Source organism: Palaemon carinicauda, chromosome 6, assembly GCF_036898095.1.
Source record: "Palaemon carinicauda isolate YSFRI2023 chromosome 6, ASM3689809v2, whole genome shotgun sequence".
Taxonomy (NCBI): Eukaryota; Metazoa; Arthropoda; class Malacostraca; order Decapoda; family Palaemonidae; genus Palaemon; species Palaemon carinicauda.
This window is the reverse complement of record NC_090730.1, coordinates 162145625-162289803: the sequence shown is the minus strand read 5'-3', so window position 1 is coordinate 162289803 and position 144179 is coordinate 162145625. Positions and strand designations below refer to the sequence as shown.

At 42.2% G+C, this 144179-nt stretch overlaps 1 protein-coding gene and 3 long non-coding RNA genes across 4 annotated transcripts in view; 2 read left to right on the top strand and 2 right to left on the bottom strand.

The window, feature by feature from the left end:
- The window catches only part of LOC137642771 (uncharacterized), a 78229-nt gene extending 76044 nt beyond the window's left edge, over positions 1-2185 (top strand). Inside the window, exon 4 of the long non-coding RNA XR_011044857.1 lies at positions 2110-2185. This is a non-coding gene — a long non-coding RNA (uncharacterized lncRNA). The remainder of the gene's footprint in view (positions 1-2109) is intronic.
- Positions 2186-3365: 1180 nt separating this feature from the next.
- On the top strand, positions 3366-5819 carry LOC137642256 (uncharacterized). The gene is made up of 3 exons (XR_011044717.1): positions 3366-3566; positions 4943-5117; positions 5714-5819. It is a non-coding gene; the product is annotated as an uncharacterized lncRNA (long non-coding RNA).
- A 457-nt stretch (positions 5820-6276) lies between these two features.
- Positions 6277-9698, bottom strand: LOC137642255 (uncharacterized). Its single transcript, XR_011044716.1, has 2 exons — positions 9577-9698; positions 6277-6912 (listed from the first exon to the last, which is right to left on the bottom strand). It is a non-coding gene; the product is annotated as an uncharacterized lncRNA (long non-coding RNA).
- A 21382-nt stretch (positions 9699-31080) lies between these two features.
- LOC137642769 (putative inorganic phosphate cotransporter) lies at positions 31081-135621 on the bottom strand. Its single transcript, XM_068375616.1, has 13 exons — positions 135444-135621; positions 133121-133240; positions 122793-122835; positions 122149-122342; positions 120575-120808; positions 111137-111224; positions 110765-110985; positions 85138-85287; positions 75920-76052; positions 73825-73958; positions 38290-38397; positions 37713-37840; positions 31081-33479 (listed from the first exon to the last, which is right to left on the bottom strand). Exons 1-13 carry the CDS (start codon positions 135447-135449, stop codon positions 33440-33442), a joined length of 1599 nt encoding a protein of 532 aa, XP_068231717.1. The 5' UTR covers positions 135450-135621; the 3' UTR covers positions 31081-33439.
- Positions 135622-144179: the final 8558 nt, after the last annotated feature.

Here is a 144179-nt window from a genome sequence, read left to right as displayed (position 1 = left end):
TTTTTACTCCCCGCATATATCAAGGGTCATAACTACAGTGTCAATTAAGCTGGTCTTTATCCTCACGTTTGGTAGTACGTAAGGTAAGTTTCTCGTAAATATCTTGGTAATTTTAATATAAAATTAAAATGTTTGACGGAATATCACAGCATAGGATAGTTTGGTTCTGTATTTTTTTTCCAGTAACACGTACTCCTTCCAGTTATTTCTAGAATAAAATATATCTAATGTCCAACATCCTTGCCCAGAGTTTTAACTTTGGTTGTGATAGCGTTTTTCTGGTTCAGTTCCGGGCCTTAAATCAGTACGTAATGGCTTTAAAAGAAATTTATAAACACATCATAGACTTGAAGTTTGGAGCACTTTTGTAGTTGTCCGTTTGTCATACTAGGAATATTTCACTTAGAAAAAAGTTTAATATTATTTTTGAAAAGCTATCCCAATCTGCGGAGGGTCTGTTAACTTTCAAATAGGCGAAAATGGTATTCTTATTATATATAGGTTATGTTTTGAAGACTTTTAATTGTAGTTATTTACACTAGCAACTGACTTTAATTGGCGTTATTTACGTTAGCAACTGACTTTAATTGGTGTTATTTACGCTAGCAAGTGACTTTAATTGGCGTTATTTACACTACAAACTGTATAGTCTATTTCGGATATTTATTTATAATTGGCTCGCTTCACTGTATAGCTGTTGTTGCTTATATAACCGAAATCGGTATGTACCGCTTGTAAGACCCATACAAGCCTGTTGAGATTATTGAACCACGCCGAGCAAACTATAGTATGAATCCTTCAATTTAGCTGTGCAAGATACTCATATTAGTTTTTCTTGCTTGAGGGTACACTTGGGCATACTATTTTCTTCCTCTTTTGTTTCCATAGTTTGTATAGGAAATTAATTTTGTTACCATTCTTTGAATGTTTTTTTTTCCATGCTTCCTTTCCTCACTGAACTTTTTTTCCCTAATAGGGCCCCTGGGGTTATAACATCCTGCTTTTCCAACTAGGGTTGTATATTAGCAATTAATAATAATTTGGAGCGATTAAATTGCAATGTCTAATCTATTTTAATTACCTATACATGAATAATTAGTTTCTAATTCACTGAAAATAGTTTAGCTTGGTGTCGCTTTCTTAGTTATGATCGGAAGCAATTTTTATATTGGGTGTTTGTCATATGTGTAATAGATAAATCATGATTGATTTATGTATGAACTGCAAAACTGTTGTAAATTTGCCATAGTTTTTTATTTTGTTTGTGGCATTCCTAGCATAAGGGGAACATGAAGTTGTAAAGAGTGCAGTTTTAACCCTTAAATTGTTTAAATTTGACTTAATATTCCGATGTCTTTTAATAGTTGGCGTAGATTGATTCTTCAGTTTCGAATTATTTTATTTGGATTAACGTACTTTCCCTTATTTCCATGCATTTATTACAATTGAGTGTTGGCTTCATTTTCTAAAACAGTGAATAGCAATGCTATCATTTTCTTGCCACTACACCAGAATCTGTTTTCAAAATTGAGTTAAGATCTTTTAATAAAGTCTTAAGTATTTCCAGTCATTGACAATCGCCCGAATTAGAAACTTTTGAGTCCTAAAGCTCTTGATAAAAAGACGCAAAAACCAATAACTCATCAGCTCAATCAACGAGGTATTTGTAATACTGAATAAAACTCCAGATGCTGCCACGAACAACTTCCATAGAAAATGGGACGGAAACCAGTTTTTTTTATGCGTCGGGAAGTAATGGCAAACAAAAACAGTATTTTGATTTTCATTACTGTTAATCTGTTTATTACGGTATTTTTTTTTATTATAAGTGGCGAAACAAATTTAAAAGTTAATTTAGATATCTTCAAGTATTTGAATGGCCTTCTCTCCCTCAGTACTGGGACATGGGGCCCACCTTCCATGAATAAAAATATAATCTGTTAAAAAAATTAATATTCAAACCTTTCTTTATTTACATTTCTTTAAAGTATACCTCATATGCGCTTCTACAATACTTGAATATCTGCTTTGCATATTTCTTAATAGCTACGCTAGTTTTGAAATACTTTTTTAGATTTTCAATATTTTAATTTTCCCTTTGTTTTACAGGTGGAGCCTCGGGTGCTATGGAGACTGATTCTTGCAAATGAAGAGAAACTGGCAGCACAAAGAATAAGATTTCCAGGTAATTTTCATGATTAATTTGTAGATTTTAAGTTTGAAGTGCAGTAAAAAAATATTTCTACAAGAATTGACTGCTTATTCACTTATATTTTTTAGACAAGAAGAAAGCTTTGCGATCTTTTTTTTATCAGATCTAGGTAGTTTGAATTTTTAATTTCTGGTAGTCTATTGGAAAATTTGCTCAAAGTTGCTAGTCATGTTATAATCTACATAATAGCATGGTAATATTATGCAATATTTTTTTTAATTAGCCGACTTAAGGGTTGCAATGGTGGCAATTTAGTTTAGATTTGGTGTATTCGTAGTATAAAGATGTATGTTCGTTTGTTTGCAATGAAGACTGATCCATAGGCCTAATTCCTAAATAAGTTATTATAATGGGGAGAAAAAACAAGACAGATTTGCTAAGTTGAGGAGACTCAAAGTAGCCTAGTGAAACAGGATAGCTGTGAATTTGTTGAAAGCTTAGAATGTGAAAATGTAGTGATAGTGTACCGTTATGTAATGTTAACATACCAACGGTGCCCCTCTTAAGTTATTACTCAGTAGTGAAATTGGTGGTCAAATTAGTAATGTGTAGATGAAATTACATGAACATTTTTTCCAATCACAAATCTGGAAAAGGCACAGATTTGATGGGATTATATGAATCACGAAAATTTGAATACATTGGCAGCAGTTATGCATAGAAAGTAAATGATATTGCTGCTTCCTGGTGGTATAAATTAAAAGCAATTAGCAAAGAATTGTCAATATGGAGATGAGTATCTCTTTGAGAATAACTTCAACAGCTATAGGGGTACACGAACCGAGAATTTAGTTGGAGACAGAATGGCAAAGTCGCTGTCGACTGTCTTATTTTACCCAGGCTTTTGACCAAGGATCTAAATTGATAATCTAGGAGAGAACACCTCTGAGCAATCGGCAATATGTAATGAGTATTGCAGCTTGGTGTTGAGTGATTGATATGCTTTTTAGAATTGACTACCTCAGTACCCTGTAATACTGTGATGAATAAGTTTGCATGAAGAATACGTGACTATTGTCAAACCCTAGATAGGTTACCCATAACTAAACAAAATTTGGCACTAGGATACTTTGCTCATCCAGATCTTATCTAATCATATTCAGGTCACTTAGAAATAAAGTTGATTTAAAATACTGTAAATTGGTAGGCAAATTTAATAATCTTCGAATCGTAATTTTCAGATCACTACCGGATTCCAGGGCTTGCCACCTCCAGAACTAAAACTCATGGCATGTTAAACCTACCTTGCTTGAAGTCTGAAGTCCGAAAACTGCTAAATTGATATGTCATTGCCAGTGAAATTGCTAGTGAAATTTGAAGACCTGTGATATCTTAAAATTTCTGTAAATTTTGTGTAAGTTTTTTATGATTGTTCAGTAAACTATAAAGTTTCCTTATTTTTTCTTTAATCATTTAATACAACATTTATTGCATAAGAAAAATTCTGAAATTTTCATTGAAATGTATTGAAGGCTTGAAACCTTATTCTTTAGAGTAAGAAGCTATCATGATTGTAAAGTACACGAGGTTAGCTTTACTTGAGAGCTTTTTACAACAGAATTAGTATTTTTTCACTTTAGACTGTGGTTGAAAGAATCTTTTGGAAAAAGAATTTAAAACATAGAAAAAATATCGTGAATAAAAGGCATCATGCATTAATGTATTAATAGTATTTACCATGACTTTTCCTGAAAAATTGAATGAAATGACTCCCTTAAGGAAACTGAAATTATCTTGTGCAACACTAAAATGGAACTCTATGTAATAGTAATTTTTATATAAACAGAATAACATGCTTTTTAAGATATAACAGTAGCTGGACTGGTTTTTCTCTTGGTCAGATTATTTTAAAGAAAACCAGATAGTGTACAGTGTTCAGATATAGTTCATGAAAAGCTACAGCCTAAGGACCTTTGGGGGGAAATCGCTACAGAAAGTTTGAAATTATAGCTGAAGTTGACAGGAAATTAAGATTAAGGAAAATTTATGTTTCAGGATATGAAATTTTTGGGGCAACATTAGTGTGTTCTAGCTAATCTAATTCTTTTTAGTTGACTTCTCAGAGTTAAAATTCACTTGACTGAGGGCACATTGCTCTGTAATGTATGACGTTCAGAGTAGTTAGTGAGATCCCATTTCACTGAATAATACGCTAACCGAAAGTTAAAACTCTTAGCCGTGCAGATATCCATGCAGATATTAATTATACTCCAGTCTGTAAAAACAAAGCTTGTAGAGCCATCTACTTGTTTTAGGTGCGAGAACTGTGGTCATGTATAAAATGGTCATTTAAAACTACGGTTACTCTTCGTAGAAATAATTCTATACTAATCCTGCAGTCGTAATCACTTGCTAATTAGTGCTGAGGCTTCTCATTAGTATATTAAATATCAGGCACCATAAATTCAGTTATTGAATTGATACCTAAAGAATATTTTTCTAATGCTATAAGAGGTGCATGATACAATATCTACTACTGTGGGTGTATTTAATGCATTTTTCTATTACTCAAGAAATAAGTAATTTACTGCAATACTACTTTTAGGTTTGTTCTAATGATGTCTGAATTGGGTCTGTACTGAGGTATTACTCACGGGTGTTAGTCTGAATTGGGCGTTATGTTTAGTTAACTTTTTTAGCTTTACTTACTTTAAAAGTTAAATTTCTCGAACTTGATATTTTTTAGACTTTAGCCTTTTTCTATTTCTAATTATCAAACTATTCCCACAGCTTCTTTGGGTGATAAAGGACGATTTGAAAGAAACCGAAACCAGCCTCAGTAAATTTAACATTGAAATAATGGAATGAAGGTTACCACATACAATGACTGTATAAGCCAGCAGCCTGATCTATTGGTAAACTGACAACTTGAAACTCAAGAAACAAATGACCAGTTACAATTAAGGTTAGTATGGATTTTGTCGAACAGATTTTAAGATAACTAGAGGCATGGGAATAAATAGATTTCGGCAGGATGGTTTGGAATAATTTTTTAGGTAGTTGTTTTTTTACGCCGCTGATTGCTATTTTAGGCAGCCAATGTAAAAATAATTTAGGCAGCTGGCGTGGAAATATTTTCCTAGGCATCAGAATAGAAGACTGAATTATTATTTTTAGCCTACTGATGAATGAAAGTAGAATAATTTTTTTGGAAAGTATGTCTATTGTACGTAAGAGACCTACCAATATTGCAAACTTACTATGAAACTTCCCTGCTTAATTTTCATTTATGCGTGGAAAAACTTACTACGAAACTTCCCTGCTTAATTTTCATTTATGCGTGGAAAATCTATGCTCATTTTTAAGTGCAATAGAATATTGGAAAGTAACATAAGATTCCCTGCTAAATTTTGCGTGGAAATTCTGTGGTTATCAAAATGTTAAGATATCCTTCAGGTACGCTGCAAAATCAGTTTGAACATCACCACTGTGTGGGTAACATATTTCCTGCTTGTGTGTCCATACAATTAGATGATACTAATAGCATTCCATCTTTTACAGGTATAAGATGGGAGTATCCAACTATGAGAGATGACTTCAACTATAGAGTGACATGAACTGTGATGGACCAAGACAATATTTGTTTCAACCGTGATGAGAGATGACCGATGACGATTTGTTTCGACTGTAATGGAACAAGACGCAAGATTGGTTTCAACCGTGATGGACTAAGACAAGATTTATGTTTCACGTAACTTAAAATAGATGCCACAATAAAATTGTGGGTTGCTACAATTGGAAGAAAAAACCCTGAACAACAAAGAAATTAAATACTATGTAATTGCTGGATAAGTAAATACTATGTAATTGCTGGATAAGTAAAGAAGATACTGACTATACAATAAATTTTATTATCCTTATAATAATACATCCTGTAAAACAATGATGCTAAAACGCAGTAATAAATATATATACTGTAGTATATATATTTATAACTGCTTTTTTCTTATTCTACTTTGCGCTCCTCCCTTTCTCGTCTTTTCTTCTCTCTGCGCTTCAATAGTATTTCTCATCTCTGCTCTCCAACAGCATTTCTCGTCTTTTCTTCTCTGCTCTCCAACAGCATTTCTCGTCTTTTCTTCTCTGCTCCCCAACAACATTTCTCGTCTTTTCTTCTCTGCTCTCCAACAGCATATCTCGTCTTCTCTGCGCTTCTCCATTTCTCGTCTTTTCTTCTCTGCTCCCCAATAACATTTCTCGTCTTTTCTTCTCTGCTCTCCAACAGCATATCTCGTCTTCTCTGCGCTCCTCCATTTCTCGTCTTTTCTTCTCTGCTCCCCAACAACATTTCTCGTCTTTTCTTCTCTGCTCTCCAACAGCATGTCTCTTCTTCTCTGCGCTCCTCCATTTCTCGTCTTTTCTTCTCTGCTCCCCAACAACATTTCTCGTCTTTTCTTCTCTGCTCTCCAACAGCATATCTCGTCTTCTCTGCGCTCCTCCATTTCTCGTCTTTTCTTCTCTGCTCTCCAACAGCATTTCTCATCTTTTTTTCTCTGCTCTCCAACAGCATTTCTTATCTCTTCGCTCCAATATCATGTCTTCAGAGTATATTACCAATAGTTTCCTCTAAAAAGATTATTGTACTTTTATACCAGTACTTTTTATCACTATCCTCCTCCATCTTCTAGTTTTCTTGCAAAAACTTTCATGCACTTATACCGGTGAAGCCATCTTTATGATCTCAAAACTTCATGGATCTCCTGTAAAAGTTAAAATTTGATTATCAGCAGATAAATCAGCAGCAGTTTAAAAAATGTCAAATTTCAGTCTTCAGTATTTAAGTAAAAGAGAATTGAATACTGGAACACAATCTATGATGAGTTACTAATATGAAGTATATAAACTTTAATCTTCAACAATTAAAAGGGACAATTAATGATCAGTATGCGGATAAAAAGGACAAATGTGAACGATGAGACTATCTTAACGAAGGTTCCATTTGTAACTGGCTTACTATACTATGCAACATTTAGTATCTTAATTCTATTAACATTTATTAGTACTCATTTCTTTGAAACTATCTTGTGTAAAAGTATTAATGAGTAAAAATTGACAATTTGGTAATATTTTTTACCTTGTCAAATTTATACGTTACTTAAGACCACCTGAATATAAATACTAGAACAGATAAAACCCTAGATGAAAATTCCATTTAATAAAATACAGGGACTAAGCAAAGTAACTAGTCATGATTTTTTTAATTCGCAAATCGTTTTCTTACAGATTATACTCAAGATAATAAAATTGGACGTGTCTAGGATATAAAAATTAACTATTTCACATTATAGACAAATTCCACGTAGTTTGTTGCTTAAGGTGAGAAAAGGTATGCAAAAACGAGTTAAGAAATGGATTATGTAACTAAGTGAAGTCAAAATCTTAAGGTAACAAATGAACGTATGCAAAAATGAGTCGCAAGAACTGGATAATGTAACTAAGTGAAATCAAAATTTTAAGCAAAGTTGAACCAAAGTTGGAGAGAACACCTTTAAACCAATGCTGCCTTATCTTAAAATGTTCTAAGGCCCATAAAATTATTATAAAACTAACTAGATATACAATACTCAAGTCATCAATAATTCCCAAGTTGGGGAACCCCTAAATAGAATTCCTTTTGAATCAAAATTAAAGAACCAAAGAGTTATCTAAATCTCTCAAAGCAGACAATTTATAATCCAGAGGCCGGATAACTATTGAGTTTTACAAATTTTATATAAGTCCTCCACTACTCTAAAGTCCACCGAAGTCCTCCACTTCAAAGCCCCTTACTTGAAAACTGCACAGGAAGATTCACTCGAACAAAAATGAAATCGTTAATTGTTATTAAGATTTTGACAAATAAACCATTTTGCAACTCTTAAAGCCCTTTACTACTAGAAACCTGCACCGTTAGATTCATTAACACAATTAAATCGTTAAGATTTTGACAAATGAACCATTTTGCCGCTAATGCCCTTTACTTGAAAACTGCACCGGAAGATTCACTTAACAGAAAAATTAAATCGTTAATTGTTATCAAGATTGACAGCCATTTTGCCACTAAAGCCCTTCACTTTAAAACATCAGAAAGATTCACTCGAACAGAAAAATTAAATCTTCTAGATTTTGACAAATTAACCATTTTGAAAACTACGTAAAAACTGCGATGAAGCGCCTTCTTCTAAGTCACTAACTAAAAATGCGAACGTCCTTAAAACTAAGGTCAGCTTTCTTGATCAAGGGGACATTTTATAGGACCTTTGAGGCTTCAATTATATTCCCAGGCAACTAATTAAGTTCCAATAACCAATGCTCTACAGAATGATATAAACTTCTTTAATAGGGAGGCTAAAGCTAAAAACTTCTAAAGAAAATTTGAATTAAGAATTTGTTGAAAAAATTAGATTCTAAACCCAGGTAATGGAAGACAAATCTAAGTCGAGTTGAATACACTTTTAGCCTTATCTGTACCTGTCCCACTATATAATTCCTGCCGTTCAATGACTATACCAAGATGTAAAACAGGCTCTAAAGCAAATTTAATTGAATTACTTGGCTAAAATTAGATTACAAACCCGATTAATGGAAGCTTATTTTAAATTAAATATATTTTTGGCCTTAACAATACCAGTCATACTATATAATTCCTGCCGTTCAATTACTATAGCAAGATGGTAAAACAGGCTCAGTCTGGATATTCTACTCACTTTTTGTCCGGTTGACTAGAGAAAATTTCTTTAGCTCTAAACTCAATTTTATCTTCGATCAAAGCAATTATGCATATTCAGCCTTTAAGCTGAAGTGGAATTCACAATATGGGTATATGCGGGAAAAAAAAAACTTCATAATTGAAAAAAAGGGTAAAATTATGCTATTCTTCTATAATGAAAGCCTGTGTTAACCTTGAACGAGGCACTAATTATTCATGGAACTAAGGACGTCGAGCATGAGATTTTTAGATTTTTATCTTGACAAGCACGATCACTTGGGAAAACGTGACAATGTAACTGCTTTGACTTTTAAAGTCTGGTTTGGCTAACAAGATATATCCCCCCACAAGTTCAGTCAAAAAATACAATATTGTAATTGTTAAAGAAAATATCATGCGGCCATATTTTTTTACACCCAAAATTCTTATTTTTTGCACCAAACTCATAAAATCAAACAGAAATGATTAACTTCCACGGGGATTAAACTAAACATTGACTAACATTATTTATCAAGAAGTGAATGAAGCCGACTAGTTTTTTTAATAGTATTTGCCCAAATTTATGGTCTGCACTGGTCCAAAACCTATAAATTTCCTAGCAATTGTGCTAGGACACTTGAAAACTGCACCTTGTCAAAGATTATAAACCAAATATCAAAACTCATATTTTACTTACTTGTTATTGAAGTACCTAGTATCGTTGCCACCAGTCCACAAGTGAACTTTAGAGGCTTATTTTTCAGAATTCAATTTGGTTCTACAGCCAAGGACATCTGAGAAACGAAGTCATAGAAAAGGTCTATGGTATCCATGATTTGGTGGCTCTCTACAATGTACGTGGCGCCATCTACAATGGGGTTTCACCATTATCGGAAATTTTGGAAAATACATATTCTGACTTTCAAACGTTGCAATTATAGATATTTCACTTTATAATAAACAATAAAAACAAGTCTGAGTCGTTTTTATACAGCCTAAGCCTCTTAAAAGTTTGATCTGTATTAAAATTAGGTTTCTATATAGATTGAATTTATAATTATCAAAATATTCTTAAATATCAGAACATTTATTTTACAGTCTATGGTTTTACTAGAAATGTACTGTAGGCCTACATAATGTTTATGATACATTCAGCACTCATGGAATTGTTGACTTTATTATAGTTTTCTCAAGTTATAATATATGGAAAGTTTTTCAGACATCTTCATTATTATATCTATCTTTCTAACTAACTATCTATCTATCTATCTATATGTGTGTTTGTTAATAAAGCCATAAAAGAAATAAATAAAGTCTTCAACTCACTTATATTCCGACAAATGTATTGCTCCCGGTCTCTGCCAAAAAGGAGGGAGGGAACACCAGCTACGAAGGATTTAGAGAGAGAGAGAGAGAGAGAGAGAGAGAGAGAGAGAGAGAGAGAGAGAGAGAGAGAGAGAGAGAGAGAGAGAGAGAGAGATAAACTGGACCTGGTTTCTTCCCGGTACATTCTCGCTGTTTCTATATTCTTTGTGGCTAGTCTTCAAGTTGACGTCTTTACCTAGATATTCAAATAGATTATCTTTTTGCTGGTCGGATTCAAGATAGTTTTGTCCATTAAAGTCTGTCTTTAATTATCCATCAGATGAATTAATTTTGTTTGATTTATAACAGTGGATTCCTGATTCTTCTTCCTGTTGGGACCACGGTCCAGATTCTGTAACTTAAGACGAGAACTTTTTAAAAGCAAATATGACTTAGGACCACGGTCCAGATATTACATCTTAGGACGAGTCCTTTTGAAAAACAAATATGACTTAAAACCACGGTCCAGCTACTGGAACTTAATCAGAGCACTTTTGAAAAGCAAATATGACTTAGGACAACGGTCCAGATACTGGAACTTAGAGCACTTTTTAAAAGCAAATATGACTTAGGATCACGGTCCAGATACTGGAACTTAGTCAGCGCACTTTTGAAAAGCAAATGTAACTTAGGATCACGGTCCAGATACTGGAACTTAGTCAGAGCACTTTTGAAAAGCAAATATGACTTACGACCACGGTCCAGCTACTGGAACTTAGAGCACTTTTGAATAGCAAACATGACTTAGGATAACGGTCCAGATACTGGAACTTAGAGCACTTTTGAAAAACAAATATCACTTAGGACCACGGCCCAGCTACTGGAACTTAGAGCACTTTTGAAAAGCAAACATGACTTAGGATAACGGTCCAGATACTGGAACTTAGAGCACTTTTGAAAAACAAATATCACTTAGGACCACGGCCCAGCTACTGGAACTTAGTCAGATCACTTTTGAAAAGCAAATATGACCTAGGACCACGGTCCAGCTACTGGAACTTAGTCAGAGCACTTTTGAAAAGCAAATATGACTAAGGACAACGGTCCAGATACTAGATTCTAGGACGAGACCTTTTGATGCAATGGCCAAAGTCCTGAAGTGATCGAAAATTCCAGAGCTCTCTAAGCCACTTATAACTTCTCCTGAGGGGGGGGGGCACCTTAACATGGACGAAAGGGTTTGCATATCGCCATGATCAGCATAGCAGTAATACTCAGGGCCACCCATACTAGGATGGTTTGCTTTGAGCGATCACGCAAAAATCTCCTACCATCAATCCGCACTGGCCAGCGTGGTAATGAAAACTGGCCAAACCCCATACATGAATAAAGACATGTCTGAGGCTTTTTTCCTACAGTGGACTAAAAACGACTGCATTTGTTGCATTCATATGCTCTCTGTGATAGGGAAAGTCTAGTATATAACAATCTTTCCATTATAGCTTGTACACTCTGGATTCTGTTTCTCCTTTTATAATACCTTCATGGATTTCTCTTTTTTTTTTTATTTAGTAAGAACGTTCCCTGTTGAAAAACAATTAAAGGTTTGATTTTCTCATTTACATATTTAATACTTTCTATAAACAAGAGGTTTATTTGTTTTTTTTAAATCCACTTTTATTATAATTTGCATGAAACTATATAACAGCCTATATTCTCCTGGCTTTGTTCATGAATTTCACGATACCATACATTGAATAGAGAAGCTTAGCAAGTTATTTTCGTATAACAAAAAATAATCAATGGTTCGACCATTAAAAAAATAATCTTCTGTGAGTAGCTTATCTTCATTTTGTAGCTTTGATGATAAGGGAGTTGGTAATCCTTGAAAAGGGTTTTAGGCTACTTAAGAAACAAGTGTTATCGTTGAAATTGGTGAAATTGTTCATTCGGAATTTATCCCCCAAAAGGAAATAGAGTTTTTTTTTAATGTATACCATTAAAAAAAGGAATGAATAGTGCGAGCAATAAAGATTCATAAAGAAATAGGTTGGAAATACATAAGAAGTAATGGGGGGGGGGGGGGCGGATGGTCGTGTAGAGACACGCCACGTACTATTCCATTTTTTTTTTTATTCCAACGAGATTTATTTGTTTATAGAAAAACAAAGAAGAAATTTTTACACGACAACTACGGTAACTTATTTACTTAAAGCTATACATTCCAATTTTTACATCCATTTGCCATCAGGTGCAAATACTTCCAAATTTTAGGCTTAATTCTAACAGCACTTTTTTTCTTTTTTTCTTTTATTTTTTTATTTTTTACAGCCTGTACTCTACTGCAATGAAACAATGGCACTTGGTGTTATTTCTCAGGTTCATGCAATAAATTACGTCGTACGTAGGCCTACACCAAGCACATAAAAATTTATATCCTTGTTACTTGAAATACAAATGTCACAAAATCATCTGGTCGTAGAGCTCATAAAAGAAATGTTTCATAAGTATCAAAGGAAAACTTCATTTGTTTACTTTATCAAAAACAATTATAAACAAATTAAAGTTAAACTGGTTAGTATTATACAAAAATATTATATATTTCGATTTTGCAACCATGTCATTTTTATCTTCCTGTCAAAATAGGCCTACAGACAACTGATTTTCTATAGACTTATGGTGATTGGATGAGGATGTAATATGAAATCTATGCTTCTTAAGACCAACTAATGACTGGTAGACCTACCCAAGGGGTCATTCTGTGTTACAGTATAGGCCTTTATGTAATTGAATAAATACTTTAGCATAATAGAAATCAAATTTAGTAAGAGCGAGTCAATTACAAATCATTTAATTAGGTACATCAATTGCATATAGAACATATATGTAACCTTCCATTAATGGCAAATAGTACTGAAGATCTTATTAGGCAGAATAGAAAACAGCAAGACTTTATATCTATCAAGCAAGCAGGCAGGATTAAGAAGTGGGTATTTAACTACTGACCATATCTATGTAATAGGATTTTTTATAACTCTGACCAACCTTTACATTCAGATCTTCCTGGACAGTTCCATCCTGTTTGTGATACTATGCATGCAGTTAATTCTAATAGTCAGGCCTTCTCCATCATGAGGATCAATACTACACAGTATTCTAGAAGTCTTGTTCCAGCTGTGATCAAGTTGTGGAATGATCTTAATCGGGTAGTAGAATCAGTAGAACTTCAAAAGTTCAGACTCACAGCAAACTTTTTTTATGTTGAACAGGCTGACACAAGTCTTTCTGTAGTCTATATATGAATTATCTGTTTTAATGTTGTTAATGGTTTTTGATTATTTTATTTTGATTTTTCATTACTTCTTATATCCTTTATTTATTCCCTTGCTTCCTTTCCTCACTGGGTTATTTTTCCCTGTTGGAGCCTGTGGGCTTATAGCATCTTGCTTTTCCAACTAGGTTTATAGCTTGTCTAGTAATAATAATAATAATAATAATTATAATAATAATAATAATAATAATAATAATAATAATAATAATAATGATAATAAACAAGCTAATGCCAAAATCAATAGAGTATGACAAACCACAATGTATGGAATTTATAGACAATGAGAAATCTTTTGATTCTCTCAAATCCTCATCAGTAATGAAAGCCCTTCAAAGACAAAGAATAGATGATTTTTATGTTAGAACACTTGAAGATGTCTATATAGGAAGTACACCAATCCTAAAACTACATAAAGATAGTAAGAAAATTTTGATCAAGAAAGGAGTTAGACAGGGAGACCCCATCTCTCCTAAATTATTCACAGCGTGCTTAGAAGTTTTAAGAATTAAGATTAAGAAAATGTAGGAATTAATATTAATGGGGTATAAGTTAACAACTTAAAGATTTGCAGGTGGCATAGTTCTGTTTAGTGAATCATGGGAGGAGTTGCAAAAGTTGATATAAAATTTGAATAAAGTAGAAATGTAGGACTTATAGTAAATATGAGTAAAACTAGGATAATGTTCAATGAAAATGCAGACAACAAATACAGGTTATGGACAAACCTCTACAGATTGCTAATGAAAATACATACTTCGGACAGACAGTAAGTGTTTTCCCAGGACATGAGACCAAAATTAAAAGAAGAATAAGCATGGGTTAGAGAGCTTTTAGTAAACAAAATGAGATTATGAAACGCAAAATACCACTTTCTCTAAAAATTAAAGTAATTAATCAGAGGGTCCTACTAGTACTAAATTATTCATTGGAAACTTGGAGCCTTATTAAAGCCCTAGAACATAAGCTAGTTACAACTCAAAAAGCAATGGAAGAATAATGATAGGAATAGCAATAGGAGATGGAAAAAGAGCAACATGGATGAGTGAGCAAACTAAAGTATTGTCCTGCAGTGGACTAGTTACAGCTGATGATGATGATATACTGTATATATACAGTATGTATGTTTCAAGCCATTAAGTTATAAATAAAAACACCAATAAATCTCCAAATTCTTTTTCTTTTTTAATTTCTCCTTTATTGGCGTGACATCCATTTTATGCTTATCAAGTGTTAACAATATATATCATATATACTGTATGCATGTGTAAATAATTTTGAAATCCATATCAATCTAAATGACTAAGTTGCTTTTAATGGTATTGATATAAAATGATCTAAAATTGAAAGTTTAAACAATTCTTATTGCAATCAATATGGCTTTCTACCTACCATAAAAAAGATTTGGTTCTGTTTAAACCTATAAACTTTGCCTAAAATTATTTATAGTTTTGTTTTGCATTGCATACCTTGGTGCCAGTCAGTAACAGATCACTCACTGAAACCCAAACGAGATCTGCCACTAAATATATATGACCATGTCTATACATTTTATGAAGACAATAAACAGGTAGTTAAAATGTACACCCAGTAAGAAATTCACTCTTCCTTTTTCTTATAAATAAAAAATATACACTATTATAAGTTGGGCTGTGGCACCCTAGCAGTACCAGCTGAACTCGGTTGAGTCCCTGGTTAGGCTGAAGGAACGTAGAGAGTAGAGGTCCCCTTTTTGTTTTGTTTCTTTGTTGATGTCGGCTACCCCCCAAAATTGGGGGAAGTGCCTTTGGTATATGTATGTATAAATTAGAAATATTGACAGATATATCAGAATAGCAGCTACTAAACCAACATATTTTCCATAGATTCACAGCCAATCTGGTAAAATCTTTTTATCTTTGAAATTCATCATAACAGAATTCATTACTAAACTCCAAATTACTATATAAAGGATTTTGACGAAGGAAAAATCTATTTCTGGGCGAGGAACCTGTGTCGCCCAGTGAAATGCTCCTTAAAGCACCATTTCAAAGGTATAAATACTGCTAAATATACCTGAGAAAAAAGTTGCAAGGAATGCTAGGAATATATCCAGCTCGCTCACCCCTAAAGGGGGTCGGTATTAAAACTAGAGCATAATTGATTCTGTAATCTCACATAATCTCGGTATTAAAACTAGAGCATAATTGATTCTGTAATCTCAAAATGTTACCATTAAAAAAATGACAAAAATCAATAAAAGGTTACTAAACAAACTTTCCAAAGGTACAAAGAAAAATACTAATGTATTCTTGAAACTTCTTTATTCCAAAATACTAAAACTTTTCAACACCTCTATAACAAACAATAAGTCATTACCAAATACTAACTCAAGAAGGGAAAACTAAATAATTTTACAAAGTTTTGTTTCACAAATATCTCTGATTTACTTTGGTATCATTGCTCACAGCCTAACCAGTTAGTCAAAACTGTACAGTCATTCTTTTAAAAGAAGAGCACATATTATACTCCCTGGTGGATATCGCACAACAGGGAGCCCCCTAACCAGTGTCAATTTGTAGTCTGAAATTTTGTAAGCTGAAACAGTGAAAAATCAAATTATTTTCTCAAAAATGGTGTTCTGAAGTTCCCTATCTCTCCTCTCTAATATTTCTTACGAGCAAACTGAATGAAAAGAGCATTTGGGAGGCTTTATACCATATTTGGCTCTTATTCCCAAAGCATGTTTCCCAAAAAGCATAATCAACTCCTCTTAATTCTCCAATGTGATCTTAAGATATTAACCTCAGATCACAGGTACCATGCTACCCATAAGAATATGTTGCTAGACTTCTTGCAACTGCCAGCGGATCTAAATTCTGCCGTAACACACTTGGATATCAGTCTACACTTGTCTAATATCTCATGAATATCCTACATCTGACCTAGTATCAAATCCCTGTCATGCACCATGAGGTCATGTTCCCCTTTATATTGACAACACACAAGCATGTGGCTCTATTGCTGCATGTTAAGGGTACATAATCGACACCTCTTTAGCATTGATGTGTTCCATGCTAAAAGCAAGCATAATTGTGTCCACTTATGCCTCCAAATCCTCCATGGCTGTCTGATGTGATAGTTTCCAGTTGCATCATGAGACGTACCTGCATAACTCTCAAGCACTTGGTATTTCTGCCATGTTGCAATAACAGGATGTGGAATAAGAGTAAATATTCCTTCTTATGCCAAAGCAATGCATAACTAATAGCAATTCCTCTTTCAAAGGATCTAAAGTTTAGCATTACAGCATACCAAGAAACCAAGGACACCTGAATTTCTATGACAGAAAGTTGAAATATCTCTGGAACCTACACTATTAATCATCATGAGCTGATGTCTCTTATACAGGTATTACTGTACTAGTACCAAGAACCAAGAGTTATCTTTATGGTGTTTCATAAAATAACCATAATCCTATGTTGTTGGTGGCACAAACCTCTGTCATAGCAGATTATATCCCCCTGAAGTCTATCAATGAAAAGTAATAGGAAACATGTTCTGCCACCCAATATAAAGTCATGATCTGGTGATTTAAGATCCAGCTCATAAAGGTGCCCTGTTACAAGACTTCAACATAATATCCCACGACTCCTGGAAACAAAATACACCTCAAATGCAAGATCCTATGGTCATATTCCTTTCCATAATACAAAGGTCACACAAAAGCGGATAGACCATGTTTCTGTCAATATATCTCTAATATTTATCTAAGCAATAAAGAAAATGCTCCCATTGATGGCTTCTCTAAACTTAGAATGGTGCTGACCACTAATAACTGAACAAATACACCCCAGACATTCACTCTTTAGAAACACAGAAACAATTATGAAAATGTGGTATGTTGTAAAGAACAACATAGCAAATATAATCTTCTAAGATAAAGCTAGTACCCGTAAAAAATTAGGGAAATGATATCCAGGTCTCAAGTTTAAAATATTACAACTTCAATCCTAAAATGACTACCTAAGGATAATCTAAAATCAAGTTAAAACCATAAATATTAAATAAAATACCAGTTTCTGCCTATCTGCAAAACAGCAAGTTAGTATCCAAGCAACACTATAAGAAAAAGGCATAATGACTAGCCAAAAGATGATGAATGAAGAACATGAAGTATAGACTCCTAGACTGGTAACCACAATATGTTCAGTTGCTTGCTTATTTAAGCAAAATCTGAGACCATAACACAGGTCAGACTTTCCCCTTAGAGGCGTGGTACTAACCTTTAAAAAATGACTGCTTCTTAGCTAACCACTCCTACAGTAAGCAATAAAGGATAACCAAAAAAAGGAGGTTCATTTGTTATATGAAACTTAATTTTGCATGGAATAAATGACAATGTACATAAAAGAATAACATAAACTGGCAAGTGGGAAAAATATATTCATATGAGGTCAGATTACATAAATGACATATACATGAATATAAAAAAATGTAAATCTTATTCAATTCATAAAAGCTAAAAATAACTGCACCAAACAGCACTTACATGGCACTAGTATCCTGCAATTAAATCAGGCAATACAAAGAGTTAAAGATCCTCACATAGAATTGTTAAATACAATTCATTCTAAAAAAGTAACCCTGTCAGTATCCTACATAACTGCTTTAGTATCAACCCATTTTCTTTAGAACACTTGTATGTGATCTATAAACATCATAATGATTTGCATTAACAACAAACAGTGGAGAATATATTCAAAACACCAATGATACACTTTGAACTGTACAAACTACTGCATAGGATTTAGGATTTGTGTGGGATTGGGAACATTTTGTGTCAATTTATTAATACCAGAAATAGCACACAGTAAAGACTATAGCCAAACACTTTACAATATTATAACTTCTCACTGTTTTAACAGTTTGTACCTGGTTTGCAAAATTTAAATGCATAAAAAATATGTTCCTGGAATGTACAAAGTCACTTAGAACATGGAACATAGAGATGTAAAACCTAACCACATTATGTAATTTAATCTCCTCTAAGAAAGGACAACATTCTACAGTATGGACATGAGCACATAAAACCATATTTTAAAGGTTTAAAGCCGACTGTTATTTTCTGAATAATTCTTTCATAAGTTTACTAATGAAAATAAAATCTTTTAAAACTGTTGATACAGTGTATCAGGTACTCTTATTTCAATCCAAAAGAAAAACTAAAACATCTAAATATCACATTTGGATTGGAATGTTCAAATTTCTGTATGGTTTAAGGTATTGTCAAAGTGATTTTAGAGCTTTCAGTGCTTACTAAATAAATATGAAGAATAATTGTGCTCAATAAATTTAGATTTCAAGAAACTAAATTGTCCACTTTAACACACTTCATGAAAGTCAATATCCATAACAACAAGACTTCTAAAATAGATTGAAATATATATAATTTAAAATCTATATTGAAATATAAAATAAAATTTTGGTAATAAATTTCTTAAATGAAAAGAAATTTACTTAAAATAGGAGCTCAAGAACACAAATATTCTTTACATAATGTCAAATGAAACTGAATGATCCATATGAAAGGAAAGAGGTAGTAAAATCTTTTCAAATATACGTACCACATTGGAATGATACAGATTGTAAACAATCACATTAAATCTTTAACATACAGTATATATCATGTATGAATTCATATGACACCATTTAAAAGTAATAAATGGAATAAAATCAAATAAAAATCTACTTTAACCAAACCTGCAGTTAATCATCAACAACTAGCTATCAATACGGTGCCATCAAAATCATTGCTAAAGCTACATTACAAATGTTACAAAGCATTTGCTTAACCAGCATTTGACTCCGTAGCAAAAGGATTTTGAAGTCCAAGTCAACATTTACTAAATTCTACTATTAGTACCATGAGTTATGAACTCTCATTATCATGTAAATATCATTAAACAATAATAGGTTAAACCACGCCAAACCTATAAAAGCACACAAAACTTAATTCTAGCACCTTGACAAATTATCTCTTTTTATTTCATCGATTTGTCCCTGCCATTCGATTATATCATATTAACTAGACCTTAAATCAAATTGATAAAATTTGGTTATGAACGTCCTACCTTGCATCTGTACAATGTATACTATATTAGCCTACATCACATGTATGGCAGTAGAGTTATTTTTCTCTTTCATTTACAAGCAATCACTAAGCAGCTTAGAGCACAACTGATGTCAGAAGACCCTTTTTTCACTCAATTTAAGTTTCTTCATTTCAGTAAACTGGCCTTGATTTATATATGGGGATACAATTGATTTCAAACAGGAGATTCTTAATACAAAGATGTGTCCTCTATGCACAAAAATATAGTTGTGGAAATAGAGGTATTACCTAAAATAGATTTAAAACATTTTCTATTCGGTTGCTTTTTAAAGGCTATTCTAATAAGTGAATCTAATTTATATTATTTACTTTTCGTCTGGGTATTCTCTTTATTTAACTCAATACTCTTGAGTACAGTTTTGAAAAAGAAGAAAATATATTTCATACAGATTAATTGGGTATCCACTGAGAACAAATCAACTGTAGTAAACGTAAAATAAATAATTTATTTCAAGTTTAAACTTCAAAAAAATAGCTTAGGTTTTCGGATAAAGAATAAAGAGCCACCAAATAATACTCTGTACTAGACAAATATAATATCTACCATTTAGATACCTCACAGCATAATGACCTATATAACACATTATTACATATAAAGGTAAACATAAAAATCTCCTTTAAAGAAATTGACCTTGGTAGAACCCCATTATATATACTGTATAGTATTTATAAACAATCAGTAAGTCAAGTGACTACTCTCGTTAACATTCAAAATGCTCAGTCAACAATACTCTTGAAACTTTAGAACAAGTGTAAATACTCCAAATATCATTGGTCAAATGAAGATAGGAGCTAATTATCATTGGTCAAATAGATAGCCAAATATCATTGGTCAAATGAAGATATGAGCCAATTACCATTGGCAAAATGAAGAAAGGAGCCAATAATCATTGGCCAAATGAAGATAGGAGCCAATTATCATTGGTAAAATGAAGATATGAGCCATTATCATTGGTAAAATGAAGATATGAGCCATGACCATTGGCGAAATGAAGAGAGGAGACAATTATCATTGGCCAAATGAAGATAGGAGCCAATTATCATTGGCTAAATGAAGATATGAGCCAATTATCATTGGTAAAATGAAGATATGAGCCAAATATCATTGATCAAATGAAGATATGAGCCAATTATCCTTGGTCAAGTAAAGATAGCCAAATATCATCGGTCAAATGAAGATATGAGCCAATTATCCTTGGTCAAGTAAAGATAGCCAATCATCGGTCAAATGAAGATATGAGCCAATTATCCTTGGTCAAGTAAAGATAGCCAATTATCATTGGCCAAATGAAGATATGAGCCAATTATCCTTGGTCAGATAAAGATAGCCAAATATCATTGGTCAAATGAAGATATGAGCCAATTACCATTGGCCAAGTGAAGATATGAGCCATTTATCATTGGTTAAATGAAGATACGAGCCAATTATCATTGGTAAAAAAAGATAGCCAAATACCATTAGTCAAATAAAGATATGAGCCAATTACCATTGGCCAAATGAAGATAGCCAAATACCATTGGTCAAATGAAGATATGAGCCAATTATCATTGGCCAAATTAATATATGAGCCAATTATCACTGGTAAAATGACGATATGAGTAAAATATCATTAGTCAAATAAAGATATGAGCCAATTATCATTGGTCAAATAAAGATAGCTAAATATAATTGGTCAAATGAAGATATGAGCCAATTACCATTCACCAAATGAAGATATGAGCCCATTATCATTGGCCAAATGAAGATATGAGCCTATTATCATTGACCAAATGAAGATAGGAGCCAATTATCATTGGCCAAATGAAGATATGAGCCTATTATCATTGACCAAATGAAGATAGGAGCCAATTATCATTGGCCAAATGAAGATATGAGGCTATTATCATTGACCAAATGAAGATAGGAGCCAATTATCATTGGTAATATGAAGATATGAGCCAAATATCATTGGTCAATTAAAGATATGAGCCAATTATTATTGGTCAAATAAAGATAGCAAAATATCATTGGTCAAATGAAGGTATGAGCCAATTATCATTGGTAAAATTAAGATATGGAGCCAAATACCATTGGTCAAATGAAGATATGAGCCAACTATCATTGGCCAAATAAAGATACGAGAAAGTAAAAAACGCGACAACACATCACTCTATCAAATACTCCTTGCCTCACTGTAAAATACTGAAACAAAATTAAGCTATTTACAAAAGAAAAAAATACCATAGCTATGAAATCCTTTTTTCATATACAGCATAATTAATTCTACTGCAGGACATCGGAGTTAATTTAGGGACGGCTACAAAAAATCATGCTTATCAAGTTTATTACACCTAAAGACAATAAATACATTAAAACTCTTTATCATCTTGCATATTATTTTACCAGAAATTTAAAAATAAATATAAAATAGACATCTAAACATGTCACTTGAAGGAAATCAGTCATTTTTAAAACTATTTTCATGCTTCACAGTTGCAAACATTTTACTTTAACTCCCCTAAACTGGTCGAGATGCGTTCCAAGAGTGGGTTCTCAAGTCGAAAAGTTCATCATCCTCAACTGACTAAGACTAGTGAATTAGCCTACAAATGTCTCATGAATTCCTACATTTATTTCGGCATAATAAAATACTTTTAAAAGAAGTTCAAAAAAATATTGCACACAGGTTCTTATCTATGAAGGTCTGTAAGTCAAATGATCTTTTCTTGGAGATTTACTGAGCTGGATTCTGAAAATTCCTTACACCTCATCAATGTAAGGTGACAAAGCATTGAATTTTCAATTAAAATTGAAATATCTGTTAAGTACAGGGCAGGTATAACCTCATTAGTAAAGGAAGCCCTGTCCCAGTCTGAAATATATATATACTATATATATTTATACATTATATATATAAATAAATAATTATATATATATATACATATATATATATATATATATATATATATATATATATATATATATATATATATATATATATATATATATATATATATATATATATACACACACATATAAATATATATATATATATATATATATATATATATATATATATATATATATATATATATATATATATATATATAAATACACATATATATAAATAATTTAACAAGAAAAAGTAGTGGTAGCTTTTTGCACGTGGCCAAAGATCTTCAGGTTCTAAGCAGTTGCATTCTATATCTGATTTTGTTTCCATATTGTCAAGGATTAATATTAAACATTTATAATTTATTTATTGCCTTAATTCTTTAATAATTTCTTGTTTTTCTGCTGATGTAATTAGGAAAATGAGGTAAGCCCTTAACCAATTACAGGGTATTTCTAATCTGTCCTGAACAGTAAAGTCACTTGGTTTTTACTCTTTGCATGAGTCTTCATATAATGTACCGTCAAATATCACGTCAAAGAAAAGGGAAAGCGCACCTAGGGTTGTTTATGACCTGATTGTATCCACGGATTTACATATTTACAGAAGAGACGGTTAAATAGATTTTCGGAAACTTCGACTCAGACTGGATAATGGCAACAATGAGGAATTGGGAATGCTTAACTATGAAAAATAGGTCGCAGTTCCACACATAAAACCGAATCAAGAAAGTTTACCAGTCAGGTACTCAGACAAGAAGACCTTTGGTCTAGAGTTAACAGTCACCTATGCCTGCCAAGATATACACACATATAAATATATAAATGAATGAACTATAATATTCAGAATAACAAAAGCCCACACACTATTATCATATTACTACTGTATTACCATTAGTTGAGAAGAAACGATACTTAAGAATTGTAATATGGAATGTTCGGAACAAAATGGCCTCCACATGTTACATTAAAGTTTATAAAATCAATTAATTTAAGGAAAAAATATTTAGAAATGTATAGCCAGAACCCAAAAAATTGGCTATAGGGATGATAGTGATGAATGCAAGAGGAATATATATGAAAATATAGGATCATAAAATATAATTACACTGAAAGTCTAGAAACAACCAGCCAAGATTAAAGAAAAAAAGTGAGCATAAAGGCAGATAAGACAAAGGCTTTCCTTAGTGAAAACATTTACACCTGATTTAATTTCTCAATTATTTTTACAGTATTTTCATTGTGAATTATTAATTTTTATTCATTTCTGATATTATGGGCTATAAATTGTTCAATCATTACTATTGCAAAACCTTTAAAAATGAGTGTATATATGTATTTTTGGTCTTCTAGAATGCATAAAGTGAATTTCCTTTTTTTATGGGGAATATTGTTTTAGAGTACGAGCATGTTAGGTTGCGAGCTCACACCCAGAACGAATTAAGCTCGTAAACCGAGGTACTACTGAACAATATAATCTCAATATTTCCAGTTACAATATAAAACAATAATGAAAAGCTACACATTACATATTGAATAAAAGTAACAAACTAATGGTCTAGCAATACAATTGCTAAAAATGATATTTTAATTATAAAATAAATTTTTGAATATACTTACCCGGTGAATATATAATAGCTGCAACTCTGTTGCTCGACAGACACATACATAAAAAACTCGCGAGCGATCGCTATGCAGGTTGCGGGTGTGCCCACCAGCGCCAACTGTCGGCCAGATACCACTCTCGGATGTAAACAAAACCTTCAATTTCTTCTCATCCCACTGCGTCTCTATTGGGGAGGAAGGGAGGGTCATTTAATTTATATATTCACCGGGTAAGTATATTCAAAAATTTATTTTATAATTAAAATATCATTTTTAAATATTTAACTTAGCCGGTGAATATATAATAGCTGATTCACACCCAAGGAGGTGGGTAGAGACCAGAGTTAATTATGTTTACAGCGTATAAGCTAAGAGTTTTTTCATTTTGGCAGTTATCAATATAACAAAACCAAAATAAATAGGTACCTGGTGAGGAAGTTGACTTAGACGATTACTCTGCCTTGTAAGTCTGTCTTCCTCACGGAGCCCAGCGATCCTCTTAGGATGCTGACAGACTCCCAGGAGCTGAAGTATCAAGGGCTGCAACCCATACAACAGGACCTCATCAAACCCCTAATCTGGGCGCTCTCAAGAAATGACTTTGACCACCCGCCAAATCAACCAGGATGCGAAAGGCTTCTTAGCCTTCCGAACAACCCATAAAACAATATTAAAAACATTTCAAGAGACAGATTAAAAGGATATTGGAATTAGGGAAGTGTAGTGGTAGAACCCTCACCCACTACTGCACTCGCTGCAACGAATGGACCCAGTGTGTAGCAGTCCTCGTAAAGAGTCTGGACATCTTTTAAGTAAAATGACGCGAACACTGACTTGTTTCTCCAAGAAGTCGCGTCCATAATACTTTGCAGAGATTTATTTTGCTTGAAGGCCACGGAGGTTGCTATAGCTCTAACTTCGTGCGTCTTAACCTTAAGCAAACATCGGTCTTTCTCATTCAAGTGAGAATGAGCTTCTCGTATTAAAAAAATCTGATAAAATATGACAAAGAATTCTTTGACATAGGCAATGAAGGTTTCTTAACTGAGCACCATAATGCCTCAGATTTCCCTCGTAATGACTTAGTACGAGCTAAATCGAACTTAAGAGCTCTAACAGGACATAATACTCTTTCCAGTTCGTTGCCTACGATCTCTGATAAGCAAGGAATATCAAAAGATTTAGGCCAAGGACGAGAAGGCAGTTCATTTTTGGCCAGGAAACCAAGTTGAAGTGAACAAGTGGCTTTTTTCTGTAGAAAAGCCGATGTTCTTACTGAAGGCATGAAGTTCACTGACCCTTTTAGCCGAAGCCAAGCACACTAGGAAAAGTGTCTTGAGGGTGAGATCCTTCAGGGAGGCTGAATGTAATGGCTCAAACCTGTCTGACATGAGGAACCTTAGGACCACGTCTAAGTTCCATCCAGGAGTTGCCAAACGACGTTCCTTAGAGGTCTCGAAAGACTTAAGGAGATCTTGGAGATCTTTATTGTTGGAAAGATCTAAGCCTCTATGTCGAAAGACCGAAGCCAACATGCTCCTGTAGCCCTTAATCGTGGGAGCTGAAAGGGAGCGAACCTTTCTCAGATGTAAAAGAAAATCTGCGATTTGGGCTACAGAGGTACTGGACGAGGACACAGATGCTGACTTGCACCAGTCTCGAAAGACTTCCCACTTCGACTGGTATACTCTAATGGTAGAAGCTCTCCTAGCTCTTGCAATCGCACTGACTGCCTCCTTCGAAAAACCTCTAGCTCTTGAGAGTCTTTCGATAGTGTGAAGGAAGTCAGACGAAGAGCGGGGAGGCTTTGATGGACATTCTTTACGTGGGGCTGACGTAACAGATCTACCCTTGGAGGAAGACTTCTTGGAAAGTCTACCAGCCATTGAAGTACCTCGGTGAACCACTCTCTCGCGGGCCAGAGGGTAGCAACCAACGTCAACCTTGTCCCTCCGTGAGAGGCGAACTTCTGCAGTACCTTGTTGACTATCTTGAATGGTGGGAATGCATATAAGTCCATAAAAGACCAATCCAGTAGAAACGCGTCTATGTAGATTGCTTCTGTATCTAGGACTGGAGAGCAAAAGATTGGTAACCTTTTGGTCAACGAGGAGGCAAAGAGGTCTATGGTTGGTTGACCCCAAGAAGCCCAAAGACTCTTGCCCACGTCCTTGTGGAGGGTCCATTCCGTTGATATCACCTGACCCCTCCGACTGAGACAGTCTGCCAAGACGTTCAAGTCCCCCTGGATGAATCTCGTCAACAGGGAGATGCCTCGAATTCTAGACCATAAGAGAAGGTCTCTTGCGATCTCGAGCAGCGTGAAGGAGTGTGTGCCTCCTTGCTTGGAGATGTACGCCAAAGTTGTGGTGTTGTCTGAGTTGACCTCTACCACTTAGTTTCGAAGACGCTTCCTAATATCATCAAGGCCAAGTGGACTGCTAATAGCTCCTTGCCGTTGATGTGCATGCTCTTCTGACTTGAGGTCCACAGACCAGCGCATTCCCGACCGTCCAGGGTCGCACCCAACCCAAACCCGACGCGTCTGAGGACAACACGTGGTTTGGGTTCTTGACTGCTAGGGATAGTCCCTCTCTCAGACTGATATTGCTGTCCCACCATTTCAGACATGCCTTTATTGGTTCGGAGACTGGGAATGATACCGTCTCTAATGTCTTGTCCTAGTTCCAGTGAGAGGCTAGATGGAACCGGAGAGGCAGAAGGGGTAGTCTCCCTAGTGAGAGAAACTGCTCCAGGGATGAGAGAGTCCCTACGAGACTGTTCCAACTCCTGACTGAATAAACGTTTTCTTTTCAGCATTATTTGGACTTCGAGCAGAGCTTGACTGCGAATCTCCATCCCCAAAAATAGAATAATCTGGGATGGGATCAGTTGGGACTTTTAGGTTGACCACAAGTCCCAACTCCCTGGCCAGACTCAACGTCCAATGTAGATCCTGCAGACAGTGAAGGCTGGACGATGCTCTGAGAAGCCAGTCGTCCAAGTACAGGGAGGCTCGGATCCCCGATAGCTCGAAACTGGTACCCCACATTCCTGTAAACAAACCTCAGAAACGGTTGGGAATCCGGGTGTATAGGAATGTGGAAGTATGCCTCCTGAAGGTCGAGAGAGACCATCCAGTCGCCTTCCATAAATGCTGTCAAGACAGCCTGGAAGACTTCATCGTGAAGTTTGTCTTGACAATGAACACATTGAGCGCACTTGCCTCTTACGTACTCCTGCAGTGAACATGGCTGCCAAATCATGGAGCCATCCCTGAGGGACTTGTTCCTGCAGAGAACGTGGCTGTCAGATCATTGGAGCCATCCCTGAAAGCCTTGTTTATGCATGACATAATTGTACAGCAAAACTTCAAAGGCTCGAAAACAGCTGTGAAGTTGACCTGTAAAAACTTGGAGCGTCTCATGGCCAGGCGCCAGGGAGAGTCTATGAGGTTTGAGAAGTCTATCTGGGCAGAGGCAGGAACTCCCAAGCCGAGAACTTCTCTCGTGTCATATTAGACTCTCGCTCTATAAGCCAGTTTAAAAGAAGGGAAAGCAAAGGCTGTATCCCCCAAACTCCTCCTGGTGATAAACCAGTCGCCTAGCAAACGTAAAGCTCTCTAGAAGAGCGAGAGAGCACTAGCTTATAAAACAACGGCTTCGAAGTAGCTAGGCCTAGTGTAAGCTCTGACGTTTAGGCGAACGAGGAGCAGCAGTTACAAAAAGATCCGGACAAAGATCCTTAAAAATCAGCATGATTTATTTAAAGTCCATAGAGGGCTAAGCAGCTTTAGGCTCCTCTCCGTCTGACAGAGTCCTCAAGGGAATATCAGTAGGAGGGGGAACAGCAACTTCCTCATCTGAAGGAACCTTGTCCGATAATAGCTGAGTCTCAAGCAAGGGAGAGACCTACCGTGGTGGCAATGCTTTACAAGCAGAGTCCACACGCACTGGTGCATTAGTAGCGGACCAGGACGCAACGTCATGTAACTGCTTGACAGTCTGTGAACTGTCAACAACAACAGGTGCGTGAGGACGCACAGCGTCCACTCGAGACTGCTTTGACCGCCTAGACTGAGCAGTCAAAACAACTCTAGAATGCGGAGGTTGACGCTCAGCGTCAAAACAAGTCAACTCCGATTGTTAGCGAACGTCCTGAACGTCAACAGGAGCATCAGCAAGTGGCCTAACGTCCAAATGTGGCTGAAAATCCACACGAGACCGCATCGAGTGTGGTTCCAAACAACCTGACTGACGTGACTTAGCTACGCCAACGTCAACAGGACGCACAAAGGAACGTTAGGGTGGCTGAAAGCCAGGATCTCGATGAGATAAACGGCTAGGCTCAACGGACTTATCGGCAGAATAGTCTTCCATAAGGGAGGCAAGCTTATTCTGCATGTCTTGCCGTACAACCCATTTAGGATCAACGGAAATGGTTGCGGTAAGAGACGAGGGTAACGTCTGTGACCGCAAAACCTTGCCAACAAAAAGACTCTCGGAGTCTGTGTTACGCTTTTGTTAGGCGGCGAGCAGTCTTCCGATGACTGCATAGGGTCAGAGCTGTCCTAATGGCTACAACCAGGACGCTGGACCTGTCCTGAAAGGACTGACTTTCGCTTAAGGGCCTCGAAACCTTGTTTCAGGTTTCTTATGCAAAAAGCCTTCGGATGACGAGGAGAAAAACGTCTCTCTCGCCTTATGGTAGGGGTGATCTTGGTAAGATACACCCGATACCATAGAGGGAACGTCTGTTCGCTGATCAAGGCCTCTCGAACCCATAAGTCGTACGACATTACTTCTCCCCTGGGCTTGGGAGCTTGCAAGAGGTCCCGGACTAGGCGAACGACAGGCACGAACAGACAAACCCTCGGTCGCAACACTGATAACACTTTGCGCAATATCACTTTATCACTACGATTTTCTGAAGGCCATGGCTTCTCCCCTGGGCTTGGGAGCTTGCAAGAGGTCCTGCACTTATTTCACTGAAATCAAAACTTTTACTGATTTCTACCTGAAGCACGCAATTCTACCCTCATCAAAAGGTAGTAAAAGCGAAATCAGTCGTATAATGCAAGCACATTAATACCAGCAAAAAACCAGTAAACATATTTTAAGATAAAAAATTCAGTGGTTGGGGAAGAGACTAAACACTAGTTCATTCAAAACTACGTTTTCAATCTCTCACCGTACATTGCCTGGGGACGAGAATAAAAAACTAAAAACGTTTTATCCTTTCTCCCCGTACAGAGACTAGGGACGAGAGTAACTCGAGAACAACGTTACCCGCTTGAACGGAACGTTTTCTCTCCTCTCTCTCCCTCCGTCTCTATCTGTCTCTCTCTCTCTCTCTTGATTTCGCACCTAAGAGAAGAGCCCACTTACGTTTCGTCAAAAAAACATGTTATTTGACCAAAGGAAAAAACTGAAAGGTTTTTCAATTAAAAAGTTCCTTTAAAATAGAATTTAAAACATTTAAGCTTTGAAAGAAGAATGAACAAAACGTCAGAATCGATTTACTCTTTCTGCAAAGTGAAACCGTGATACTCTCTCTCTCTCTATCGTAACGATAGAGCGCAAACTGCGTAGCATAAATAAACTAAACGTTAGTTCATCTTTGAAACAGTACGAAGACTATTCAAAGAAAATCTTTCAAAAAATATCTATTAAAAAATATTCATTTAAAAAGTTTTAAATCATTAGCTCTTTAAAAGCTATTTACGATTGAAAGGGCTCAACGTTGTTTAACTTCGGTTTCCAAGTTAGGACCGCCTACTCTCAGGAAAGGTCGCATATAAACAAATCATTAAAATTTATTTTTATGTTTATTATAAATGGAAAGTTAATCGAAGAGGCCTAATAAAGGCGGTGAGATATAAAATATATAGAGGAAAATCTATAATTAATTTATAACGTGATAAGATAATTGCTAAAAGCCTAAACACACTTCCGTCTAAGGGAAGGGTCGGCCATTTAAAAGTCAAAGAAAGTCCATACTCTCTTTGTCATCAAAAATTAAATCTATCCAAAAACGAGTTCAAGGATTTATTTGAAGAAAAACACCTGTACTGCGAAAGCTCAAACCAAATTAAAGTACTTCACCAAATATGATGGGAAAAACTCCAGGTTCAACAGCGAGTAAAAGTACGTCTTGTCGACACGTCGACAGAGAAGAAATTGAAGGTTTTGTTTACATCCGAGAGTGGTATCTGGCCGACAGTTGGCGCTGGTGGGCACACGAGTTTTTTATGTATGTGTCTGTCGAGCAACAGAGTTGCAGCTATTATATATTCACCGGCTAAGTTAAATATTTAAAATATCTGCTTCACTGTTCATAAAAGCTAAAAGTTCTATACCTGTACAAGAGCTAATAATCTATTCCTTTGCACCTGTCAGTACTAAGCACAATTTTCTACATATATTTTGCATTCCAGTATATCACTAAAAATAGCAAGGAATGCTTAAAATTCATGGAAATTTATTAAATAAGGAATGCTCAATCTTATTTTTTATTGACCAAAGTAAACTTGTCAGTTTTGACCTGGTAACAATTCTAAGCGTTCCGTGCAGAGGAAGTGTTAGGCTCTGGAAATACGATACCAAGAAGGAGAGACTTTCACTTCTCAATTCTGGATGAAGACCAGACGATGAATACTTAACTCTTTGTTATTTACCAAAGTAAGCTTGTCAATTTTGACCTGCTAACAATTCTAAGCTTTCTCTGCAGAGGAAGTATTAGGCTCTGGAAGTACGATACCAAGGAGAGAGACTCTCTTCTCAATTCTGGATGAAGACCAGACGATGGCATCTCTGGTAGGAGCAGAAACACCCTCCTGCCTAGCCCCTAAAAGCCAACATGTCCGCTGGGCTCATTATAAAACTCAAAGTTTTTCCAAGAGATAAAAATTATAAAAAGGGATCCTGACTTAAGACATTAAGGGATTACACTTCAAACTAATGTCTTTTAATCAAGCATACACATACATAAATAGAGATTCTAGGGAATGGAATGTTTTGAGGAGACATGTGCACACAACAAATGTAAATTTGTATGCCTCTGAACTGAAGAATGAAGAAATAGTGAACTGTTGTAAATATTCATCAAATCAATTTCCCAATTCATTAATAAAATCAATGGTTTTTTTCCAAATATCAATTTAAAATGACTACTGTCTAATGATTCCTGGTTACCATTTAATATTTGCATAGTGCCATTTCAATAAGAAAACCTGTCATTGTGCAATACAATGGATTTCAAGAAACTGATCAAAGAGAAGTGCAAGCATTTTACCAAACGCATGTTATCATCTTTGATGTCATAATCTTATAGCTTTTAGAACAAAATATTAATGAACAACAAAAGTCAGCATCCCGCTAAATGTGCTTTTCATCTTCAGACGCAGTAACGTCCATATACCTAGACTGAACACCATAAGTTATGCAGATACAATCACAGATCTTTATTCAAGCAAAGCTTTGCTCTTATATCAAATTTTCTATCTTCAGCTTATTGTAGATTTCATTTTCCCAGGATTTGAAATTACAGACTCATCTCTATCAGTGATTATTTACTTTTTTTATTTCACATTAAGACAGGCCATAGATAATCTCTCATTTTGCCTAATTACCAAGGATTTATTAGGAATAAAATGATATAAAATCCATGTGAAATATTCTATGAGCAACTAAAGCACCATTTTAATATTAATCTTTCATTAAAACCGTGAGACTAATGAATCACGTTATAAATATCTAATAAATCAATCTAACAAGATCTAGCAAAACCATTTGTAAATGCATTACCTACAAACTTTTATATAACCTGTCTATTACAAACATAGTAATTATTAGAGTTGCCTTTCCTTCAAGCTTCTACATCAAGTTTTCCCTGTGGTACTAAACATGGCTATGTATCTGATGACATTTTGAATAACTCTTCTCTATTTTGAGCATACCTTACGTATGATTACATAAAACAGACCTCAAAGACTATCCTTCAAAGATAAAGGCCAAGCATACAACGTGCTTTAGTATAAAATGCTCATGGAAAAAAAACAGATCCTCTACGAGCACACAGATCGGGAAATAACTAAAGGTTTAGAGGCCTCTCATGAATGGCAGAGGCAAGGGACAGTGACATTCCCCTATCAGGAAGGACAATGCCCTCGAGACTAACCATATTGCATATGATCAGCGCCCAAGCCCCCTCTCCACACAAGCTAGGACCAGGGAAGGCCTGGCAATGGCTGCTGATGACTCAGCAGATAGACCTAAAGACTCCCTCATATCCCCCATCCTTAGCTCACAAGGATGGTGAGGCTGCACCGACCAAAGGAACAAATGCATTTGAGCGGGACTCGAACCCCAGTCTGTCAATCACCAGGCAAGGACGCTACCACCAGGCCACCACAACCCATAAAAGTGTTCTTCAAGGAAGTTAGATTCATGTGATTAGCACATACTACTTAAGTCTAATTAAAACTCAAAACCCCTGAGAATAATAATTTTACATACAGGAATATAGCATCTTGATAAATTTTATCCTTAGCAATGCTTATTTAATTTTAGTATTAGTTTCTTTTTTGTAGACTGTAATGATATCTCTTACTATTACTTTTCACGTTCTTATCTATGAAATGTTCGCGTTTTGTTCAACATTTTCTAAACAGGTTAAAAAGATATGAAAATTAAATCTTTTTATGCTTCTGTATCAGAGCTACCGACTACATGCAACAGATGCACTAGGATGTTTATTGATTCCTTAAGCTTATATATCGTCATGAAACTATTGTACAGAAATACTGGCATTCCGCAGTACATTAATTTTGTTTTTAAAACAAGGTGACAAAAAAAAAAAAAAATATAAACTTAATGGAATTACAATGACCTTAACTACCTGTATAACATTCCTTAGAGCTTGAGTAAAAATTATAATAAATTATATTGTAATAACACAAACTTGAGCCATAATATATTTAGTGTACTACACTCTCAAACTACACTATAATCCCACCAACTATGAAACATCAGCAAGTAATATTTGGATAGCATGTGAGCAATTATTACCTGTCACAGTACTCAGCACTAATTTCAGGCCTCAAAACACATTCGTTATTCACTGCTTCACATTTATAATTTACAGTCAAACACCCTTACTCTGAACTGTACTTACATGGTTACGAATAAGTAGATAGGATTGTACTCTTTTCAAAGATAGGCCGAGTTCATAGCTATTTTTACGGAGTACGTCAATCTGTTATTGCTGCCAGCAATTACAAAGTGAAAATTTATGTTTTACACTGTTTTCATCACTGTGATTTCCTTAGCAGGTTTCCTGAAAACAAAAAGAATTTTAAAATATCATTCAAAGCATGCTAACTTCTCTTATTACTTGTGCCACATTTCTCCTTAAACATTATGAATTCACACAGTATAAACTGAAATATTTAAAAATATCCCACAGAAAAAACCCAGATTTTCATAAAACAAGTGTGTTTATTCTTACAAACTGTAAAACTACAATAGCACTTCAATGGGACCCTGTAGATAAGGAATTCTATGAATATGATGCCCTTTCAATCATTTCTATCGTAGAGACTATTACAGATACTGTGTAAACAGGAGTAATGTTGGATACTGTAATGTGTACTGTAGACTTGTTTACTTCAAGAAACTGTCACACTGAGTTACATCAGAGGATTTAGAACTCTCTGTAATAACTGCATAGGGTGAACCTCTAAGCAGGTATCGTTAAATTTCAAGTTGACACTGACTTTGGTGATCAAAGGTTATAATCTATATTTCCCTAAATAGTGCGAGAGCAGATTCATATACTATACAGTGAAGGGGGAGGCTGTTCAATTAGGTGAAATATTCATAAATTCTTGACTGTGTACAATCAAGAATGATTAATATTAAAGAGATTTCTTTGCTCACAAAGAACTTTAGATGGCAATTACCTCTTCTATATTTATTGCCCCCTGTGGCCGCGGGGGCATAAAAACAATTAGAATAGTGCCAACGTTATCCCTGCGTGTCGTAAGAGGCGACTAAAAGGGACGGGACGAGGGGGCTGGGAACCCCCTCTCCTGTATAAAAAATCCTGTGAGACGTTATCAAAGAGATGGAGCTGGGGGGAGAGTGACTGCTCCCCGCACTCTAGTTTTGGGGTGTTTGAATGTGCGTGGATGTAGTACGATAGAGAGTAAAAGATGTGAGATTGGAAGTATGTTTAGAAGTAGAAGGATGGATGTATTGGCCTTGTGTGAGACAAAGATGAAAGGAAAGGGTGAAGTGATGTTTGGTGAAATGTCTGGTAGAGTGTCTGGGATTGAAAGGGGAAGAGCGAGAGAGGGTGTGGCTTTATTGCTGAGTGAATGGATGACAGGTAAAGTAGTGGAATGGAAGGAAATATCATCTAGGTTAATGTGGGTAAGGGTTAGGTTGGGTAGGGAATGTTGGGCGTTTGTCAGTGCGTATGGGCCAGGTAGTGAGAAAAGTGAAGAAGAGCGGAATGAGTTCTGGAATGAATTAACTAGGTGTGTAGAAGGACTGAGTAGAAGGAATTATGTAGTTGTCATGGGTGACTTAAATGCTAGAGTGGGCGCTGGAGAGGTTGAAGGTGTCATTGGGAAGTATGGCGTACCAGGTGAAAATGAGAGTGGTGAGAGACTGGTAGATATGTGTGTTGAACAAGAGATGGTAATAAGTGCTAGCTTTTTTAAAAAGAAAGATAAAAATAAGTATACATGGGTAAGAGTGGCAAATGGAAGAGTAGTAGAACGGGCATTAATGGATTATGTGTTGATAACTAAAAGAATGTTTGGAAGATTGAAAGACGTGCACGTGTTTAGGGGTATGGCTAACGGTATGTCTGATCATTTTTTGGTGGAAGGAAAATTAGTTGTAGCAAAAGAGTGGGGGAATAGCGTAGGTGGATGTAAAAGGGAGCTAGTGAGGGTTGAAGAGCTAATAAAACCGGGGGTAAAAAGTAAATATCAGGAAAGGTTGAAAATGGCATATGACGAGGTGAGAGTAAGAGAAACTGGTAATTTAGAGGAGGAGTGGAAGTTAGCAAAAGAAAATTTTGTTGGGATTGCAAGTGATGTATGTGGCAAGAAGGTTGTTGGAGGCAGCATGAGGAAGGGCAGTGAATGGTGGAATGAAGGAGTGAAGGTAAAAGTGGAAGAGAAAAAGAGGGCTTTTGAAGAATGCCTGCAGAGTAATAGTATAGAGAAGTATGAAAAATATAGAGAGAAAAAGGTGGAAGTAAAGCGCAAGGTACGTGAGGCAAAGAGGGCAGCTGACCTGAGGTGGGGTCAGGGACTGGGTCAGTCATATGAAGAGAATAAGAAGAAGTTTTGGAAAGAAGTGAAGAGAGTAAGGAAGGCTGGCGCAAGAATTGAAGAGACAGTGAAAGATGGAAATGGAAGGTTGTTAAAAGGAGAGGAGGCAAGGAAAAGGTGGGCGGAATATTTTGAAAGTTTGCTGAATGTTGAGGATAATAGGGAGGCAGATATAATTGCTGTTCCAGGTGTTGAGGTGCCAGTGATGGGAGATGAGAATGAGAGAGAGATTATAATAGAGGAAGTGAGGAGAGCACTAGATGAAACGAGAGTAGGAAAAGCATCTGGTATGGATGGTGTGAAAGCTGAGATGTTGAAGGAAGGGGGTGTGACTGTACTTGAATGGTTGGTGAGATTGTTTAATATGTGTTTTGTGTTGTCAATGGGACCAGTAGATTGGGTTTGTGCGTGCCTTGTACCACTATATAAGGGTAAGGGAGATGTGCATGAGTGTTGTAATTCAAGAGGTATTAGTTTGTTGAGTGTAGTTGGAAAAGTGTATGGTAGAGTAATGATTAATAGGATTAAGGATAAAACAGAGAATGCAATCTTGGAAGTACAGGGTGGTTTTAGAAGAGGTAGGGGTTGTATGAATCAGAATTTTACAGTTAGGCAGATATGCGAGAAATATTTAGCAAAAGGTAAGGAGGTGTATGTTGCGTTTATGGATCTGGAGAAAGCATATGATAGAGTTGATAGGGAAGCAATGTGGAATGTGATGAGGTTATATGGAGTTGGTGGAAGGTTGTTGCAAGCGGTGAAAAGTTTCTACAAAGGTAGTAAAGCATGTGTTAGAATAGGAAATGAAGTGAGCGATTGGTTTCCGGTGAGAGTGGGGCTGAGACAGGGATGTGTGATGTCGCCGTGGTTGTTTAACTTGTATGTTGATGGAGTGGTGAGAGAGGTGAATGCTTGAGTGCTTGGACGAGGATTAAAACTGGTAGACGAAAATGACCATGAATGGGAGGTAAGTCAGTTGTTGTTTGCAGATGATACTGTACTGGTAGCAGACACAGAAGAGAAGCTTGACCGACTAGTGACAGAATTTGGAAGGGTGTGTGAGAGAAGGAAGTTGAGAGTTAATGTGGGTAAGAGTAAGGTTATGAGATGTACGAGAAGGGAAGGTGGTGCAAGGTTGAATGTCATGTTGAATGGAGAGTTACTTGAGGAGGTGGATCAGTTTAAGTACTTGGGGTCTGTTGTTGCAGCAAATGGTGGAGTGGAAGCAGATGTACGTCAGAGAGTGAATGAAGGATGCAAAGTGTTGGGGGCAGTTAAGGGAGTAGTAAAAAATAGAGGGTTGGGCATGAATGTAAAGAGAGTTCTATATGAGAAAGTGATTGTACCAACTGTGATGTATGGATCGGAGTTGTGGGGAATGAAAGTGATGGAGAGACAGAAATTGAATGTGTTTGAGATGAAGTGTCTAAGGAGTATGGCTGGTGTATCTCGAGTAGATAGGGTTAGGAACGAAGTGGTGAGGGTGAGAACGGGTGTAAGAAATGAGTTAGCGGCTGGAGTGGATACGAATGTGTTGAGGTGGTTTGGCCATGTTGAGAGAATGGAAAATGGCTGTCTGCTAAAGAAGGTGATGAATGCAAGAGTTGATGGGAGAAGTACAAGAGGAAGGCCAAGGTTTGGGTGGATGGATGGTGTGAAGAAAGCTCTGGGTGATAGGAGGATAGATGTGAGAGAGGCAAGAGAGCGTGCTAGAAATAGGAATGAATGGCGAGCGATTGTGACGCAGTTCCGGTAGGCCCTGCTGCTTCCTCCGGTGCCTTAGATGACCGCGGAGGTAGCAGCAGTAGGGGATTCAGCATTATGAAGCTTCATCTGTGGTGGAATTGTGGGAGGTTGGGCTGTGGCACCCTAGCAGTACCAGCTGAACTCGGCTGAGTCCCTGGTTAGGCTGGAGGAACGTAGAGTGTAGTCCCCTTTTTGTTTTGTTTCTTTGTTGATGTCGGCTACCCCCCCCCCAAATTGAGGGAAGTGCCTTGGTATATGGATGGATGGATATTTATTGCACATAGCATGGTTATCATTATATAGTGTAGAGATTAGGATGATACGCAACTTTCAGGTACAATAGCAGTTACTTAATCTGGAAACATTTAAAAAAAAGTGTAAATTTTGAGGCCTTCAATTGAAAATTAAAAAAAAAAAAAACTAGGCCTTCTAACATTAAGATAACAGAATAGTTTTATACTAGACAAATTACTAACCTTTTCTCAGTGTATCCTTCATTCCAAGGTTGAACATCTGAAGACATATAGACAAGGTAAAGAGAACACACCACTAAGTACACCATAGAAACCAACTGGAAGACTTCACGCCATTGACCCAGAGTTTGCTGAAGAATGAAGTAAATATTAAACAGCGAATCTAAAACACTGCAAGAATTAGTTCACAGTATAAGAATAATCTCAATCTAAGAAATATTAGACAGAAAATTTAAAACACAGCAAGAATAAGTTCACAGTATAAGAATAATCTCAATCTAAGAAATATTAAACAGCAAATTTAAAACACTACAAGAATTAGTTCACAGTATAAGTATAATGTCAATCTAATGAATATTAAACAGCACATTTAAAACACTGCAAGAATTAGTTCACAGCATAAGAATAATCTCAATCTAATAAATATTAAACAGCAAATTTAAAACATTGCAAGAATTAGTTCACAGCATAAGAATAATCTCAATCTAATTATCTAACCTACTGAAAATAGAGTGAAGTATTTCTAACTATACATATTTTTCATAATATACAAACGTTAATCTAAAGAGCGCTAACTTACCTGGTTATTAATAATTGCTCCTGTAACAACAGGAGCCAGAAAACCAGGAATTGTTGCAAGAGTATTGGATATACCTGTCAGTGTTCCAGCAAAATTTGGAGCCAATTCCTGAAAGCAAATGTTTTGTTGAGCAATGGATGAAACTACCAATATCTTAAGTTTATTTTCCTCCTTGTCATAAACATGCCATTAAAAAGTGTAGTAATAATAATTGTTTCTATGAAATTCTATTGGCATTCATATGGCTTCTATCTGGAAGCTGGTTAAGTGTTAACGCTACCCTAAGACTAAAAAATTTCTTGTTTATATTCCATGTAATACCCTGCCCCCTATTGTAGTATTGGGATCATATAAGTGTATGGCCATACTACTGTGTGGGTTAACTATATCCCTTTGTCTTTCAGTTCCCTTTGTCAAGATAGAGACAACAGCTCTGCCCACTATCCAGATTATGATATTGTGTTTAAGGAAGTTCTTTAGAAACTTGTTATTCAGATTAAATAGGGGATGTCTTCTTCTACCTTGTCTATGCTTTCTTGTAAGGGTTGTTCAAGGGATTCATCGCTAGGAAATAAGGATCATCATTCCTTGATATCATTAATAAATTTTACCCCCCTAGTATTGTTTAGTTTTATCATTTTTAATCTTGATGTGAGAGTTATTATTTTCTTAGTTTACAGTGAATTACCGTCATATTAGTTTCAAGTAAACCTCTCTCTCTGGTAGTTAAATTACATACTTAGGCTAGGGATTTGGATTTCTTAGATCTTCCCTTCACTATGCCACCTCCATATTAATGTGGGAGATAGCGATATGAATGTCAGTGGAGGATCATAGAAATAAAAAGCCTTTTAACCCTTTTATCCCCAAAGGACGTACTGGTACGTTTCACAAAACACATCCCTTTACCCCCATGGACGTACCGGTACGTCCTTGCAAAAAAATGGAGTTTTTATGATAAAACAAAGTTTTATGAATACTTACCTGGCAGTTATATATATATAGCTGATATCTCTAAATCGGCAGAATTTTTCAAAACGAGGCAACCGCCTTGTGGTGGTTGGGAGGTAGGTGGTAACACCCGTCACAGGGTGGTCCAAGGAATCATTCCCGTGTCCAAGACTTCAGTTCATCTATGCCCGACCTGTCTCCTGAGGGGAGGTGGGTGGGCCTTAGAATATATATATAACTGCCAGGTAAGTATTCATAAAACTTTGTTTTATCATAAAAACTCCATTTTTATGAATAGTACTTACCTGGCAGTTATATATATATAGCTGATTCACACATTTGGAGGAGGGAAACAGACAGTAAACATCGTTGGGGAAACAACAAAAGAGTTGTAGGAGATAAAAACACCTTGATTCCTTGCCTGCTAAGGTAGCTGATTCAAAGGTACAGCCTTTAGAGCGGCTTTCCCTTAGGAGAGTTTATCCAGGAGTAAGCCTGCAATAATGCAAAAAACTCAATCGAGTCTGTCAAAGGGATAAGACCAACAACTTGACTAGACTTCAGAAACTACCTTCGCCCCATATAATAAAAACTGCAACCTTACTCAAACTAACCACCTAACCCTGCAACATAGACATAAACTATCTATCTAGACTGAGGGAACCGCACCACAAGACGAAGTCCACAGACCATCATAAAAACACAAACCTTCATACATGCATATAAACCAAGGTTGAGTGGGGTTATTAACTCCTTTGCCTAATGCAGAAACCGCAGCTATGTATGGGCCCAAGGTATAGCACTTGCCAAAGTCTACTCTCACCTCTCTAAGTTAATGAGAAGCGAAGACAGAGTTGCTCCTCCAGAAAATAGCATCCATGAATAGCCTAACTAACATATATTCCTGATATGCCAGAGAGGTAGCAATGGCTCTCACTTCGTGAGCCCGTAATTTCAACAGGGCGAAGTGTTCCTCCTCACATAAGAGGTGGGCTTCCCTAATTTTCTCCCTCAGGAAAAAGGACAAAGCATACTTAGACAGGGGTTTTTGGCGGACCTTTCACTGAACACCAAAACAAGTTGGATGCACAGCTCACATTCATAGTGTGAGCCAAAAAAGACTTTGAGGGACCTAACTGGGCAGAGGAGTCTTTCCTTCTCTCGACCCCCTAGGTTCGTGAGGTTAATGACATCAAACGTCGTAGGACAGGGTTACGAAGGGTTCTCGCTCTTTACGAGAAAGATGAACCTTAAGCCACAAACTGCCCTATCCTAATTGAAGTTCACCTTCTTCCCAATCGCCTGGACTTCGCTGACCTCTTGGCATTCGCTAGAGTCATAAGGGAGAGGGTTTTCTTTGCTACAACCCGAAGAGAGGCTAGTGAGATAAGTTCAAATTTCTTGGAGCACAGAAACTTGAACACCACATCCAGGTTTAAGAGTACCTATTACGTCGTCTGAAAAGACCCAATGAGGTCCTGCAAACCTTGATTTTGGGACAACTCTATGCCTAAAGACGGCGGAGAGCATACTGCTGTATCCATTGATGGTAGATACAGCCAGCTTAGCATCCTGTCTGAGGTACAAGAAGAAGTCTGCAATCTGGCTCAGAAAGGTAGTGGATGAGGAAACTTGTGCCGCCTGCACCAAGCTCTAAAGGTCTCCCACCTAGATCGGTAGACTCTTTGTGAAGAGATCCTCCTTGCTCTGGCGATAGATTTCGTCGCTTGTGCCGAAAAGCCTCGAGATCTGACAAGCTTCTAGTCAGTCTGAAGGAAGTCAGTTGAGAGCAAGGGGGGTAAGATGATACCTCTCGAAGTGGGGCTGTTTGAGAAGATCTGGACTTGCCGAAGTCTTCTTGGGAAGTCCATCAACATGCCCATCACTTCCGAAAACCATTCCCTAGCAGGCCAGAATGGAGCCGCTAGGATCATTCGCCCCGAATCGAGGAGAGCGAATTTCCTGAAGACCAGATTGATGATCTCGAATGGGGGCAATGCAAACATGTCCACCCCCGTCCAATCCATCAGGAAGGAGTCCACTGCTAGAACTTCCTCGTCCGGGACTAGGGAGCAGCAGTAGGGGAACCTCTTCTTCCAGTTGGAGGCAAAAAGGTCTGTTACAGGTCTGCCCCACAACAACCAGAGACTGACAGACTTGCGGGTTGAGAGACCATTCTGAGGGAAAAACAAGTCTCTTCCTGCTGAGCATGTTTGCCCCGATGTTTCTTGCCCTAGAACAAACCTCCTTTCTAGATCCAAGAAATCAGAACGAAGGCGTCCTTGATCTCGACACACGATTCGACTAGTGTCATCACGAAGTCCTAGATTCTCATGTTCAAAGTCATGCCTCATGCTAGAACTTCGACATCAAGCGTCCTGAAAGACGAGGCGCCGATCGTCCTGTAAGACGTGGCGCCGATAGTCCTGTAAGACGTGGTGCCAAAAGTCCTGTAAGACGTGGAGCCTGTAAGACGTGGAGCCGAGAGGTTAAAAGAGCGAGACGCTGAACGTTCTAAAAGACAAGGTGCTGAGCGTCCTGGTGTCAGAAGAGACTCTTCTTGTTGACAGGAAGACCTAAATATTCGATAGGCTCAACGTTATCTAAAAATCCAGATACAGGGACGCTCTGATTTCTCCAGAGAGCAGTATTCCGCTACATAAAGCAAAAGTTACGTGAACATGAGAGGGGCGGAGCTGAGACCAAAACACACATCCGAAACTGACCCATTCTTCCTTGTAAACAAACCTCAGATAAAGTTTGATTGCATAGCCTGCCACTTAGACTCCTCTCTAGAACTGGGAGAGAGAATCATTGTAGCTAAAAACTAAAGGAGGTTTCCCTATAAAAGGAAAAAGTAATCCTCCTTCAGAAGAAGTACTGACCAAAGGTCTGCTCCCCTCTTCTCCAAAGATTTTGATGTCTCCATGGAGGACTTTGACTACTGAACGAAGGCGTAAAGAGCATTTACGTCCAGGACCGGACAAAAGACTCCCTCTCCCAAAAGAGAGACATTGAAGTTGCAAGGTCGGTCAGGCAGAAAAGTCTTATCGGAGTAACTAACAAAGGAGGATTCACTAGGAAAAAGATTTCGCATCCATCCCAGTAAAAACACGGACCAAAGGTCTGCTCCTCTCTCCCAGGCTCGCCAGAAGTAGCAAAGTCTGGCTCTTACTGTTGTTAGTCATCAAAGGTTTCTGTTTTAAGAAACAAAAATTAATATATTCTTAAAGCTCCATTAATGACCACGTGAAAACTCAGAGGGTGGGGAACATGGAGCAACAGAACTTAAGATCCTCTCCTTCTGTTAATCTCAAACAATTCAACAGGAGAAAAGTGATCACTAAAGTCATCCTTGACAAAGATCTTATAAGACGTGGCGTTGCCCTGAAAGAACAAGGCGGCGATCGTCCTATCATCCTGAAAGACGAGGCTGCCCTCGTCCCGAAAGACGAGGCTGCCCTCGTCCCGAAAGACGAGGCTGCCCACGTCCCGAAAGACGAGGCTGCCCTCGTCCCGAAAGACGAGGCTGCCCTCGTCCCGAAAGACGAGGCTGCCCTCTTCCCGAAAGACGAGGCTGCCCACGTCCCGAAAGACGAGGCTGCCCTCGTCCCGAAAGAAGAGGCTGCCCTCGTCCCGAAAGAAGAGGCTGCCCTCGTCCCGAAAGAAGAGGCTGCCCTCGTCCCGAAAGACGAGGCTGCCCTCGTCCCGAAAGACGAGGCTGCACTCGCCCCGAAAGACGAGGCTGCACTCGCCCCGAAAGACGAGGCTGCACTCGCCCCGAAAGACGAGGCTGCACTCGCCCCGAAAGATGAGGCTGCCCTGAAAGACGAGGCTGCACTCGCCCCGAAAGACGAGGCTGCCCTGAAAGACGAGGCTGCACTCGCCCCGAAAGACGAGGCTGCACTCGCCCTGAAAGACGAGGCTGCATTCGTCCTGAAAGACGAGGCTGCATTCGTCCTGAAAGACGAGGCTGCATTCGCCCTGAAAGACGAGGCAGCATTCGTCCTGAAAGACGAGGCAGCATTCGCCCTGAAAGACGAGGCTGCATTAGTCCTGAAAGACGAGGCAGCATTCGCCCTGAAAGACGAGGCTGCATTCGCCCTGAAAGACGAGGCTGCATTCGCCCTGAAAGACGAGGCAGCATTCGCCCTGAAAGACGAGGCTGCATTCGCCCTGAAAGACGAGGCTACATTAGTCCTGAAAAACGAGGCAGCATTCGCCCTGAAAGACGAGGCTGCATTCGCCCTGAAAGACGAGGCAGCATTCACCCTGAAAGACGAGGCTGCATTAGTCCTGAAAGACGAGGCAGCATTCGCCCTGAAAGACGAGGCTGCATTAGTCCTGAAAGACGAGGCAGCATTCGTCCTGAAAGACGAGGCTGCATTCGCCCTGAAAGACGAGGCTGCATTTGCCCTGAAAGACGAGGCTGCATTCGTCCTGAAAGACGAGGCAGCATTCGCCCTGAAAGACGAGGCTGCATTAGCCCTGAAAGACGAGGCTTCCCTTCGTCCTGACAGAGGAGGCAGCATTCGCCCTGAAAGACGAGGCTGCATTAGTCCTGAAAGACGAGGCAGCATTAGTCCTGAAAGACGAGGCAGCATTCGTCCTGAAAGACGAGGCTGCATTCGCCCTGAAAGACGAGGCTGCATTAGCCCTGAAAGACAAGGCTGCATTCGTCCTGTCTTGAAAGACTTAGCGCCGAGCGTTAAGGCAAAATGATATTCATTATGCCGCTCGGCGCGTTCGGTTCCGACCAGAGGGTTCATAAGGCCGACTGGCGCTCTGGGACAAAAACCGAGTCAATGATGGTTTGTAAGCATTGATATTAGCAGCAAATATCTATGACTTAAAGTATTGCCATTAAAATCAAAAGTGATGCAATGCAAAACTCTAAAAGCAGTGTAAGAATCTTAACGTTCAACGCTCTTTGCTTTCCCATGGCAAGGGCGAGCATTCTTGGGAACGTTAACAGGAATGCTCGCGAGGGCGTTTGCTCGTGAGCTAACGCCTCTCGTTTCCTTTCGCCGATCGACGTTCCTTCTCCCATGGGCCGGGGAGCTTGGAAGAGGTCTAAGGCTAGGAAAACAACGTCCCCGTGCTGAAAGAATCCAATGCCTAATTTAGCACTGAAAACTTGCACTATTAAACTCTTACACAAAAAACCATAATTAGTCCTGCCCGTTGTGAGAGGACTTATTCTTCTGCCACGGGCTTGAATGAGAAAGCAAAATCGTCTCTAGTACTTGCTATATAAACTGTAACAAAATATTTTTATAAAATATTAAACTGACATTTCCATAATAAAATAAACTTTCAAACATACTAACCCGGCGGTCACAAAAAGAAAAAACCACCGGGCAAGAGTTGAGATTAAAAATAGATGTTGAAGACACTCACCCAGTAGTTACAAATAGCCACCGGTAAAATTAAATGTCATAAATACCTACCCGGTAGTTACATACAAACGCCGGGAAAGTTATACGTTAAAGATTAAAATGAACAGAAAAAAGGGAAAACAAATGTAATCCACAATTAATTCAAAGGGTTTTCAAAAACAAGCGAGTTGTAATGATAAAAAGTACAGATATAGCAATAACATATCTATATATATAAAAGTAAACAATAGGAACATATAAATGAAAATGCTACTAAAATGTTATTTTGATAATAAAATAAATTTTTGAATATACTTACCCGGTGATTATAATAGCTGCAACTCTGTTGCCCGACAGACAACTCTACGGTAAAAACTCGCCAGCGATCGCTACACAGGTTGCGGGTGTTCCCAACAGCGCCATCTGTCGTCCAGATACCCGGTACTCAATGTAAACAAAAGACTCAATTTTCTCCTCGTTCCACTGCGTCTCTATTGGGGAGGAAGGGAGGGTCCTTTAATTTATAATCACCGGGTAAGTATATTCAAAAATTTATTTTATTATCAAAATAACATTTTTCAATATTTAACTTAGCCGGTGATTATAATAGCTGATTCACACCCAGGGGGGTGGGTAGAGACCAGCAATATATGTTTACATTATTATGAGCTAAGAGTTTTTATTTCATTTTAGAAGTTATCAAAATAACAAAAACAAAATAAATAGGTACCTGGTAAGGAAGTCGACTTGAACAATTTCTCTGCCTTTTAAGTACGTCTTCCTTACGGAGCCTCGCGATCCTCTTATTATTATTATTATTATTACTATCCAAGCTACAACCCTAATTGGAAAAGCAAGACGCTATAAGCCCAGGGGCTCCAATAGGGAAAAATAGCCCAGTGAGGAAAGGAAATAAGGAAATAAATAACTGAAGAGAACAAATTAACAATAAATCATTCTAAAAAAAGTAATGTCAAAAGAGATATATCATATATAAACTATTAACAACGTCAACAACAAAAATGTCATATATAAACTATAAAAAGACTCATGTCCGTCTGGTCAACAAAAAAGCATTTGCTCCAACTTTGAACTTTTGAAGTTCTACTGATTCAACAACCCGATTAGGAAGATCATTCCACAACTTGGTAAAAGCTGGAATAAAACTTCTAGAGTACTGCGTAGTATTGAGTCTTATGATGGAGAAGGCCTGGCTATTAGAATTAACTGCCTGCCTAGTATTACGGATGCTGAACGACCCCTAGGATCTGAAGTATCAAGGGTTGCAACCCATACAACAGGACCTCATCAAAACCCCTAATCTAGGCGCTCTCAAGAAATTACTTTGACCACCCGCCAAATCAACCAGGATGCGAAAGGCTTCTTAGCCTTCCAGACAACCCAAAAAACAACAATAAAAACATTTCAAGAGAAAGATTAAAAGGGTATGGAATTAGGGAATTGTAGTGGTTGAGCCCTCACCCACTACTGCACTCGCTGCTACGAATGGTCCCAGTGTGTAGCAGTTCTTGTAAAGAGACTGGACATCTTTCAAGTAAAGTGACGCGAACACTGACTTGCTTCTCCAATAGGTTGCGTCCATTATACTTTGCAGAGATATATTTTGCTTAAAGGCCACGTAAGTTGTTACAGCTCTAACTTCGTGCGTCTTCACCTTAAGCAAAGTTCGGTCTTCCTCACTCAGATGTGAATGAGCTTCTCGTATTAACAATCTGATAAAGTCTGACCAAGCATTCTTTGACAAAGGCAAGAATGGTTTCTCAACTGAACACCATAAAGCTTCAGATTGGCCTTGTAAAGGTTTAGTATGCTTTAAATAGAACTTAAGAGCTCTAACAGGGCATAAGACTCTTTCTAGTTCATTGCCTACGATCTCCGATAAGCTGGGGATATCGAAAAGATTTAGGCCAAGGCCGAGAAGGCAGCTCATTTTTGGCTAGAAAACCAAGTTGTAGCGAACAAGTGGCTTTTTCTGACGAAAATCCTATGTTCTTGCTGAAGGCATGAATCTCACTGACTCTTTTAGCCGAGGCTAAGCATACCAGGAAAAGAGTCTTAAGAGTGAGATCTTTCAGGGAGGCTGATTGTAACGGCTCCAACCTGTCTGATATGAAGAATCTTAGTACCACGTCTAAATTCCATCCAGGGGTAGCCAAACGACGCTCCTTGGTGGTCTCAAAAGACTTAAGGAGGTCTTGCAGATCTTTATGTTTGGAAAGATCTAAGCCTCTATGCCGGAAGACCGATGCCAACATGCTTCTGTAGCCCTTGATAGTGGGAGCTGAAAGGGATTGTCCTTTTCTCAGGTAAAAGAGAAAAACAGCTATTTGAGCTACAGAGGTACTGGTCGAGGATACAGAAACTGACTTGCACCAGTCTCGGAAGACTTCCCACTTCGATTGGTAGACTCTAATGGAAGAAGCTCTCCTTGCTCTAGCAATCGCACTGGCTGCTTCCTTCGAAAAGCCTCTAGCTCTCGAGAGTCTTTCGATAGACTGAAGGCAGTCAGACGAAGAGCGTGGAGGCTTTGGAGTACCTTCTTTACGTGTGGCTGACGTAGAAGGTCTACCCTTAGAGGAAGACTACTGGGAACGTCTACTAACCATCGAAGTATCTCGGTGAACCATTCTCTCGCGGGCCAGAGGGAAGCAACTAACGTCAACCTTGTCCCTTCGTGAGAGGCGAACTTCTGCAGTACCTTGTTGACAATCTTGAACGGTGGGAATGCGTAGAGATCCAGATGTGACCAATCTAGGAGGAAAGCATCTATATGTATTGCTGCTGGGTCCGGGACTGGAGAGCAATAGATTGGAAGCCTCTTGGTCAGCGAGGTTGCAAAGAGATCTATGGATGGTTTTACCGCAAGTGGCCCAATGTCTCTTGCACACATCCTTGTGGAGGGTCCATTCGGTTGGAATTACTTGCCCTTTCCGACTGAGACAATCTGCTATGACGTTCAAGTCGCCTTGGATGAACCTCGTTATTAGGTAGATGTCTTGACCTATTGACCAGATGAGCAGGTCCCTTGTGATCTCGTACAACGTCAGTGAGTGGGTACCTCCTTGTTTGGAGATGTACGCCAAGGCCGTGGTGATGTCCGAGTTAACTTCCACCACTTTGCCTCGAAGGAGAGACTTGAAGCTTTTCAAGGCCAGATGTACTGCCAACAGCTCCTTGCAGTTGATATGCATGCTCCTCTGACTCGAGTTCCACAGTCCTGAGCATTCCCGACCGTCTAGTGTCGCGCCCCAGCCCACGTCCGATGCGTCCGAGAAGAGAACGTGATTGGGAGTCTGAACAGCCAGGGGAAGACCCTCTCTTAGGTTGATATTGTCCTTCCACCAAGTCAGACAAGACTTTATCTTTTCGGAAACCGGGATCGAGACCGCTTCTAGCGTCTTGTCCTTTTTCCAGTGAAAAGCTAGATGGTATTGAAGAGGACGGAGGTGTAGTCTTCCTAGTGACACAAATTGTTCCACGGATGACAGCGTCCCTACCAGACTCATCCACAGCCTGACTGAGCAGCGTTCCTTCTTCAGCATCTTCTGGATGGATAGCAGGGCTTGATCTATTCTGGGGGCTGATCGTCTTGTTGTTCAGCAACGTCCTCATCAGAGGGTTCCTCATCCGAAAACTGATGAGGAAACGGCAACGGAGTGGGCAACGTCTGGCTCGCTGAGTCCGGTCGCACTGGTGGATGCGTGACGGAGCCGGACGCAATATCATGGAACTACTGCACAGTCTGTGAACTGTCAACAACCATGGGTGCGCGAGGAAGCACAGCGTCAACCCGAGACTGTCTAGACCGTCTGGGTTGTGCAGTCAACACCCTACCGGGTTGCTGAGGTTGACGCACTGCGTCAAAACAAGTCACCTCTGCTGGTTGTTGAACGTCCAGAACGTCAACAACCACCTCCGAGCGTGGCTTAACGTCAACGTGCGGCTGGCAACCCACACTGGGTCGCATCGGTGGAGGAACCACCTCAACTGGCAGACGCGAGTAGGTTACCTCAGCGTCAACAGGGCGCACAACCGACCGGTTGGAAGGTTGTTGGCCAGAAGGTTCGGTAGCAACCTTCTCCGCATTAAAGTCCTCTATCAAGGACGCAAGCTTGGACTGCATGTCTTGCAGCAAAGCCCATTTAGGGTCTACGGGAGCAGGTGTGGCAACAGACGGGGTTAGCGACTGAGGCGGTACCGTTTACCATCCCTGAAAGCCTTGTTATGCGTGACATAATTGTACAGCAAAACTTCAAAGGCTCGAAAACAGCTGTGAAGTTGACCTGCAAACAACTTGGAGCGTCTCCTGGCCAGGCGCCAGGGAGAGTCTACGAGAATTGAGAAGTCTATCTGGGCAGAAGCATGAACTCCCAAGCCGAGAACTTCTCTCGTGTCAAATCAGACTCTCGCTCTAAAAACCAGTTTAAAAGAAGGGAAAGCAAAGGCTGTATCCCCCAAACTCCTCCTGGTGAAAAACCAGTCGCCTAGCCAACGTAAAGCTCTCTAGGAGAGCGAGAGAGCACTAGCTTAAAAACAACGGCTTCGAAGTAGCTAGGCCTAGTGTAAGCTCTGACGTTTAGGCGAACGAGGAGCAGCAGTTACAAAAAGATCCGGACAAAGATCCTTAAAAAAAATCATCATGATTTAATTAAAGTCCATAGGAGGCTAAGCAGCTTTAGGCTCCTCTCCATCTGACAGAGTCCTCAAGGGAATATCAGTAGGAGGGGGAACAGCAACTTCCTCATCTACAGGAACCTTGTCCGATAAAAGCTGAGTCTCAAGCAAGGGAGAGACCTACCGTGGTGGCAATGCTTTACAAGCAGAGTCCACACTCACTGGTGCATTAGTAGCGGACCAGAACGCAACGTCATGTAACTGCTTGACAGTCTGTGAACTGTCAACAACTGAACTGTCAACCACAACAGGTGCGTGAGGACGCACAGCGTCCACTCGAGACTGCTTTGACTGCCTAGACTGAGCAGTCAAAACAACTCTAGAATGCGGAGGTTGACGCACAGCGTCAAAACAAGTCAACTCCGATTGTTAGTGAACGTCTTGAACGTCAACAGGAGCATCAGCAAGTGGCCTAACGTCCAAATGCGGCTGAAAAACCACACGAGACCGCATCGAGTGTGGTTCTAAACAAACTGACTGACGTGACTAAGCTACGCCAACGTCAACAGTAAGCACAAAGGAACGTTAGGTTGGCTGAAAGCCAGGATATCGATGAGATAAACGGCTAGACTCAACGGACTAATCGGCAGAATATTCTTCCATAAGGGAGGCAAGCATATACTGCATGTCTTGCCATACAACCCATTAAGGATCAACGGAAATGGTTGTGGTAAGAGACGAGGGTAACGTCTGTGACCGCAACACTTTGCCTACAAAAAAAAAAAAAGACTCTCGGAGTCTGTGTTACGCTTTTGTTAGGCGGCGAGCAGTTATCCGATGACTGCATAGGGTCAGAGCTGTCCTAATGGTTGTAACCAGGACGCTGGACCTGTCCTGAAAGGACTGACTTTCGCTTAAGGGCTTCGAAACCTTGTGACAGGTTTCTTATGCGAAAAGCCTTCGGATGACGAGGAGAAACAACGTCTCTCTCGTTTTATGGTAGGGGAGATCTTGGTAAGATACACCCGATACCATAGAGGGAAAACGTCTGTTCGTTGGTCAAGGCCTCTCGAACCCATAAGTCGTTTGACATTACTTCTCCCCTGGGCTTGGGAGCATGTAAGAGGTCCCGGACTAGGTGAACGACAGGCACGAACAGACGAACCCTCGGATGCAACACTAACACTTTGCGCATATCACTTTATCACTTCGATTTTCTGTTTTGCACTTATTTCACTGAAATCGAAACTTTTACTGATTTCTACCTGAAACACGCAATTCTACCCTTCATTAAAAGGTAGTAATTGCGAAATCAGTCGTATAATGCAAGCTCATTAATACCAGCAAAAAACAGAAAACATATTTTAAGATAAAAAAATCAGTGGCTGGGAAAGAGACTAAACACTAGTTCATATAACTACGTTTTCAATCTCTCACCGCACATAGCCTGGGGACGAGAATAAAAAACTAAAACGTTTTATCCTTCCTCCCCTTACAGCGACTAGGGACGAGAGTAACACGAGAACAACGTCACCCGCTTGAACGGAACGTTTTCTCTCCTCTCTCTCCCTCCGTCTCTATCTCTCTCTCTCTTTCTCTCTTGATTTCGCACCTAAGAGAAGAGCCCAATTATATTTCGTCAAAAAAACATGTTATTTGACTAAAGGAAAAAACTGAAAGGTTTTTCAAATAAAAAGTTCCTTTAAAATAGAATTTAAAACATTTAAGCTAAGAAAGAATGAACAAAACGTCAGAATCGATTTACTCTTACTGCAAAGTGAAACCGTGATACACTCTCTCTCTATCGTAACGATAGAGCGCATGTTGAACGTCCTGAACGTCAACAACTGCGTAGCATAAATAAACTAAACGTTAGTTCATCTTTGAAAACAGTACGAAGATTATCAAAGAAATTCTTTCATAAAATATTACATTTAAAAAGTTTTAAATCCTTAGCTCTTTAAAAGCTAATTACGATATAAAGGGCTCAACGTTGATTAACTTCGGTTTCCAAGTTAGGACCGCCTATTCTCAGGAAAGGTCTTATAAACAAAACATTAAAATTATTTTTATATGTTTATAATAAATGGAAAGTTAATCGAAGAGGCCTAATAAAGGCGGAGAGATATAAAATATATAGAGGAAAATCTATAACGTGATATAATTACTAAAAGCCTAAACACACTTCCGTCTAAGGGAAGGGTCGGCCATTTAAAAGTGAGAGAAAGCCCATACTCTCTTTGTCACCATAATTAAATCTATCCAAAACGAATTCAAGATTTAAGATGAAGATAAAACACCTGCATAGCGAAAGCTCAAAACTAGAATAAAGTACTTCACCAATTAGTTGTGAAAAAAACTCCAGTTTAGCAACAGCGAATAAGTACGTCTTGTCGATAGCTCGACAGAGAGAAAATTGAGTCTTTTGTTTACATTGAGTACTGGGTATCTGGACGACAGATGGCGCTGTTGGGCACACCCGCAACCTGTGTAGCGATCGCTGGCGAGTTTTTACCGTAGAGTTGTCTGTCGGGCAACAGAGTTGCAGCTATTATAATCACCGGCTAAGTTAAATATTGAAAAACTAGAATTCCCATATAGTTGTTGTTGGAGAATAATAGCCAACACTTTAATACCCATATCGAAAAGAACGCTACCAAGGCATGTTGGGACTGCACCGAAAGTAACGAGAACTAACAGCGTAAATTAACCATACGCTAGTTCTAATTAATTATGAAATTAGATCGATGATTTAAAGAACGAATACCAAATGGACAAATATTTCTTTAAGATTTTACATTAAAAGTTAAAAAACTTATATAAGTGGAATTCCTCCCATTCTTTACATAAAACAAAAAAAGAGAATTTGCAAGACATACATGAAGATTACGTCACACGACTGTGACGTCATAGAGTTGCCGGAACGTATTTCCGTCATCAAGATTAAAAACTTTGCACCTAAAATATAGTGCACAAACAAAACCTCTGCATACAAACTGTGAGGATCAACCGACATATTCGGTAACCTCACCTTGCATACATCACTCGCACAAACACAAAAATTAAGTTATCACTCATGATAAACAAAGTAAATAATAATAATAAAACACGATTGCCAAAACCCTGAATCAGTGTACTTCACCAAACGAAGTCCAAAAAAGCGAAGAAGGGAAAATGATTAGAAAAACTCTCAATGGTGGACCGACGATGTTTTCGATCCAGCCGGCAGAGATGAACTGAAGTCTTGGACACGGGAATGATTCCTTGGACCACCCTGTGATGGGTGTTACCACCTACCTCCCAACCACCACAAGGCGGTTGCCTCGTTTTGAAAAATTCTGCCGATTTAGAGATATCAGCTACATATATATAACTGCCAAGTAAGTACTATTCATAAAACTGCTATTTACAATTTTTTTTTGCATATTTTTGATAGTTTTTTGAGAAACTTCTGGCATTTTCCAAGAGAATGAGACCAACCTGACCTCTCTATGACAAAAATTAAGGCTGTTAGAGCAATTAAAAAAATATATACTGTAAAATGTGCTTGAAAAAAAAAATAACCCCTTGGGGTTAAGGGTTGGAAAGTTCCAAATAGCCTGGGGGTAAAAGGGTTAATGATAAAATTATTCATTTCTAAACTCACCTGACATTCATATACGTGGCATCCCCGCCTACCACTGAATAGTGGTGTCAAGAGATTGGTGAATTACTTTTGACTTTGAAACTGAAAGACATATGGTTTATCCACACAGTAGTATCACTATATGCAGTACCTCCATATGTTCCCAATACGACACTAGAGGGGAACGGATATTTCCAAAAAAGAAAGCGGAATTTTAGTTTTATTTTACGGCAAACGTCGACATTTAACCAGCTTCGATTAAGTTAATATGAATACCAGGTGATTATAGAAATTGCTAATTTCATAACTAAGTTAATGCAGGGGACAAAAGGAGTCTTTTATCATAGATTTGTCTGCTACACTTGCCATATTATTTTTCAATAATAATATCATCATAACAGAAACAACAACCACAATGAAGCAATAATAATACCAATAATACAATAACGATAATGATATTGAGAATGATGACGATGATGATGGTAGTATTAATAACAATGCATTTTATTCCAAACTTTTTTTTCCAAGTGTAAAGGTTAAACACCTAAATACAGTTCAGTCCTGTAACAATATTTCCATGTTCTTGAGTGTTATGAATTATAGTTAAGAACTTCAGATCTATTATCTTCCTCCTATTCAGGTTAGAATATTAAATATGTTATTTTCATTAGTAAAATAAATTTTTGAATATACTTACCCGATAATCATGTAGCTGTCAACTCCGTTGCCCGACAGAATTCTACGGAAGGGATACGCCAGCGATCGCTATACAAGAGGGGGGTGTACTCACCAGCGCCACCTGTGGCCAGGTACTGCAGTACTTCTTGTTGACACCACCTCAATTTTTCCTCGGTCCACTGGTTCTCTATGGGGAGGAAGGGTGGGTCAATTAAATCATGATTATCGGGTAAGTATATTCAAAAATTTATTTTACTAATGAAAATAACATTTTTCAATATTAATCTTACCCGATAATCATGTAGCTGATTCACACCCAGGGAGGTGGGTGAAAACCAGTGTACATGTATATCAAGAAGCTAAGTATCCCGTATTTCATATTATCAGTTATTCAAAATAACAATGAAATTATAAGTACCTGGTAAGGAAGTCGACTTGAACCATTACTCTGCCTTTAATAAGTTCGTCTTCCTTACTGAGCGCGCAGCGTTCCTCTTAGGAGGCTGAACAACTCTAAGGTGCTGAAGTATCAAGGGCTGCAACCCATACTAAAGGACCTCATCACAACCTTTAACCTCGGCGCTTCTCAAGAAAGAATTGACCACCCGCCAAATCAACAAGGATGTGGAAGGCTTCTTAGCCGACCGTACAACCCATAAAAAGTATTCAAGAGAAAGGTTAAAAGGTTATGGGATTATGGGAATGTAGTGGCTGAGCCCCCGCCTACTACTGCATTCGTTGCTACGAATGGTCCCAGGGTGTAGCAGTACTCGTAAAGAGACTGGACATCTTTGAGATAGAATGATGCGAACACTGACTTGCTTCTCCAATAGGTTGCATCCATAACACTCTGCAGAGAACGGTTCTGTTTGAAGGCCACTGAAGTAGCCACAGCTCTCACTTCATGTGTCCTTACCTTCAGCAAAGCAAGGTCTTCTTCCTTCAGATGAGAATGTGCTTCCCTAATCAGAAGCCTGAATAGTAAGAAACTGAGTTCTTAGACCTTGGAAAAGAAGGCTTCTTGATAGCACACCATAAGGCTTCTGATTGTCCTCGTAAAGGTTAAGACCTTTTTAGATAGTACCTAAGAGCTCTAACTGGGCAAAGTACTCTCTCCAGTTCATTCCCCACCAAGTTGGACAGGCTTGGGATCTCGAACGACTTAGGCCAAGGACGTGAAGGAAGCTCGTTTAGCAAAAACCGAGCTGCAAGGAACATGTAGCCGTTTCAGATGTGAAAACTATGATCCTGCTGAAGGCGTGGATCTCACTTACTCTTTTAGCTGTTGTCAAGCACACGAGGAAAAGAGTTTTTAATGTGAGGTCCTAAAAAGAGGCTGATTGGAGAGGTTCAAATCTTGATGACATAAGGAACCTTAGGACCACGTCTAGATTCCAGCCTGGAGTGGACAACCGACGTTCCTTTGAGGTCTCAAAAGACCTAGGGAGGTCCTGTAGATCTTTGTTGGTGGAAAGATCCAAGCCTCTGTGGCGGAAAACCGCTGCCAACATACTTCTGTAACCCTTGATCGTAGGAGCTGAAAGGGATCTTACGTTCCTTAGATGTAACAGGAAGTCAGCAATCTGGGTTACAGTGGTACTGGTTGAGGAAACTGCATTGGCCTTGTACCAGCTTCGGAAGACTTCCCCTTGAGACTGATAGACTCTGAGAGTGGATGTTCTCCTTGCTCTGGCAATCGCTCTGGCTGCCTCCTTCCAAAAGCCCCTAGCTCTTGAGAGTCTTTCGAAAGTCTGAAGGCAGTCAGACGAAGAGCGTGGAGGTTTGGGTGTACCTTCTTTACGTGAGGTTGACGTAGAAGGTTCACTCCTAGAGGAAGAGTCCTGGGAATGTCGACCAGCCATTGCAGTACCTCTATGAACCATTCTCTCGCGGGCCAGAGCGGAGCCAACCAACGTCAGCCGTGTCCCTTTGCGAGAGGAGAACTTCTGAAGTACCCTGTTGGCAATCTTGAACGGCGGGAATGCATACAGGTCGAGATGGGACCAATCCAGCAGAAAAGCATCCACGTGAACTGCTGCTGGGTCTGGAATCGGAGAACAATACAACGGGAGTCTCTAGGTTATCGAGGTAGCGAACAGATCTATGGTTGGCTGACCCCACAGGGCCCAAAGTCTGCTGCAAACATTCTTGTGAAGGGTCCACTCTGTGGGGATGACCTGACCCTTCCGGCTGAGGCGATCTGCCATGACATTCATATCGCCCTGAATGAACCTCGTTACCAGCGTGAGCTTTCGATCTTTTGACCAGATGAGGAGGTCCCTTGCGATCTAGAACAACTTCCACGAATGAGTCCCTCCCTGCTTGGAGATGTAAGCCAAGGCTGTGGTGTTGTCAGAGTCCACCTCCACCACCTTGTTAAGCTGGAGGGACTTGAAGTTTATCAAGGCCAGATGAACCGCCAACAACTCCTTGCAATTGATGTGAAGTGTCCTTTGCTCCTGATTCCATGTTCCCGAGCATTCCTGTCCGTCCAAAGTCGCACCCCAGCCCGTGTCTGATGCATCCGAGAGGAGACGGCGGTCGGGTTTCTGAACAGCCAAAGGTAGACTTCCTTGAGAAGAAAGCTGTTCTTACACCACGCGAGAGTAGACCTCCTCTCTTCGGAAACAGGAACTGAGACCGTCTCTAGCGTCATGTCCTTTATCCAGTGAGCAGCTAGATGATACTGAAGGGGGCGGAGGTGGAGTCTCCCTAACACGATGAACAGGGCCAGCGATGAAAGTGTCCCTGTTAGACTCATCCACTACCTGACTGAGCATCGGTTCCTTCTCAGCATGCTCTGGATGCATTCTAGGGCTTGGAAGATCCTTGGGGCCGACGGAAAAGCCCGAAAAGCTCGACTCTGAAGATCCATACCCAGGTAGACAATGGTCTGGGATGGGACGAGCTGGGACTCCTCAAAATTGACCAGGAGGCCCAGTTCCTTGGTCAGATCCATAGTCCATCTGAGAATCTCCAGACAGCGACGACTTGTGGGAGCTCTTAAAAGCCAGTCGTCTGACGGAGCCGGACACAAGATCATGGTACTGCTGCACAGTCTGTGAACTGTCAACCATGGGGAAGCGAGGAAGTACAGTGACAACCCGAAGCTGTCTAGACTGTCTGGGTCGTACAGACAACTCCTTATCGGGTTGCTGAGGTTGCCGCACTGCGTCACAACAAGTCACTTCTGCTGGTTGTTGAACGTCTTCCCAGTGACACACTGACTCCGTAAACAAAAAATCCTCTAACAAGGACTAAGCTTGGACTGCATGTCTTGCAACACAGCTCAAGGTCTATGGGAGCAGGTGTGGTAACAGACGGGGTTAGCGACTGAAGTGGAACCATTACCTTCCCTGGAAGCATGCTATGCTTAAATAAAAGTCCATAGGAGGCTACGCAGCTAAAGGCTCCTCTCCAAATGACAGAGTCCTCAAGGGAATATCAGAAGGAGGGAGAATAGCACTTTCTCATCTACAGGGACCATATCCGAGAAAAGCCAAGTTCTCTCAGTGAGGGTTTCACTGGTGCAAAAGCAGCAGACCAGAAGGCAACGTTATGAAACTGCTTGACAGTCTAGTGAGTTGGCAACAACCAAAGATGTGTGACTGAGAAGCATGCGGCAAGGCATGCAGAGCATGCTGTATGCAGAGCATGCTGTATGTAGAGCATGCTGTAAGGTAAGCAGAGCATGTTGCATGGCGTGTGGCTTATGCTGCATGGGATGAGGCTCATGCTGGGATGAGGCTCATGCTGCTTAAAAGAAATCTGAACCTGACACTAATCTAGCTGTCCGAGGATTTACCTGGTGAGACATCAGTCTCTTTACCAGAGAGTTTTACCAGATTTCCCCGGGCCACCACGTGACACAATTGGTAGTAATTCATTCAAATTACCTCTAATGAGTCAATATGGATAAATATCAACACAACATCGTGTTCAAATAGAAATAAATTTCTACCTCATACTTGGGATCGAACACTAGCCCCTTCTAATGAAAGGCCAGGTCGAAACCAACCATGCCACGAGAGCCCATAGGATGTCGTATAGCATGAGGCTCCTGCCTCATGGGTTGAGGAGGATGCCGCATAGCATGAGGCTCCTGCCTCATGGTTTGATCCTGTGAGGTTCCTGCCTCAAGAGTTGCGTCTGCCTCAAGGGTTGAGGGGGTAGCTGCGCAGAGAGAGGCTCATGCTGCATAGACTGCGGTTCAAGTTGAATGGGAAGAGGCTCAAGCTGAGGAGAAAGTGGCAGATGCATGCGTTGAGGTGGCTGACTCATAGCATGAGGTTCCTGCCTCAAGAGTTGCGCTTGCCTCAAGGGTTGAGGTGGCTGCGCAGAGAGAGGCTCTTGACTCACGAGTTGAGGTTCTTGAGGTGCTTGCCTCGAGAGTTGAGGTTCTCGCCTCGAGGAAAGTGGAGGTGGTTGTTGCGAGAGTTGAGGTGGCTGCCTCAAGGATGGTAGAGGTTGTCGTACCTCAAGAGGTTGCTGCCTCGAGGGTAGTTGTAATGCAAGATACTCCTGCCTCAAGGGTAGAGGAGGTTGTAAGGCATAAGGCTCCTGCCCCCATTGTTGAGGAGGTTGCTGCGTGGTAAGAGGCTCCTGCCTCAAGGAAAGTGGAGGTTGCTGCACAGCGCTGGTATCTGGCAACTCCCAACGCGGCAGCTCACGCATGGAGGTAGCTAGAGGAACCTCAACCTCATACGTCTGGCAGATTGTACTGCGCAGAGGAGGAGGAGCGTTCGCAGGAGGAGGTGTATTAACCTTCTCTGCCTGAAACTCCTGCATCAACACCGCAAGCTGAGACTGCATTGTCTGCAGTATAGACCACTAGAGTTTAAGAAAGACAACAACAAACGGAGCTACTGTCCGTTGAGACTGAGGGTCTAAAACAGCTGGTGCGGCAACAGACGGAGCTACTGCCTGTTGCGATACCACCTTGCCTCTCTGGGAGGTGTGCAGTTGTCGTACTGCAGCAAGTCCGAACTGACCCAGGGCTAATGGCTACACCTAGGAGTTGGACTTGTGCGGAAGGGACCGACTTGCACTTAAAAGATGCAAGATTTGGTCCATGGTTTCTGCGAGAAACCTCTTCCGCAGACGAGGAATAAAAGGGCTCTCTCGTCTTTGTGTGGGTGGGGTGATCACGTCGGCAACGTGTGTAGATACACCCGAAACCACGGAGGGAAAACGTCTGTTCGTCGATCAAGGCCTGCTGAACCCATAAGTCCTTCGACATTACTTCTCCCCTGGGCTTGGGAGCTTGTAAGAGGTCCCAGACTAGGCGAACAACTGGCACGAACAGACGAACCCTCGAACACAACACTGTAACACTTTGCGCTTATCACTTATCACTTTTGATTTTCTGTTTGCACTTATTTCACTGAACTCGAAACTTTAAGTGGTTTGTACCTGAAACACGCAATTCTATCCTTCCTTAAAAGTTAGTAATTGCGAAAACAGAATTACAATGTAACAGAAAAATCTAATGAAAGATAAATAATTCAGTGGCTGGAAAGAGACTAAACACAAGATCAAATAAACTACGTTTAAAATCTCTCACCGCATAAAGCTTGAGAACAAGAATAAAACTCTAGAAACGTTTACCTTCTTCCCCTAAAGAGACTAGGGAGAAGAGCAAAAACGATAACAACGTTACTCGCTTGAACGAAACGTTTATCCTCCTCTCTCTCCCTCCGTCTCTATCTCTCTTGACTGAGAACCTGAGAGAAGAGCCCAATCATATATATCGTTAAAACATATTATTGTTAAAGGAAAAAAACTGAAAGATTTCCCAAATAAAAAGTTCCTTTATTAGAATTAAAACCATTAAGCTAAGAAAGAATGAACAAAACGCTAGAAACGGTTTACTCTTACTGCAACGTGACACCGTGAAAATTCTCTCTCTATCGTAACGATAGAGCGCAAGTTGAACGTTCTGAACGTCAACAACTGCAGAGACAAAACAAAACGTTAGTTCAACTTTGAAAACAGTACGAGACTATCAAAGAAATTCTTTCAAAAACATTAAAATAGCATAATATGTTAACAGGTAAAACCGAAATGACGGGCTCAATGTTAATTAACTTCGGTACCAAGAAAAGACCGCCTACTATTAGGAAAGGTCGAATATAAACAAATATAAAAATTAATTTTAATAAGTTTATAATAAAAGGAAGTTAATCGAAGAGGCCTATAAAAGGCGGAGAGATATAAAATAAATCTATAACTATTGTTAAGCAAAATTAAGAAAGAGTCTATACTCTCTTAGACACCAACACTTCCGTCTAAGGGAAGGGTCGGCCATTTAAAAGTGAAAGAGAGTTCATACTCTCTTCGTCACCATAATTAATCAAATTAATTCCAAAAGCTAGCTAAGCTAATGATAAAACTTCCTGAATAGCGAAAGCTAAACTCTAGAGCAAATACATCACCAAATCGTGAGCAAAAACTCCAGAATCAACAGCGTATCCATGTAGGTCTAGCCGGAGGCACGACAGAGGAAAAATTGAGGTGGTGTCAACAAGAAGTACTGCAGTACCTGGCCACAGGTGGCGCTGGTGAGTACACCCCCCTCTTGTATAGCGATCGCTGGCGTATCCCTTCCGTAGAATTCTGTCGGGCAACGGAGTTGACAGCTACATGATTATCGGGTAAGATTAATATTGAAAAATGTTATTTTCATTAGTAAAATAAATTTTTGAATATACTTACCCGATAATCATGTAGCTGTCAACTCCGTTGCCCGACAGAATTCTACGGGAGGGATACGCCAGCTATCACTATACTAGAAGGGGGTGTACTCACCAGCGCCACCTGTGGCCAGGTACTGCAGTACTTCTTGTTGACACCACCTCACTTTTTCCTCGGTCCACTGGTTCTCTATGGGGAGGAAGGGTGGGTCAATTAAATCATGATTATCGGGTAAGTATATTCAAAAATTTATTTTACTAATGAAAATAACATTTTTCAATATTAAACTTACCCGATAATCATGTAGCTGATTCACACCCAGGGGGGTGGGTGAAAACCAGTGTACATGACTAAAGGATAGCTAAGTATCCCGTATTTCATATAATCAGTTATTTCAGAATAACAATGAAATAATAAGTACCTGGTAAGGAAGTCGACTTGAACCGTTACTCTGCCTTTATTAAGTTCGTCTTCCTTACTGAGCGCAGCGTTCCTCTTAGGAGGCTGAATCAACTCTAAGGTGCTAAAGTATATAGGGCTGCAACCCCTACTAAAGGACCTCTACACAACCTCTAACCCAGGCGCTTCTCAAGAATGAATTGACCACCCGCCAAATCAAAAGGATGCGGAAGGCTTCTTAGCCTACCGTAACAACCATAAAAACAACAATAAAAGCATTCAAGAGAAAGGTTAAAAAGGTTATGGGATTAAGGGAATGTAGTGGCTGAGCCCTCACCTACTACTGCACTCGCTGCTACGAATGGTCCCAGGGTGTAGCAGTTCTCGTAAAGAGACTGGACATCTTTAAGATAAAATGATGCAAACACTGACTTGCTCCTCCAATAAGTTGCATCCATTATGCTCTGCAGAGAACGGTTCTTATTAAAGGCCATCGAAGTGGCTACGGCTCTCACTTCGTGGGTCCTTACCTTCAGCAAAGCAAGGTCTTCCTCCTTCATGTGAGAATGGGCTTCTCTAATCAGAAGCCTTATATAATACGAAACCCCGTTTTTGGACATGGGCATCGAAGGTTTCTTGATTGCACACCATAAGGCTTCTGACTGTCCTCGTATAGGTTTTGACCTATTAAGATAATATTTCAGAGCTCTGACAGGGCAAAGAACTCTTTCTAGCTCGTTACCTACCATGTTGGAAAGGCTAGGAATTTCAAACGATCTAGGCCAAGGACGTGAAGGAAGTTCATTCTTAGCTAAAAATCCGAGCTGTAAAGAACATGTTGCAGATTCGGATGTGAACCCAATGTTCTTGCTGAAGGCATGAACCTCACTGACTCTTTTAGCTGTTGCAAGGCAGACGAGGAAAAGAGTCTTGAGGGTAAGGTCCTTGAAGGAAGCTGACTGGAGAGGTTCGAACCTAGGCGACATAAGGAACCTTAAGACTACGTCTAGATTCCAGCCTGGAGTGGGTAAACGACGTTCTTTAGAAGTCTCAAAAGACTTAAGGATGTCTTGAAGGTCCTTGTTGGAAGAAAGGTCCAAACCTCTGTGGCGGAGAACTGAAGCCAACATACTCCTGTACCCTTTAATCGTAGGAGCCGAAAGGGATCTCTCATTCCTTAGATGTAATAGGAAGTCAGCTATTTGGGTTACAGAGGTATTGGTAGATGAAACTGCATTGGCTCTACACCAGTTCCGGAAGACTTCCCACTTGGATTGGTAGACTCTACGAGTGGATACCCTCCTTGCTCTGGCAATCGCACTGGCTGCCTCCTTCGAAAAGCCTCTAGCTCTAGCGAATCTTTCGACAGTCTGAAGGCAGTCAGCCGAAGAGCGTGGAGGTTTGGGTGCAACTTGTCTACGTGAGGTTGACGTAGAAGGTCCACTCTTAGAGGGAGAGTCCTGGGGACGTCGACCAGCCATTGTAGTACCTCTGTGAACCATTCTCTTGCAGGCCAAAGGGGAGCAACCAGCGTCAGCCGTGTCCCTTCGTGCGAGATGAACTTTTGAATGACTCTGTTGATGATCTTGAACGGTGGGAATGCGTAAAGGTCGAGATGGGACCAATTCAGCAGAAAAGCATCCACATGAACTGCTGCTGGGTCTGGAACTGGGGAACAGTACAAAGGAAGCCTCTTGGTCATGGAGGTGGCAAACAGATCTATTGTAGGCTGACCCCACAAGGTCCAAATTCTGTTGCACACGCTCTTGTGAAGGGTCCATTCCGTGGGGATGACCTGATCTTTTCTGCTTAGGCGATCTGCTGAGACGTTCATGTTGCCCTGAATGAACCTTGTTACTAGGGTGAGGTTTAGACTTCTTGACCAAATGAGGAGGTCCCTTGCGATCTCGTACAGGTTCCTCGAATGGGTCCCTCCCTGCTTGGAGATGTAAGCCAAGGCTGTGGTGTTGTCGGAGTTCACCTCCACCACCTTGCCTAGCAGGAGGGACTTGAAGTTCAATAGGGCCAAATGAACTGCCAGGAGCTCCTTGCAGTTGATGTGGAGCGTTACCTGTTCCTTGTTCCACGTTCCCGAGCATTCCTGTCCGTTCAAGGTCGCGCCCCAGCCCGAGTCTGATGCATCCGAGAAGAGATGAAGATTGGGGGTCTGAATCGCTAACGATAGGCCCTCCTTGAGAAGGAGGTTGGTCTTCCACCACAAGAGAGTGGTCTTCATCTCTTTGGTGACCGGGATAGAGACTGCTTCGAGCGTCAAATCCTTGTCCCAATGAGCTGCTAGATGGAATTGAAGAGGGCGGAGGTGGAGTCTCCCTAACTCGACGAACAGGGCTAACGATGACAGGGTCCCTGTGAGACTCATCCACTGTCTCACCGAGCAACTGCTCCTCTTCAGCATGCTCAGGATGCAATCTAGGGCTTGGCTTATCCTTGGGGCCGATGGAAAAGCCCGAAAATCCTGACTCCGAATCTCCATTCCCAGGTAAACAATGGATTGGGAGGGAATGAGCTGGGACTTTTCTAAGTTGACTAACAGACCCAGTTCCTTGATCAAGTCCAAAGTCCAGTTGAGACTCTCCAGACAGCGACGACTCGTGGAGGCTCTCAACAGCCAGTCGTCTAAGTAAAGGGAGGCTCTGATGTCGGATAAGTGGAGGAATTTTGCAATATTCCTCATCAGATGCGTAAACACCATAGGAGCTGTGCTTAGGCCAAAACACAGGGCTTGGAATTGGTACACAACCTTTCCAAAAACGAATCTCAGGAAAGGTTGGGAGTCTGGATGAATAGGAACGTGAAAGTAAGCGTCTTTCAGATCCAACGAGACCATCCAGTCCTCCTGCCTGACCGCTGCTAGGACCGACTTCGTCGTCTCCATAGTGAACGTCTGCTTGGTGACATAAGCATTGAGCGCGCTGACGTCCAGCACCGGTCTCCAACCTCCTGTCTTCTTGGCCACCAGAAAGAGACGGTTGTAGAAGCCCGGGGATTGATGGTCCCGGACTATAACCACTGCCTTCTTCTGTAACAGGAGCGACACCTCCTGGTGCAACGCTAGCCTCTTGTCCTTTTCCTTGTAGTTGGGAGAGAGGTTGATGGGAGAAGTGGTCAGAGGGGGTTTGCGGCAGAATGGTATCCTGTAACCCTCCCTCAGCCACCTGACAGACTGGGCGTCTGCACCTCTCTTTTCCCAAGCTTGCCAGAAGATCTTGAGTCTGGCTCCTACTGCTGTCTGGAGAGGAGGAGAGTCAGTGTTTGCCTTTAGAAGTCTTGGAACCTTTCCTAGACTTGCTCCTGGAAGAGTCTGGACGGGAGCTTCCTCGGCTGGGGGCTCTACCACGAAAGGGCGGAATAAACCTCGTAGCAGGCGTATCAGCCACTGGGGTGCGGTAAGTCCTGGGAACTGAGGGAGCAACCTTAGTCTTACGAGCTGAAGAGGCCACAAGATCATGAGTGTCTTTCTGAATCATGGCCGCAGACAAGTCCTTGATAAGTTCTTCGGGAAACAAGAACTTAGAAAGCGGAGCGAAAAGGAGTTGAGACCTTTGACAAGGTGTGATGCTGGAAGAAAGAAAGGTGCAAAGCTGCTCCCTTTTCTTAAGAACTCCTGACACAAACATTGAAGCAAGCTCGCCAGATCCATCCCTAATTGCTTTATCCATGCAGGACATTAAAAGCATGGCCGAGTCCTTGTCCGCAGGGGAGGTCTTCTTGCTAAGGGCCCCCAGGCACCAGACTAGAAAATTGAACATCTCAAAGGCACGAAATACACCCTTTAGGAAGTGGTCTAAATCGGAGAAGGTCCAGCAAACCTTAGAGCGCCTCATTGCTGTTCTACGAGGAGAGTCGACCAAACTTGAGAAGTCAGCCTGGGCAGAGGCAGGGACTCCCAAGCCTGGTTCCTCTCCTGTGGCATACCATACGCCCGCTTTAGAAGTGAGCTTAGTAGGTGGGAACATAAAGGAAGTCTTCCCTAGTTGCTGTTTAGACTGCAACCACTCCCCTAAAATTCTTAAAGCTCTCTTAGAGGACCTAGCAAAGACGAGCTTAGTATACGTTGACTTAACAGGCTGCATGCCCAGCGAAAACTCAGATGGAGGAGAGCGTGGGGTAGCAGAAACAAAATGGTCCGGGTATACCTCTCTGAAAAGAGCCAGGACCTTACGAAAGTCAATGGGTAGAGGAGAAGACCTGGTTTCTTCCACGTCTGTAGAGGGATCCAGGTGCGCAGCTTCCTCCTCAGAAACCTCATCACCAGAGTGTAGCGAAGTGAGAGGTAATGTAACAGTGGTATGCTGAACAGCAGAATCAGAACAAGCGGGTGCATAAACGCTTGTGGATTCATCCTCAAGTCTCTGTTGCCGAGTTAAAACCTGAGGTTCAGGCTGCAAAGGCTGGTCAGGAAGAGTAGAGGAAGGTAGGCGCATGGGTTGAGGTGGCTGACTCCTGGCATGAGTGTCTTGTCTCAAGAGTTGCGCTTGCTGTAAGGGTTGCGGATGCGCAGTAGCAGGTTCCTGAGGAACGAGTTGAGGTTCCTGAGGTGTGAGCTGCGAGAGTTGAGGTAGCGGCTGCGCAGAACGCAGTTCTTGTCTCGCGAGTTGAGGTTCCTGAGGTGCTAGGCTAAGGTGTTGAGGTTCTCGCCTTGAGGAGGGTTGAGGTCGCTGCAGCGAGTGCTGAGGTGGCTGCCTCATGGATGGAAGAGGTTGTCGTACCTCAAGAGATTGTTGCCTCGCTGGTGGAACCGCAAGCGGAAGCGGAGGAAGTAAGGCATAAGCTTCCTGCTCCCATTGCTGAGGTTGCCTTAAGGAAGGCTGAGGTTGCTGCACACCGCTGGAAACTGGCAACTCAGTACGCAGTAAGGAATCCTGAGGAGCCTCAACTTCGTACGCCTGGCAGACGGGACTGCGGTTAGGCGGAGGAGGAGGTGTAACCTTCTCAGCCTGACACTCACGCATTAAGACCGCAAGCTGTGACTGCATGGACTGCAGCAAAGTCAACTTGGGGTCGACAGACGCTAAGGTCTGCTGAGGCAAAGCCTTAACAGAAGATGAGGTCTGTTGCGGCATCACCTTACCCCTCTTAGGAGGAGTGCAGTCACCTGATGACTGCGGAGAGTCAGAGCTAATCCAATGACTGCAACCAGGTTGTAGAGCTCTTGAGGTCTGGACTTTGCGTTTGAGAGGTCTTGAGACCTGAGTCCAGCGTTTTCTCCCTGACATATCTTCAGCAGACGAGTAAAAGACGGGCTCAATCGTCTGCGGGTGGGAGTGACGGTCTCTGTAAGACACGCCCGCAACCACCGAGGATACTTCTGTGCGCCGATCAAGGCCTGCCGAACCCTTTTGCCCTTCGACATTGCTTCTCCCCTGGGCTTGGGAGCTTGCAAGAGGTCCCGGACTGGGAGGACGACTGGCACGCACAGAAGTACCCTCACGCACCACACTGACACTGACACTAGCACTTGGCACCGCACTGACACTAGCACTTGTCACAGCACTGGCACTATCACCTCCCACTGCACTTTTGACCTTAAGTTCTTTGACTTCTGCCATAAGAGACTTATGGTCACTAACCACCGATTCCACTTTGTCACCTAAAGCCTGAATGGCACGCAAAACAACAGACATATCAGGTTGAGTACAAATAGTAGGTTCGGGGGTAGCCACTACAGGGGGAGGAAAAGGTTGAGGGTCATGAGGTGAGGAAAAAAGTGAAGAGAGAGAAGAACTCCTCCTAACTCTCTCTCTCTCTAACTTGGTTGAATATTTCAGGAATCGAACAAATTCAAGTTCCGAAAGACCGGCGCATTCCTCACATCGATCTTCCAACTGACAGGGCCTTTCCCTACAGTCAGAACAAGCGGTGTGAGGATCTACCGAGGCCTTCGGAATACGCCTATTACAAGACCTACATCGTCTATGGGGTGGGGCTTGTGAAAGGTCAGACATCTTGAATCAAAGAGTTAGTCAAGGGGGATTCCAAATCAAGCAAAAAGATCGTTAACCATAAATCAAAACTAAATAAAAGCTATCTAAGCTAATTAGAAAAGTTTCCAGTAAAGCGACAGCCGAAATCTTAGAGAAATACTTCACCAAAAGCCGTGAACAGAACTCCAAAATCATAAGCGTATCCCAGAATGTCTTGCCGGAAGCACGACAGAGGAAAAAGTGAGGTGGTGTCAACAAGAAGTACTGCAGTACCTGGCCACAGGTGGCGCTGGTGAGTACACCCCCTTCTAGTATAGTGATAGCTGGCGTATCCCTCCCGTAGAATTCTGTCGGGCAACGGAGTTGACAGCTACATGATTATCGGGTAAGTTTAATATTGAAAAATCTATATATCCATGTTATTTTCTATTGCTAAAAATGATCTTTCTTCAAAAAAAGATTCATTCAAAGTCTATCTACATAAAACGCTGAATGTATCTTGCCCTTTGATATAATATGCAAGAGGTTGCAGTGATTAAAAGACAGGTCTTGATGGCTTGGGTGCTAGGTAGAGACTGCCCTTTATTCATAGCTACATGGGACTACATGATACCACATCCCCCTTATCACATACAAAGAATTGATTACACATAATAACTAATCTGGCATATAAGTACAAAGAAATAAACGATGAAAGTTCCATATTCAAACGTATTCCATTGTTTTCATCCCTTCACAATAAACATGCATAGTACAATTTGTGATTGTGGATAATAATATAAACATAATAGCTATTATCTTTGCAGACTTTGGTCAGAATAGTGTTGGTTACAGCAGGGCAGTCATGAATATGAAAATAAATGGCAAATTATAATTTCTTTTTTTTTTTTTGATGCAAAGAACAACACCCAAAATATATTAAAACAAAATGGAAACCTGATACACATGTAACGAGTGTTCGAAATGGAGCCTGTTCTCCAGTCCGAGACTCTTAAATTTTCAAATAAAATTCATTATTCTGAATCACTTATCAGTCCTGAGACTGATAACTTTTCTTGAGTTTCAAACTCTGGTAACGACCTCTCAGAATTTTCGGTCATGAAACGAGGGGGGGGGGGAGTTGTATATTATTATTTAACTTAACACTTTATGGGAATTTACGGTATGTGACTGCGTTACTTTCAATATATCTGGATGGGGTTTTCACCAGCCGGCCTGACTTGGTATACACCGCTGTCAGGTCTGTAGAGTTATCACTAGTTGCGGGTCTTTGGTGGGTTATTTCGGTCTCACTAGGTGGCGGCAGCGATATATCGACGGGTCGTGGTGGAGGCTGTGCTGATGATGTTGGAGCCTGCTGCCGGGTGTTGGGCGGTTCTGTGTTTGTCGCGAGCGGTGTCGGACGGATGTGGGACCGGTTCCTCCTGAGACACGCTCCGTTTTGGGCTTCCACAATGTATGATTGGGGTTCTTCTGACTTACGTACCACTCTGCCTGGCACCCATGTGTGGCAGGCCTTGTCGAATATTCGGACTGGTTGTTCGGGTTGGAGGTCTGTGAAGTGCCGTTGTGTCCGATTTGGTCCCAGGCGGTCCTGGAGGTGGTTGCGGGTCGTGATGTGTGCGAGATGTGGTTCGTATCTGCCTGGTAGGTCAGTGGTCACATGGCGACCAAACATGAGCTCTGCGGGGCTGGTTGTCTTATTGTCGATCGGGGTGGCCCGTAAGTGGAGTAATGCAGTATGCATATCACCGCCTGTCTCAAGGCATTTTTTGATAATCGCCTTGCATGTTCCAACTGCGCGCTCCGCGAGGCCATTGGACTGAGGGTAATGTGGGCTTGATGTGATGTGCTCAATACCCCAGGCTTTTGTGAAATCCCTCATGGCTGCTCCCGTGTATTGAGGTCCGTTGTCTGAGACCAGGGTTTTGGGGCATCCGAACAGCGAACACAGGAATTTGAGGTGGTTGGCCACACTTTCAGATGACAGGTTTTTTAGTTCGGTGACTATCGGGAATTTTGTGAAATAATCAGTTGTGATCAGATATGTCTTGTGGCCAATTTGGAAGATGTCCGAAGCGACTTTGAACCAGGGCATTGGGGGAATGTCATGATGCGTGGTTTCACTAGGACTTTGCTGGGGCTGGTACTTCTGGCATATGTCACATGCCCTGACCTTGTCCTCTATATCCTTTGCAATGTTGGGCCAGAATACACACTCCCGTGCCAGGGCTTGTGTTTTTGTGATCCCTTGGTGGGACCGGTGGAGCTGGTCCAATACCCGGCCTCTGACCTCTTTGGGGATGATAACTTGTCGCCCTTTGAATATGACTCCGTCTTCCACAGCAAGGCATTCTCTGTATGAGAAAAACTGGCGGATATCGGGGTGACAGCCTTTTACTGAGGTAGGCCAACCCTCGATGATAGTATGCTTGAGAGTGCGCAGCACTGGGTCGGTGTCAGACCTATGGCGGACCTCTTCCAAAATCTGGGGACCAAATTTTATGAGTGCAACTGATATCACGTCGATATCATCTAGTTCCAGTCCGTCCACTCGTGTATCCAAAGGGATTTCCTTGTCATTTTGTGGGTTAGGAAGGCGTGATAGGGCGTCGGAGAGTACAAGGGTTCGTCCTTCCTTGTACTTGACCCTCATGTCATACCCCTGCAGTTTCAAGAAGAGACGTTGTAGTCTAGGTGGGGCACTGATAAGTGGCTTCTCCCAGATATTAACGAGGGGTTTGTGGTCAGTGACAGCTTCGAAGTCTCTTCCGTATAGGTAGGTATGAAATCGTTGCACACCGTGTACTAGTCCAAGGGCCTCTCGCTCAATATTGCTGTAATTTGCCTGCGTTGGTGTCAGGGCTTTGCTGGCGAAGGCTATTACCTTCCCGTCTTGGATGAGGGCCGCCCCGAGGCCTTTTTGCGATGCATCGACTTCAAGAGTCACGGGTCGAGTTGGGTCATAGTAAGACAGCGTGCTTGATGGTGCTATTTGGCGTTTCAGGTGTTGATAGGTGGATTCATGGTCTTCTTCCCATTGGAAGGGCACATCTTCCTTGATCAGATCTCGAAGTCTTTGTGACTGAGCTGAGTAATGTGGTACATAGGGGCTGAGGTAAGTCATTACTCCCAGAAATCTCTGTAGTTCCTCTTTATTGGAGGGTGACGGCATGCTATGCAGGTCGTGTACCTTTGACGGGTCTGGCATCATGCCCTTGCTGGTATAGCGTGTTCCGAAAAACTCGATTTCTGGTTTTGAAATGGAGCATTTCTTCGAGTTTAGGCTGAGTCCGTGTTGGGCTGCACGCTGCATGAACCCCATCAGGTTTTTGTCGTGTTCCGACTGGTCTTTCCCACATATTGCCACGTCATCAGCGATGCCAACAACACCTGGGAGATTCTCGATGATGGAGTCCATCCTGGCTTGAAATATGTCCTGGCTTACATTCAGCCCGAATGGTAGCCTTGTCCAACAATACCGGCCGTGTGGTGTTCGGAATGTTGTCAGTAGTTGTGAGTCCTCATGTAGCGGTATACTCCAGTAGCCTGCTTTGGCGTCTAGCTTGGAGAACACTTTCGCTTTGGAGAATACCGGGTTGATCTCTTCTAGAGTGGGAATCTTGTGGGGACATCTTTTGAGGTTTTGGTTGAGCCGCTTGGGGTCCAGGCAGATCCGTAGGCTTCCATCGGGTTTTGTGACATACACAAGGCTGCTACACCAGTCTGTGTGTGCCGTTACGCGTCTGATAACCCCCTCTTTCTCCATAGTGTCAAGCTCGGACTTGATGCGGGGCTTCAGGTGGATACTCACCTTACGGGGCGGATCACAGAAAGGTATCGCGTCATCCTTGAGGTGGAGCATCGCGGGCTCTTTTAGTTTGCCGATACAGTCAAACTGTGCTGGGAATTGTGCTTTTAGTTGTTCGACTGACCTAATAGGGCCTTGTTGGCTTGGTTGCTCAGGTATTCCAGTAACGTCGTTGACATTAATATCCACAATACCGAGTTTTTGGCATGAGGGAAGGCCAAGTATGGCTGGACCAGACACATCAACCACGAAGAACTTTTCTTGCGAGAATGCTGGGTTGCTGAGTTTGCGGACGCTGAGCATTAGTGACCCTAGGCAGGGAATATTGTCGCCACTGTATGATGTTAGTCTTACTGATGGTTCTGGGGATAGTACGAGGCTGGTGGGTGCATCACCAAACATTTGCTTGTATGTCCGCAAGGGCAGCGTATTGCCACCGGAACCTGTGTCGATTTTGAGTTTCAGGGGCCCATAGGCTGGGGGGTTTTCATGCTTGACCATGAGCTTTGAGAATGCTTCTCGTTTCAGTGCCACTCCTATGTCGGATATCGTTATCATGTCGAAGTTTGGCATATAATCTGTTTCTTCATCAAGATTAGGGTTTTCATTAACCATGACTTCGTGTTGCCTGTGGTTAGGAGCCCGATTCGGCCGTCGGTAGGAGCGCCCTCCTGTCTTGCTCTGACGTTGTGTCTGTTGCATGTTGTCTCCTGGCATTGTTCTGCCTCCATCAGTTTTGCGGCACATCTTTTTCCAGTGCCCCTTGATGCCACAACCACTGCATCTGTCATTGTAAGCGGGGCATGACCTTATGGGATGGCTAAGCCCACAGTTCCAGCAGGGGTTGTCCGTGGTTTGTAGTTTGTTCCGTGGCTCGTTGCTTTCCCTTCGAATTGCATCCACGTTGGTATGGCTTGTACTTGTGTTCTCAGAGCTCATCTGTATGGAGCGTAATGATGCCGTGGAGGCCGCAATGGCCTCGTATTCCCGACCTCTCTCTAGAACGTTGCTCACAGCATAGCCCTTCGGTTTAGTTAGGAGTTCTTTCCGAAATTCTTCGAATTGTGTTCGTAGTATGGTCATTTCGATAAGTCGTTCGTTGAGTTCTCTGTCTTCAAACTCGCACTTTGTCGCTTTTTCACGGAGTCTGGCCAGGAATTGACTGATTGTTTCAGCAGGTTTCTGTTTGGTATTTGCAAATTCGAGGCGGTGAACTCTGAAATTTATTTTGACCGTTGCATCAACCTCACTTTCAATAAGCCTCCATATGTTCTGCGGCACACGTTGCTCCTGTTCAGTGAGGCCGCTCGCCAAGATACGCCTCATGCCCTCATCGCCGAGGGCAATTTTGATTTTAGTTGCTTGCTTACTTGGGTCTGTGACTTCCTGGTCTTCGAGGTATAAGTTCATGCGCGCCTTGAATGCACGAAATGACTCGGCCAGGGGCTGGTGAGCCCAGTCCATACTTGGGCATTTAGGCTGGGCCATGATTGGATTTGGTTTCGAGTGTTACACAATAGATAGATAGTGATTGGATTAATAACACAGTTTACGGTTCACAAAAAGAGATATATAATAAAGAGTATGGAAATCACTACAAAAATTTGTCACTGGTAGTCGGCATGGTTTTCAGTTTTGTTTACACTGCTGAATGTACGTCGTTGTTTGGCTCATTTTGTGAAGTAGTGCGCGGATAACAATGGCCAAAATACTTGTAAGTAATCTATTCACAACTTTCTTCACAATTCTCACTGTAATCACGGTGCATTAATGTCCATTCTATGCCATATTCTGACGATATAAGTTATGTACGGTTGTTATCTGGGCCGGTATGACAGTCTTTGTTTAGTTGCCGTTGGGTGAAAATGGCGTCATCTGCGGCCGCTGGTAATAAACTTGGGCTGATTATGAGTCCTCTTCTCAGTTATTACGGACAGGAGAGGTATGTAAAGTGTCTCTATGGTCCGGGTTTGTTGATGGAATGGCGTGGGTTGCGTTACCACGCTGCCACCATGATATAATATGCAAGAGGTTGCAGTGATTAAAAGACAGGTCTTGATGGCTTGGGTGCTAGGTAGAGACTGCCCTTTATTCATAGCTACATGGGACTACATGATACCACACCCTTGACTAACGTTATATGAATTTACTAAAAGATTTTAAAAGCCTCATATCGATTTAGATGGCAGATTTATATTCATATACTGTACAACCTAAGATAATAAAATCTATATTTCAGTAATCTAAACTGAGAAAAGTTTCATCAAAGACCAATTTCTTAAAATTACTCCTGTTATGTGTGCATGAAAGGCCTAACTTTTAGTAAAAGGTTTATCCAAACCTTTTTTTAATATAAAATTTACACATAAGTTAATGCCGAATAGTTTCTGAATGAAAAAATGTCAAATTCTACAGATCCTCACATGTTATCTAATTTGATATTGGACTTCTCCAATTTTCAACTCCCTTTAATCATGAAATCTACTAAATGAATTACCTAATAATGTATAGTGATATGTTGTACTACTGTCAACCAAAATTCATAACCTAACTGTAAAAGGATTGATATTTCATTTTAAAGATGACATGAGAACTCAGTTTGATTTTGGAATCTAGAATATTCTAAAGTTCTTTAGATATGATTCTGCATTAATTAATTATTACTGATATTCTAATGACATGTAAGAAAAAGAAATAGACATGTGGTGGACACATACTGAGAATGACAGATATTAGAGGAACCAATAACAGAATGGGTCCCTAGAGATTACAAAAGAACCAAGGGAAGGAAGAGAAGATGATGGATGGATTGACAAACTAAGAAAATTTGTGAATATAAACTGGCATAGAAAGACCATAAACAGATGTGAATACAAGGACATGTCTGAGGACTTTATTCTGTAGGGGATTAGTTATGACTGACGATGATTACTGATAACAAATGTCTTATAATTCTATATTACTACTCAATCAATGCCTTAAAGACATACCCATACGGTATATTTACAAGATATGGGAAGCATTACTGTAAGTATTCTATGTGGAACATTGTGTAATACTAGGTGTCTAACTTACAAACTTAATCGGTTCCAAGTAGTTTGTAAGTCGATTTTTTAAAAATTTTGGCCTAGGGTAGGCCTAACATGAATCCCATGCCTATGAATTCCAGCTACAAAAATCAACAAATAGTCGGGTTTCATATGAAATCGATACTATGTTATTACAAATGACGTTATGCTTACTGTATTAAATGATATAATGCTGTTTTATTATAATATCTTTATCTTATCTTTGTTATTTTCCGTTGGATTTGTGCTTATATCTCCAAAGATTTTCAATTTGAGGACCTTCTGTATCTATAAAATAAAAGGAAGACTGTCTTTACTACAATCATGCAGAAAACAGGAGGACACTTCTTACCTGGAATGCACAATGGAACCCACAGAAAGTAGCCCCTGAAGCTCCTACTGCGATACAAATAAGGGCAACAGCAAGTCGGCCATTACAACCTGCCCAAGGCACGAGCAACACAGACACCATTGGAATATAATTACCTGCCAAAGAAATAATATAACACTGTATTCTACTATTCTGAATTTAAAGAATATGAGGGATACTGTCACTAGAGCATTCCTCCTTGCCATGCAGTAATTACTGTATATTATTTTAATGAAACTTCCTGGAATTCATGAGCTATTAATTTTTGTTTATAAATAGTTTCCAGAACTAGACCAAGGGCATTGTAATCGTGCTTAGTATTGAAGAGTTAGACTAGTTTTTATATTGAGTACTGCAATGGTGTAATATATCAACAGAAAGATAACTGTTCCTCTCAGTTTTATTTGGTTGACTATTAGTTGAAACTGCTATTTTATTTTACACAGTAATTCAACTCTGTTAGTAAACTATTTTTCATATAGGTTTCATGTCAATTACACTTTAGGGAGGTTACTTAAAGATAGTGTGAAATTTTAATTTTGATTGGTAATAAAAGTGGGTCAGGTAGTGCCTTCTTTGGAAGGGAATATAGAGGAGTCTGAAGTTGTAAAATTCTATGAGGCTGTAGCTTCTACAGTGAGATATGGTTCGTTTTGTATTCTATTCGATAACAGAAAACCGTTCATGTCAGATTTGTGAGAACTAGGATTTTCAACCACTTGTTCTGGATAAGCTTTCACACTCCAAGAATGCAGCAAACATCAAAATTTCCACAAATGGCATTTCTACCAGGATGAACAAATCCTTAATTGAGTGGCAAAATAAAAATAGCCTACTGACTATAAACTACTACACAAAACAAAGTATTGTGAAGGTGGCAAACTAGTTTCAGAAATTTTTAAAACAAGGTATATATAAAATCAATATGACAAAATAAAAAATTATAGTCTGAACTTTGTATGAACACAAATCATGTAATAAGGATATAGGAGTCCTTGGTAGCCTTAAATCTACAACCTCTTACTAAGTACTTGTAAATATTCAACCTCTAGAAAATTGGATGTTAATAATATGAAAACTTTCAAAGAAATTAACTCAATAGCCAAGATTTTGAAATCCATTTGCTTAAATGATAAATAAGATAAGAAAAAAGTATGAATGATAAAATATTCATTTGACTAAACCATTAAAAGGTTTCAAGTAATTAAAATATAAACCCAATTCTTCTCCCACTGAAGGAAGATGATAAATGACAATGACTTGAGACCCTTCACACAAAGACCAGAACTTTATACAACTTTTTAAAAATGCTTTCAAGATTAAATCTGCATCTTTATTATGTAGTTTCAAGCCTTACGTGGTACTGTGAGTTTAAATATAAAAACAGTGATAGCCATATCTACACACTAAAATGTTTAGATAGAGTATGAGTTTTCACACAAAATAACACACATCATTACAAACAACTACAAATTATTATTATCATTACTGTACTTACTAAGCAATATCCCTAATTGGAAAAGCAGGATGCTATAAGCCGTAGGGCTTATAGCTAATTACAGATTTACTTCAATCTTAAACAAATTCATTTTAGTTATGCTAGATCTGAGCTTTCCACAGCATGAGTTTCAATTTGAAGTGACCCTAAAAGAGAGGACGAGAAAGTTAATTTGACACAAAGTAATCAGGTGGCCTCTTTCTTCAGGGCAAAACTAACAACAGTACAACTTATTCTTGGTTTACTAAACCAATTTATTTAAGTTATGATTGATCTGAGCTTTGCACAGCATGAGTTTCAATTTGAAATGACCCTAGAAGAGAGAACAAAACAGTTAATTTGAGACAAAGTAATTAACTACCCTTTTTCTTCAGGGCAAACCTAACAACAGTACAACTTATTCTTGATTTACTAAACCAATCCATTCAAGTTATGATTGATCTGAGCTTTGCACAGCATAAGTTTCAATTCGGAGTGACCCTAAAAGAGAGGACAAGTAAGTTAATTTGACACAAAGTAATCAGCTAGCCTCTTTTTTCAGGGCAAAACTAACAACAGTACAACTTATTCTTGGTTTACCTATAGCCATCGCTAGTTGACGAATCTGCCGGGTTGTTAAAACATGCTTCTCTAGAAGATGGTCCATCAATGAAGAGTAAAATAAACTAAAAAGCCACATAAGTAGGTATGGCAATGCAGATACAACACCATTCTGTGAAAAGAAATAGTTTTAAGCAACAAACATGTTTTAACAGGACTGTTTATAAATCATATGAATATTAAGTTTACTTAATACTTTATAGTATAATATCTAAAAAGTAGAATATTTTTATTACAAGAAGCCATTTTGTGTGCCAAGAAATCATTCAAGATGCATCAGCCTCTCTTAAAAGGCAGTTATCCATTAGTAGAGTGCATGTTTTGGCAGATCAGAGGGTATATGGCAGCCACAACTGTCATTTTCTTGTTGTATAGTTTCTGAGCAGTGAGGATTTGTAGGGCTGGGAGCTGGAAAATTTCATTAAAAGGTAATACGTTTGTAATAAAAAATTAAATCCGGTTCTAAAAAAATACTGTATATATTTTACATCACAAACCTATACTGTACAGTAGTAACTACTCAATTTCCCGTATGTTTAGAGTCTGGCGTTCTGATACGTAATAAAATCTGATTAGCAGCAAAGGCACGAAAAGCCAGCCTATACACAAGTCAAAATTTTCAATGTAATACTACAGCTAGCAGTAATTACAAATTTTAGAGATTCATCAGCAAAATGCATCATGTCTGAAAGGCAGCCTACCCAAACGAACCTTAATAATGAAGCTGGTAAGTAGAAAAAAAATGGTCTTGAATATAATCTTATGGAGGAGGGATCAAGATACTAAAAAAACCCTAAATTGAATAAGAAGAGTATTTTTTACACAAAAAGTTCTGACACCTATCTTACAACTGAGACCTATTAGGGAATGATGTTGGTTGAAAGCTCTGTACAGCCAAGTGTTGCCTCAGGGTGTTACTAATACAGTATGAAACAGGCTCACTGATTCCATATATGTCACTGTACTGTATAGAACAGAATTTAAATCTTAAAAATTACACCAAACCAAGGGTCCTCTCATAGAGTACACTAGGTAAACATTCAGTGGATTAGAATCCCACATGGCAAGTCAGGTCTATTGATGGCTCAGCAATCAACAACTTTCGAATTCATTAAAATACAAGCTCAGCTCAGTCTGGTAAAAATAAAACTTCAGCAGAATTTGTCGAGTTATTTGGTAAAATAGCCAAAATGATATTTTCACAATAAAATAAATTTTTGAATATACTTACCCGCTGGTTATATAATAGCCTAAGTCCCCGACGCCTCGCAGAAAATTCAAAATCTCTTGCGCAGCTTAGCGCATATAAACCAGGTGTACCCCAGCGCCCTCGCGGTACCACAGGTAGAACTATCCTCAACCAATTCAGATTTTCCATGCCCCATGGTCTCTAGAGGGGAGTAGGGTGGGTCTAAATCTTATATAACCAGCGGGTAAGTATATTCAAAAATTTATTTTATTATGAAAATATAATTTTTAAATATAAAACTTACCCGCTGGTTATATAATAGCTGATTGACACCCATTGGTGGCGGGTCAGAGACAGCTGCATAATTGGAAATTCACTTAGGAGTTACTGTACATAAACAACTTAAGTGGTTCTAACCTGATAAGGAAGCTGACAGCAATGCTTTGCCTCATTTTGTCTGCTATCCTTAGGAGATCCAGTGATCCACTCGGGGCTGATGATCTCTAGGAGCTGTCAAACGGTACAACCACCTATAACATGACAGGACCTCAACTAATACCCTTGTTCCGGGCGCTCTCTAGGAACAAAATGACCACCTGACTAGGTCAAAGATTGCTGAAGATTGCCGACCAATCTTCACGTACAATCATAAAAATATATATAACAGTTCCAAGAGAAGAACAGGGGTACTAGGAATTTAGGGAAATGTAGTGGAGAATGTTTCACCTACTACTGCACTCGTTGCAAGTGATCCCAAACCGTAGACGTCTTCATAGAGACTGGACACGGTAAAAGTAAAGCAAGACGAATACAGGATTACCCCTTCACAAGACTGCATATGCGATGCTTGCAGAGAACAGTTTAGTTTAAAAATTACAGAAGTTTCTACAGCTCCAACTTCGTGAGTCTTTACCCTTTCAACGTCTTATGATCTGTCACCCAACCGTGTGGAAGAACCTTTGTAATCAAAGTCTATACGAGATGACAGAATGTTTAGACATGGATAGCGCAGGCTTCTTGACCATGCACCTAAGAGTTATGAATAGACTCTTAACTTCTTTGTTCTTGTCCCAATAATACTTCATCGTTTTAATCGGGCAAAAAACTCTTCTCAGCCCATCACAAACCAAATTCGAGAGATTTAGGCTATGGATGAGAAAGATGTTTATTAATAACCAAGAATCCAGGTTGCAAGGTACGTATGGCTCAACCAATGTGAAGTACATGTTCTTGCTAAAAGAGTGAACTTCACTGACTCTCAACTATGGTAGACTTACTCAGAAAGTCTCCAAAGTTAGGCCTTAAAAAGAAACCAAGTGCAAAGGGTCGGATCTGTCACTACCGCGAAGCTCCAGAAACGAACCCTGAATTTCAGACTGGAGCATCTTGCTGACGCCTCCAAGTCCTCTCAAATGATCTGAGATGATCTAAAAAGTCTCTATTCGATAGATCCAATCTTCTGCGTCTGAAGACAGATGCCCGCATACTCCTGTACCCTTTGATGGTCGAGGAGGGAAGAAAATGTGTTTTCTTCTAAGGTCAAAGAAAAAATAGACCACTTGTGTTAGAGTTACCTAATGAAGAGCAGGCTCTAGCTCTACACCACTCCATAAAGCACTCTAATTGGGCTGGAAAACCTTGAGGCAAACGTCCTTTGTACAAGCGAAAGCCTCAGCTGTCTCCTTCGAACAACCCTCTAGATCTTAGGGGTTTTCCAAAATACTGGAGGCAGCTAGACCTAAAGCTTGATGGTTTAACATAAAACGTTCGTGATCCTAACACGGGGAAAAGGACTAAAGACATGCTTCCAGCATGGTCCCAGCATGAGTCCAGAACGGTTCCAGCATGCTGCCTACACTCAACATGTCATGAGAGAGAACCGGGATCTAGAACCACCTCCCAAAACTCGTCCATATCGGTCGCAAGAAACCGATATTAAAGCTAGGCGTTGAAAAGAAGCGTCAACCACGTGAACCTCATGCTGTGAGGTTAAGACCTGATTCGTGTGTAATCAGCAAGTGTTCAACAAACTTAAAAGCCAAAGCTTGACAAGAGGGAGCGTTAGCTGCGAGGCTAGAGAGACGCGAAGGAGAGACAATAATCTGGCTAAACTGCTGTGAGAACAAGACTTGACTGTATGCGTCTAGCATGCGACCATAATGTCGCATGTGGTTGCATTTCCGTAAGGTGTCAGCGTGCTGAATGCGTTCACCTTGTCGTGTGGGTACAGCGCTGTGTGTGCCCGGCTTGATGTAAATCTACAGCGTGCAGCGTGGAGACGACAGCACCGCGTCCGGTCATTGACGGAAAGACGGAATTGATAGCCGAGAGTTGTCCACGTGTAGGATGCGTACGCATGAGTGATAAGTCACGCGTCCCGCAGACCGCGAAAATGGGACAACTTGTTGAAAGGATCAACTTTGACTGTTAGCGTCCAACATACGACCAGACTGGCGTCTGCGTCTGGGACTGCGTGAGGGAGAGACCAGAACTTGCGTCTGTGTCTGCACGACGTCTGCCGTAAGAGAGAGACCAGACTGCTACAAGCACTCGCTCTAACGCTTCTCGTAACACGAGCATATCTCCGCAAGGAAGCATTACTAAGCATAGGAGAACTATGCCTTCTGACACTAATCGGAAAACCATTTCTTTGATCTATGGTAGTCCTTAGACTCTTTAGGAGAAAATTTTCTACCCCCCGAGAATCGTAAACGCTAAACACAGATGAAATAGACCTCTTTAAGCTCAGACCAAATCTACACTCGCGGGGTAGCGAGTGCGCCAACTCAAGCGTGGGCGAAGGCCGGGAGAAAGCATCAACCGAAGTCCTGTGAGCAACCTGGGAGAGTCCCTATGACATTTCAAGCGTGCCTTGTGCGCGAACTGAACATATCTAATGCTGTGAGATACCGTCAACAGTAGTCGCTAGACCTCAGAAGAAAGTAATAGACCTTTCTCCAAACTGGGGAAGGAGAAGAAGTGTGAACAGAAGCAAACTGAGCACCTTTTCCCCCGAAGAACTACGTGTCTTACACGATTCAGGTGCTGACACGTCGCCTTCTTCCGAAAAAAAAAACTTCCGGTGAACGTTAGATACTGCAGGATATATGTGACTTGGCTGACTTCCGCTTCTCTCGCGGAAGAAAAAACACACTCGATTGCTTCCTGTTCACGCATCAAAACCCGACTGCTGCGAAGGTAAGTTCTGTTCGCGTGTATACATGACGAGTAACTACCTAGTCTGGTAAACAGGGAAAACGTAGAATGTTATTCTCGTCAGGGAACTGCATTCTAATATGCAGAAAACAGTTACAAGATCCATGATACCATCGTGATGACGATCTGATCGCTTCAAGACATTCCAACTCCTCTCTTTTCAAGATACTGTGTCACATGGTTGTGATGTCATAGCTCGCCAATCATAGGCGAAGAAAAGAGCATTACCTCATCATTCCAAAGTGGAGAGAGACCGTCTTGGACTGCATCAACAATATCGCTTGGCGGAACAGACGTTTAATGCACAAGGTCCGCGAAGAACCTCAGCCTACCGACCTTCCTTCTCCCAAGGATTGGAACGTAAATTAGAGATATAGGACTAGGGGCAAGGTGAAAACGAACAAACACCTCCTCCAGAGCACTGTGCTATGTTTACGAGTCACTAACAAGAACGGTTTAAAAACATAAAACATTAAACCATAAAAGATCTGCCCGTGGTGGGAGATATACTTTAACAATCTATTCTCATAAAGGCCTTAATGCCCTTTCTGTTGTAGCAGCTGCAAGCACTGTATCATCTCTACAGTAAGCTTTGTTATTTTCCTGAGAATGATTTAATGTTAATTCATTACTTTATTTTACCATTAATTTACTAGGCCATCGTTCCCTAAAGGAGCCCTTTGGGTTAAAGCATCTTGCTTTCCCAAATAGGGTTGTAGCTGGCTTGTAATACAAATAAAACAAAATAAATAGCGACACCATCAACTCAACTAGCGAAAACTCTGAAGTCGAAACGAGGAGCAGCAGGTAAAAAAAAAATGAGGGAAACTCTTTAGAAAAATTCTCATGAGTTTCTGAAAGTTATTCTGTTCCTTTTACAATCTCTATCCTAGGAAGAGAAGTCTTGATTCTTAGGAATCCACTCCTCATGATTCTGAATTCGGACCTCAATACTTAGAGGTTTAATTCTAGTTCTCACAACCAAGAGTTAGCCCAGCAGGCCTTGGACCGAGAATATAATATCTTTCTAGTTAAGATTTATTTCTTAATATAGCACCTGGAGCAACAATAACTAAACACTAGACGTTTATGGTCAGGTAGACATCAAAGTCTATAGTAATAGGTAGCGAAGCGACCACCCCGACGCTAAAGCGTCCACACTGATGCTGAAGCGTCCACACTGGTGCTGAAGCATCCATACTGACGCTGTGTCGTCCATACTGACACTGAAAGCGTCTACACTGACGGAGAAGCGTCCACACTGACGCTGAAGCGTCCATACTGACGCTGAAGCGTCCACACTGACGTGGCGCTTCGCTCCATTCCGTCGACGTTCCGTTTCCGTTGCCGCACCGTTCCGATGACGCTTCGCCGGCTCTGCTGCCTGGCGAACGTTGGCGCGTCTGTATAGACTAATACTAGGTGCTATGATCCGTCGGTTTGAGTCGAGCATTCGAAGTAAAGCATCCACTTTCCCCCACCATTGAACATTGCGGTAGGTAGACCGCCTATGCGACAATGAGTTCACACCGTTAAAGACACGACGCCTGTGCGTCCGTGTCAAAGACCGGAATCGAGACACCCAACCGCACTATTAACGGCAGGCAGAAAAGACTGCATAAACGAAGATAGATGCTGTTTCATGCCTAACTACAAAGATCAAGGATCAATCTTAGGCGAAACGTATTCAGCATTATCTTCGTCGATCCATAGCCCTAGCCACTGTCGAGAGACGACACCCATCAGGTGGGGTGGCGGCACTGCGTCTGCGCCGCATGAAACGTAATACACGCAGAACGAAAGTAATTTTGTTTTCAGCTTAGCGCCTATGAAAACACTAACACCTCGCTTTATCTATAGCGAGGGTGAGCGTTCTGGTGGTCGACAGAAAACACTCGAGAGGACTTCAGTTCGGGTCTAAAAGACTGTAACGCCTGGTTACCCTCTCGATTCCTTTCGCCGTTTGACTTAACTTCTCCACTGGGTCCAGGAGCTTGACAGAGGTCTAAGGCTAGGATAACGACAGGTCCGAATAGAAGCACTTCTCCACTGAATAAAATTCACTGCACAATTTATCACTAAAAAATTTGCACTTTACTCTTTGGCACAAAGATAATTTCAGAATTACCTAAAAGACAAAGTATACACTCTCTCAAAGGAAATGAACTCCGTAGGGAGTGACTTATAATTCTGTCACTGGACAATTGTTTGAATGGGAAAGCAAAAGTACCGAATCCCATATAAATGTAACAAAATATTAAATATAAAAAATTACCTTAATAGATATAATATCTATACATTAAAATAAACCCTTAAATTAAGGGGTTCCAATAAAAGATGAATCATCACTCGCATCATTGGAACATCTACAAATAATATACGAACAATTTTAGTATTCCGAAAACCACCAAAGCAACAACGATACATAGAATCGTGCGCTACGACGAATGTAAAGAATACTGCATCGTATAAAATCAACTGAAGTGTAACTTCCTTTAATCTCTAACTAAGGAAAAATACTGAAAGGACCAATTAATTGCAAAATAAAATGTTCCTTTTATAAAGTACAATTAAAAACTTGAGAAGTAAGAAGAAAGTACTATTCATAAAATCGCTACAATATATGTAACATCGTAACGATACTGATTACTGTAACAAAAATAAACTGAACGGTAGTTAATCTTTGCAAACAGATCAAAGATTATCTAAAGAAAAATATTAAAAGGATAAAATTTTCTCAAAATAATTCCTTTAATTCAATTTATAACTTAAAACTCTAAAAGCAAAATCACTTATATTCTTAAAAGGCAAGACAGACTTTTAGCCTACGCAAGAGGCTGTGACGTCATCCATGGACGAAATGTTTACATTTCGCCCCTATGCTTTCGTGAGGTTTAAAATAGGTTGGAAAACCTTCCAACCCTACCTTTTAAGTTAAAACACGTGATCACAGATCAAATAAAACAAATATGCGAAAGCCAAAACTCAAAAACGTTAATACATCACCAAATAACGTCCAAACAGAGTAAGAAAACGAGAGAATTTCCAATAGTTCAGCCAGCTATGGCAGCAGAGAAAAACTGAATTGGTTGAGGATAGTTCTACCTGTGGTACCGCGAGGGCGCTGGGGTACACCTGGTTTATATGCGCTAAGCTGCGCAAGAGATTTTGAATTTTCTGCCGAGGCGTCGGGGACTTAGGCTATTATATAACCAGCGGGTAAGTTTTATATTTAAAAACTTGTATTAACCAAAATGCGACCCACGTATGCCTGTTTTGGCTATACACAAAGCAAAGCATATCAGTCTCACCGTAGTCATTTCTATATAATTGCAAGTGCACATAAGTCTCTGTGGGTCCTAAGAATGTTAGAATAAAAGCCAATCAACAAGAAAAAGAGCTGAAACCTCTATCAAAGCTTTAAATATAGGTACAGTAGGTCACTTGGTTACAGCGGTTTTGATTTACTAAATTTTCTACAGCTTCTTCCTCACCGTTATTCCTGTACTGTATTAAGGGGTAGGTTGTCTGATACACCCTCTCCAATGGTTTCGATCAAAGGCATCCTCTCCCACCAAACCTCTTCTCTACATATCATCCTTCACCTTATCTCGCCATCTAATTCTTTGCCTCCCTCTCGATATACTCCCCCTTACAGGTCCCTCTAAAGTCCTCCTCACTCCCTCCCCACCATCCATCTTTAATACGCAGCTCGCCTAAAAGAATTGTATAATTTTCCTTGTTACTGTTCATTTCATCATTCTAATTTGTTTTCCATGTTCTTTTTTTTTTTTCCCTAGCTAGGTTTTCATATCATAAAATGTGTTTCTTTTCCTACATTATGATTTTGCAACTGAATTAGCATAGATGTGTGACTTCAATGCTTATGCACAGTACTATACTTAGGTATACTGTATAGTATTCTGACATACATAAAAACTAAGTTACAACACGTAACAATATAAATTGCAAGCTGATCTGTTGAAACCACGTCTAAATGAGTGTTAAAATTCAGTCCTGGAATTTTTTTATAGCTTCGAGAAGAAAAGTAGCCTACATTTGTAGTGATTTATCTCTCTTCCTCCATACCTTCCTCATCTCATCCACCTAAGTTATTAGCTCCTCTAAGTACAAGTAAAGTGATGTTAGATATCAAATCATTTAATCTAATTATTATTTTTTTCAATGTTCATTTCTGATTACTTTAATTTACTTTATTCATTTCTAGGCCCAAAAATTACTATCTTTAGAAAATTATAAAACTCATTTGCCATCAGAAGCCTGTATTATAGATTTACATATGATAGATTTATAAAATCCACCATGTACTGAGGAGTGATAGGTGAACGGCAATATAGTGAGGCATTGCTGTATATGAATTAAGAAAAATTCAACAATGCAAATAAAGTAGGTCCTTGGATTATAAAGGAGAGAAATGTTCCTATTAATATGTTTTAACTATAGTTTAGATGTAAGTTGGAGCACACCTAAATACAGTATTGTATATAAGCATCAGTCACTTATGCAAATACAGTAGTACTGTATAGTTATAATCTAGAAAAAGGAAAACAAACAGCTTTATGACATGGAAACATAACTAATACTAAAGAAAACACATGGAAGACAAATATAGAATGATAGAATTAAACAGTAACAGATAGATTATATAATTCCTTTATAGGAGTTATATTTTATCCAAGAAATATTGTAAGTCGAAACCGTTGTAATCAAAACTTACTGAAAAACTAATAATGATTGATGGATTTGTGATAAAACAAAACCAAAACCTTACCTGCTTCATATCATAGTGTTGAATGTTCTTAAGGTACGTTGGAAGTTCAGTCAAGAGGCAATAGAAACCCCAGTTATTTCCCACATGGGTAACTATCACAATTAGAAATGGTGTCGAAGTCAATATGGAGTACCAAGGGACATCTAAGCTCTGTCGAACAAAGAACATATTAGATCACAGCAGTCAATCCGGAATCATAAATATAGAATAAGAAATTTCTTTAAACTTTACCCAAACTAAAGTTTCTAGAAGATACAAAAGGATGAAAATTACATAAGACTTTAATGGATATAATAGTCTGTCATAAAAAATAAAAAGCATCATTATACTATGTCATAAAGCATGGTGTAAAACACTAAAAAACATCATTTGTAACTTGTGAAACAAACTGTAACTTTATGTTTGCTAGAATATTCCTTGGAAAATGTATACATGCTTTACAAGCCTTTTACACTGTCAGGCTTTTGAACCATATTGCATACATATAACAGAGAAGTGTATATGAATAAAATAAGGATTATTTTTCATGTAGGAACACAGTCATACTAACTGATGGTGGGATATATATAATTCTTTAAAAACAAATATGTAAAATTCGTAGATAATTTGTATTTTTCCTAACTATACAAACCTTAGCTATTTAATATGGGTAATTACTTTCAGAGTAGCTGAAATGACAAGCCATTAGATTTTTAACGAGGGTTTACTACCCCACCGCTAGTTAGCGGGGGGTAGGGAGGGTAGCTTGCTACCCCATCCCCCTCACACACACCTGTGGTTTAGCTCACTTTACTTAGAGGTAGGACTTTCACGGGGGACAGGGCTGGCGGGCAAGTTTGATTAAATAGCTAAGGTTTGTATAGTAAGGGAAAATACAAATTATCTATGAATTTGTCATTTGTTCCGTAACTGAAATACAAACCACGCTTTCTAATATGGGTGACTCACCCCTTAAGAAGGGTGGCAAGTCCCAGCCATTACTGGCTTTGGCTTTTGCCTGGGGACTCAACATTTGAGTGTGTCAGTACTCAGTAATAAGGAGTCCCTGCACCTCGCTAGCATCTTGCTGTGCCAGTGCTGCGGCCTACATAAGCTGTGTGTGAAGGTATGCAGTGTGACACGTCCTAGGAAGTTGACCTGGAGTTCTTTAGATGGAACTCAAGGCTAGGACTCTCCCAGTATGGGGACGTGACAGTATTAACTTAATACTAGGAACACAAGGAAGCATGGTTTACCTGCAGTGTTTTAAGGTCAGCTATGCAGTGAACCCAGGATGCTGCTTTCCCCAAGAGAGGGGAGGATGAAGAAAAGAATAAGGGCCAGTCAAACCTTTTCATTCATGCAGACTAAGTCTGGGTAACAATGCCCTCAACCTTCTGCTACTTGTCCATTAAGGAGCCTGAGGTTTAGACCAGCTGTTGTGCAGCCACCACAGGGCCGATAGAGAACGTATCGAGTCTCCTGTGTGTCACATCTTGCAGGTAGTGGGCTGTGAAGGTCGTCTGACGCTTCCACACCCCAGCTTGCAGGACCTGCGTCTGAATAGTTCTTCTTGAAGGCCAGGGACGTAACTAAGCCCCTGACATCATGTGTTCTAGGGAGGAGGGTCAGGATTCAAGGATAGGTGTATTACCTTGTGAATCCAGGCCGAGATGGTATTCTTGGTGACCCTCCTCTTCGTCTTCCCAGTGCTCACAAACAAAGCTTGCACCTGGCGACGAACTGCAGCCGTTCCCTTAAGATAGAGCCTCAGACTCCTTACTGGGCACAGTAGGAGATGGTCTGGGTCATCTGTTACAGAACGAAGACTCGAAACCTGGAAAGAGTCGAACCGAGGGTCCGGCACTCCTGGATTCTGAGTCATGGCAACAAACTCAGGGACGAATCTGAATGTTACCTCCCCCCGTCCCCTTGAATGGGCAACGTCATATGAGAGACCATGAAGTTCCCTGACTTGCTTGGCCGAGGCCAAAGCTAGCAGGAACACTGTCTTCCAAGTAAGGTGGCGATCTGAAGCCTGGCGTAATGGTTCGAAGGGAGGTCTCTTAAGAGACCTGAGAACTCGAACCACGTTCCATGGAGGAGGTCTCACTTCCGACTGAGGGCAGGTAAGTTCATAACTCCGTATGAGTAGGGAAAGTTCCAGCGAGGAAGAAATGTCCACTCCTTTGAGCCTGAAGGCTAGACTTAAGGCTGAGCGATAGCCTTTCACTGCCGAGACTGAAAGGAGCATTTCCTCCCGCAAATACATGAAGAACTCCGCTATTGCTGGAATAGTGGCATCGAGTGGAGAGATACCCCTTCCATGACACCAACCACAGAAGACTCGCCACTTTGCCTGGTAGACCCCTGCGGATGACCTACGCAGGTGTCCAGACATCCTGTTCGCAACTTGCTGCGAAAATCCTCTCTCAGTGAGGAGATGCTGGATAGTCTCCGGGCGTGAAGTCGAAGCGAAGCTACGGCTTTGTGAAAGGTGTTGGCGTGTGGTTGTTTGAGCAGCTCGTGTCGTGGAAGGAGTTCCCTCGGGAGCTCCGTTAGGAGCTGCAGAAGGTCCAGAAACCATTCCGCGTGATGCCATAGCGGAGCTATTAGGGTCATCGAGAGATTGACCGATATTCTGGTCTTGTTGAGCACCCTCCTCATCAGATAGAACAGGGGAAAGGCGTAGACATCGATGTTGTCCCACCGTTGTTGGAAGGCATCTTGCCAGAGAGCCTTGGGATCCGGGACTGGGGAGCAGTGCAGCGTCCGAAAACAACATCAAATTCGGGGGGAGGACGAGAAGATCCACTCCCTTTCGTAGGTTCTCGTCTGCCACCCACCACTGAAGGTCCTTCTGTTCCGCAGAACCCATAGGGATCATAGTGTCCGGGGAATCGTGACCTTGATTCTACCGGGACTTGAGTCGCCACTGGAGAGATCTCATTCTGAGGCGACCATTGGGAACTAGACGGGCCAGGGATGAGAGGTGACCGAGGAGATGTAACCACGATTGGGGTGGAAGTTCTTCTTGTCTGAGGAAAGGCCTCGCGACCTTCCTCAGCCTTGCTATCCTGTCGTCTGATGGGAAGGCTTTGTGGAGACTGGTGTCTATGACCATGCCTAGGCATACCAGTTTCTGAGTGGGCAGCAGAGAGGACTTGAGATTTACCATGATCCCTAGATCTTGGCAAAGTCCCAGAAGTTTGTCTCGGTGACGAAGAAGGGCTGCCTCCGAGTCTGCTAGGATCAGCCAGTCGTCCAGGTAACGGAGGAGACGGATACCGATCCTGTGAGCCCATGAAGATATTAGGGTGAACACTCTGGTGAACACCTGTGGTGCTATGAAGAGACCGAAACACAGCACCTTGAACTGGTAGATCTTGTTGTCTAGGCAAAATCTTACTTCCTTGAATACGGATGGACTGGGATCTGGAAGTACGCGTCCTTCAGGTCCAGTGTGCACATGAAGTCTTGCGGTCTCACTGCAAGTCTGACCGTGTCTGCCGTCTCCATGCTGAACGGGGTCTGCTTGACAAACCTGTTCAGGGCTGAGAGGTCGATGACTGGTCTCCAGCCTCCAGACGCCTTCTTTACAAGAAAGAGGCGACTGAAGAAGCCTGGGGACCCGTCGACAACCGCTTGGAGAGCGTCCTTCTTCAACATGGTCTCGACTTCTGCCCGAAGGGCTTGCCCCCTTGCCGATCCCATGGCAAGGGAGCTCAACGACACTAGATCCGCTGTCAGGGGAGGTAGAGATGTCGTGAACGGGACGCGATATCCCTGACTGATTACTGAAATCGTCCAGGGATCGGCCCCGAGTTGCTGCCACCTTGTCGCGCAACTTTGTAGGCATCCCCCCACTGGTGGACATGCAGGGGGACTGCCAATCCTAGCGTTTACGGCCACGGCCGCTCCCTCTAGGATTCTTTCCTCCCCTAGAGGACTTTCTGCCCTTCTTGTCCTTGACAGGAAAGGGCTTGGACACTTTTGTCTTCGCTGCACCTGCCTTCTTCGTACTCTTGACAGGACATGGTTGCTGGGTAGCTGGAGGTTTGTAGGGCCTCGATGTTAGGGCCGTATGGAGAAGGGAATCCTGGTTGGACTTTCTCCACCTCTCAGCAGCCTGCTCTATGTCCTTAGGCTCAAACAAATTCTTACCGAGGACGGAAGAATGTCTGAGCCTGCAAACGTCAGTACTGGGGACCTTTTGATGGAATCTCTCAGCCACTGCGTCCCGTCGTTTCAAGATAGTGTTAGCCCACAAGCTCGAGACTTTGTGGGCTAGAAACTCGATGGTACGCGTGCCTGAGAGCAAAAAGGTCTCCAAGGCCTTCCTGGTGCTTTCCTTGGACAGGTCCTCAGACCGCACCAGGATGCCCGGAGACCCTAGCCAGATGTCCAGCCACGAAGTAGCCTGCATGGTACACTTCGCTACCTTCTCCTGGCTCAGGATCTCTGTTGCCGAATACGAGACCTGCCGGTTGGAGAGTCTCTCTAGAGGGCCTCCCCCGGTAAGCTCTTCCAGAGAATGGTGCAAAGGAAGAGCTAAACAAGTCTCCTCCAAGATCTCAAAGTACCTCCTCTGATGGACGTGAGGAGGCGGGAGGAGCTTGTTACCGGTGCTGGATCGGCTGGAGGAAGCTAGCTCAGAGAGCTGGCCTTCGACCTTGTCTCTGGCACTCTTAACCCCCTGTGACCAGGGCAAAGCCGCACTGGCCCTCGAGGGTCTCTGAGTACCATAGACTCGGTCCAAGACCGTGTCCTTGCCCTCACGAGGAGGAATCTCTGGATCCAGAAACCCATTGAGACTCCTCATGAGGGTCAGAACTTGCCAGAACTCATGTTCTGACTCCTGCAGCTCTCCTCCTGAAGGGCTGGCAGCCAAGTCTCCTGTTCCCAGAGGCTCTTCCTGGGGGGGACTCGCGGACGTTCTCCGAGGGTTTGGCTGGCTCTTGTCTAATCGGCTCTCTCCAGGGAGGGATACAGGACTCCAGCAGTGATGGTGGAAGGCTCTTGTCAACCCCTACCTGAGAAGACTTCTCGGGGAGAGGTGGGGTTTCCCCCATTGGTGCGATGGGGGAATGACCCGCCTCACCTGACTCCCCAGAGGACGGGAAATCCTCGTCCGCAGGGGAGGGAGAGAAAGTCTGGGGGGGAGAGGGAGCCTTCCTCAAGGACTTCCGAGGAGACAGTTATGCCCTTGGAGAAGTTACCACGGAAGGAACTCCTCTCTTCCTCTTCAGGGGAGACGAAGCCGCCACTGTTTTGTGAGCAAGTTCAGAGAATACAGGCTTAAAAGCCTGCACGAGAGCTCTGACGATGGTACCAAACCAGGGCTGCTGACTGACAGTCGCACTGTCAGTCACTCCCTCTAGAGGGAAGGGGATCGTTTGATCCCTAGGAGGAGTGACCAAACGAGGGTTCGCCTGAAAAGATGCTGAAACAGAAGAAGAAGAGTCCTTGGACCTATCCGGAAACCTTCCCTCCTCCGACGAGTGTGCTGTTCTGCGCTTGCGGGGTGGGGAACGAGATGATGATGACCTGGCCGCGCGATGTCCTGCGGCCTCACGTGTAGGATCGCGCCTAAGATCACTCTGGGGATCACGCTGCAAATCGCGCTGGTGGTCGCGCGATGGGCCCTGCCCTGGGTCGCGCGAGGGAGAATGTTCTCGCGCGCGTGCGCGCGAAGGCGATGATGAGGGCGCGCCTGGGCGCGCGGACGAGCGATGGCGCGTGGGTTATGGCGCGTGCGGGCGAGCGATGGCGCGTGGCGGCCTGAACAGGTAATGACAGGTGCGCGAAGGAGGCTGGATGAGCGCTCGCTCACGCGCCAAGGCAATTGTTTGCGCACACGCGAGTGCGCAGGATCTTGCCGAAGGGCCCGTGAGGGCGAAAACGTTGGGCGCATGTGCGCAGAAGAAATATCTCTAGCGCGTGGCGTGTATCTGGCTGAAGCAGTGGGCGAGGGAGCACTTGTGCAACCTTGTGGGCGCGCGATGGCGCACAGGTGAGTGCTGGCGAGCAGGAGCAACTGAAACTACGCCCAGATCCGGAGATCGTGGGCGTGCCTGGGGCGCAGGAGATCGTGGGCGCGCATCAGGATGCGAGTGCACAGAAATGCGCTGTCGGTTTGGAGAGCGCTGAAGTCCTGGTGAGCGCCTGTGCGCTAACTCAGCAGACTCAAGGGCTGTGCGCTGGCGCGAAGTTGTGCACTGACGCGCAGGTGAGCGCTGACGCGCCATATCAGGAACGACAGCAGTTGTGCGCATGTGCGCAGTCGCGCGTTGAGGCACTGGAGAGCGCTGGAGGTCCAGTGAGCGCCTGAGCGCTATCTCTGGAACTTCCTTTGTGCGCTGACGCGCAGGAGAGCGCTGACGCGTAGGAGAGCGCTGTTGCGCTAAAACAGGAACCAGTGAAGAGCGCTGGTGCGCTATTGCAGGAACTATTGCAGGGGCGCGCTGGCGCGCAGGTGGTTGTGGGCGCTCAGGGGAACCCTGGCGTGTAATAGCAGGATCAACAGCAAGTGCGCGCACGCGCGCAGGTGAGCGCTGGTGCGCTAAGACAGGAACAGCTGCTGCAGGTCGTTGGCGCACAGGGAGTACCTGGCGCTTAAGGGACTGAGACACAATCTTGTGCTCAAGTCCCTTATGCCCCGAAGGGACCGTTGCCTGTTTAATAACAGGGTGTGATGGCGCCCACAGCGCATTGGCAGCCAGGAACAGCGACGGCAGGTCAGCAGGTCTGGAGTGTGGAAGGTCGGCGTGTCCTGTGTAAGGACGACCTTCCACTGAAGGAGATCGCGAACGATCTCCGGAGAGGTCCAAGGAGGTAGCTGGCAGGATAGGAGAACGACGACGAGGTTCTTCTGCGGAGGACTGCGAAGATGACGAGCCGAAGAGGCGCCTCCTAACACCCTTGTGAGGTGAAGGAAGACCTCTACGGCGAAGGGGAAGGTGAGCTTTCCGCCTTATACACCCTCTGGGGGCCGTAGGGTCAGCGAGCTGACCATCAGCAGTCCTCCGAAGAGGAGTCTCTGTGAGTGAATTCCCCCGTGGAGGAGAATCACCGGCAGGAGAGACCGTAGGACTTAGTTCCTCCCTCGAAGGATGTTCGGAGGGGGAAACTAAGCCTTCAGCTACCGCAGCAACATGAGGTGCAGAGGTTTGAGATAACACATCAGAAGCCTCTGTCACAACAACGTCGACGATAGACAGAGGATCGATCTCTGCTACCGTCGGCGACTGTTTGACAGCTGCTCCCAACTTGATCATTTCAAACAGAGCTTCCTTGGAGGGCAAACCCTGTAGCCCCAAGGAAGCCCAAAGCTGTAATAAATCATTATTATTAACAGTCAAAGAAATATCCTCCTCCAGGGGAGAAGGAGGAGCTGCCTCGCTATGGGAGGAACTCCCACTCCCACACCCCGGGATCGGTCAACAGAACTACGGTCTACGCTACCACTCGCCGGCTTCTCGGGAGAAACCGATCGAGTGGGAGCTTCAGAGGAGGTTTGGGCAACGGAGGAAGAGTCCTTGGGATTTTCTCATTTTAAAGAAACCTTTGAAGGAGAAATATCCCGTTTGGACTTCTCCTTCCGGCGCCGAGAACACCTCTCCCACTGGGAGGTAGACCACTCCCTACACTCACCACATACGTTAACAATATCACACCGTTGGCCCCTACAATGAGGACACAAGGTGTGGGAATCCGTGTCGACCGCCGACATAAATGTGCCACAAGGGCGGTCAGGTAAACCAGGACACTTACGCATGATGGCAGAGGCCAACTTCACAAACACTCTGGAAAAAGAAAAAGCAATGAAAGATCAATAATGGCTGATCAACAAAAGCGAGGGTGAAAGCGGACACGTCCGACCGTCACCCAAGCTGATAGCAAAGTGAGCTAAACCACAGGTGTGTGTGTGAGGGGGGGGTAGAAAGCTATCCCTCCCTACCCCCCGCTAACTAGTAAACCCTCATTAAAAATCTAATGGCTCGTCACTTCAGCTATGCTGAAAGTAATTACCCATATTAAATAGCGTGGTTTGTATTTCAGTTACGGAACAAACAATTTTTCATGTAGGTCTATCATTGACTGGGCAAAGTAGCATATCTCTATTATTCATGGCATGGGCCAGGAGTGAAAAAAGGGTTAAAAGTTCAGTAAAACAGTCTTCATTCCTAGAGGTTTGAGTGGTTGTGACAAAATCAAGTGAATATCAGATGTATGGAACGCCAGCTTCCTCCATGAATGACCTTGTTAAAGTGTGCAAACTCATTGGCTCATTGGGAGGATGCTAACACAGGATAAAACTGTTTTTAAAAAACTAGGAAGACACGCTTGAACTTTTCTAGGAAGCTTAATGGTCTTTTTAGGAACTTTCCTTCTCAAAATCTTTGCTTAAATGGCTGAACTTTACCAAAGAAGAAACATGACAAATTTTAAAAGTAATTTGCATTTATCCCATCTATACAAACCTGAGTCCTTTGAAATAAGGCGGCCATTGAAATTGTTAACCATTTATTTATTTCCTTATTTCCTTTCCTCACTGGGCTATTTTTCCCTATTGAAGCCCTTGGGCTTATAGCATCTTGCTTTTTCAACTAGGGTTGTAGCTTGGCTAGTAATAATAATAATAATAAAAATATAGTTAGCGACAGGTGGTGAACACAAGTTACTCTTCTACTTAGTACAGTGGTAACGAGCTAACCTTACATATGCAAGGATAGTTGATTGGGATCTACCTCGGCCCGTGAGTTTAAGCTGCTTACTGGGGAGGTTGACCTTGCCCAGCTGACATTCTGAAGAGCATCTCTTCAGATGAAATTGGAACTGAAACCAGGCACTTTTAAAAACTCTTCACTTTTGACCTTTGGCTCAGGGCTGAGAGGGGTGGTTGAAGCACAAAGTTTAACTTTAAAGGATTCAGGCTCCTATATCTCGGAAAAATACAAATTCCTTTTAAAACCTGTTATTTGTTCCTACACGTGTACAAACCATGCATCCTTTAAAATAGGGACTCTCACATGTTGATGGGTAGGAAGTCACCCTATACCAAAGTGGTTGGTTCTTTTTCTTCCCTAGAATAGGCCAGTCCAAAGTCCAGTACAGAAGTGAGGGATATCACCCCAGCATCCTCCTATCAGTCCATCATAGGGATGAGTAGCCTGATAGTACCTGGCCAGTACTTGGTTATGTACATAGTACTTGGTCGATGAAGGAAACCATCTCTCCTGAAGGCGAGATGTAGTTTCAAATTAAATACCTGGTGCAAAATGGCCAATGGTTAGGTACTCATTCCACCATTCTCCCACTCATGAGGGGAGGGTGGTGTGAGAATTACTACTTATAGATCCAGTCACACATAAAAAGGATGCTCAGAAATGTAGCTTACCTGCATCAATAGACGATCTAGCCTATAATGGTATGAATATTGTATTTCATCCTCAAGTGAAGAGGGAAAGAAGTAAAAGAACCAGTCATTCTACCTTTCCTACATTCACATTCAACACATTACAATAGACAATATAAATCCTGTCTTGGATGGGAGCTGGGCTCGCTACCCAACTTCTAGATCCCCCACCACCCGATCAAAAACAAAAGTCTTGAAAGACTTGTGGGCATACTTCTTACAATAAAAGGCTATGAAGGTTGTTTGGATCCTAAATGCCTTCTTTCGGCATCTAAAGTGAGATCAATACCCCCGACTTTGTGAGCTCAAGTTCTAGCTGGGACCTTGACCCCCTCAAAGGTCAAAGCATATGCTCTTTTACAGTATTGTCTTATGAAGTCAGAGACTGTTATTAATGTTACAAATCTTTAAATCAATTTGTATTTTTCCTAACTATAAAAACCTGAAACATTTAATAAAAGTACTGTACGACTTAAGCGAAGCTGGAACGCCAATTTAAACTTTTAACAAGGTGGTAGTAGCATCTGGCACAGAACGCGCAGGGTGGTTGAGGTAGGTGGTGTAATGTAAGGATCTCATATTTGTAGTTAGGAAAAATACAAAAAGAGTAAAATTTTGTAATTTGCTCCTACACATAACACAAACCTTTGACCTTTAATAGGGAACTCATTATAGGAGGGAGGAATTCCCTAAAACTAATAAGGGTGGCTTACTGAACAGCGAAATGTCAATGCACTTTGGTCTTGGAGAAGAGCAAAAGTGATGGTTCCCATCAACCTCCCACCAACTTGTGCAGGAAAATGTTGCAGGTGTCGGACTAGGTCCCAACCAAGAGACTGGTAGGAGTTCGTAGAAGAAACTTTCTGTAAGGATATGGTGTCTAAATGCACAGTCACTATGAAAAGTGGGTAGTATACATTTTATTCATCCTCCCCCTTGTCTGGGAGGATGTGGGATATGTTTCAGTACAGAACTTGCCCGTAAGGAAAAGTTACTCTGAAGCATCTCAGAAATATCCCAAGAAAGGAGAGGGAGAATTGCAGTCTCGTATGAGATCTAGCGCTGGTAGCAGGTGGCGGCGGAACTCTTCTTCTGACGGAGTACTTGCGTTGTCTAAGGAAAACTAACTTCCTTAGGTTCATGTTGTTGTTATTGTAAGGCCACACAGACAAAGGTATGACAGAAACAGACATGCCACCCAACAGGAACAAGTATGTTGGATAAAGACAGGGAGCACAGAAACTGTCACATAATGATTAGAGTTATCAAGAAACATTGCATAGCTTTTTACATAACAGTTAATGCCTGCAAGTTTCATTACTCTATGATTAAAATTGTTACCAGGAAGCTGTTCTAAAACAAACACACACAAACAGGGGCAAAAATACCCCCTTCCAACTTCGTTGGTGGAGGTAATTACAATTGTGAAGAGCAATCAGACACTGACCCATTCCAAAACAAATTCCATATTACAAGTCTTCCTTGCTTTAGTATTATTACTATTCATGTAGTTGCTGTGGATACGTTACCTTAATGATTAATTTGTAACCTTTTAAGATACATCACTGATATTCAGACATGAGACAAAACAGAAATTTTTGGACATTCTTCAGTGATATCTTCTGTAAATATATAAAGCCTAACAAAAATATAACTTCCTGAGAGTTAAATAATAAATATGACAAATTCGTATACAATTTGTATTTTTCCTAACTATACAAACCTTAGCTATTTAAAGTGGGTAATTACTTTCGGCGTGGCTGAAAGGACGAGCCATTAGAATTTTAACGAGGGTTTACTACCCCCCTTCTAGTTAGCGGGGGGTAGGGAGGGTAGTTAGCTACCCTCCCCCCTCACACACCTGTGTGGTAAGCTCACTTTGCTTAGAGGTAGGACTTCATGGGGGACAGGGCTGGCGGGCAAGTTTGATTAAATAGCTAAGGTTTGTATAGTTATGAAAAACAAAGCCACCACTCCAGGGAGTGTTTTGCCTCCAGAAGGACGGGAATTAACTTGTAGGGCGAGTCCACTTGGCTCCAGAGCCCGTTCAGGTTCCATTGGACGCTCCTGAGTCTGAGCCTCCCTTGGGGAACCAGTTTCTCTAATGACACTTGGTGACCTATTAACCTCTGCCAGTCCTTGGCTCTCCTGGGGTGTCCCGAAAGGAAAGGCTGGAGGATCTGTTCTAGGTTGTTCAACCGTTCTTCCGATGGAAAGGCTCTCACTAGGCGGGAGTCCAGCACCATCCCCAAGTAAGTCATCCTGGTGGAAGGAGACAGATTCGATTTCTCCAGGTTGATCGTGATACCCAGAACTTTGCAGAATTGTATTAGTTTTACACCCTGCTCCTTCAAAACTTCCTCTGAGGAGGAAAGGAGTAACCAGTCGTCCAGGTATCGAATGAGGCGAATACCCCCGCTCGTGAGCCCACACAGAGACTGTCGTGAAGACTCTCGTGAATACCTGGGGAGCTGTTGACAATCTGAAGCAGAGGGTCTTGAACTGCAGGATCTGGGAACCCCACTTCACCCGGAGAAACTTCCTGCTTGAGGGGTGGATCCACCCGGAGAAACTTCCTGCTTGAGAGGTGGATCGGGATTTGAAAATACGCGTCCTTGAGGTCTATGGACATCATGAACTCCCCTTCCCTCAAGGACTGCAGGACCGACTTCGGGGTGTCCATTTTGAAGTCGGTCTTGCACACAAACTTGTTGAGGGCTGACAGGTCTATCACCGGTCTCCAACCCCCCGTCACTTTCTCCACCAGAAAGAGACGACTGTAGAAGCCTGGGCCCGGATGTAGGACCACTTCCACCGCACCTTTTTCCAACATTGCGGATACTTCCTCCTGAAGGGTCGCCCTCTTCAAGGGGTCCTTGGGTACTAGCATAGATTAAGGGAGCCATAGATGCGTCACTACATTATGACAAGGTGTCACACCACGCATGCAGCGCCATCTATGTTCTATTGCGGTCATAACGGCCGGCTCAAGCAGCAGCTGTGTTTGATCATAGATGTATTATTTGAAGAAGTTTGATTATCCGTGGAAACTGGTTTGATACGTGACAAATAAAAAAAAACTAATGGAATTCGAAGTGAATATTTTACAAAACTACAAAAAATGGAAATATGTATCAACACATATTCCGCTAAAAACGACAGAAAAAAACCTATTTATCAGAGTATAACATTGCATTCCACAAAACTAATGGAAAGCGTGAAGCATAGCTAAATATTGGTGGTTTTGAAGATCCTTGGCAAACACACAATCTATAAAATAACTTCCATCCCTGGTAGATGATGTACTAGTAAAAATTAAATCCCAGCAAACATATGAAAAAAAAAATGTTTCAGTTTCCTAGTGTCTGTGGTTCCAGTCCAGGCTTTCTTGGTATGAAGTGAATTATACCGGGACTTAATTGGCAGAGTGTGTCATATACTATTATCTAGTAATCTCCCTAAATTTACTAGCACTGGTGATATTAAACTTTTTTATTGTACCAGGTACAGTAATTTGGCTCAATAAAACCGTTAATAAAATAAAACGTCATTACATTGCTGTTGTTCGCAACTTGTTTATCCACAAATTATATATTCAGCCCTTGGTACATAAAAGAAAAATAATGTAATTTTTTTTCTATGGTTAAATTAAAAAAATTGAATTTTCGCAAAATTGTCTAAAGTCCAAATACCCGCCAACAGATGTACTTACACGATACTTGATTTTCAAAAAACAAAGAAAAAGCAAGGTTGGTGGATTTGTTTTTTTCATAAGGAATTTATTTCATGGTCATAACATTAGCCATCATAGCTATTTCATATAATAGACAATAGTTTGCACCTGTTGTTATTCAGGTCATGTATTTATTCATCAATTGTTATTAAAAGTACATCACTTCGTTAACAACCAATGTTGGATTGACAACAAAATCACATGCTTTTCACCGAATATTATAGCAATAGCAAAAATTTATAGCAAAAATCACTTTTATTCCTGAAATGAACAAGGAACAATCGGCATTTATAACCAGACATGCGTGTAATGTTGGAAAAGTACTGTAGACAAAATTTGATGAAATGATATGCAAATAGGACACAAATGACCACACACCTATATTGCAATCACATGGCAGTCTGTTCCGATTTGTTCACAAAATCAGGGTAAATTTCATATATTCAAGTTTTTTTTTTCTCCAATCACTACTCGATGCATTATATTCTCAAATCTGTAGAAGACACTCACTTTTATTTCTTCCAATCCACATTCAAACAGATTGATCTACAGACAAGAGACTTCTCATCATGCTCATATCTGTTAAAGTATTAAATAGTGATGGACTGATTATATTATCGACTTTTTTGATCATCACTTGAAAAAACAAACCGATTCCGATAATCGATTTGAAAATCTAGGAATCGATTATCTAAAACAAACCAAAAAGTTGTGCAGGAAAAAAAGAAAAAAAAAAGTGTGCATAAAATAAATTGTGTTCAAAAAAAGCAATGAACAACATTTTTGTGAAGTTAACATTGTCAAAAATAACATTGAAGGCATGGGAAAGGTAAAATAGCATGATGCCTATTATCAGATTAATGTTTTAGGCAGCTCACTTTTTTTTTAAATGGACAATGAACAATTGGCATTTATAACCAGACAAGCGTATAATGTTGGAAAAGTACTGTCAAAAATTTGATGAAATGACATGCAAATAAAACACAAACGACCACACACCTATATTGAAATGCATAACAGTTGGGTGGGGATGGGCCATAGCGAATAGAAAACGCATTGAGAACTGGGATTGAAGCATAGATTGATTGAGGCAAGCAGTGATTGACAATCTGGCAAGGCAACACACCTGCTGACAGAATCAATGCACTCTATCTTAATAGGCGAAGCAAGCGGAAAACACCTTTAATATGGCCCACAGAAACGCCCAAAAAATCTCATTATTTAGTACTTACCTTTCAATATTGGATACATCTGTACGTTTTCCAGACTTTGGAAAGGTGAAAAAAGCTAATTCCGGGTTCTTGGCTCTCGAATTGCTGCCATTTATAGCAGCACAGTACTGTGAATGGCTGTTAACTCTCGGCATGGTTTGGTCATCAAGTCACTGCAACTAAAACCAGATGGCGCTGCTGTGTATGGTGTGACAAAAACGTCATATGGAGAGGCAGAGATGACGCATCTATGGCTCCCTTAATCTATGGTACTAGCCACTCCGCCAGGCTGGCTGGAATCAGAGGCGGAGGTTCTGTTAAGAATGGTAGTCTGTACCCTTCCTTCAGTACGGATACTGTCCAGGCTTCCGCACTGTGGGCCTTCCATGCTTGCCAAAATTGTCTGAGGCATCCCCCAACCTGAGGCTTGGGCAGAAGTAGGGGGCCTCCCACTCTATCTCCTCCTGGAGGAACGGCCTGAACGCCCTCTCCTGGACGCTGAGTAGGCCGTCCTAAAAGAGGCAGACGTCGCTGGAGCTCCTCTACGGGGGGGGGGGCTGCGGTGGTTGAGCCCAAGAGGTAGATGGAGCGTCTCTCCTCATCTGGCTAGGAGAGGCTCGAGAAGTAGAGGGTCCATCCGACGTTGTCCTCCTGTAAGTGGGTCTCCTCACGGAGTGAGGTCTGGGTCCACTCACTTCCTTTCTCTTCATGACTTTCTCCATTATCTCCTCCATTTGTTTCAAAGGAAACAGAGAGTCACCCCACACAGGCAGGCTCCTCAAAGCCCTTGCTTCTCTGTCAGGGATTTTCCGGGACAGCTTGGCTAGGACCGTATCCCTTCTCCTAAGAACCCAGTTGGCTGACAGGGCAAGAGACTAGAAAGTCAGGAATTTCAAAGTCTTTCCTCCGGAGATAATGAGTTCCTTCAGGAGGGCCTGATTCGTTGGGTCTGTCAAGTCGTAGATGGCTTGGACACCTACCAGAGTAGACGCTCACCAGTCCAACCAGGAGGTGACGTGGACTAAGTCCTTGGACATCTCCTCCATCATCGTAGCCTCTGACTGTGAGAAACAAATCGGGGCTGACGCGGCTCTGTCCTCCGGGGCACCTTGACCCAACACTTCAAGGGAGGTCTCCATTTTGCAGGCTCCCTGTCGCTGCCCCTCCGGCACATAAAACCTGCTCTGGGACCTTAGTCCTTGGAGTAATTTTGAGGAACTCTGGGATTTGGGGGCTCCGGAATTGCCCGCCACAACCTTGTCCACGTGTGTGCACCCCAGGACCAAGTCCCTGGCCACAGGCAGCGCTAAGGAGGGTTTCTGCTGCACGGGGGCCTCCATAAGACGATTGAGGCTGGAACGCCAGGCATCTTCGTCGGAGGGAACAGGCTCCTTGATCCTGTGATGCCTCCGTATGAGGCCTATCACCTTCCGATATGCCGAGTCCTCGGTTGGGGAACCTTCACCGTCGCCAACAACTCCCTCCGTCTGAAGCTGAGGCGATGGCCCAACGGGCACCCCCGTCTGTCGCTGGGGTTCTGACTCGACGAGCACCTCCCTGTGGTGGTAATGGTCTGTGGCGACGGGCACCTCCGCACTAGACCTGGGTCTTGGGACGGGTACCGCCGTGTCGGCGAGGACTTCCGTCTGTAATGTGTCTTTGGACAAAGAGGGTGAGACTTCTGTGGCCTTGCCCGACGGAAGCCGTCCCTGCGAGTCCATTGGTCGAGTCAACTGTGCTGACCCGACGAGGCTGCCCGTCCGAAAACGCGACTCCCTCCGCTGTGCGGGTTGAGTCGGAAGTTTCGCGGTCTTACGCCTATCTGAAGAGGTCCTCTCGCTCTGGTCCTTGCGAGGGTCAAACTTATGGCTGGCAGAGGGCCTCCGTGGAGAACAGTCTCTGGACCGTCGACTCGGAGAACGCGGGAAAGCGGTGAAGTCCTCGACCCTCCTGCGGGGGACGAAGACCCATTCTCCTTTGGGGGACCTACTCCTCCTGTACTTCATCCTCGGGGACCTGGAACGTCTTCTACTAAACCTCGACCTCGAACGTGACCTCGAACGGGAGCGCCTGCTCCTGGATCTCTCCCTCCTCCGACGGCGCCTCCTCCTCGCTTCTCCCTCCGAAGAGAACGATGAGCCGGCCGCTGAAGACTCCGACGATTCTGCATAACCCGACCGACGGGCAGGCGCATGGGTAACGGAGGCCTTCGTGAACTGTTGAGTCCCGGAGGTCGAAGGTTGCAAAAACATGTCAGGAACCGCTGACAGAGGGGCTGGAAGGGAGGTCGGCCGCACCACGCTGGGGAACCAGGAATCCAGGCCATCTTCCATCCTCAACGGGGACCTACCTGGAGTTTTCGGGAGCTTCCATCCGAAGGGCTCCGCTACTGTCGAGTCTAACTTATCTTGGGTGCCATCAGCTGCCGAGGTACCTGAAACGCAGGCCCATGAAGCGGGCGAAGAGACAGGGACATTATTACTACACATGGGGTCATCGGAGGAGACGTGCCCCCCAAGCACAAGGGCAGAGTCTCCAAGACCCCCAGTAAAAGCATTTCAGGCCCCCCACTTGCCTGCGAAGATTCAGCAACCCCCACATCACGAAGATTAGACTCTTGGGGAAGAGCAATCGGCAGCTTCCCCGCAACGGACTTACCTCGTCCCCTACTCTGGGGACATTGTCAGACCTCCCACCGGGCGACGTCAAGGGCGAAGAGATGCTCGCCTTCCTGGGGGATCGTTTAATGGACTTCTTCTTCTTCGTACTAAAACGAACCCACTGAATCTCACTCCAAGACACACACTCCGGGCACGTATCCGCCGGAGAGCACACTTTACCCCTACAGGAAGAGCAAAGGGAATGCGGGTCAACCTCTGGCTTGGATAAGAACGCTCAACACGACTTCCCGGCTCTAGGCCCAGGACAACGGTGGGTCTGCTCCATCACAACACAATACCGCAAGACACAGGAACGCAGGGAAAGGATAAGGAATACACTTGGGAAAGCATAAGGGAATCACGCGAACACGCGAGCAAACACGCGAGAACACAAGGGAAAGCACAGATACCACACGGGAACCACGTGGAACACACGAGTCGGGGACACAAAGTGTCGCACAGAGAATGGAGAACGACGGGATGGTATCACGACGCGACCAGAGAACTTACTGGGGAGCGAGACCCAAGCTAACACCGACCTGGCTCGGGACTAGCCTCAGGGCACGTTCTCCTTACGACTGGGTTAGTCCTCATAGAAAACGGAAGTAGGGTAGACTACACAAAACTCTGGTCGGTTGAGAGGAGATTCCAGGTACCTCCTAAGAAAGTAGTTCGAGGTAAGTCTCTGTGTTGGAACAAATACAAATTATCTACGAATTTGTCATTTGTTCCGGAACTGGAATACAAACCACGCTATTTAAAGTGGGTGACTTAACCTTTAGGAAGGGTGGAATAAGTCCTAGCCATACTGGTTTTTGGCTTTGCCCAGGGACTCATTATCTGAGTGTGTCAGCACTCAACAATAAAGAGTCCCTGCACCTCGCTCACACCTTACTATGCAAGGGGTGCGGCCTACGTAAGCTGTGCGTGAAGGAAAAAAGTGTGACTCGTCCTAGGAAGTTGACCTGAAGTTCTTTAGATGGAAACTTTAGGCTAGGACTCTCCCAATACCACCTCGTCAGGGTATGGGGACGCGACAGTATTAACTTAATACTAGGAACACAAGGGAACATGGTTTACCTACAGTGGTTTGAGGTCAGCTGTGCAAAGAACCCAGGATGCTGCTTTCCCCAAGAGAGGGAAGGATGAAGAAAAGAATAAGGGCCAGACATACCTTTTCTTTCATGCAGACTAAAACCGGGTAACAATGCCCTTAACCCTCTACTACTTGTCCATTAAGGAGCCTGAGGTTTAAATCAGCTGTTGTGCAGCCACCACAGGGCCAATAGAGAACATATCGAGCCTCCTGTGGGTCACGTCTTGCAGGTAGTGGGCTGTGAAGGTCGTTTGACGCTTCCATACCCCTGCTTGTAGAACCTGTGTCACTGATAAGTTCTTCTTGAAGGCCAGGGACATAGCTACTCCCCTGACATCATGAGCTTTAGGATGACGTGATGGAGGAGGGTCAGGATTCAGGGACAGATGGATTGCCTTTCGAATCCATGCTGAGATGGTGTTCTTGGTAACCCTCCTCTTCGATCTCCCAGTGCTAACAAACAATGCCTGCACTTGGGGACGAACTGCAGCTGTTCTCTTCAGGTATAGCCTCAGACTCCTTACTGGGCATAATAGGAGATGGTCTGGGTCATCTGTTACGGAACGAAGACTCAAAATCCGAAAGGAGTCGAAGAGAGGGTCCGGCACTCCCGGATTCTGAGTCTTAGCAATAAACTCAGGGATGAAGTTGAACGTTACCTCCCCCCATCCCCTTGAATGGGCGATGTCATACGAGAGACCATGAAGTTCGCAAACTCGCTTGGCTGACGCCAAAGCTAGTAGGAACACCGTCTTCTAAGTCAGGTGGCGATCTGAAGCCTGGCGTAATGGTTCATAGGGAGGTCTCTTAAGAGACCTGAGAACTCAAACCACGTTCCATGGAGGAGATCTCACTTCCGACTGAGGGCAGGTAAGTTCATAACTACGTATGAGTAGGGAAAGTTCTAGCGAAGAAGAAATGTCCACTCCTTTGAGCCTGAAAGCTAGACTTAAGGCTGAGCGATAGCCTTTCACTGCCGAGACAAAGGCTCATTTCTTCTCGTAAGTACACGAAGAACTCCGCTATTGCTGGAATAGTGGCATCAAGTGGAGAGATACCCCTTCCACGACACCAACCACAGAAAACTCTCCACTTTGCCTGGTAGACCCTTCCAAATGACTTTCGCATGTGTCCAGACATCCTTTCCGCAACTTGTTGCGAAAATCCTCTCTCTGCGAGGAGATGCTGGATAGTCTCCAGGCGTGAAGCCGATGCGAAGCTACGGCTTTGTGAAAAATGTTGGCGTGTGGTTGTTTGAGTAGCTCGTGTCACGGAGGGAGTTCTCTCGGAGACTCCGTGAGGAGTTGCAGAAGGTCCGGGAACCATTCCGCGTGATGCCATAGCGGAGCTATGAGAGTCATCGAGAGGTTGACCGATAGTCTGGTCTTGTTGAGTACCCTCCTCATCAGACAGAACGGGGGAAAGGCGTATACGTCGTGTTGTCCCACCGTTGTTGGAAAGCATCTTGCCAGAGAGCCTTGGAGTCCGGGACTGGGGAGCAGTACAGCGGCAGTTTGAAGTTCAACGCTGTCGCGAACAGATCCACAGTCGGGGAACCCCACAAAGTCAGTACTTTGTTGGCTACTTGACGATCCAAAGACCACTCGGTACTCACTATCTGCATGGCTCTGCTCAGATTGTCGGCGAGCACATTCCTTTTGCCTGGAATGAAGCGAGCCAAAAGTGGAATCGAGTGGACTTCGGTCCATCTCAGTATCTCTACTGCAAGATGGGATAGCTGTTCTGAAAAGGTACCTTCCTGCTTGTTGATGTACAGTAAGCCACTACTGTGGTGTTGTCGCTCATCACCGCCACAGAGTGACCCGCCAGGTGCTGTTGGAATTGTTGAAGGGCCAGAAAAACGGCCTTCATTTCTAGCAGATTTAAATAGAGGCACTTTTCTGATTCTGACCACAGGCCTGAGGTCCTGTGGTTCAGAACGTGCCTGCCCCCCCCCCCCACCCTCTTCCTTTGAGGTGTCCGAAAACAGCATCCAAACTGGAGGAAGGAACGAAAAGATCCATTTTCCTTCGTAGGTTCTCGCTTGTCACCCACCACTAACGATTCGTCCGTTCCGCAGGATCCATAGGGATCATGGTGTCCGGGAAATCGCAGCCTTGATTCCACTAGGACCTGAGTCGCCCATGGAGAGACGTCATCCTGAGGCGACCGTAGAGAACTAGACGAGCCAAGGGTGAAAGGTGACCGAGGAGACGTAACCACGATTGGGTTGGAAGCTCTTCTCGTCTGAGGAAAGGGCTTACGACTCTTCTCAGCCTTGATATCCTGTCGTCTGATGGAAAGGCGTTATGGAGATTGGTGTCTATAATCATGCCTAGGTGAACCAGTCATTGATTGGGCAGCAGAGCGGACTTCTCGAGACTTACCACGATCCTTAGATCCTGGCAAAGTCGTAGAAGTTTGTCTCGGTGTCAAAGAGGGAATGACTCCGAGTCTGCTAGGATCAGGCAGTCATCCAGATAATGGAGGAGACGGAAGCCGATCCTGAGTGCCCATGAGGAAATTACGGTGAACAGTCCGGCGAAACCCTGTGGTGCTGTGGAGAGACCGAAACACGGCACCTTGAACTGGTACTCCTTGTAGTCTATGCTGAATCCTAAGTACTTCCTTGAAGACGGATGGACTGGGATCTGGAAGTACACGGCCTTCAGGTCCAGAATACACAATAAGTCTTGCGGTTTACTGCCAGACTGACTGTGTCTGCGGTCTCCATGCTGACTGAAGTACAGTATGCTTTAATCTGGACCTCTGCCCACAGAGTTCGCCGCCTTGCTGATCCCATGACAAGGGTATTAAATGACACCGGAATCGTCCTCAGGGGAGGTAGAGGTGTTGTGAACAGGACGCGATATCCCTGACTGATTACGGAAATTGTCCAGGAAACGGCACTGAGTTGCTGCAACCTGTCTGCGCAACCTTGTAGGTATCCCGCCACTGGCGGACATGCAGGGGAACTGGCAATCCTAGTGTTTGTGGCCTCGGCTGCTCCTTCTAGGATTCTTCCCTCCCCTGGGGGACTAATTGCCTTTCTTATCCTTGACTGGAAAGGGCTTAGACCCCACTGTCTTAGCTGCCGTTGTTTTGGTGGGACGTGGTTGCTGAGGTGCTGGAGGTTTATAGGGCTTGAATGTCAAAGCCCCATATAGGAGGGAGTCTTGGTGACTTCCTACACCTCTCAGCCGCCTGCTTCACGTCCTTAGGCTTAAACAGGTTCTTTCTCATAACGAAAGAATGTCTGAGCCTGTAGATTTTGGTGCTAGGGGACTCCTGTTACTGTCTTGGAGTCCTTTGACTCCCTCCCGGGAGGGATGCAGGACTCCAACCACGACGGAGGCAGGCTCTTCTCCACCCCTATTCGAGAAGACTTTACCGCGCAAGGTGGGGTTTCCCTTAATGGTGTGATTGGGGAACGTCTCACCTCCCGTGACTCTTCTGAGGGCGGGAAAACTTCGTCCGAAGGTGAGGGAGAAAAGTCTGAGGGGGGGAGAGTGCCTGCCTCGAAGACTTACGAGGAGACAGCTACGACCTCGTAGAAGTTACCTCGTCCGAAACTCCTCTTTTCCTCATTGGGGGGAGTGGATGTAGCCAAGGATTTGTGGCTCAACTCAGAGAGAACAGCTTAAAAGCCTGTGCTACCCGCTCTGATTAGAGTCCCAAACCAGGCTGCCGGCTGACGACTGCGCTGTCAGACACTCCCTCTGGAGAGGAAATCGCCTGTAAAAGATAAGGAAGGCATGTCCCTGGGCCTTTCTGGAACCTTCCCCCCCACCGGCAAGCGCGCTGTTCTGTGCTTGGGGGGAGGGGAATGTGGCGATGGCGCCCTTACCGCGCAATGTCCGGCAGCCTCGCGCGGGGGAGGGTATTGGTGATTACGCTAGGGAGCGCGCTGGGGAATACCCGGGGTCACGCGCGAGAGACTGTCGAAGCGTTGATGCGGGCGCGCGGGAATACCCTGGGCTCGCGTGCGGGAGACTGCTGAAAACGTTCGAGCGGGCGCGTGGGCGCACAGAAGAGTTTTCAGAGTGCGCAGGAATCATATTGTTGTGCAGGATTAGAATGAAGAGCCCGTGTGGACCAGAATGTTGGAGCGTGCTGCAGCGCGTAGGAGTTTGTTGGCGCTCGCGCGGGAAGTCAATCGGCGGGCGCGAGCGCGGGACACCATCGGTACCCGCGCGCGAAAAAGATCGTCGGCGCTTGCGCGCGTAAGAAGATCGTCGGCGCTTGCACGCGTAAGAAGATCGTTGGCGCTTGCGCGCTTAAGAAGATTGTTGCCGCTAGAAGATCGTAGGAGTTTGTTGGCGCTCGCGCGGGAAGTCAATCGGCGGGCGCGAGCGCGGGAGACCATCGGTACCCGCTCGCGAAACAGATCGTCGGCGCTTGCGCGCGTAAGAAGATCGTCGGCGCTTGCACACGTAAGAAGATCGTTGGCGCTTGAAGATTGTCGGCGCTTGCGCGCTTAAGAAGATTGTTGCCGCTAGAAGATCGTCGGCGCTCGCGTGGGTTAGAAGATTGGCGAGCGCGCGCGGGAACCCATCGGTGCCCGCGCGCGGACGATCGTCGGTGCTTACGCGCGTAGGAAAATCGTCAGCGCTTGCGCGCGAAAGAAGATCGTCGGCGCTTGAAGATAGTTGGCACTTGCGCGCAAAAGAAGATCGTCAGCGCTTGCCAGCGAAAGAAGATCGTCGGCGCTTGCGCGCGTACGAAGATTGTTGGCGTAAGAAGATCATCGGCAAGCACGCGCGCTAGTGCGCAGGATGCAGGGTCAGCTGACAGGACGATCAGGAACTGGGATGTGTCCTCAAAACGGGGCGGTCATCCCCCGATGAGGACCGTAGGCAGGACTGCTTCAGTGTCCAGAGCCGAAGTCCTTCGTTGCAGTGCAAGGAAGCGCTGGAAGATCGGTAGGTCAGCTGGCTCAACACTGGAAGATCTGCTTGATACTCCGAGGAAGGGTCTCTATGAGAGACCTTTCCCGCGAACAGGAGAGGTGTCCTTCGTAGAAGAGACTAGGAGACACTCGCAGGCTGAATCACTGGTGAGCGCCTGTGCGCTATCTCAGGAAACTCCAACAATGTGCGCTGATGCGCAGGTGAACGTTGTCGCGCAGTCCCTGGAACAGGATGTCTCTGGATGGCAGTCTCAGGAACAGCAGGCGAGAGCTTGTGCGCACGGAGAACGTTGGCGCGAAGGGGATACCTGGCGCTTAAGGGACTTACTCACAATGTGAGAAAGCCCCTTTTGTCCCGAAGGGACCGGTGCCCGTTGGATAACGGGGTGCGTGGGCGCCAACAGCGTCAGCAGCCAGGAACGGAGACGGCAGGAATCAGGAACAATCCTACGAAGAGGAGTCTCTATGAGTGGCCTCTCTCGCGAACGAGAGAGGTGAACACTTCGTAGAAGAGACTTGAAGACACTGGTGATGGCGCCCCTTAGGGCCGTTGGATCAGCAAGCTGACCTATAAGGAGCAATCCTCCGAAGAGGAGTCCTTAAGAGTGGCCTCCCTTGTGAACGAGAGAGATCACAAGACTGATCCTGCAGCTGCTCAGCCCCTTGAGCATAGCTGCAGGTGTGACCGCTCAGCCCCAAGAGAATAACCACCTGAAGTTTCCATGTGCCCAGCCTTGCAACCGCTCAGCTCCTTGAGCATGGTTACAAGTGCGGTCGCCCAGCACCAAGAGCATAACCGCCTGAGGACCAGGAAATCCCATCCAGGAATTATTAAGGTATGAGAAGTTCTCCCTCTGCAGGGGGAAGCTCTCACACCTGGGAAGGGAACCTCCCTCGGAAGGGAAGTTACCCACCCCTGGAGGCGAACCTCCTTAGCGTTCTAAGATGAACTGAAGAGCTGACAGTTGTCACGGGAGGACTTCTAAGAGAAGGGAAAACGCCCATGACGATGTCCTAGAGAGACGGCAGCGACAGCAGACTCCCCAGGCACAAACAGGACAGCTCTGCTTCGTTGGCACACTTTACTCAAACGAAGAAAAACTGCAAAGTTAACTGGGAAAATAAAGTTAAATAATTATTTAACAGAAATTCCCCCGGGAGGAACTCCAAAGAGTAACCCCGAGGGAAAAGCAAAACATAAGAATTAAAAATTAAGTATGCGCCCTCCTCCCCCACTGACATTCAGGGGAGAAGGGGGAGGGCGGAGAACTGTAACAAAAACAGAATTATAACAGAATTATAATTATGTAATTCATCTAAGAATGATCACAAATAGTAAGAACCACTGACCCCCAAACGGAAGTGTTCTTTACAGAGAAGCTGAAAAGTTAAAAATACAATTAGATTTCATTAAAAATAATTGAGACAAATAAACGGAATAGCAACCCAACCTGCAACGGGAAAGATGCTTCCGTAATAGTACGTAGTAATAGTAAGAGGTGAACGACCTGGAGTAGAAAGAGAGACTGTAGTCAATCTGAACTTCCACATTCCCTTCGCTGAGAATCCAAGTTCCCCGTAGGAAAGGAGGAACAGCGAAGATAAAAGATGAAGATAGTCCAGCGATGACGATTCCCCACGGCGTCCGAGTTAACGGAAAGCCGAAGGAACTACCGAAGGACCAAGAGGGAGAGGCCGCACCCCATGACGTGAAACTGCGGTGGCCTAGCACTACGCCGGTGACGTTGTCATACACTACACACACAGCACAAACACTGAAAAGAAAACTTACTACATTTCTATACACAAATATATGCATAAACATAAAGAATGTTTATATATATATTACTGTACAAGTACAGTAAAAGAAAAAGTAAGTAAAAAGACAAAAAGCATTAATGGCTGTCAAAGAGGTGAGGGTGAAAGCGGACACGTCCGATCACCACCCGAGCCAAAGTAAAAGTGGGCTTACCACACAGGTGTGTGAGGGGGGAGGGTAGCTAACTACCCTCCCTAACTCCCGCTAACTAGCGGTGGGGTAGTAAACCCTCGTTAAAATTCTAATGGCTCGTCCTTTCAGCTACGCCGAAAGTAATTACCCACTTTAAATAACGTGGTTTGTATTCCAGTTACAGAACAACTTTAAAGTGCTGTAAGAGATGAAAGCCTGGAGTGAAGCACAGTCATTTACTGTACTGTCCAATGTAAAGAAGCTCCAGCAATATACAGCCACCAAGCACAAAAGCAAAGACAAAAAATTAAATGTAATAATTATCCTCCCACATCAGTGGTTGGAAGTGATCACTCAAAAATCTATACTGTATTTAGATACTTTCAAACATAAAATGATCATACTTTAAAAACTCATTCAAGCCATTGTGCTCAAATTACCTCATAAAGAAATCAAACCATGTTTAAGAAAACAAACATGACTAGTAATGACAGTAGAGTTGAGCTCAAATTACTAGCTTTTTATTTTATCCAATATAGAATTTCAGTTTTATATACTATATAAATGAAATTATTCTTATTTCAGGAATGCAGCATTCAATAATTCTAAAGTGACATTTATCAGAGAGAAATTCAAGAAAAAAAAAAAAATTATACAGTGAAGTACTTACTTTGCTATTTCTATGATCCCCAATGCCTTGCTTTATGAACAATTTTTCCGCTGTAGATATAGTTGGGTGTTGGTCAGGTGAATCGTAGACATTTTTAAACCAAAACCAGCCCCAAACTAAGGCGAGGCTTCCCGACACATAAAACACAGCAGGCCAGCCCCAAACTGACTGTGATAGCCATCCACTTACTGATAATGTAACAACAGTTCCAAATTGACAACCTAAAAATTGATATCACAAGAATTAAAACCATGAAATAAATGACAAATCATAATACAGTATTCATATACTGTATTTTATATAATTGAAGTCTCATAGTAATAACAATGAGGAAAATTAAATCTTACACAATTCAATATGACTCTTACTAACCTCCACAGATTCGTGCCAATGAACGTGCCCTTTCTTGTGGAGGAATCCAAAATGATACCATCACATTCATAGCTGGAAATGTAACACCCTGGAAATCAAAATATAACCTTCATCAAAATTACACTCCTTAATGTAAAGTACTGTACTGTTCATTCAACATACTTTTACATGAGCAAAGAAGATGCATTCAATTGTAACCCTTTTATTCCATGTGCAATTGAGTAAACCATCCTCCATCCCCCAAAACAAATATGACAAATTCGTAGATAATTTGTATTTTTCCTATCTATACAAACCTTTGCTATTTAATAGGGGTATTACTTTTGGCGTAGCTGAAATGACGAGCCATTAGAATTTTAACGAGGGTTTACTACCCCACCGCTAGTTAGCGGGGGGTAGGGGACGGTAGCTTGCTAACCCCCCTCACACACACCTGTGCCTGTGCTCACTTTGCTTGGAGGTAGGACTTCAAGGGGGATAGGGCTGGCGGGCAAGTTTGATTAAATAGCTAAGGTTTGTATAGTTAGGAAAAATACAAATTATCTACGAATTTGTCATTTGTTTCGTAACTGACATACAAACCACGCTATTTAATAGGGGTGACTCACCCATTAGGAAGGGTGGATGTCCCAGCCAGTACTGGCTTTTGGCTTTGCCTGGGGGCTCGTTATTTGAGTGTGACAGCACCTCGCTAGAACCTTGCTACGCAAGGACTGCGGCCTACGTAAGCTGTGTGTGAAGGTATAATAAAGTGTGACTTCGCCTAGGAAGTTGACCTGTAGTCCTTTAGAAGGAAACTTTAGGCTAGGACTCTCCCAATACCCCCTCGTCAGGGTATGGGGACGTGACAGTATTAGCTTAATACTAGGAACACAAGGAAACATGGTTTACCTGCAGTGGTTTGAGGTCAGCTGTGCAGAGAACCCAGGATGCTGCTTTTCCCAAGAGAGGGGAAGATGAAGAAAAGAATAAGGGCCAGACAAACCTTTTCATTCATGCAGACTAAGACCGCGTAACAATCCCCTCAACCTTCTGCTATTTGTCCAATAAGGAGCCTGAGGTTTTCAACCTGCTGTTGTGCAGCCACCACAGGGCCAATAGAGAACGTATCGAGCCTCCTGTGGGTCATGTCTTGCAGGTAGTGGGCTGTGAAGGTCGTCTGACGCTTCCCCACCCCAGCCTGAAGAACCTGCGTCACTGAGAAATTCTTTTTGAAGGCCAGGGACGTAGCTACGCCCCTGACATCATGTGCTCTAGGCCGACGTGACAGAGGAGGGTCTGGATTCAGGGACAGATGAATCACCCTACGAATCCATGCCGAGATGGTGTTCTTGGTGACCCTCCTCTTAGTCCTCCCAGTGCTAACAAACAACGCTTGCACTTGAGGACGGACTGCAGCCGTTCTTTTGAGATATAGCCTCAAACTCCTTACTGGGCACAGTAGGAGATGGTCTGGGTCATCTGTTACAGAACGGAGACTCGAAATCTGGAAGGAGTCGAACCGAGGGTCCGCCACCCCCGGATTCTGAGTCTTAGCAATAAACTCAGGGACGAATTTGAACGTTACCTCCCCCCATCCCCTTGAATGGGTGATGTCATACAAGAGACCATGAAGTTCACTGACTTGCTTGGCCGAAGCCAAAGCTAGCAGGAATACCGTCTTCCAAGTTAGGTGGCGATCTGAAGCCTGGCGTAATGGTTCATAGGGAGGTCTCTTAAGAGACCTGAGAACTTGAACCACGTTCCATGGAGGAGGTCTCACTTCCGACTGAGGGCAGGTAAGTTCGTAACTTCCGACTGAGGGCAGGTAAGTTCGTAACTTTGTGGTATGAAGTTGAATCCTAACAAAACTCAAAGTATGATTGTAAGTCGGTCAAGGACGGTGGTTCCTCAACATCCGGATCTCAGTATTGATAATGTTTCTTTAAATATGTATGACTCTTTCAAAATTTTAGGTCTGATTCTCGACAGTAAATTTACTTTTGAGAAACATATAAGGTCTGTGTCTTCTTCAATTTCACAAAAAATAGGCTTATTGAGAAAGTCTTTCAAGATTTTCGGTGATCAATTTATTCTGAAGAAGTGTTTTAATTCTTTCATTCTACCTTGTTTTGAGTATTGTTCTCCTGTCTGGTCTTCAGCTACTGATTCTCATCTTAATTTGTTGGACAGAAACTTACGGTCTATTAAATTTCTTATTCCTGATCTAGATATTAATCTCTGGCACCGTCGTTCAATTAGTTCATTATGTATGTTGCATAAGATTTTTCACAACTCTGACCATCCTTTACATTCAGATCTCCCTGGACAATTCTATCCTGTTCGTAATACTAGGTAGGCAGTTAATTCTAATAGCCAGGCCTTCTCCATCATGAGGCTCAATACTACGCAGTACTCTAGAAGTTTTATTCCAGCTGTGACCAAGTTGTGGAATGATCTTCCTAATCGGGTGGTTGAATCAGTAGAACTTCAAAAGTTCAAAGTTGGAGCAAATGCTTTTTTGTTGACCAGGCGGACATAGTCTTTTTATAGTTTATTTATGACATATTTGTTTTTGATGTTGTTGATAGTTTATTATATGACATGTCTGTTTTGACGTTGTTTCTTATTTTAGAATGATTTATTGTTAATTTGTTCTCTTCATTTATTTATTTCCTTATTTCCTTTCCTCACTGGGCTATTTTTCCCTGTTGGAGCCCCTGGGCTTAAAGCATCTTGCTTTTCCAACTAGGGTTGTAGCTTGGATAGTAGTAATAATAATAATAATAATAATAATAATGCGTAGGGAAAGTTCTAACGAAGAAGAAATGTCCATTCCTTTGAGTCTGAAGGCTAGACTTAAGGCTGAGCGATAGCCTTTCACCGCCGAGACTGAAAGGTGCATTTCTTCCCGCAAATACACGAGGAACTCCGCTATTGTTGGAATAGTGGCATCAAGTGGAGAGATACCCTTCCACGACACCAACCACAGAAGACTTTCCACTTTGCCTGGTAGACAGATGCGGATGATTTTCGCAATGTCCACACATCCTGATCGCAACTTGTTGCGAAAATCCTCTCTCAGCGAGGAGATGCTGGACAGTCTCCAGGCGTGAAGTCGTAGCGAAGCTACGGCTTTGTGGAAGATGTTGGCACGTTGTTGTCTGAGTAGATCGTGTCGCGGAGGGAGTTCTCTCGGAAGTTCCGTTAGGAGTTGCAAAAGGTCCGGAAACCATTCCGCGTGATGCCATAGCGAAGCTATGAGGGTCATTGAAATATTGACTGATATTCTGGTCTTGTTGAGTACCCTCCTCATCAGACAGAACGGGGGAAAGGCGTACACGTCGATGTTGTCCCACCGTTGTTGGAAGGCATCTTGCTAGAGTGCCTTGGGATCCGGGACTGGGGAACAGTACAGCGGAAGCTTGAAGTTCAGAGCTATTGCGAACAGATCCACAGTCGGGGAACCCCACAAACTCAGGACTTTGTTGGCTACTAGATGATCCATAGACCACTCGGTACTCACTATCTGAGACGCTCTGCTCAGATTGTCGGCGAGCATATTCCTCTTGCCTGGAATGAAACGTGCCGATAGTGGAATCGAGTGGACTTCGGTCCATCTCAGTATCTCTACTGCAAGATGGGATAGCTTCTTCGAAAAGGTACCTCCTTGCTTGTTGATGTAAGTCACTACTGTGGTGTTGTCGCTCATCACCACCACAGTGACCCGCCAGGTACTGTTGGAACTGTTGAAGGGCCAAGAAAACAGCCTTCATCTCTAGAAGATTTATATGGAGGCACTTTTCTGATTCTGACCACAGGCCTGAGGTCGTGTGGTTCAGAACGTGGGGGCCCCACCCTTTCTTTGAGGCGTCCGAAAACAGCATCAAATCCGGGGGGAGGATGAGAAGATCCACTCCTCTTCGTAGGTTCTCGTCTGTCACCCACCACTGGAGGTCCGTCCGTTCCGCAGGTCCCATAGGGATCATGACGTCCAGGGAATCGTAACCTTGATTCCACCAAGACTTGAGTCGCCACTGGAGGGATATCATCCTGAGGCGACCGTTGGGAACTAGACGAGCCAAAGATGAGGTGACCGAGGAGACGTAACCACGATTGGGCTGGAAGCTCTTCTCGTCTGAGAAAAGGGCTTGCGACCTTCCTCAGCCTTGCTATCCTGTCGTCTGATGGGAAGGCTTTGTGGAGATTGGTGTCTATAATCGTGCCTAGGTATACCAGTCTTTGAGTGGGAAGCAGAGAGGACTTCTCGAGATTTACCATGATCCCCAGATCCTGGCAAAGACTCAGAAGCCTGTCTCGGTGTTGAAGAAGGGATGACGCCGAGTCTGCTAGGATCAGCCAGTTGTCCAGATAACGGAGGAGATGGATGCCGATCCTGTGTGCCCACGACGATATTAGGGTGAACACTCTGGTGAAAACCTGTGGTGCTGTGGAGAGACCGAAACACAGCACCTTGAACTGGTACTCCTTGTTGTCTAGGCTGAATCTTAAGTACTTCCTTAAAGACGGATGAACTGGGGTCTGGAAGTACGCCTCCTTCAGATCCAGTGTACACATGAAGTCTTGTGGTCTCACTGCAAGTCTGACCGTGTCTGCGGTCTCCATGCTGAACGGAGTTTGTTTGACAAACTTGTTCAGAGCTGAGAGGTCGATGACTGGTCTCCAGCCTCCAGACGCCTTCTTTACAAGAAAGAGTCGACTGAAGAAGCCTGGGGACCCGTCGAGGACCTATTGGAGAGCGCCCTTCTTCAACATGGTCTGGACTTCTGCCCGAAGGGCTTGCCCCCTTGCTGATCTCATGGCAAGGGAGCTCAATAACACTGGATTCGTCGTCAGGAGAGGTAGAGATGTTGTGAATGGGACGCGATATCCCTGACTGATTACGGAAATCGTCCAGGAATCGGCCCCGAGTTGCTGCCACCTGTCTGCACAACTTTGTAGGCATACCCCCACTGGTGGACATGCAGGGGGACTGCCAATCCTAGCATTTGCGGCCTCGGCTGCTCCCTCTAGGATTTTTCCCTCCCCTGGAGGACTTTTTGCCTTTCCTGACTTGACAGGAAAGGGCTTAGACACCACTGTCTTCGCTGCTGTTGTCGGTTTTGTGGTCTTGGTAGGACGGGACTGCTGGGGCGCTGGAGGCTTATAGGGCTTGGATGTCAAAGCCCTATGTAGGAGGGAGTCTTGGTGGGACTTCCTCCACCTCTCAGCAGCATGTTCCACGTCTTTCGGCTCAAACAGATTCGTTCCCTCCACGGAAGAATGTCTGAGCCTGCTTATCTCGGTGCTAGGGACCTTCTGATGGAACCTCTCAGCCACCGCATCCCGACGTTTCAGGATGGTGTTTGCCCAAAAGTTCGAGACTTGGTGGGCCAGAAACTCGATCGTGCAAGTGCCTGAGAGGAGGAACGCCTCCATAGCTTTTCTGGTACGTTCTTTGGAGAAATCCTCTGAACGTATCAGGATACCTAAGGTCCCTAACCAGATATCCAGCCACGAAGTGGCTTGCATAGCACACTTCGCAACCTTCTCATGATTAAGGATCTCAGTCGCTGAGATTGAGACCTGCCGGTTGGAGAGTCTCTCAAGAGGGACTCCCCTGGTAAGCTCTTCCAAAGAATGGTGAAGAGGAAGAGCTAAACAAGGCTACTCTAAGATCTCAAAGTACCTCCTCTGCTGTACGCGAGGAGGTGGGAGAAGCTTGTTGCTGGCACTGGATCGGCTGGAGGAGGCTAACTCAGAGAGCTGGACCGCAATCTTGTCCCTGGTACTCTTAACCCCCTGAGACCAGGGCAGAGCCGCACTGGCCTTAGAAGGTTTTTGAGTTCCAAATACTCGGTCCAAGACTGTGTCTTTGTCCTCTCGAGGGGGAATCTCTGGGTCAGCAAACCCATTGAGAGTCCTCATAAGAGTCAGAACCTGCCAAAATGCAAGTTCTGACTCCTGTAGCTCTCCTCCGGATGTTGGACTCGCAGCGAAGTCTCCTGTCCCCAAAGGCTCTTCTTGGGGAGAAATGCGGACGTTCTCCGAGTGATTGGCTGGCTCCGTCCTAAGTCTTGTAGAGGATTTTAGCATTGTCTTAGAGTCCTTCGACTCCCTCCTGGGAGGGATGCAGGACTCCAACAACGACGGAGGTAGGCTCTTCTCCGCCCCTACCCGGGAAGACTTTCCAGGGCGAGGTAGGGTTTCCCCCATTGGTGCAATGGGGGAATGTCTCACCTCATGTGACTCCCCTGAGGACAGGAAATCCTCGTCCGACAGGGAGGGAGAAAAAGTCTGGGGGGGGGGAGAGCCTGCCTCGAAGGCTTACGAGGAGACAGCTTAGTTCTCGGAGAAGTCACCGCGTCCGAAACTCCTCTTTTCCAGCCAAGGATTTGTGGCCTAATTCAGAGAGAACAGGCTTGAAAGCCTACGTAACCGCTCTGACTAGTGCCCCAAACCATGGCTGCTGGCTGACAGCTGTGCTGTCAGTCACTCCCTCTGGAGGGACAGGGATTGACCGATCCCTGGGAGGAGTTTCCATAGGGAGGTTCACCTGAAAAGAAAAGGAAGAAGAAATGTCCTTAGACCTTTCTGGAACAATCCCCTCCACCAACGAGCACGCTGTTCTACGCTTGCGGGGAGGGGAATGGCGATGGCGACTTTGCCGTGCGTTGTTCGGCAGCCTCGCACGTGGGAGGGTATTGGCGTTCGCGCGGGGGAGCGCGTTGGCGCTCGCGCGATGGGGAATATCCGGGGTCGCGGGCGGGAGACTGCTAATGCGCACGCGAGGGCGATTGCGAGGGTGCGTGCGGGCGCGCAGGCGAGCGATGGCACGTAGAAGCGTGCACAGGAGAGTGCACAGGGGGCTGATTGTGCGCTCGTGCGCGCGTGGGTGAATGTTCGCGCGCGCGTAGGCATGCAGGATCAGGATGATGGGCCCGTGGGCGTGCGGGCGAGTGATCGCGCGCCCCAGATGATGTCGTAGGGTGGTCGCGCACAGGAGAGATATCCCTTGCGCGCGCGCAGTCGGAACCTGTGTGCGTTGGTGCGCCTCTTGTGGGTGCACGTCAGGCTGGCGGTGTATAGCTGCTGTAGGGGATGGGCATGGGCGAGCATACTCGTAGGCGCGAGCAGGTGAACGCGCGCGATTGCGCACTGGCGAGGGATGGCGCGCAGGAGATAGCAGGCGGCGCGTTGGCGAGTAGGTGAAGTCTTAAGACTTCCCTACCGCCCCCAGATCCGAAGATCGTGGCCGCACAGGAGAGATGGTAGTACGAGGGCGCTGGCGCGTGGGAGAGCGCTGGCGCGTAGGAGATCGTTGGCGTGTAGGAGATCGTTGGCGCGTTGGAGAGCGCTGTCGCGTTGGCGAGCGCTGACGCATAGGAGAACGCTGACACGCAGGGTGTTGGCGCGCAGTAGGTTGATGGCGCGCAGTGGCGCGCTGGCGAGCAGGTGAGCGCTGGCGCGCAGTGGCGCACTGGCGAGCACTAGCGCGCTATCTCAGGAACAGCCTTGTGTTCAGGAGATCGTTGGCGCGCATGTTCAACATGGCGCGTAAGGGACGTGTGCGGGCGATGGCGCGTACGCCCTTGTTGCCCCGAAGGGACCGGTGCCTGACTATGAAAGACAGGTTTTGTTGGCACGTAAAGCACATCAGCTGCCAGAATCGGCGATGGCAGGTCAGCAGGTCTGTCGGGTGGAAGGTCGATGTGCCCTTTGAAAGGACGACCTTCTACCGAAGGGGATCGCGAACGATCCACAGAGAGGTCCAGAACCGTAGCAGGAACAGTCGGTGATCGTTAACGAGGCTCCTCTGCGGCGGACTGCAACGACGATGATGAACCGAAGAGGCGCCTCCTCACTGCTTTATAAGGTAGAGGAAGGCCTCTCCGGCGAAGAGGAAGGCGAGCCTTGCGATGTATACGCCCTCTGGGGGCCGTTGGATCAGTAAGCTGACCTTCAGCAGTCCTCCGAAGAGGAGTCTCTGTAAGTGAACAGAATCACCGGCAGGAGAGACTGTTGGACTTAGTTTCTCCCTCGTAGGTTGAGCAGGAAGGGGAGAAACTAAGCCTTCAGCTACTGCGGGATGAGAAGAGGCAGAGGTATTAGGAGATACTGCATTGGATACCTCTGACACCACAACGTCGACAATAGACAGAGGATCAACCTCTGCCAAAGTCGGCGATTGCTTGACAGCGGCACCCAATCGGATGATGTTAAGAAGTGCTTCCTTGGAGGGCAAACCCTCGAGCCCCAAGGAAGGCCAAAGCTGAAATAAATTAGTTAAATTTAAATCCTCCCCTGGGGGGAGAGGTGGAGCTGCCTCGCTAGGGGAGGCAACGCCATCTCTCGAACCCCGAGTTCGGGAAACAGAACCACGGTCTACGCTACCACTCGACGGTCTCTCGAAAGAGACCGATCGAGCGGGAGCTTCGGAGGAGGTTTGGGCAACGGAAGAAGAGTCCTTGGGATTTTTTCCTTTCAAAGAAAACTTTGAAGGAGAAATATCGCGCCTGGACTTCTTACGTCGCCGAGAAAACCTCTCCCACTGGGAGGTAGACCATTCCCTACACTCACCACACTTATTACCACTATCACACCGTTGACCTCTACAGTAAGGGCAAATGGTGTGAGGGTCTGTCTCGACCGCCGACATGAATGTTCCACAGGGGCGGTCAGGTAATCCAGGACAGGTGCGCATATTCACAGAGGCCAACTTCACACTCAAACCTGTTAAAGAAAAAGCAAAAAGACATTAATGGCTGCCAAGAGAGAGGCGAGGGTGAGAGCGGACACGTCCGACTACCACCCGAGCCAAGAGCAAAGTGAGCTCAAGCACAGGTGTGTGTGAGGGGGGGGGGTAGCAAGCTACCCTCCCCTACCCCCTGCTAACTAGCGGTGGGGTAATAAACCCTCGTTAAAATTCTAATGGCTCGTCATTTCAGCTACGCCGAAAGTAATACCCCTATTAAATAGCGTGGTTTGTACGTCAGTTACGGAACAAATGGTTTTTGCAAATGCCTATATTACATATCAGGTAACAGAGTTCCAAAATGAATACTAGAGCTATACATTTTTCATTAATCACTAAATTCAGTGCTTCTAAAGTTTACTGCAAATGAAAAAAAAAAGACCTCAAGCTCTTAAAACAAGGTATCGGATATCTTTGTAATAAAATTTTAAAATAGACACAGCATTTTCATCAAACTATGAACATTAGCTTAGCGTTTAATCTAAATAGCAATCGAGTCATAAAGATTGTAGCTTACAATAAACTGATTCAAGGAAATTTCATAAAATCATCACGTACAAAACCTTTTCAACGGAAAGCTACTTTGCATGGAAAACCCGTAAAATGTATGAGTTTTTGACATTTTAGCTCACTGAAACTTAATACAAAAACACACAATAGTAATATATATAGATTAAATATGTAGAAGTACAGTAATATCATACCTCTGTCATTCCTTCCAACACTCTAATAATCATAAAAGCACCGGTGGAGTGTTTAGCTGCTAATGGGGAGAGCAATGTCAAGATCCCAGTTAGGGTAACTCCGAGTCCGTAGACTAATCGCCCGCCAAACCTTTCTGCTAGTCTTCCTCCTATGTAATTGGTTAACATATAACCATAGAAAAAGCAGCCTAGAATCATTCCCTGAGTCTTTTCATCCCAGTCAAACTCACCAGTCTGAGGAAAAAGATACAGAGATGAATAATAACAAGAAAAGTATGCAATAGAGTACATATGATTTTTTTTCCCAATTAGTCAAATATGTGTAATAATATCATTGTCATAGAAAGATAATTAAAATAATCACATTAAGCATGACTGGATAGAAATTAAGAGCATGATTATTTTTGGTTGTTTTTGATGACATTAGATATGAATAATTTACTACTCCCAACCCAAGACACTACAGTTAGATATACAGTATGTGCTAGCAAGGTTTTAGAGGTCTATGAAATATTTTTGTGGCTTTTTGTTGTAACTTCCTTATCTTAGTGATTTGCGTAGCCATTTTCCACCTGTTTATAAATATGTGAATGGAATTATAGGGTTACCATCACTACAGAGTACAGTACTAACTAAAAAGCTATTACAGTACAGTACTATGTTTGGAATACAGTATTCTGTCTAGTCATCAGCAATTGACTTTCATCTCAAATTATTAGATAAAAACTTAAAGGTAATCTTAAATTCCTGATCTTTGATCTGGTGCCATCATTAAATTACTACAAAGAGCATAGTGCTTGATATTTTTGTCATAATATAAACCCTCCTTTGCATTCAGATCTCATATGACAACACTATCCATCATACATTACCATGCACGCAGGTAATTCTAAGTCTTGTCTTTTATTTAGTATGGCTCAACACTACATAGCATTATCAAAGTTGTATGCCAGCTATAAGGAAAATGCGGAATACTCTTCCTGATTAAATAATTGAATCAGTTGAACTTCACAAGTTTAAACTTGGTGCAAATACTTTTTTGTTGAGTACATTGACATGTCTTATTTCATAGGCAGTAAATTACCCCTCGACCATACATAAATAATCCATTTCAAATTCATAATCTTCGCACTGGTAAAAGTGATTAGTTTAAAAGGTACCAATCCTTACATGGTTATATAAAATGATAACTAAATAAACAGTTTTGGTAAACTAATTTGCCAAAGTACCTAAGAATAAGATTAGCTCACATTCATGGATTTCATGAATACTTTACTATTTATGCAATTTATAATTCAATGGAAAATAAACCACCAATCAGTAAAAGTTCATATTCCCCATCTTGAGATACCTTGCAGTAAATAGCCTCTCTTTTTGTTTCTACTTTGTTCTTAAGTAACAGGTTTGACGTGAAACAACACTAACAATTAGTAATTACGGCCATAATTCAGAAGTTGTATTATGTCAAGCAATTATGCTTATCATATAAAGCTTACACTAAACAGGCCAATCTAAGTAAAAACAGAACCCTTTATAAGCAACAGTACAATATTCTAGCACTGCTAAACACTTACATTTACAGGTGCCGATATTGAATCTTTAGAAACTTGTTCCGGACAAGTATCCTCAACCTGCTCTGCAGACTTCGAATTAGAAGATTGTCTCATCACCATTGCTACGATTGCAACTGATAAATTAACCCGCATTGCATACACTTCCGCAAATCCCAAAAACAAAAGGAACACCAGCACATGTCGTTCGCCATAACCTGTAGGGGTATACACCATATCAACATTTAAAAAGACAAAATGAACAAGCCTTCACTTTAATGATAATAAATTATTTTCATATCAACAATATTTCTATAAAGAACTATAAATACAGTACTGTACAGTAGTACAGCGAAACCAGTCTTTAAGTAAAGAAGAAATATCGACAAAATACTTAAAAATACCAAACAAACACAATACCCAGAGAGTATACAGTATTTTGAAAGCCACACATGAAAATAATTTTCAATGTATGTGTGAGACAACCGTCTCTTCAAAAACTCCCCTTTAGAAATTGGCGAGGAGAAGGTCTTCTCACACATACATCGACCTCTGTTGGAAGTTAAATGATAGAACTCTTATGAATATAGGGAACAGAGTATTTTTAGCATTTAAAAAAAATAATAATTGTATAAAAACAAAAGATAATCCATCAAAGCTCTACTCACTAGATTTAGGACTTTCTTCTGGTCCTGGTACTTCATTTTCCCTCTGAAAAAGAAAACATACAGTACTGCTATTGTAAATTTACAATTTCCTTAAGAGTAAAGTATTTGTAGTTTAGCCATAAAGATACACTTCTGTTTAACTTTACATAAAGAAGGAGAATTCCAACAAATATGTAACTCGTTGCTTCATAAACACAAGACTACGTAAGGTTAAGCTAACCTCAGAATTTAAACTACAGACATTATTACAGATAATTTTATATATAGTAAGCATACAACAAAGGCAGAGGGATTTTTCTATTAATAAACATATAGCAAGGTGTCACTTTTTGAAGGAAAGTACTTTTTTTTTTTATTAAATCTACCCTCACTTACCACCTGAAACTGGAAAACATGAAAGGTTTCATGGTAGAGTATGTTCATATGAGAGTGAAGTAAATATGTTATTTTGATTATAAAATAAATTTTTGAATATACTTACCCGGTGATTATATAGCTGCAACTCTGTTGCTCGACAGACAACTCTACGGTAAAAACTCGCCAGCGATCGCTACACAGGTTGTGGGTGTGCCCAACAGCGCCATCTGTCGACCAGATACCCAGTTCTCAATGTAAACAAAGACTCAATTTTCTCCTCGTCCCACTGCGTCTCTATTGGGGAGGAAGGGAGGGTCATTTAATTTATAATCACCGGGTAAGTATATTCAAAAATTTATTTTATAATCAAAATAACATTTTTCAATATTTAACTTAGCCGGTGATTATATAGCTGATTCACACCCAGGATGGTGGGTAGAGACCAGTAATATATGTTTACACTTTTATGAGCTAAGAGTTTTTTATTTCATTTTAGAAGTTATCAAAATAACAAAAACAAAATAAATAGGTACCTGGTAAGGAAGTCGACTTGAACAATTACTCTGCCTTTTAAGTACAGTACGTCTTCCTTACGGAGCCTCGCGATCCTCTTAGGATGCTGATCGACCCCTAGGATCTGAAGTATCAAGGGTTGCAACCCATACAACAGGACCTCATCAAACCCCTAATCTAGGCGCTCTCAAGAAATGACTTTGACCACCCGCCAAATCAACCAGGATGCGAAAGGCTTCTTAGCCTTCCGGACAACCCAAAAAAACAACAATAAAAACATTTCAAGAGAAAGATTAAAAGGGTATGGAATTAGGGAATTGTAGTGGTTGAGCCCTCACCCACTACTGCACTCGCTGCTACGAATGGTCCCAGTGTGTAGCAGTCCTCGTAAAGAGACTGGACATCCTTTAGATAAAAAGACGCAAACACTGACTTGCTTCTCCAATAGGTTGCGTCCATTATACTTCGCAGAGATCTATTTTGCTTAAAGGCCACGGAAGTTGCGACAGCTCTAACTTCGTGTGTCCTCACCTTAAGCAATGCTTGGTCTTCCTCACTCAGATGTGAATGAGCTTCTCGTATTAACAGTCTGATAAAGTAGGATAAAGCATTCTTTGACATAGGCAAAGATGGTTTCTTAACTGAACACCATAAAGCTTCAGATTGGCCTCGTAAAGGTTTAGTTCGCTTTAAATAGAACTTAAGAGCTCTCACAGGGCATAAGACTCTTTCTAGTTCATTGCCTACCATATTCGATAAGCTGGGAATATCGAACGATTTCGGCCAAGGTCGAGAAGGCAGCTCATTTTTGGCTAGAAAACCAAGTTGTAGCGAACATGTAGCTTTTTCTGACGAAAATCCGATGTTCTTGCTGAAGGCATGAATCTCACTGACTCTTTTAGCTGTGGCTAAGCATACCAGGAAAAGTGTCTTTAAAGTGAGATCTTTCAGGGAGGCTGATTGTAGCGGCTCAAACCTGTCTGACATGAGGAATCTCAGTACCACGTCTAAATTCCAACCAGGTGTAACCAAACGACGCTCCTTCGTGGTCTCAAAAGACTTAAGGAGGTCCTGAAGATCTTTATTGTTGGAAAGATCTAAGCCTCTATGCCGGAAGACCGATGCCAACATGCTTCTGTAGCCCTTGATAGTGGGAGCTGAAAGGGATCGTCCTTTTCTCAGGTATAAGAGAAAGTCAGCTATTAGAGCTACAGAGGTACTGGTCGAGGATACAGAGACTGACTTGCACCAGTTTCGGAAGACTTCCCACTTCGATTGGTAGACTCTAAGGGTGGATGCTCTCCTTGCTCTAGCAATCGCACTGGCTGCCTCCTTCGAAAAGCCTCTAGCTCTCGAGAGTCTTTCGATAGTCTGAAGGCAGTCAGACGAAGAGCGTGGAGGCTTTGGTGTACCTTCTTTACGTGTGGCTGACGTAGAAGGTCCACCCTTAGAGGAAGACTTCTGGGAACGTCTACTAGCCATCGAAGTACCTCGGTGAACCATTCTCTCGCGGGCCAGAGGGGAGCAACTAGCGCCAACCTTGTCCCTTCGTGAGAGGCGAACTTCTGCAGTACCTTGTTGACAATTTTGAACGGAGGGAATGCGTATACTGTAGAACTAGATGTGACCAATCTAGGAGAAAGGCATCGATATGTATTGCTGCTGGGTCTGGGACTGGTGAGCAATATATTGGGAGCCTCTTGGTCATCGAGGTTGCAAAGAGATCTATGGTTGGTTGGCCCCAAGTGGCCCAAAGTCTCTTGCATACATCCTTGTGGAGGGTCCATTCTGTTGGAATTACTTGCCCTTTCCGACTGAGACAATCTGCCATGACATTCAAGTTGCCTTGGATGAACCTCGTTACTAGTGTTATGTTTTGACCTTTTGACCAGATGAGCAGGTCCCTTGCGATCTCGTACAACGTCAGTGAGTGGGTCCCTCCTTGCTTGGAGATGTACGCCAAGGCAGTGGTGTTGTCCGAGTTCACTTCCACCACTTTGCCTCGAAGGAGAGACCTGAAGCTTTTCAAGGCCAGATGTACTGCCAGCAGCTCCTTGCAGTTGATATGCATGATCCTTTGACTCGAGTTCCACAGTCCTGAACATTCCCGACCGTCTAATGCCGCGCCCCAGCCTACGTCCGATGCGTCCGAGAAGAGAACGTGGTTGGGAGTCTGAACAGCCAGGGGAAGACCCTCTCTGAGGTTGATACTGTCCTTCCACCAAGTCAGACAAGACTTCATCTTTTCGGAAATGGGGATCGAGACCGCTTCTGGCGTCTTGTCCTTTTTCCAGTGAAAAGATAGATGGTATTGAAGAGGACGGAGGTGTAGTCTTCCTAATGACACAAAAAGTTCCAGGGATGATAGCGTCCCTACCAGACTCATCCACTGCCTGACTGAGCAGTGTTCCTTCTTCAGCATGTTCTGGATGCATAACTGGGCTTGGCTTATTCTGGGGGCCGACGGAAAAGCCCGAAAAGCTAGACTGTGAATCTTCATCCCTAAATACACAATAGTTTGGGATGGGACCAGTTGCGACTTTTCCATATTGACAAGGAGACCCAATTCCTTGGTCAGATCTAGAGTCCACTTTAGATCCTTCAGACAGCGACGACTGGAAGAGGCTCTGAGAAGCCAGTCGTCCAAATAAAGGGAGGCTCGGATGTCCGATAAATGGAGGAATTTGGCTACATTCCTCATCAGCCTCGTAAACACGAGAGGAGCTGTGCTTAGGCCAAAGCACAGGGCCTGAAACTGGTAGACCACCTTTTCGAAAACGAATCTCAGAAAAGGTTGGGAGTCCGGGTGGATGGGGACGTGGAAGTAGGCGTCCCTTAGATCTAATGAGACCATCCAGTCTTCCCTTCTGACCGCTGCTAAGACTGACTTCGTGGTCTCCATGGAGAACGTCTGCTTTGTGACAAAGACATTCAGAGCACTGACGTCTAGCACCGGCCTCCACCCTCCTGTCTTCTTTGAAACCAAGAAGAGGCGGTTGTAGAATCCCGGAGATTGGAGGTCCGAGACTTTGACCACCGCTCCCTTCTCTAGTAAAAGAGACACTTCCCGTTTCAAGGCTCGTCTCTTGTCCTCCTCTCTGTACCTGGGAGAGAGATCGATGGGAGACGTTGCTAGAGGGGGTTTCCGTACAAAAGGGATCTTGTACCCCTCTCTGAGCAACTTCACAGATTGTGCATCTGCGCCTCTCTTCTCCCAGGTCTGCCAGAAGTTCTTGAGTCTGGCTCCCACTGCTGTCTGAAGATGCGGGCAGTCAGACTCTGCCCTTGTAGGACTTGGATCCTTTCTTCTTCCCTCGTTTCCCTTCGGCACGAGCACCTCCTCTGCTGGAGACTCTGCCACGAAAGGGCGGAATAAAACGAGACGCTGGAGTGTCCATCCTTGGTCTAGCTGACAAGGTAGGCAAAGGGGGAGCTTTGCGAGCTGAGGACGCAACAAGATCGTGAGTGTCCTTCTGCACTAACGAAGCCGCTATTTCCTTAATCAGGACTTCTGGAAAAAGGCACTTGGAAAGAGGAGCAAAGAGAAGCTCAGATCTCTGGCACGGTGTAACTCCAGCAGAAAGGAATGAGCAGAGATTTTCTCGCTTTTTTAGGACTCCGGACACAAATGATGCAGCAAGCTCATTAGACCCATCACGTACGGCCTTGTCCATGCAGGACATAATGAGCAAGGAAGTCTCTTTATCAGTCGAAGAGATCTTCCTGCTAAGGGCTCCTAGACACCAGTCTAAGAAGTTAAAAACTTTGAAGGCCCTAAAGATTCCTTTCAAAAGGTGGTCCAGGTCCGAAGATGATCAACATATCTTTGAGCGTTTCATGGCAAGGCGGCGGGGAGAGTCTACAAGACTTGAGAAGTCGCCCTGGGCAGAGGCAGGAACTCCCAAGCCGAGAACTTCTCCCATGGCATACCAGACGCTCGATCTAGAAGAGAGTCTAGCAGGGGGAAAAGCAAAGGCTGTCTTCCCTAAACTCTTCTTGGACTGCAACCATTCTCCTATCACCCGCAAAGCTCTCTTGGACGAGCGTGCGAGGACGAGTCTAGTAAAGGCAGGAGTGGTAGACGGCATGCCTAAAACAAACTCTGAAGGCGGAGAACGAGGAGCCACAGAAACAAACTGGTCAGGAAACAGCTCTTTGAAAATGGCCAAAACTTTTCTAAAGTCCAAAGAGGGTTGAGTAGACTTAGGCTCGTCCAATTCCGATTGTGGTTCATCTATGTGTGCAGCAACATCATCATCAGAAAGTTCCTCATCCGACAACTGATGAGGAAACGGCAACGGAGTGGGTAACGGCTGGTTCGCTGAGTCCGGTCGCACTGGTGCATGCGTGACTGAGCCGGACGCAACGTCATGGAACTGCTGCCCAGTCTGTGAGCTGGCAACAACCATGGTAGCGCGGGGACGCACAGCGTCTACTCCAGACTGTCTAGACTGATGTGGGTGCGCAGTGGAAACCACACTGGGTTGCGGAGGTTGACGCACCGCGTCAAAACAAAGCAACTCTGACGGTTGTTGAACATCTGGAACGTCAACGGCAACCTCCGTGCGTCGCTTAACGTCAACATGCGGCTGGCAGATCAAACTGGAACGCATGGGTGGAGGAACTCTCTCAACTGGTGTGCGTGAGAAGGTTACCTCAGCGTCCACAGGACGCACAACCGATCGCGTGGAGGGTTGTAGGCTAGGTACTGCACTAGCTGGTACGGCAGCAACCTTCTCCGCACAAAAGTCCTGCATCAGAGACGTAAGTTTAGACTGCATGTCTTGCAATAGAGACCACTTAGGGTCTACGGGAGCAGGTGCGGCGACAGACGGTGTTACTGTCTGAAGCGGTACCGCTTTGCCTCTCTTAGGCGGTGAGCAGTCATCGGATGACGGCAACGAGTCCGAACTGACCCAGTGGCTACAACCGGGCCGTTGGACTTGTGCTGAAGGGACCGATTTACGTTTTAACGGTCGCGAGACCTTGGTCCAAAGTTTCTTGCGAGAAACACCTTCAGAAGACGAGGTATAAATGGGCTCTCTCGTCTTAGTTAGGTAGGAGCGATCTTGGGTAGATACGCCCGATACCACGGAGGGAACGTCTGTTCGCTGATTAAAGCCTCTCGAACCCATGCGTCGTACGACATTGCTTCTCCCCTGGACTTGGGAGCTTGCAAGAGGTCCCGGACTAGGAGGACGACAGGCACGAACAGACGAACCCTCAAGCGCAACACTTTCCACAACACTATCACTTGGCACTTTAGCACTTCCCACTGCACTTTGGCACTTAAGCTCGTTCACATCCGCCATGAGCTGATTACGGTCACTAGCAAGGGACTCAACTCTCTCACCCAGAGCCTGGATGGCACGCATCATATCAGCCATCGATGGTTCCTGAGTGCCAGGAGGGGGGTTAGGAGCAACCACTACAGGGGAAGGAATAGGTTGTGGGGCATGAGGAGAGGATACATCAATAGATCGAGAAGAACTTCTCCTAACTCTATCTCTCTCTAGCCTACGTGTGTACTTTTGAAATTCGATAAAATCGAATTCCGAAAGGCCAACGCACTCCTCACACCGATCTTCCAATTGACAGGTTTTATCCCGACAATTGGAACAAACAGTGTGAGGGTCGATAGAAGCCTTCGGAAGACGCCTAGAACAGTCCCTAGCATTGCATTTCCTAAATTTGGGGACTTGTGAAGGGTCAGCCATTTTGAATTGGTCAAGGGAAATTCCAAAAAACAATCGAAAAGTCATCAACAAAGAATCCGTTATCAAAAAGAGTTCAAGGATTTGTGTGAAGAAAAACCCTGCACAGCGAAAGCTCAAAACTAGAATATAGTACTTCACCAATTAGATGTGAAAAACTCCAGTTTAGCAACAGCGAGTAAAGTACGTCTTGCCGACACGGCGACAGAGAGAAAATTGAGTCTTTGTTTACATTGAGAACTGGGTATCTGGTCGACAGATGGCGCTGTTGGGCACACCCGCAACCTGTGTAGCGATCGCTGGCGAGTTTTTACCGTAGAGTTGTCTGTCGAGCAACAGAGTTGCAGCTATATAATCACCGGCTAAGTTAAATATTGAAAAACCTCTTTACAAATACAAATACATAACTACTGTATAGGAGGGTCTCTCTCTCTCTCTCTCTCTCTCTCTCTCTCTCTCTCTCTCTCTCTCTCTCTCTCTCTCTCTCTTTCTCTCTCTCTCAGTAAAGTCCACAATAAGCAGGGTACACTATACAACAACAGCTGACAACATTTAGAAATAGGACCTGAGAGTCTGACAGTAAATTCTTTTTTACCATCACAAGAAATATAAAAAAATTTTAAATTAATATTTATTTTTCCTAGCTATACAAACTTGAGTCTTAAAAAGGGATATGTTTTCGGAATGAGCTTGAACAGCTGTTGAAATTGTTAACGGAGTACAGTAATTACCGACAGTTGGTGAGAGGGAGAAGCCCATCCAGCCACCTGTAGTAAGCCCTTCACTCTGACCTTTCAGTTCAGGACTGATAAGAGTGGTTGAGTTAGGAAGTTGGGAAGGACTCAGGGTTGAAAAGCCAAGAAAATACAGTACAAATTATCTCACTAAATGGTGGCAACAGCTTCCCTCTCCTTCCCTTCTTCCACCACCCCACTACCTGGAAGAACCAGGTTGGGTGGCTCAAAAGAGCTGGCATGCACCAGCTCCTCTCACGAAAATGATGCTGGCAATCCTGATCAGGATCTAGCAGAGGCCCCTGAGGCCTCCCTTGCACCCGATCCCGTAGGCATGATCGAACAAGAGGGTGTGGCCGCAACTCTCCCAAAGTGCCAAGGCTATTGAAGGAAATCAATAGCTGGATCAAAGAATTCTACAAAACAGTCCTCCCCATCTTCACCACCATATTCATGCAACTCCTCTGAAGGAGAGATTTCGCTACCGAAGTGTTCTGAAGCGACAGAGATATATACCTCTGAGCTAAGTTGTTTTGAGAATTGGTAGACCAAGGCATCCCTCCTCCTTAAAACCCAGTTAGCCCAATGGTTGCTGACTGGTGCCAGGAAGATCACTGCATTCCCACCAGACAGCATGAGATACTTTCCCCTCTCCATAGACTCTGGAGTCAATAACTCTCTTGACTTAGCAAAGTACATCAATGCACCTGACCACCAGTCAAGCCAGAAGATCACTTAGAGGGAGTTCATGGCAGACAAACTATGGCCTCCGACTCAAGATGTAGAAAAGGCTGAGTTCTCTGCCTTGAGTCTCTCCAGGGACGGGTCAACCTCGAGAGGTGTTGACGCAGCAAGCTAGCATAGAACCTTCTCTGCCTGGAAAATGGAAGTGGCAAGATCTTGTTTGAATGACTGGAGGCGAGAGCGTTCTCAGATCCATAGATCTGATCATCTATTGGATCCACGGACACACTAGCTAGATCTGACAAGGGCAGGTCCTTCCACCCCTCAGCATGGGTGACTAAGTAAGAGAGACTGTGCCACTCACCTACTCTTTTCACTGATGGTACGGCTAGCAAAAAGACAATCATGAGTTAGATGTCTGACGACCTTCTCAAAGGCTCATACGAGGAACGCTTAAGATCATTGAGAACAAGGGTCATGTCCCTAACCAGGGGTCTACACTGCTCAAAGCTCTTCATAAGCATAGACAATCACACAAGTAGGAAAAGTCTATACCTTACAGTGGAAAAACCATGCCTAAGGTTGAGAAGTAGCCTTTGACAGCCATGACTGAGAGCACTTCTCTCAGAGAAGGAGGATGAGGAAATCTGCGATCTGCACTAGAGTTGGTCCAACCGGAGAAGTATTCCTTTTATGACGCCGATCATATTAGATGGCCCACTTCTCTTGGTAAACAGCAGCAGAGGACTGTCACAGTTACCCTGACATTCATGTGCAGAGCCTTATGCTTGGAGATGCTAGATAGCCTCCAACTGTGATACCAGGAGTAAAGAACCTCTATGGCCCAGGGTTCCACCCCATAAAACTGCCACCTCATCCACTGACTTGCCAGGCATTCCCCCACAGGTGGTAGAATGAGGGAATTGCCTTCCCTAACGTGAACCTCTCCTTCTTCAACCTCATCAGTTGGGATGTCAGCGATGCCGAAAGGGATGTATCAAATCCTGTCAAAAGAAATAGGGATGGTCTAGTTCAGGAAGAAGCCTACACTGAGGAGGATGCTGTTTAGTAGAGGATGCTCTGTTTAGTAGAGGAAGCTCTTGGTTTCGCATGAGGCGGCTGAGACTGCTTAGAAGAGGTGCCCTAAGAAAGAAAGTAGTTTGGCTCACCTTCTCCCATTTATGAACAACCACCATAACCTCAGTAGGCGGGAACAAAATTAGACACTGCGTCACAGTAGTGTTCCAAAGCGGCAATGAATCTCAAAGCCATTTTGACCCACAAACTGAATAACAAGTGCATCCCTTTTCTTGAGGATGCAGTTGCCCCAGAAGAAAGTACATTAGTGAAACAGAAATTCTAGTGCCTTAGTCCCTGACTGTACAATTTCCTCGTACTGTTTTCAGACTTTTGGATCCATCCAAAAGGTTTTCCAAAACTGCGAAGTATGACACTATGCCCGATCAGTGATCCAACAATGAACGTGCCTGCAAGGCTGACATGAAGGCTGTTTCAAAATTTAGGATCTCCTGAGCTCACCTGAATTGCATGAAGACGGATGCGTCTCACTAACTTGTACTCTGTTGTTGATGAATCGCCATGCTACCATGCTGGTTATCTGACCTCAGGATAAAATCCCAACATTGAACTTGGTGCGTATCCCTCACCAGACGGACCACTTTTAACGAAACTGTCATAGAAGATTTAGTGGATATACCTACGTAAGCTGTGGCCCTCGTGATGTAAACGGAATGCCAGACTTCATTGCACGAGGCTGAGAAGAGTAGGATGTCAAGAAAGACAAAGTTAACAATGGAGGATGCTCAGGAGATGGTTGGTACTCTGGGTGTACACTCTGGCATGTGTTTAATCGAACACCCAGGAGACTGCGCTGGAGAATGCTCTAAAAACATCACTGAGTATAGTGTACCCATTTTCGATGACGAAGGTTTGTCTTCGCGCACGAACAAAAAAAGTATGAGGGATTCTAGCATTCTTTGTTATCTGCATTTCAATATCGTATAGTCCTCAGATAAATTTTTTCCCCAAGAAATATCATACTGCACATTACAACAGAAACAAGGATTGCCTCTTGTGTTGCAAGTTTATACCAAGCCCCTTACATCTTATCTGCACTGGAATATAATGAAATTTATTTCTTTTGATTATCAAAATGATTTTTGTTTCCACAGGTATGCCAACTAGTCTTTCCCCTGAATTACTTCTGAAAGTACTAAGGATATCTCTCCAGAAACAATTATGTAGTACACAAAGCCATGCTAAACACAAAATTAAATGAGATAAGAGATACATTATAATAACAAACCTGTGGAGCGCAGATCTGTGCATTCTGCCTGCAATGGTCGGAAGTATGGACTCTGCTGTAACCAGTAGAAGACAGGAGCCGAGGCCACCACTGCAGTAAACCTTCACCTCTCATGGTTACCTGTGAGGGACAGTTTTAATATAATAAAAAGACAAAAAGAACCCATTCCAAAAGTGAATCATTTTAGAACCCTGTTGATATAACTCTAAATAGCTACATTAATGAAGTTAGAATATGGTCGCAACTAGAAATTAAGTTGCTTGTTGACTAACACATCCTTCATAGGTAATAAATTACCATTTTATAAAAAGATTAAGGCTTAGGTAGCTAAATAAAATTGATGATTAGTTCATTTTGCAAGTAATTATCTAACACCACAAGCAATGGATTCTCCCAGCACAAATATGTTTCACTCCTGTCACGACTCTTCTCAGAGGTAAAGTGAAAGTCAATTTGTCAATATTTCTATTCTTTACAGTGAATTGATAATTTGTATTAATTTCTGATGTTAAGGGTTATAATTTCAACAATTATTACCATTATAAACCTTTAAAAGAGTGCATATGTGTGGAACATGTGGAAAGCATCGAAGTGAATTTCCTTTCTCATAGGAAAAACTATTTTACGAAGCGAGCATTTTAAGCTGCAAACTTGCTCTCGGAACAAATTAAACTCCTATACCGAGGTACATCTGTACATGGATGCATTTTAACTTAACCCGACCTAACCTTGTGAACCGAGTTACTACTGTACAGGTATGCATTTAACTTAACCTTACCTAACCTCATAAACCAAAGTACTACTGTACAGGGATACATACAGTAGTAGTAAATATTGTCAGGAGTCCTAATTAGAATAAAAGGACTTAAAACTAGAAACATGACATGAAAAATTAAAGTTTAAATGTGAGTATGAATGAGCATCACAATTAAAGCAACACTCTGCTTATTTCAACCAAGGCATATCATAACCTAGTCTTCACTAAGCTACATCTAACGTACGAGTAACTTCCTAACCTCACCAGAGGAGGGGCTGGAAACTGAAACCTAACCTCAACTTTGTTATCTGGCCAAATACTGCAATTGTTCTTGCATACCTAATCTTAAGTTTTGTTAAGAGGGGCGTATGTATGATGACGGCCACACTCCGTAAACCCCTTATTTTCAACCCAATCTTGCATAACTAATTTTAAATTTAATTAAGAAGGGTGTATGTATGATAACGGCCATTATCAATAACTCCATTATTTTCAGTTATATCCTTAAGAATACAGCTGTCTAAAAGGGGTCAAAGGGAGGCAATTGAAACCACGGAGCCTTTGTATATCAACGGCCAGTTCCTCCAGCGTGGATGTAAAATGACATAACTAAACTCAACTTTCCCCCCTAACCTAACCTACAAGCTGTGTCCCCACCAACTTACCTACCTGGGGGGGGGGGGCTAATGACCCCCCTTAAACTGTCATATTCTGTTAGCCATAATAAAACATACAGGTGCCCTTTGTCATACATACACCCCGAAACCACTGTTAGGTATGTTCTGTTCCGTCAAGATTGCCTTGCCTTATGCAAGACACGGGCTCTTGTGTTGGCGGCCCGTAAATAAATTAGGGATGTAGGTAAGGACAAAGCTTGTAGTTTAGGTTAGGTAAGGATGTTTAAGTTAGGTCTTCTGTGCATGCGGGAAATCCTATCCGTCGTTATACAAAGTCTGAGCTTATCTTTTTAGAAAGTGTTATAATAGTGATCTGAAAACTATTAGGCCTGAATACAAATGCTAGCGAATAACTGAAAAGATACAGAGCAAAATATTAACTGGAAAGAAATTATTTTCACACACCAAGGCCCACCTGAACAGAATTTTAGTGTCTGATGGAGGGCGAGAAATAAACCCCTAGAAGGAAAAGTAAGATTTAACAAAATTTTACGTGAAATTCTGACCCTCTAGTTAGCAATATATGGAGGACCTGCTACCTGGTGAAGGAAGATAGGTATCCACAGCAAACCAAAGTTTTATCAGTACATTTATCATAATTCCTATAATTGCAAATATTAAATGTGATTCACACATCAAGTCATGAACTATAGCGTATTTATGCCATATGGTCAGGCGATCCATTCATCCATAACTTTCACTTCAAGGCCATAACCTAAAACCGGTACAGCATGTTATTTAACATGATTTAGAAGTTATACATTAACAATAAATCATCTAAGCTTGATATATACAGTCCTATAACCTACATTAGCAATTTATTACACAAACGAGATTTTCATTTTAATCAAAGATTACTTTACTTAATACGTAAATCTTTGGAGCTTACCTTCATAAATTACGCATACATTAATGTTGCAGAATGTAGAACTTCTGTACCAATTGGATGTTTACCCATTATGAAAATGAACAGCGAAAGGAAACCATTAATACGTGAAAGCTTATTATTATTAATAGCTTTGTATTGAAATCAGTTACGTGTTGTTGTTGTTCTGCTGTGTGTTTGACACTTTGACATGTTGTCAGGGTTGTTCGGTCGATTTTAATTTGAAATATACATAATTAATTATGAATATATATCTACAAATATCCTTAAAATAAATTTAAAATATATTTTAAAATTTATTATAATATCAATTTATCCTAACATAATCAAAACTATCTTATTTTTACAATTATTTCAATTTGAGAGAAAATATCTTTTTAGAGAACGTATCGTCCATGTTTATAGTAGGCTTCTTCCTTTAAGGGTCTATGACAGTAAGACTCGATAATTTACATTTAAGAGGCTGTTATTTTTCTATGTATATATATCACTGACATAATATAGAAAAATCTTAAAAATATGGAATAAAAGTTAGCATAGGAAGGAAAAAACTTTCTCTAAAAGATATATTCAGCATAAACATATCAAAAGAGAGCTTGTGTGAAACAAAGAAATGCAAAAAAATCTATTTACAGAGCATAAAAATTCATATATTAAACAATAAAATAGGAAAACGTGGTAAAATAGTAATAAGTATTTTATTGAAAATATACCACGAATACATACACACACACACGCATATATATATATATATATATATATATATATATATATATATATATATATATATATATATATATATAAGATATATACACACACACACACATATATATATATATATATATATATATATATATTATATATATATATATATATAGAGAGAGAGAGAGAGAGAGAGAGAGAGAGAGAGAGAGAGAGAGAGAGAGAGAGAGAGAGAGAGAGAGAGAGAGAGAGAGAGAGAGAGAGAGAGAAATAAAAATATGGTATAAAATTTTGCAATAAACAGGATATTTTGACAATAATTTATCTCAAATAATCATTGTTCTTTATAGACACAATATTGGTGTTACGAGCGATAGTTTTACAGAAAGCACAGTATTGTTCATTTCTTCTGATATCATAATTCTAAGTTCACTTCCACTAAGAACAAACAATGTCTTATTTTAATATAATTTAATACAATATTCATATTAAATATATACATTAACCATAACTTTGTAAATTTACTTAAAAAAATTAATCCATCTTTGTGTAATGGCAATACTGTACTTTTTTTAAAAGTATGCTGGGTATGGTATTCCTTGCTTGCAACTTTCTTTCTCTCTCTCTCTCTCTCTCTCTCTCTCTCTCTCCTCTCTCTCTCTCTCTCTCTCTCTCTCTCTCTCTCTCTCTCTCTAGGCAACTTATTTCTAAGGTATATTCTATATATTGATAATGACACTGTCATTATTATTTTGTATCATATGATCAAAGAGAAAGCAAAATTATCTTTAGAATTGAAGTTTACTTCTACTGAGCTAAAAATTTCGAGAGAGAGAGAGAGAGAGAGAGAGAGAGAGAGAGAGAGAGAGGAGAGAGAGAGAGAGAGAGAGGAGAGAGAGAGAGAGAGAGAGAGAGAGAGAGAGAGAGAGAGTAGTTTTTACTTGTTACATTTCAAACTATAGCACATTTCATATTAGAAAAAAATATATTTCACTGGTTGATTTCTGCTTAGATGGTTGGAAAATTGCATTAGAGTGTGTTCTTGTTTTAGACATTCTTTTGAGATTCTTTATATCTTATCAGAGTTAGTTTTTAATATCAAACATACTTGTTTATATTTTGTGTCATCAAACAGGTATTAAGGAATCGAAGTTTACATACAAATCTATAATATACAAATGTACCCGAGTCGTCAATAATGATGTCTGAATATTTAGATATATATGCACACGCACACAAATTCAACCTTTCTTACCCCTCCATCTTTATGACTATCCCCCTCTATCATATATATATATATATATATATAATATATATATATAATATATATATATATATATATATATATATATATATATATATATATACATATATATATATATATATATATATATATATATATATATATATATATATATATGTATATATATATATATATATATATATATATATATATATATATATATATATATACATATATATATATATACAGTATATATATATATATATATATATATGTATATATATATATATATATATATATATATATATATATATATATATATATATATATATATATATATATATATATATATATATATAGATGTATGTGTGTGTGTTCTTTTTGCAATAATTTTCTCTGACTCCATTGCAAAACTTTAGCTCAAAATACAGTACAACACAAGAGGATAGGGAAAACCCCTTTTTACTGTCTAAGAAATCGCCACAAACGTATAAACGATTCGTTTTTAATAGCTGGATAAACTCAAGATATTGTATCATTACTGCTTGGTAGGCTAGACCATACTACTGGATTGGGTACTTCCTCTCCAAGTACCTGAATGAGGAAGGTACCTGCCACAAAACGTACAAGGAAATTCCACTTAATAATTCTAAGACCCAGAATCCTAATACCTGATAGGTTTATGTGGATTTAGATAAAGCTGTTGCAACAGAGAAGCTTCAATAAAATATATTCAGTACAACGATTGCTTTAATAGTAATGTCGGTACGTTATCTAAGGTAAATGGTCTTGAGCATTACCAAAACAGTTCCGTCAAAACCATAAATAAACTAGGGGGACACTCGATAGAGCACAGACCTCCACCGCGGCAGCTTATTTCTTGACCTTTTGTTCCACCTTGACCTTTGACCTTAACATGTATTAGTTGGCGTGGATTTTCATACGCCCAAAAATGTGAACCAAGTTTGAAGTCTCTGTGATGGCGATGTCCGAACTTATGCCTGATTATGTAAATTGGACATTTTGCTTGACCATGACCTTTGACCTTGACCTTCCAAAATTTAATCATTTCCAGTTTTTTACATAACAGTTAATCCCAGCAAGATTCATTACTCTATGATTAAAATTGTGGCCAGGAGCCTGGTCACAAACAAGCAAGCACTAAAACAGAGGGTAAAACATGACCTCCTTCCAACTTCGTTGGAGGTAATTATTCAAATGTTTAAGAATTTATATTAATTTTGCGTCCCATTTAAATTTTAAATGCAAGAATTCTTTTTATGAATTCGTTCACCATTCACGTGACAATCATAACATCATCAAAATGGTAGAATGAAGGTTTAGATTTCAAGATTATTGCAATAAAGGAAAATGATAGCCATAATTTATGGAAGGACAAATAAGAATGTTTTCCTATTATTGATTATACCCACCAGGTCGAACACTGTGAATAAATACTTATGTTTGGGGTTTAGGGAACCCAAAAATATATATTTTCACTTTAGCAGCTGTTACCTTGGCAGCTGTTACTTTGGCAGCTGTTACTTAGGTAGCTGTTACTTTGACAACTGTTCCTTGCGAAGCTGTTACTTTTGCAGCTGTTACTCTGACAGCTGTTACTTTGGTAGCTATTACTTTGGCAGCTGTTACTTTGGTAATTGTTATTTTGGTAGCTGTTACTTTAGCGGCTGTTACTTTGGTAGCTGTTACTTTGGCAGCTGTTACTGAAATAAATGAAACAGGTTATGAAAAAATTCTCTATACAATTGTTTCTTACTTTCACTCGAGACTTGCCAAACAAAATAATATATAAAATTACATGATTTTGGAATGTCAAAATTTATAAAATTACATGATTTTGGAATGTCAAAATTTATAAATTACATGATTTTGGAATGTCAAAATTTATAAATTACATGATTTTGGAATGTCAAAATTTATAAATTACATAATTTTGGAATGTCAAAATTTACAAATTACATGATTTTGGAATGTCAAAATTTATAAATTACATGATTTTGGAATGTCAAAATTTATAAATTGCATGATTTTGGAATGTAAAAATTTATTAAATTACATGATTTTGGAATGTCAAAATTTATAAATTGCATGATTTTGGAATGTAAAAATTTATTAAATTACATGATTTTGGAATGTCAAAATTTATAAATTGCATGATTTTGGAATGTCAAAATTTATAAAATTACATGATTTTGGAATGTCAAAATTTATAAAATTACATGATTTTGGAATGTCAAAATTTATAAATTGCATGATTTTGGAATGTCAAAATTTATAAAATTACATGATTTTGGAATGTCAAAATTTATAAATTACATGATTCTGGAATGTCAAAATTTATAAATTACATGATTCTGGAATGTCAAAATTTATAAATTACATGATTTTGGAATGTCAAAATTTATAAAATTACATGATTTTGGAATGTCAAAATTTATAAAATTACATGATTTTGGAATGTCAAAATTAATATTTTGTTTATTAGAGTTGAGACTAACCCCAGAATAAATGATTTTGGAATGTCAAAATTAATATTTTGTTTATTAGAGTTGAGACTACCCCCAGAATAAATATTTGCAATGTCATATCAGAATGACATTGACATTTATTGATTGAGCGACTGACTGACAGAGACAGGATGGCCTTCCGATATTTATAGATTCAGTAATAATTCAGTAATAATTCAGTTGGTTCTACCTCTGGACAGCAAATTCATGATACCACAAGTGTGTGTGTGGAGTGACTTTGATGAGTGTAGTCACACCTGTTTGGTCAATATAGTTGATTTTAGGGAGGACCCACTCAGTCTGTCACGAGATTCAACCATCTTTCCTATATTATTATTATTATTATTATTATTATTATTATTATTATTATTATTATTATTATTATTATTATTATTACTTGCTAAGCTACAACCCTACTTGGAAAAGTAAGATGCTATAAGCCCAAGGGCTCCAGCAAGGAAAGAGAAAATGTCTCTCTCTCTCTCTCTCTCTCTCTCTCTCTCTCTCTCTCTCTCTCTCTCTCTCTCTCTCTCTCTCTCTCTCTCTCTCTATATATATATATATATATATATATATATATATATATATATATATATATATATATATATATATATACCTATTTCCTGTCACCCCCTCATGGGGGAGAGGGAGTAGTCATACATTGGTGAATGGGGGGTACCCTGAGAGGTCCACTTTGAAACCATACTCTCCCACAAATTGCCGAACCAGCGGGTTGTAGTTAGGAAAGGGGAAAGGGATTGGAAAGGGTTGAATCTGCGCGCTCGCGTGCGTGTGAGTGTGTGTATGTGTGTGTGTGGGTGCTACTATAGTGTGAGGTCTACCGCCGTATGTCGCCTACCCAGGTTGAGGGTGAGGTCTACCGCGTGACCAGCGTCCCACAGCTCCTAAATCAGTTTTTCCCTCGGCCTAAAAGAGATATCATCGATTGAGGGTACTAAAAATGTTGCTGAAGGAGTTTTATAGAAGAGTCATTCTGACAGAAGAAGCAGTACTCGCCTTTTTAAGAGAGCACAATCTCTTGGATACAGTTCAAGAAGCAGATCTATTTGTGTCATACTTAGAAGATGTACGAAGTGTGTATCGCTAGAATAAATGTATGGAAATATATGATAACCTGTTTGATGTATGAAGAATGTATCACTAGAATAAATATATGGAAATATATGATAACCTGTTTGATGCACAAAGAGTGTATCGCTAGAATAAAAGTATGGAAATATATGATGATAAGTTTGATGTACGAAGAGTGTATCGCTAGAATAAATGTATGGAAATATATGATAACATGTTTATTTTTACCTTTATTCCTTTTTTTTAATATAATTAGAAATGCAATTATCTATTTAAGTCATTTTTAAGATATGTTTAAGTTAAGTGTTTATTGCTTAAACAAATGTATGAAATGTGTTTTATCTATGAGGGACGGATAATTCAGCAGTAGACCTCACGCTATAGTGCTAACGGGAGATAGATCTCACGCTATAGTGTGGTAGACCTCACGCTATAGTAGCACCTGTGTGTGTGTGTAAATATTTAAAAGTAATTTTTGACGGTTCGTGTAAACTAGTATGTAATACCATTAATGTATAAACATACCGTGAATAGGTAAATAGGAATACAGTAAAATATAGATGGACATACTCAAAACAAATAAAGAGGAATAAATGCTTAGGTATTAACATAAAGAAATAGTTAAACCAAGGAAAGAAACTGTATGTGGCGCTTTATGGCATCAATTCAGAGGTACAGGAACACACTCATCTGGTTAAATGCCAGAAAGCGTCTGGTTTCTAATTGCTCACACCGCAAAATAAGTTTGCAAAGCTTCTAAGCTTATTCTAATTATTGTAATTAAGCTTAACTTACCTGTAACATAAATACAATATTAATGAAATTCTTAATCTTTACTTTTATACCATTCTACTTAACATGACTAGAATAAAGATCACAGTAATGATAAATATTATAAATTTTCACGATAGGGCTGCCACAATGGAGGCATTCACCATCAAGCTGACATCAGCAAATACTTATCTTTGAAAAATGTAGTGTTATCTGATATAACTTGACCCAGGCAATCGATATTTAATGCCTATACCCCTTAGCTGCGATCAACTGATAAAAAAGTTAAAGATCACTCATGAATGACAGAGGCAAGGGACAGTTATAATGCCCTAGCTAGCAGGACAATGCCCTAGAGACTAACTATAGATACATATCAGCACCCAAGACCCATCTCTACCTAGGCTAGGACCAAGTAGGGCCAGGCAAAGGCTGCTGGTAACTCTGCATGTAGACCTATAGGTTTCACCAACATCCCCATATCCTTAGCTCACAAGGATGGTTAGGTTGCAGACACTACAAGAAACTAGTGAGCTTGAGCGGGACTTGAACTCCAGTCCGGCATATCACCAGGCAGGGACGTTTCTCATAGGCACTGTAAGTGAAAAATTTGGATCCTTGAACTACGAAGAAAAAAAATTATAATTCTATATATAGAAAATGATAACGTTCGTACTGGGGTTCTTGAATAAGTAAAGCAAAATGGATTTTTCCTATCTTATTTCTATTTGATTAATTCGTATTTGTTTTGTAGCAAAACAATATTTTTACTATGATATAAAAGAAGTAAGTTTGCTATCATGCATAATTAATCAATATGTTTACTTTTGCGTATTATATATTTGGATTACATTATATCTGTTAGTTCGTCTTCTATCTTAATTATGTTCTTTATACTCTTAATCTAAACCTTTAATTATCATTTTTGTCTGAAAACTGACAAATATCAATTTTTCTAATTATGAATATCTTCCTATACGATTAAAAAAAAAATATATTTTGCCTTTTTTCCTGTATTGTGACTGGAGACTTGTTTTCTAAGTGCTTTGATAATGTGGATTTGACAATTTAAGGTTAAAGACCACTCATGAATGGCAGCATCCAAGCCCCTTCTCCACCCAGGATAGGATCAAGGAGGGCCAGACAGTGGCTGCTAATGACTCAGCAGATAGACCTATAGGCTCCCACAAATCCCCTATCCTTAGCTCACAAGGATGGTGAGATTGCAGCGACCAAAGAAACTGACGAGTTTGAGCGGGACTCGAACTCCAGTCCGGCGATCACAAATCAGGGATGTTACCACATCGGCCACCACAACCCTAATGAAGAATACGCTGTGTAATACTTTAAACACCCAAGACTGTATATGACAAACAGATCTTGTGGGTCCTGTAGGACACAAGGTAGTAGGTTGGCCATGGCACCTGCCACCCGTTGAGATACTACCCTTATAGAGTTATTGAGTCTATTGACTGGCCAGACAGTAGTACATTGGATCCTTCTCTCTGGTTACGGTCATTTTCCCTTTGCCTAACACATACACAGAATAGTCTGGACTATTTCTTACACATCCCCTTCTGTCCTCATACACTTGACAACACAGATTACCAAACAATTCTTCTTACTGCACTGTAATTGTTCAGTGGCCACTTTTCTCTTTGTAAAGGTAGAAAAGACTCTTTAGCTATGGTAAGCAGCTCTTCTAGGAGAAAGACACTCCAAAATCAAACCATTGTTCTCTAATCTTGGACAGTGCCATAGCCTCTGTACCATAGTCTTCCACTGTCTTGGGTTAGAGTTCTCTTGCTTGAGGGTACACTCGGGCACACTATTCTATCTTATTTCTCTTCCTCTTATATTGTTAAAGTTTTTATTGTTTATATAGGAAATATTTATTTCAATGTTGTTGCTCTTCTTAAAATATTTTATTTTTCTTTGTTTCCTTTTCTCACTGAGCTATTTTCCTTGTTGGAGCCCCTGGGCTTATAGCATCCTGATATAGCATCCATATGTGGATGAGATCATGGCGAATGGTAGATGGAGATGGTTTGGGGATGCTCTTCGCACTCCCCAATTAATAATAATAATAATAATAATAATAATAATAATAATATGTGACAGGACCAGGAAAACAGCCCTTAAAACTAGATGTGCACTTACTAGAGTGCAGACCTCCGCCGCGGCAGCTTATTTATTGACCTATTGCTCGATCTTGACCTTGACCTTTGACCTTAACATGTATTAATTGGCGTGGATTTTCATACACTCAAATATGGATCATGTTTGAAGTCTCTGTGATAACGATGTCCAAACCTATATCTGATTACGTGAATTGGACATTTTGCTTGACCGTGACCTTGACCTTTCAAAATTTAATCATTACCAGCTTTTTATATAAAAGTT

Excerpts from the sequence above, each read along its gene's own strand:
- LOC137642769 (XM_068375616.1), bottom strand. Across the intron at positions 122,343-122,792 it reads AGAAGAAAGTCCTAAATCTA|GTTATGGCGAACGACATGTG; the intron begins GTGAGTAGAGCT and ends ATACCCCTACAG. Across the intron at positions 76,053-85,137 it reads AACACTATGATATGAAGCAG|AATGGTGTTGTATCTGCATT; the intron begins GTAAGGTTTTGG and ends TTCTTTTCACAG.